Raw genomic sequence first — 144179 nt, forward strand, 5'->3', positions numbered from 1 at the left:
ATGGGTACTTAGACGCCGTTTACTTCCAGTCTTCAGTTATGGGTTCAGTATGCGTTCTTTACACAATCTCTACTTAGGGGTTTCTGTTGGATCTCACTTCCCCAGTTCTCCTCTAAGCCATATTGTGACAGGGATGTTTTTAAGTTGGCTATCCACTTTATTCTCTTGCCCTTGTCCAAGTCTGCTATTACCTTGAAAGCACTAAAATAATTCTCAAGGGTCAGGGTAGACTTCAGTCTCCGCCAACATAAGACTGGCCTTAGTTTAGCCCTACTCATAATAGATGTTATACCTTTGTCCCACAATAAAGGGAGTAATGGTTTGCTCTTGGATAGATTCAACAAGGATCTTATAAAATTTCTTCTCAGCAGTTGCCCAGGTTGTCAGCCCAGTGTGTTGCCGGAACTCATCTCCGCATAGGGCATTCCCTACTGCCTTAATCTGATACATATTAAGGGCCGGCAATACCTGCTTTGTTTTTGGCACATTGTCGTACAACGCAGCTAAAAACTTGTTATTGTCTTGTAATATCCATTTCCTGTTCAGAAGATCACATACTCTGCCTCTGAACATCAAATGGATTTGGGATTAGGATTGCCAAAACTATGTATTGTGCCTTCATCTCTGTGCAACACGGCACACTATAGGATGTCTGTAGCAAACTCGTCTCACGTTATATTAACTCCTGTTTGTCAACAACCTTTATAAACTATATTACTTTTTAGCTCCAAAACTCCGGCTAGTAGTCCACCGCCCACCGACCCCCTGGATTGAGGCCTCCTGTTGCCACGTGTCGTGCGGCTTGCCCTGCAGTCAGCTGCCCCAGCCCTGCTGCATTTGTTTGTTTTAACGTCTCGCCTCGCTGCTAAGAAGGAAGTGCCTCGCGAGGGCGGCTGCACTACACGAAAAGGCTCTTTCGTTTGTGCATGTGTGCACTATTTGAAAACTGGAATTGCCTCTGCACAAACTTAATGGGAAATCACACAACGTTTCCAGGAGTATTACTAGAAAGCTCTGCGACTGCAGCAGATTTCGAGGACTATTAAGGAAACTTTTGGAAATAAAAAAATTGAACCTTGCTCCCAAATGGCATATAATGCTGGTTTAATATAACCTCTCCCCTCGGGGGTGCTAGCATGAAGGCGATGAGAAAGATATCGAAAGACAAGCTGTGCTCTATAAACGAATCTCCTTTGGAGCTGAAATGCGGAATTAAACTTATAAACTGCTTTTAATTCTCGATAGGAAAATTAAAAAACATCTCAGGAATTTCTTTATCTTCCTCCCACGCCCTGTTCACACAACTGAGAGAGCGCAATTTGAATGTAGAGTATATCGTAGCCATATTTAGACGTGTATGTTATAAACGTAGGAATGAAACGCATATCGTAATGTGAAGCTGACGACTATAGCATAAAGGCCAACTAATGTGATAATATGGTATAGGAAATGTAAATGTATTCACATGTTAAAAATGCATTAGATTTAGAAGGTCCGTATACATGATGGGTAAATATAGGAATGTGTAGAAGTGTTTAAGAATTGTAGAACGTGCACAGTAGAATTCGTGTACGTGTGTAACTTTAAATGGAGAAGCGGCGAGAAATATAACGTGGAGAGACATAAACGTGGAGAAATATAACGTGGAGAAATATAGGGAACGTACATGACAATGTAACCAAGGAGAATGCATAAGTTATACTCTATGTAGTCGTATTCTATGTATTATATATGTGATGTAGAATGTATTTAAGTATAACTAGGGCTTTTGCTAAAATACGAATATATAAATGTATGCCAAAGGTTATACTGGGTAGAGGGTTTCTGTAGGAATGCTGGAAGAGTTTAGGTCATTTGTGTTTGTAACCTGACTGACCAAGAGTTCGAAGGAGCATAGTCAAATGTATGTAATTTAGTGGGCTTGTGAAGGTCGTAAATAGCTTGATGTGGACGTGAGAGCCAAGAAGTCTAGCACTTGTTAGATTTAAGGTGACAATGCCGGACGGAGCTTATTGCTCGAACGTGAGGAGAGACACTTTTGAGGTGGACTATGTTTTGACAAGACCATTCACAGGACCTGGAAGGTTAAAAAGTTGAAAGTATAAGCTAAAGCCTTGTCTAAGTCCATATGACATGCGATCTGAAAGAGTCAATAAAAGTCGACGATGAGATGATGAAGATGACATCTAAGGAGAAGGGTCAACTTAACGGACGACGCAAGGAATGGACCAACGGAAGAAGCAGGAAATTGACATCATCGGGGGAAGTCTGTGGTGGGCGTCAAGGGGCGTTCCACCCACACGGTGATTGTGTATTTTAGGGACAGCACCCCGGGGAGGAGGTAGCAATTGGGAGATTAGGAACAGCGAGACGAATTGCTCAGAGCGAAGACAAGGGTAGATGCCTTGAGCAGATGCGCTGAGACATCAGAGCGCAAGGGAGCAGTAGGCCGAGGACCCTTAGAGAGCGGATGGGTAGGCAGAGAGGGTACTGCTTCTGAAACTTAGGAATCCCTTTAGAGGCTAAAGAGAGTTTGAACTTCTTTGGGAGTCAAACTGCTGACACTTTTTAGGGAAGAAACTTGCGAAGTAGGGTTGTCATACAGTATAGAGTAGGGACAGTTTAACTTGATGATTTTTATCTTACTGCAGATGACGCAGAAGGAACCACTTCACACCGAAGCTTAAAGCGGCTGATATTGTAACTGATTTTGTATTTTGTGTACTTTGAGATTTTATCCTGAGTGGATTGTATCGCATTCAAATTAACTTTATATAAAACTCTTAAAACTTTATCAGTTGTAAGTGGTTCTTCAGAGTGGCGTCAGTTAATGGGGTTTGTTTAACCTATGTGGGGTTGTCTTTTACTCAATGACAGATATAAAACGGTCCAAAAGTGACGAATGAGATAGATTATTAAAATGATCATAATCATAAATTGATATCAAAATCTCATTCCCCGCACCCCCTTAGCACTGGTACCTCCTTGGACTCTTAGAACTGGCACCTCTGGGGGACACTAGGGCCCCCAGCACGTTTATTACACCAAGGAAGAGATAGTGGGGGCCACTGTATATAAAGGCCCAGACATTACTGCAGCACGTGTGCCCGGCTTCCTCTTGGATATGACGAATAAAGCAAGCAATAAACATGAGAAGTCCGGTATGTCTTCACTCTTAAACAGGATGAAGAAGGAAAGGTCCAAACACTAAAAGGTCATTTACAAGTTTGGAATCGAAGAGTTTTATATCAACGCCATTTTTATCTACGAGTAAAGCTGAATTTTACTGTCTAGAACTGATATAATAATCCATAATTTAATTAAGCGTCTTCCTCACTCCATTACTTATGACATACACAGTTGACCCCGCACCTGGCCAAGAATAAAAAGGCCCACCTCTTAGAAATTCCTGCAGTCAAAAGCATATAATTAGCTACAGCAATCTGAACATATCAAAACATATCACATTAAACTGCAGTTAACTTAGATATAAAATTAGCAAAGTAGTTATCACATGTACTTTTTGGAAAATAATTAATTGAACGCAGAATGATAAGTATTTATTAACACATATACAGTCCTGGTCATCATTGATGTATACACAGTGAGACTAAAACAATCAATCGTCCGAAGCAATGTATGTGATGTTTGGTTGTAAACTTTCTGGTTTGTCTGTCCTGAAAAAGGTCTCTGTAGGCCGAAACATCATTGTCGCCGCTATTGACATTTTAGAATTGTTTTTAATTGATTATCTAGGAGATAATTAATTTTTTTGTTCTGGCCATTCATTTTCTGATGGCCCGCTAGTGCCTCTTGGTAAGGATGTATCATATGTGATAGTTTTAATTGGCCTATTCGGCAGCATAATGATTTTGGGCTTTGTTGAGATGCGATAAAAATTAGGATCATCAATCCATCCAAATGTTTGGCTTCTGCAAGAATTCGTGTTACGACAACACTCTTTGATTTACAGGAACAGTGAATGAAATTATGCCCAAATATAGTGCTATGCTGCAAAAACGGCCCTGTGACAAAAACGGCTCCACAGGGACCCAAAATCGCCCCCTGACCGGGCAGCCCACCAGGGAAATGCCCGTTGTCCGCTACAGCCAGTCCGGCCCTGCCCCTCAACATCTTGTTTCTGGTCCAGGGGGGACCTGGCTTGTCGATTCGGCCTGGACTGTTCCCGTGGGGAGCTGGGTCGGGACTGGTTTGCGTGTTGCTGGGTCCGGGCTGGGGTGGCGTGGCGAGATGGATTTAACCCAGATCTCTTGACTGAGAGTGAATGGTTGATTTGTTCCGCATTTCATCCATCATTTGTGTGTGTTGTGTTTTGTACTGGTCGCATCCTTTTCTAATAGGCACACACATAAGTTTCTGTTACAGAAATATGTTTCTCCAGGGAGAAGTGGGAATTGGAACGTTACATCAGTTCCCCCTAATTGAAAAGAACGTAGAGCTGTGAATGTAAGCCAAAATATTTGGAAAATGATATTATAAAACCCCCACCAGAGCCCATTTCTGAGAAGGGGTGGGAATGTTGTCAGAACTGCTCACTGGTTCATGACGAGCAGGAATAAATTGACACTATTTCCAGGTTTTCTCCTGGTTGCCATTCCAGCCCTACTGATGTTTATGGACACAATTAATGAATTTACTTAAATGACAAACTGATATTAGAAGACAACTTTTTAAACAGTCCCGAAATTCTATTTGCGGATAAAATGAGAGTTCTTCCAAGACAAGAATGCAGATGTTTAAGGCAAACTTACTTAAAACTAATCACTGCCTTTAAGGGAAACATTAGTTGATTTAATGAAAATGGCAAGTTGGTATATTGAGACAAAAAGTGAACTTTTTCATAACTATTCTAGCTAGTCTTTGACTGATAATTCATGCTGATTTTGGGAAACAATTTCATTGGTTGTAGAGGGTACTCGCTTGCTGACCTAGTTTTATAACTCAAGTGGAGGCATTTCATGGTTTATATTGAGAGCTTTTCATGACCAATATATTTCTAATTGTCTTTGTCAGACAGACCAGTGCATATGAGTTTGGTGTAACCAAAGGTAAATGCCCCCCTTTCTGAAACTATAAGGTCTCTGTCCCCTGAGTGCTAGCTATGCTATGCCCAACCTGAGAGATAGATCAGCTGTTCAAGAAGCAGTCAGCTCAGATTTTTTTTATCATGCCTATTCGAAAGTACTTTCTCTTTCATACAATCAATGAGACATTGCTAAGAAGTTCAAAATTATAAGAACTCATAAAGGAGGCTTTTACTGGTCTTTATTCAGGTGTAACTAGGTCCTTCTGGCTATTCCATCTTTAATTTTTTATCTAGGATTAGATCATTCATTTTCTTTTCGTGGTCAGGCTTTTAGTATATATTTTATTTTTTTATAATGTACATGACTTGATATTTTTGATTTACACATGCAACTATTCAACTGAGGGTTTTGTTTTTTTACAGTTAGTTTTACACCATACAAAAACACTGAACAAAATGAAATAACATTTGCACCAAAAGGGTATCTGTCCTCAGAGGAGTAGTGCAACAGAAACATATTCTCTCAATGTTGCCAAAATAAAAGCTGCGCACTTTCTATTTCACACATTTGCAGAACTGGCTTTGGACTGGTTGTTTTTCCCGAAATTAATTTGCGATCAAGCGATAGCCAAGTAAAGAAAAAAAGACTTTTATTCCTGCATGTGTTGCCCGAGTGTGTTTGCTTGGGAGTCTGTTGCTTGAGTCCATATGTATGCCAGTGGTGTCTGTGTGGCAGTCTGTTGCCGTGGGTGCATCTGCTAGAAGTAAGAGCTATTGGCTTGGTCAATATTTGTTTGTAGTTCTTCTCCACCCACAATATACAACCCTTTGGATCCCCTAGGCAGGCAGTATTTGATGGTCTTTATGGCTTCATATTTGCATGCAGTAAACATTAATATGCCCCACTGGTGCCTCTAAGCGCTCTGCGGCTCCTCTGATGCTGACAGTGGGAATTCTCCAAGTAACACAGCTGCATTTCTAAAACTACTGTTGCATTTCTGCCATTCGCTGTGCTCAGGTAAACCTTTTATATTTACAAAAGTGTTAGCAGACATTTTACACTTCTGGAGTTCTGTGTGCTTCTCATCAGAGGGGGCGGGTGCCTGGGTGGAACGCACCAGCATATTCCAAACCTACAGACATGGACTGATGTGGCAAGGGGGGTTAATGGGCATAAAGGGATGGACCCTTTGCTTCAGTCTCTCCTGGATTGATTAATCGGCTGGCTCCATTCCTCCATAGCAAGACAAGTCTCTGAGGCCATGATGTATCCAGGAAGCGTTGAACCTCTGTGATCCTCTGCCACAGATTTGTACTGAGTCCTTTTAAATTAACATCCAACAGACTGCATGTGAACCGCTCAGTGGATTTACTTCCCACCTTCTGGGTTTTTGCACTCAGGGTAATTATTCCACTCGCCAAAAAAGCTCTTCGACGCCTCGTCAGGGGTAGTAAGCGCAGTATAAATGCAATTACAATACATATAATACAATACTGAATTTCTCTTATTATGCTTTGTACAAATTCCACAGGCTTAAGTTGTAGCTTACTTATTCTGCATGCTTTAGTGCCAAATATTTCATTAGAATTGTATTGCTATTTAACAGTTTGCTGCTGCACTGTTTTTTGTGACTCTGCTCCTGTTTGTGAATACAGTCAGTGATGTGAGGGGACAACACTTCCATGGTTAACTTGTGTGTGTTATGTGTGTTTCAGCATTCAGCATTTTTCCAAGTGGGATCTTCCTTTTATGCCATGGGAGCGCCCAAGTAGATCACACCCAGGTATATTTGCCAGGAGCTGAAATGCAGAGTTATTATATGGAACCAGGGGGTACAAATTAAACCTTCACCATGTTATGGAGCCTGGTCACGAGGCCTCCTTGCCATGATTGCAAGAGTGTTGCCTACTGTACTAACCTTCTACCCTGCAAATGACATCATGCTATTGCATGCTGGTAAATGGAGTCCGAATAGAGTAATAACAAAGTACGGTGCATACCCACTACCATTTCTACCATTTTTTCAAACTCTGTTTTGGGGATAAGGCTCCCAAATATCTTCTAAAATATTTTTTTTGTAATATTTGTCCCAGTGTTTTATAATGCACAATTTACCATGGTCTGCCGTAAAATGGAGACCCCAAAAGTCCTTCTGGAATAGGTCTACAGGATCAATGTGCCTTAGAATACAATATTTGTAATCCATTCTGTGAAAATGTCTTGAGCAAGAATTCTAACTCACTGTAAAAGTTGGTTTTTCTTGTAATGTTGAGACCAGTCTTACTGGCTCAGTGCACTTTAAGACTAAATGCACTATACATATTGCTTTGTTACACACCAAGAGAACAGTGAAGGGAATACCCACAAATAATTGTAACTCACCCGGAGTAATCTCCACATTGACAACATTTTTTTTATTCTGTTTTATTTCCATTGAACCTGGAGTTAGTGTTTTATCGTCCTCCCTAACCTATGAAAGTAGATGTATATACTGCATCTGCTCCGCGGTCACATATAGCATGGATCCAATTTAAAATTTCTTACTAAGATTTATCATCATATGGCTTTTAAAAATATTTTTACAAATATATGGCTTTTAGGCCAGGCACATTCTCATTTAGATTTAAATTAGAAAAGCCGCAAAGGAGCAAACTCCATTCTGTTATCGGGGTATAGCGGTCCAGGTGGAATAAGATTTTTTAATCCAGAGATGGAGAACAACCTAAACCATATCAGCCAAGCTTTCAAGGACAGGGGGGGGGGGGGGGGGGGGGGACTCTAAAAAGCTTTTCATTTTTCCTTTCATTTTAATGCAGTATGAAATGCTTTGTCACCAAGGTATTGTGGAAACTGTAACTTCCACAGAGTTGGTCAGGGTTACCCAGAGGTGGAGACTGAACTTGGTGAAATTAAGGTTGAAAAAAAACCAAAAACAGGAAGCTAATGCCTGTGTGACATCAGAGATGGTTTATTATTGCATCAGGTGCCCATGCACAAGAGGTGTATCTCCGACTATCGACAAATGGCAATGCGGCTTCTGCTGTATATGGTGGACAGGGCTCATGAGCTCCAAACAGGGATCGTGGAAACCATGGAGTGGTTACTGGAGCTTGGTGTGATTGAGAAGGATGAGGCCGAAGAATGAGGGAAAGTGCAGAGATGTGGGTGAAAGAGGGACCAATCATCTGGAAAAAAAGTAAAGATGCCGTATCGACAACATGCCATTAAGCTATTCACGTAACATTGAGAGCCATGGCGTAAACAGTCCTCATAAGGAAAATTGATATGGGATAAGAGATCTGAGAATTTACTTCTACAAGAAATGCACTGAAGTTGTTATATCAGAAGAGATTTCATCCAAGGAACTAACCCACTATGATAGGAGCCTCCACAAATCCACAAGTGGGCTCTCCTGATAACCTTTGGAAAAGGAGGTCATTTATTTCTACAGTTTTTTTTGTGACAAACGCAAATCTGAAGCACAAAAGGGGAAGATGGAGGGTAAGGACATTAAGTTGACTTCAGTCTTCCCCTCAAATGTGCAACAAGTGAAGGGTTGTAGTAGATCGGCATGATAAACTAGAGGAATTTGTGGTGGGGACAAGGATACCCGCATGGGTTTGGGAGCTCAGATTGAACAAATCATCTTTTTCAGACCATGGGGCTGCTTCATATAGCAATAGACGTGGGACAGTGGGTTACGGGAGATGAATGAAAGCAGGTCAGGTGTTTCTTCTGTAAGCTGTAGGTGCTCCAGGAAGGATAAAAGATACAATGATAGGTTTTGTTACTGCATCGGGCCATATTCCTGTTACGGCAGACCTGGATATTCAAGATTGAGCCAAATTTGAGGAACAAAGGCGGTTTCATGATACACTGATTAAGGTAGGGTTTATGCGGAGGAATTTAAGCATTTCAAAAAGGATTTTGTTGGAGTTACAGAAGTGGTTGAGGTTGGTCCAAGTATTGTATGCAATGCCTTTAAGCCAATACTTCTATATGGCATCACTGCAGTGGTGGCAGGGTACAAAGAATGATGGAAGGCCCAGGATCCAGGTATTAGGATACAGCAACGTCCTTTATGATGGCCTTTCCAACCTGCTGATGCACAGCCGATGGACAGTCACACAAAATTTCGCAGTCCGCCTTATCTTAAATCTGCCCATCTTGTCTCATGTCTCTCAGCACCTAAAGAATCAGCTCAATGACTCACGGGAGTACTATTAAACAGGAACAAGGGTGGGAGCACACTGCTTCACCTCCCAGCAAGGTTCGCCCCTGGCATTGTGGTAAATGCAGTTTCAGTTACTTGCTTGCAAAGTATGTTATGGATTGGTGTTTCCATGATTGGCTGTTTGGTTTACCCCTAGCAAAGTACAATGAGTGTGCCAGGGCCTGGGAACCAAATGCTACACATGGGCCTGCAGCACAGATTGTGCCACCCCCGTGAGTAGCCCGGAAAAGGTACCTCAGACCTGCCATTGCAGAATCTGCGTGCAGTTTGCAATTGTCATGTTGACTTGGCCCGTGCACACACTACCCAGTCCCTAACCTTGCATTTTCTTACATGTCAGGCACCCCTGAGGTAGGCCCAAAGTACCTCTGTGGGCAAGGTGCTGTGTATGTGAAAGGTAGGACATGCCCTAGTGTGTGTGGCATGTCCAGACAGTGAATTACAGCCCATTTTGTATTTCACTATTGCAAGGATACCTGTTTCCCATAGGACAGAATGGGAAGTTTGTTTATACATAACTGGCCCTGGGAACTAGGTGGGAAAATACAATTTAGTATGCCTGAACTCAGAATCTAACAATGCATCTTTTAGTAAAGGTGATTTTTACATTCTATGTTTGAAAATACCACTTTTAGGAAGTAGGTATTTCTTGCTCAGTCATCTCGTGTGCCTCTGCTGGAATGTGGATTGCCTGTCTGGGTTTTGGACGACAGATGGCTAGAGGCAAGGGTGGCTCCCGATAATCTAGGTAGGTCAGGGAAGGGCTGAATAGACCTGGGCTGCGATCTGGAAGAGGTAGGAGATTTCCTTGCACCTCAAAAGGACCTGGTCTGCCTCTGACAATGTCGCCTCCACCCCCTGCCGGGAAATCACACCTGAGAAGGCAGAACTGGTTCTGGCTGGACACAGACACCATCTGCCTAGAGGATCAAAGGATTTTGGATACAAATACTGGGGCCCAGACCCCTGACTTTTAAAACTCTTTTGTATCAAGAACACTGCTAAGAAGAAGAGCTGGAGAAGCTGTGAGGAGGAACTACCACGTTGCTGCGTGCTTTGCTGTTTTGGCCCTACAGTGGCTGCTTCGGTCTTGGGCAGTGAAAGGGCTGGACTGAACTTTCTGCAATCTACTTTTGTGAGTTTCTCCAAGGGCTTGAGGTAGAGCTTGCGCACTGTTCAAGAAGTCTCCTCTGGAACAGCAAAGATTTCAAGCTCTTCTGCCCTCAGCACTGGGGGCTGTGTGTTTTGTGCTGCAACAGAAGAAAAGCAACTATACGACGTCTACGACGCCACTGCCGACTCCGTGTCCTGAAGGCACCGCAAAGGGCACCGCAACAACATGACCCTGGCCTCACCGAGCGGCTGCCCTCACCGCGACCTGTGGGCACCGCACTCCGCACCGCCTCACTTCACGCTGAAGCCTAGGCACCGCAGAGAGCACCGCGACCCTGGTCTCACCGATGACACCTGCTGACGCTGCCACCGAGCCGTTGCTCGCACTGCGACCTGTGGGCACCGCCCTCCACAGCGCCTCGCACCACGATGACGCCTTGGCATCCCCGATGACACCGCTCCACATCGAAATAGACACGCTGCTTGCACCGTGGTTCGAGGAGACCGCTCGTAAAGTTACACGACGCACCGCCCTGATCCCACACCCTTGGCCTACCGACCCCACCAACGACACCTGCTTGTCAGCCGACAACAGCGCTTCAGCAACGACGACGCAGCTGCTTGCACCGCCTTCATCTCGCACTGCGACCCTGGTCTCAACGACGACACCATCGGACGACGCCACCGAGCCACTGCTAGCACCTCGACCTGAGGGCACTGCACGCCACACTGCTGTACTTCGCACCGCAGCACACAACGTCTGCCAACGCCAGCGCTCCTGACTACAACAGAGAGGAGATCGACCTGCAACGCGTGTGACTTCGAGGGCCCTGACGACTCCTGCATGACCTCTGGAACCAATGCCTGCAGACGCTGTGTTTTCGGAAGCTCAACAAGAGGTCGCAGACGCCCTGCATTTCTAAAAGGTACTGTTTTGCGGGTCTTCCCGACACCGTAGCTGGCCCGCCATGCCGCGGTCAGACAGAACTGTTTTGATTGGTTTGCTCACGTGCCATGATATCCCCGGACGGAAAAATCGTCATCAAGGAACTGTTTTTAAAGCGTATTTTGATAACTGTGGATTTTTAAGTACTGTATTGTGGATTTTATCGTTTTTGGTCTTGTCTGAAGTATATACAAATATTGGATATTTTTTCTAAACTGATGTGGTGTCCTTTTGTAGTGCTTACACTGTATTACTGTTGGTTATGTGCAAATGCTTTACACACTGCCTCTAAGATATGCTGACAGCTCGTGCCAAGCTACCAAGGGGGTGGGCAGGGGTTATTTTAGGAGTGCAACTCCCTTATCCTGACTAGAGTGGTGGTTTCTGCTTGGCTTTGGCACATGCCCTAGCCTGCCAAAAATCCCATTTCTAACAATTCCCAATAACATAACTCGGCATTGTGGAATGCTGGAGTGCGGGTGGCCTTAAAGGGGCTGCCCCCAGAGTACTTTTAATTAAATAAAAACCAGAAAAATATTTATTGCGTTTGTATTTTAATATACAATGTCATTTTACATATCAAGTGTCACAAGAATCTCCATGTCCATAAATAGATACCAAATACAGGTACAAACGTTTCCATAGTTCCAGTCACTACATCGTCTTTGATACAAGTGGCACTTAGAATGGCACATTCCCAAACTAGGTGAATGAAGGCGAATAGAAACTTACCAGGGCTCAGTGAATATCACCAAAATAGATCAGAAATAAATCTCCCTCGAGCGCCACAAATACATAAGACATATTTTGCTGCTTGTTGCACTGTTCAACTCATCATTTACACAGAATATATATATTTTTTTATTCTATGAAGGACATGGGGGCGAGAATTATGCATCTCTTTCTTTATTTTTTACAGTAGCCAATCAGAACTTTAAACTGAAAATACTACATTTCCCATGAACATCTATAGTCACATGTATCAACCATAGTACCCTCAGCCCTAAATAACCCCAAAACGCAAGCTTAAGTCCTGTTTCTTTTCGCAGATTTGAGAAATACCTGTCCATCACACTGGAATTCTACAACCAAGGACCCTCAAAGAATTAAAGAACACAGGACCTAACAGGAGTCTGACTTGAAGACCCTTGTTCCAGGGCATTGACGACCTTTACTGAAGACAAAAAAACATCAGTAGCGGCCAAGAACCATAGACAAAGAACCTCCACCACTGCATGACCTCAACCCAAGACGCAGTTACTTCTCATTTTTTCCCAAGAGGAAAAAGAAGAATGAAGCCGTAATCACTAGCCATCATAACGAAAAAGCCCATAACCAAACAAGAACAACATCGTAGGCATTTATAACATCAGCAATCGCCCTGTGTCCTTAAATATTTTTTTTAAAGGTTTATCATGAATGCTGGAAACATTTTTATTTCATGCTAGGTCAGAATGCTCGATTATGCTTGTTCAAAGGTGAGCCACCACAACTGAAGCAACATCCACAATAGGCTTAAAAGTGGATTGGAGGACCAGTCTGCTGCTTTCAGGATATCATCAAAGCTAGACCCTATTGAAAAGGACTTCGAGGCCATTATCCCCCAAACTGAATGTGCCCCAAAAATGAAAGTATCAATAGCAACCTCTGACAACAGATATCGCATCCACCTTGATAAGGTTGCAGCCACTACAGGCCTGAAGGGCTTCTGCAGTGCAATCAACAACTGACCTCCCATATCAGAATGAAACCCAATGGCACCGACTTCATAAGCCTTTAAACATTGTACCACACAAAGCTGACTATTACCAGGTAAAGCTGGATAAGAAACAGACCTACAACAGGTTTTCCCTCTCCTGGTGATAGCGAAGGAATCTCCTACCGGAGAGAACACTCTAACTGAGAGATCTAAGGCTCATAAATTGGACACTTTTGCAGGATATTAAATATAAAAGCATTCTCAATTTGGCTGACAGTTGTTTCTGCGATAAATACTTATCTGGTCAATCCTCCAAAAATTTAAGGACTATATTAACGCTCCACCAAACGCAATACCTCAGTTGAGGGGGTTTGGACGTTCAGATACCTCTTACTCACCACCAGATTCTCACCAATGTGTTTACCATTCAACAGAAGATAACCCTTAGAAATCGCGAATCTAAAATTGTTAACAGATCAATAGGTCATATCAGCAAATGACAACGAAGATAAAAGTTTTATGACTAAACAGCAATCTGCTCCAACAGGATCTGCAGTAGAGATTCGCAGGCCAGGAGAAAAAAAGGGGGGGGGGAGGCAATATACTGGTAGTAAGCATATGTGAATAGGGATTTACTAACTTAGGAGTTTGCTCAGAGGTTCTCAGAAGGCACTGAAGGCTGGGAATCATTCAGGGGGAGATGGAAAAACCGTGTGGTGAGCCTAAGTTGGGCGGAGCAGTGCGAAAGGGTTCAGGGCCGTAATGATTAAAGTCCAAAGTCATCTGAAGGGGTGAAACCTGCGGTTAGTGTTGGTTGGACCCCCTGAGGGGGAACACGCGTATCAAGGAGAGGAGCATGCACTTACTTGATGAAGGATGAATCGTGGCGGCAAGTCACTTAATGACGCCGCTGTTCGCATGGAATCAGGAACGCGGCAGGAAGGAGTGAAGCGTTCCTATTAATAGAAGCACAGTGAAGTACTGCGCATGTGTCTAGAAAGAGAAAAGGGGTACCTCTAGGGGCCAATGGAGTTGACGGCGGCGGCCATATTGGGTGAGGGAGATTAAAAACAAAGAGTGCAATGACCACTTGAATGTCAAGGGAAGTTCGGAACAGTAGTGGAGAGATTACTGGAGAGTTACAGAATGATTGAAATGAGGATACATTACAACCAATAAAATTGTGCATAAAAACAAAATTAAAAAAAGAAAAGCATTATCATGAGCAGATACTTTTGAGGGGCAATAGCACGGAAAGATGTGCGGGAATCACTGATCACAGAATCACGTTCCATTCATCAAGCGTATTCAGGCCATTTTCTATGAAACGACAGTTGAACATCCATTTACATTCCAGTCTGTTTAGGATGGGCAATGGGTCTCCACCTCTGTTGTTAGAATGGACCATGTTCATCACTTGCCAGCGGAGATCTTGTTCCAAGTGTCCTTTTTCCATGTAGTGTTCCACAAGAGAGGCAGCGAATTCTGCTTCTGTGCTGGCATATTCTCGCTTTCACTTTTTGCATAGTCTGGCCAATATAAGTGAGGTTACAAGGACATTGGATACAGTAAATTACATTGGTGGAATTGCAATTCGAAAAGAAATCCAAGTTTTTTGTGACATTGCCATACTGAAATATTTTGGTATTGCAAGTGAAAGAGCATGCAGCACAATTACCACATTTGAAATGGCCTGTTATAGGAGGTAGACCAAGGAAGGACTGTAGGGTGTTGTCTTTTCTGGGTGGTTCTTGAGCTCTGACTAAATGGTCTTTAATGTTGCGTCCTCTTTTGAATGAGAATAGTGGTGCCTCATTGGTAATGTCGATGGACGTTAACAAGGGCCAGTGCTTCTTTATTGCTTTGGTTATCTAATTGCTTGCAGGACAAAATGTGGTAACCCAGGCGATGCGTGATAACGTATTTTTGGGGGTAGGTTCAAGCAGTATTTCTCTGTGGGAATGCAATGCTCTTTTCATGGATCTTCTCACAAGACATCTGGGGTAGCCACTGTGAAAGAGTTTTTCACATAGTTTTTCTGCCTCTTTCAGGTAATCTTCTTTAAATGTACAGTTCCTCCGTATTCTTAAGAATTGGCCAAAAGGTAGGCCATCCCAGAGTGTTCTGGGGTGGGTGCTATAGTAGTGCAATAAAGTATTGCGTTCAGTGGGTTCTCTCTATAAGGTGGTATATAGGCCCCACTCCGTTGGTTTCACATTGATGTCCAGGGAGTTGATTTGTGTATTGCCGGAGGAGTAAGTGAATCTGAGGTCAGGTTGGCAACCATTCAGCCAGAGACAAAATACATCTAACTCTGATGTGGTGCCTTGCCAGATCATGAAGACGACATCAATGTATCAATGCCAGCTTTTGATCTTGTTACGATGTGGGTTGGATTGGTTTTAAATGAATGTTTTCTCTATTTCATTAACATAGAGAATCGCAGAGTTAGGTGCAAAAACTGCCCCCAAGGAAGTTGCTTTGTTTGAAGTATTTCCCATTAAACAAAAAATAGTTTTTGGATAGGGCAATTTCTAAAAGGGAGATGATTAACTTTGTGGTTACTTTGTGTGGTCGGGGTCTTGCGTTTAGATGGACTTCATTGCCTTATGTCCCCTTGTCTTGAGGAATGTTAGTGTACAGAGATTTTATGTCAAGTGCGACTAGCAGTTTGTTGGAAGGATTGAATCTCTCATTTTCAACTATATTAATTAAATGTTTCATGTCTTGGACACAAAGTCGCGTATGAAGAAATCAACTTATCTATAGAGGCTCAAGAATGGAGCCGCATCCTGAGAGTATGGGTCTGCCTGGAGGGTTCTCTGGATCTTTATGTACCTTAGGCAGTGTACACAGTACTGGTGTTCTGGGGTTTTGATTATTCAAAAAAAAGGAACTCATTGTGGCTAATGTAGCCTTGTTCTTCTACATTTTTTGTGATAGCTTGTATCAGATTATTTATCTCATTAAGAGGATTATGTACCAATGGTTCATTGTGGGCAACATTATTGAGCTGGCGCATGATCTCTTTGTCATATGCGGTCATGTCTTGGATGGCAATTCCACCATCCTTGTCGCAAGGCTTCATGACAATGGTGTCAGTATCTTTAAGTTTGAGAAGGCTTTCTCTTTCTTTTTGACTAATGTTGTAGGGGACTTATCTATGTTGTTTTTTTAGTAGTTTTTCCAGGTCTTTGAGTACTACATTTTCAAAACAGATCACTTCTGGGGTAGTGACCCTGTGGGGGGAAGGAAGGGGTAGACTTAGGGCGTAAGCTAGTGGTGTCATAGTTGGGAGTGGATTCTCTATTGGAAAAAAAAAAAGCTTTGTCTGATTTTTCTGAAAAATTTAAAGATTTCAATCCGTATATTAAACCAATTTTGTCTTTCAGTGGACATGTAAGACCGTCCCTTGCTTAGAAGAGAAATTTCAGTAGAGGCTAACTGATGGCTCGAGAGAATTAAGATGGGGATCTGCTCATTAGTAAGTGCAGGAATCGTGTCTCCTGTTTCAAAGGTACTTAATATTGGTTGCCCCATTGATAGAATTTCCATCGAGTTTGACGTTCTCCTGGTTGGAAATTGCATCTCGGTTTGTTCCTCCCTCTCTCTGTCTGGAAGGGTTGGCCTCTCCCTAAAAAATTTGGAGTGTTAGGAGCTGAGCTGGTCCTGCGCCTGGGTCTCAGTGTCAGAGCCTGCTGAGAAGTCAGAGAAGGTAACTGGCTGTCTTTTTTAAATCTCCCCCAAGTTCCTGCTTGTTGTCTTTGTGAGAATTGGGGGTTTGTGGGGTAATCATCTCTTCGGTATGGGAAGTTTTTCTCCTTATTGTAATTTTTCAGGTCCTTTCTAACCTTGGTTGCCTTTTATGGAGCTCAAACTTCTGAAAATCCGAGATGGTCTTTTCAAGCTTGTCAAGGACAGTTCTTGCGTCTGCCAAACTATCTAATTCCAGGATAGCCTTCTCGAATGCAAAGCCATTTTAAAATGTTGCTTCTTGCAGAAAAATGGCTGGGCTGTTACGTATTTGTAGGCTAAGGGTAAAATATCTGCTTTCAGGTATTCTGTACGCATGCAAGCATGCACTTCTGTGCGAATATGCTTTTTCGTAAGGTGTTCCAATGCTGTTATCTTATCTGTAGCAACATTGGTTGGTGCTACTGTAGATGTTGAGGTTTGGAACAAAGAAGGGCCACTTATAATTTTAGCAATGTAATCCTCTGTGTAGGTAGGGATAACTGGATTGGACATTATGCGAAAGATGTATGTATGAAGAGAGAAGCCAGATTGGATTAGTAGAAGTAAGATTTAAGGACATAGTGATTTTCAGAAAACCACCACACAAGTGGTGGTAAACCTTGCAGTGCAGCTGTTGGAGTTGTTGGTTGAGCAGGGAAGAAAATAAATCCACAGAGCATGGGTCCCACCGGCGGTGAATCATGTTGAAGATGTTTGGGTAAACCCTCCAATCGCTGAAACCCCAGAGGTGACGGGAGTTCCAAATCTGCAAACGTACTACATTGGCCCGTGAGATACTCCGCAAGCAACGAGATCTGATGCTGAAGGCAAAAGTGCCAAATGTGCTTGGCTATTTCTGCGAGGAGGTGAGATTTGGTCTCGCCCAATTTGTTTATGCACCATACTGCAGGAATGTTGTCCATCTGCAGAAGGATGCAACAGTCTGTCGTTTCCGGGGAAAAGACTCCATATTGCAGAAGAACATGCAAGGAGCTCCTGACAATTGATATGGAGGGACTGCTCCGACTTGGATTAGCAACCCCCTTGTGGGGATCGTGCCGCAACTCATCGGCTAGCGTCAAATTCGATAATCATCTCCACGGCCAAGCCAAAGATTGCTCTGCTGTTCAAGTTCTCAATGTGATCCAACCACCAAGACATTTCTGTCCTGGCCTCCTACGACAAACTGACTTGCTCCGAATAAGTGAACACCTTGCAGAGGTGCTGTATCTTGAGCCATTGAAGGGCTCTGTAGTGGAGAGGGCCCGGACAGATGGCTTGGATCGAAGAAGGTAGGAGCCCAACAAGACGTGCTACAGATCTCAATGATATAGTCTGTTTGCACAAAGCAGACCTCCACTCCCTCTTGATATTCCGAACTTTCCGAGGGAGGAGGGCTTGCTGCGCTAGGACTGAGACCACCTGAAACCCCAGGAAATTCTAGGTGCTAACCTGGGACCAGAATCCACTTCTGGACATTGATAATAAAATCTAGATTTTGAAGGAGGAGAATCGTCCATTCCAAATGAATCAAGAATGTCTGAGGACTTTTGGCCATAAGAATGTTGTTGTCTAGGAAGACGATCAAGCCCACTCCCCTTGCATGAAGGGTCTCTATGACCGGCCTCATACTCTTTGTGAAACACCACGGTGCAGAGCAAGGGCCATTGGGAAGGACTGTCGAATTGTAGCAACGCGCTAGCCAACAAAACTGCAGAAAACCACGATGAGGGGAATAAACTGGGACAGTAAAGTACGCATTCTTTAAATCCCAAAACACCATCCAATGTCCCTCTTGAATGATATCCATCAGAAGATGGATGCCCTCCATCTTGAAGTGCTGGTAAACTATCCAAGCGTTGAAGTCCCTCAGGTTAAGCACAAGAAGTGACCCGCCTCCTTTCTTCTCTACAAGAACGATAGAACTGAGAAATACGTTTGGGTGAGGAGAGATGACCCCTATGGCCACTTTCTTCAAGAAGTGAGGAAATCTTGCTCTTGTTGGGAAAAATACATCTCGTTGGGCGGGGAACCCTGAAAGGGGGTGTTGTAAAACTGCAATCTTTACTTTGTAGGGACTCAACTCATGAGTCTTGGGCTAACATTTGCCAATTATGTAGGAAAAGCCTGCTTCCGATCCCCAAAGAGACCTCGGAGAGAGGAAAAAGACTCATCAATGGCCCTGGACTTCCGGGTGGTTCCTTGAGCTCCCTTAACTGCCCTCTTCTGAAGCAGTTCCTGTAACCACAGGCGCGAGAAGGGTAGAAGGTGGGGTTATATGAAGAGTCTTGTCCCGCACCTCTACCTCGCTGGTTGTAATCACATTGCAGGCCTTGGTAGTAAGCCCAGCCAAATGCACAACCTCTGAAATGGCCAGTCCTGCCAAAATGGGATTGGCGGAATACCTTTTTGAGAGATCCTTGGGCTTTCGCAGGAGTGTTACACATTGCAACTAATTTGGATAGCTCCTTAAGTAACAGAGCCCCAAAGAGGAGACCCTGTACCACCGAATCCTCATGCAAAGATGCAAGCTCATTGAGTGTGGGGTCAATTTTCATAAGTAAGGAGCATCTAGGCTCAGTGGATATTGCACAATTTTCATTGTCAAGCTGACACATGGCTCTCTGATCCTCAATCCACTAAGTTGTCGGGGTCGATGGTGGATCGCCGAATCCTTGGTCTGGAAAGTCAACTCCAGGATCTAGGCGAGAGGACCAGTGACGTCTAATAGTTTATCCTGGCAATCGCACCAGGCACAGCCCAGTCCCTTCCTGGTGTATTTGGAGTATTTCTTGAGGAACGTGACCAAAGTGGGGTCCACTGCAGGGGTACTGGTCCCTCTGCCGATACGACTGGGACACTCAGAGCGTGGTCGGAACCTGATATCCTTATCAAAGCCATGGCAGATGTGGGACTGACAATAATAAGCTACTTCTTGTGGGGGAAGCCACTTGGTACAACGTTGGTGGATGAAGTCCCACGGTTAAGAATCAAGCACCTTGGGGTGGTTCTGAGACTTGCTTAGGCGTGTCATTTACATACATTTGCTGGAACCATGTTTGTTGTCATGATCCCAGCTATCAGAGCTACAAGAATTAGAATCCCCAAGTTTCTGCAAATGTAGCGTGGGCTTAATAGGCAGAGTAACAAGTTATTCAAAGGCCGCAGAGTGGAGTCCCTTAGCAGAGTTTCCCCTGGTCTTGCCCCGTGTGGGGGGAGGGCATCATCATAATCACCAGTTTGAGGGGGGTGCAGGGATCCACCCTTGCTGGCTTGCATAGCCACGCAGATGTCGAGTAATAGGGCCCAACGCCTTATTCACTGGCTGCTGGACCCTAGCGTCCAGCGCTTCCACCAAGTCCTGCTCCAAAGATCCCTCAGGGTTAACGTTATATTGGTCCACCTCACTTCAAATGGATCATACATAGCCAGACGGCTACCAAGTAGCTACAGTAGCACCTCCGGGGAGGCAAATCACCCTTTGGAAAAGGGGGGAGTGTAAAACACTTTACCAAGGCCCCAGGGAGGCACATAAGCAACAGTAAAGTGTGGAGGGAGCAGCCTGCAGCACTCTAGGCAAGAAAGACTCACAACTAATTTATACAACCCTGGAGGTAACTCCAACCAGGCCGTCACTGGGGAGAGCACAGGGCCAGAGCTACAGGTGAGATTTTATGCGCCACTGACGCGTTCAACAAAGCCACGCTGAATGAACTGGCAGAAGGAAAGGTGCAGATGCGTGCACTTGGCCCGTGAAGAAATTGAAAGAGGACTGCATGGCCGGCAGAACAGTGCATCCTTGCTCCCTGCTCCCATTCCAATAAAAAAGGGCTCGGTGTCAGAGCCAGGAGGACAGAGCGCTCTAATTCAGGGCAGCAAAATAGGCACAAAGCAGCCACCAATATAAAGGAAATAACGCAAAGAACAAATCAGGGCGTAGGCGCACTGGACAATCAGTGTCCTGAAATACAAACGCTAGCACAGCGATAAACAGTATAATCCCAAATACAATCACCAATACATTTTAAGCAAAACACAAAAAAGGGAAGAGAAACTTAACTGGCTGCATAGCAGCAAAGAAAGAGGACATAAGATACTGCTTTGGGATCTACGATTAGTACATGTGACTGTAGGTGTTCATGGGAAATGTAGTATTTTCAGTTTAAAGTTCTGATTGACTGCTGTAAAAAATGAAGTAAATAAAAAGAAGCATAATCAGAGCCTCCGGTCTTGACCCAGAATTACATATTCCATAACTGTGCTTTGAACAGCACCCAGTCCAGGAGACTGAGCTGAACATCCAGCCTCACATGCACATAACAGGATTCGGGTAATGAGTCCTGCCACAGCCACTGGGAGGCTTGGACACAAATAAATGCTGCCACCACCAGCAGTTGGTGCAAGAGTCTTGGCACTCCAAGGGCACAACAAAGGGTTGAGTGACATGCGGGTACATATTGCAAAACAAACTTCTTCATCTCCATTGGCAAATTAGAGAAGAAACATATAGAGCCTTTTATGATTTCATATCTTTAAATAAATACAACAAGAAAAATGCCCATCCTTCAAGCTTTAACAAAATGTTTCAACATCACCCACAGGTTGGCAGAGCTCAAATAGTATATCTCTTTTGCAGAAGAGCTGGGGCAGGAACTCTGGTGCCCTCTCAAGGCAATTAGGGCTCCACAGGCATGCCAGAAGGTAAAGGGGCAGAGAGTCCAGAGTGTTGAGTTGGAGCAGACACATTGGCACCCACTTCACAGTGGTCAATGGCACCTTCACAACAGTGGACTCTAACAAGGCACATATTTCAGTGGCTAGAACATAACCTGAAGTAATCAGTTGCTCACTTGAACGCAGTTGGGGCACTTCGGCGGGCCAGCTTCCAGTTTGACGGAATCAGAGCCCAGAGTGCTGAAGAGTTGAAGCAGGAATGTTGGCAGAGCCTCGGGGTATTCGTGGCACCATCACAATGGTGGACTCTGCATTGGCACATATTCTGGTGACTAAAAAAGCTGGAATGTGATTTCCAGGGCCTACTTCAAGGCTAGTGAAGCCACTACCAGAGTTCCAGCTCCTGACATGGTTGAGAGTCCAGAGTTCTTAAGAGTTGGAGAAGGGACTATGCCACCCTCTTCGTGGTGATCTGCGACGCCTTCACTGTGGTGGCCTCTGACATGGCACAAGTTCTAGTGTCTAGAAGAGCTGGAGTAGAAACTCTGGTGCCCACTCCATGGCAGTCTGTGCCACAGCTAGTGCTGCGGCTCCCAAAGTTGCAGATATACCCCAGACAGCCATCTTGACCAAGGAATTGTTCCCCGTGGCAGGCAGGACTGCCAGTCTGTCTTCAGGGTGCAAGGTCTGGTGGAGACGCTCTTGCCGCAGAATGGTATCTGGACGCTGGTGCAAAGTGGCTTTTTGGAGCTCCTGGAAGGAGGCAATAGCGATACTGCAGAGGAGGAAAGAAGGGGGACGGATTCAGAGAGGCGGCTGGGCTCCGATATATTCAAGTGCACCGACATATGCATGCACAAACTGTACATAGTCAGACTATGAGAATCACTATTACAAACGCACACATCAAGCACACGCATGTACAACATGTATATACAGGCTAGAGGACCAGCAGTGGAAGTGTCCCTGTGCAGCACATGCACACGTGATCATACTCCCACACATGTAGGCATAAGAAAAAGTAATTATTATACATACACACACAGGTACAAGCAGACACACAATATTGTGAACAATCAAGTGTTGAATGCCAGCAAACACGGGGAGACACCGATAACCACAAAAAAGCACAGATTAGGGAACTGTCAACGCACATGTGTACACAGACACAGATACAGATGGATATTATCATAAATGCAACTATTTCTCAAACACGTTTTTGTCTATTTTTATGCATTCTGATTTACGAGAGCGCACCTTAAGAAAGAAGGCACTTGCTAAAACACTTTTACAACTAATATAGTGAAACAATCAACATTGAGGCCTTCAGAGAACCCATGAAGCCCTGATTGAACGCGGACGTCCTCATTTCAGGCACCCATAGTCTTGTGTTTGAAAAGTCTCTGTGTGTTTGTGTTCAGACCAGTTACTGGAGGAGAATGCTGCCCCAAAACAAAGCTTTCATTTCCTAAATGCCACCTTAACAATGCTCTACCTAAGGCATGCATGTACAACTCGCGTTTAGGAATAAGTGACCCAGAGAGAGCCACGGGACCACAGGCGGAGCACACACAAAAACTAGTGTCGCGCTGAGCCTGGGCGGTCATGTAAGTATGCATAAAACAGCAGAATGTGACAAAGGAATAGCCAGGCTATCAAAGGAAGACACCAGAGAGCCACAGTTGGCTAAAGGAAGCAGATGGGGAGAAGGTACGAACTGGTCCAAAATCTCAGGATAATCCTCATCTAATCCAGTTTCCTCAGGCCCCTGGAAAGGGTGTTAACTGCATTGGAGGTTGCAGTCAGGTGCACTAGTGCAGTGTTCAGAAACACAGTGAACAGTGCATTTCCCCAGACTTCATGCAAATGAATGAGGGTATTATTATTATTATTGCATTTATTGAGCGCACAGCTACCCGGAGGTTTCCCGGCGCTTGCCTTGGGAACCCGTCCTGGCTTTTCCCTGTGAGATAGCCCCTACAGGGCATCCCCAAGGTGAAAGCCAGGCATCCCGCCGCAGGGGGGCCGTTGTGGAGATTAAGCAAGCTTAATGCCCAGAGTTGCAGAGTGAGAACCCATGATTAGAGCAGGCACCGAAGCGAGAATTATCGAATCCGTGGACATTTGAGCTCAAGACCCTGACGCGTCGGGAATTGAACCCTGGTCCCTGGTCTGACCTCAGCTTCCGGGTCTGCCTGCTCTACACCGTGAGCCACTCTACAGGGTATGTACCATTGCTCAAAAATTGAGAGGAAGAGACTGAGTTTGTATTTGAGGAAAAGTTAGCACCAGGAGAGTGCACGTCCATGTAAAAGCAGCTGAAATACTCCGCGAGGCAGAGAAACCGGATAGCCACATATAACCAAGAGGAAGCTCTGGATAAGTGGCCTTACATAGATGCGGCTGAAGGCAGACCATTTGCTGGGGTTCAGCTGCACCTCTATATCTGAATGCGCCAGATACAGGATTGAAGTGACCAGAGGTTGGCTGATAAGTCTTGGTTAGAGCCGAGTGCACTGCATTTAGTGAGTTAATGTCATTTCCCTGTATGATTACTGGAGCTTTCCATGTACTGCCATACAAGGAGGTATCATTTCCATTAAAGACTCACGGATGGGTGCATCTATGGACAGACTGAGGGATGTGTGGGGGAGCTTGGAGTTTACTACCTTGGTCCACTGCTTAAAGTAATGATTGGCTCCCATTGTTTTCCTAAGAGATTATATTTAGGGTGATCTAGTCAGCTTACACTTGGTTGATATCAGGTTTGCCTCTAGCCGCTTTTAGTACAACGTGGTCTAGCACACTTCTCTTCTGCGGGTGTTGCTTCCTTTGGTAGACCGGCAGTCTCTAGGTGTAGGTTGGATTGTTTCTCCTTTGAGAGGGTTTACCAGCTGTGTCCTCATGTGTGCTGCAGACTTCTCTTCTGCAGGTGTTGCTTGCTTTGGTAGACCAGCAGGCTCTAGGTGTAGGTTTGATTGTTTCTCGTTTGAGAGAGCGTTGAGAGGGTTTACCAGCTGTGTCCTCATGTGTGCTGCAGACTTCTCTTCTGCAGGTGTTGCTTGCTTTGGTAGACCAGCGGGCTCTAGGTGTAGGTTTGATTGTTTTACATTTGAGGTTGCTTTGAGAGGGTTTACCGGCTGGGTCAAGGGTGCTGCTAACCTTTTCAAGAAGAGAGTTACGTTAGACAAGGGAGGGACTAGGAGAGTGAGGTGGGTGGCTGGGTGAGCTATGAGAGACCATTTTGAAGGAGCTGGTGATTCTTGTTTTAGGGTTTGGTCAGCCTTTGAGGAACCAAACGTTTTGGAATGAGTGGAAGGAGGTGTCACGGTGGTCTCTTGAGGATAGGGATCTAAGCAGGTTAGGGCGGTGAGGTGTTCAGATCCTGTGTGTTATGTTAGGAGTGTGGAGGTGGTGAGATACAAGGTCTTAGCTTGGCTGATGGGCCAGAGAAAGCTTCTGCCAGGTGTTTGGTGTTATGGTTTTTCAGTAGACCAATGTCCTCAAGGAAAAGGCTGATGATTTTGATGGAGGTAATGAAAACTGAAAAGTCCCAATATAAAGGTGAAGTTGATGAAGGTGTGGGTGACTGGCAGGCACAGATAACATGGAGGAGAGATTACGTGTTCTCAAGTTGTCCTGCAAAAAATGGCAAGGATGGATACTGGTGGTGTGCGCTATGGAGAAACGCTACTGTCCTGAAGAAGTCCCTATGTTTAGGGATGAAACACATTGGTTGTGTCCTTCTCCCAGCTTTTAATGAAAAAAAAGAAATAAAATATACATTGTTTAAAAAGGCCTAACCTTTTGTGATGTCTATCTCCTTTGTTGTAACATTGATGTAACTCTGCTTCTTCACTTTTTTCAGGTACCCTTCCTGCACGAGAAAGGTTCCTTTTTTGACTACTACACATTTGTGTGCCTCTCACTTTGTCTTGCTTCTTGCAAATGTTGGGATCTTTTGGACGATTGGCCCTGGGAGTGAGCACACACATTGCTTGTGGGAACTATACAGATTGCGGTATTATTATATCACAATCGCTCTGGCAGAATTTGTCTTAAGGATGGGAAAGCCCCTACCCAATGTGTTCATTTTCTTATAATTGTTGTACAGTCTGACTTTTTCACAGTTGTTTCAGATCAGTTTTTGGGAGAGTATTGGTAAAATCGTCTAGGTAAGTGTCTTCTAAGACAGAGGAAGGGTGTGTGTGATAGCCAGGATTATGTTATGAAAAGCAAATAATTCCAGATTTTGTAGGTTATAAGGTGTGAAATTGTGACTAAGGTTCAAAAACAAAACAGTAACCAACCAGAATAAAAGACAGAAGAAGAGAGAGTGGGGGAGTGAGGAGGGGAATAGCAATGACTGAAAGAAAAGAAAATGAGAAAGACGAATGCACCACCCATTTACATCTGTGGGTTCATGGGCACATACACTTTAACGTACACAGGTCACTTGTGAATGTAACACAATCATATCACACGCTTTGCGTTCATTCCCACAGACGGCTGCACTAGACTAGGTTCAGAATGGCATCTGTGCACCATGAGAGTCACCTTTTCCGATTCTGCAAAGCCGCCTGCTTGGCCAGCAACGAAGGCGGGTGCTGTGCGAACAGATGTTCCGCCTCCGTGATGAGGGCTTCATAGGGCAGGTCTTGGGGGATCCCACAGAGCAGGTGGTGCACGCTGGGCATGTCACACTCACACTGCAGCACCTCATGCTGCCGGTGGAGCACAATCTGCAAGGAATAAAACATACAACATCATTATTGTAAGAAAAGGCACCCACTCCTCAGCAGAGCCGTCATAATTCACTTATCATCATTTACCTTTTGTCTCCTGTGGGACTAGACCTCTCAATGGAGAAGATCTGTCCTCACCAGAGTCACCACATTGTGACTGATCATCATTTAGTTCACCCCGGCTGGTGGTAGTGCACCACGAAGACCCGCGTCAGTGCCACATGATGCCCAGATACATCGAGCATCAAAGGTTTGTGCCAGGGTATCGAGTGCAAACCGTGGCAGAGGCAGGCGTTGGTGCCAAATGTTCCTGAAGGGACACCACGGTCAGTCACAGCTGTTGAACTTTTAAACACAAGAGACAACGTATAGGGCAGCTGTAGAAAGCAGCGACTGAAGCAGTCTGAACGACAAACTTTAGATCACAATGTGTATTTAAAATGAAGCCACAGGTTCAATTGAAGCCACGGAATCAATTAGACCATCATGTTTACCTAAATTGAAGCCACAGATTCATAAGATAGTCCAGAACTTACTGTGCTAAGCAAGACTGATCATCCCCGGGTGGCACTGAGTGGTGAGGGGATGGGGAGGGTGTAAGGGTTCATCTTCCACTAGACAACACTGACAAATAGTGATAAAACCGTGCATTTTCAGCGTAATATAACTAATATTAGGCTAAAATCCCAGGGACATCGGCCGCAGTCTCTGACACCTGGAATGCCAATTCACAAGGCCTATTAGTTATTAAAGTGTATTTTGGATCTTCCTTCACTTTTACATGACACTCCCTTCCATTTGTTCCATCCAGCCCTCCCAAGTAGACTGTCGGCCAGGCTTTAAACCCACTTAGAAAGGGCACAGTGGAGAAATGAAAGGTCCCTCAGGACTAACAATACAAGGCTCTGGACAGTAAAGGTAGAAAGGCCCTACATGCTAATACAGAAGAGTCATCCTTACAAGAGTAGGACTAACAGCAGCAGCCATATTGTCCTAAGAACCTGAATCTACACAGAAGAGTGAATGCCTGCAACAGCCACAAGATAATATAACAGCCATGGCAGCAGTGCCCTCTGACACCACAGAACAAACATTAGCAAATACATCTCACCAACTCAATATAAATTGCAGTTATTTTGTTATCAAACACCAAATTGATAGTTTCTGGAAAGTGTCACACTTTGATATCAACTGAAAGTTTATTGTCTTGGATAAGTAAACTCAAATTTCACAAACAAAATCATTTCTTTGAAAACAAGTCTTGACATACTAGCCTCTTCATTTATTCAATATATGCAAGTTTGATCCCCAAATATCAGTGTGCCACAGATAAATTCTGCCTCCCATGCATAGCATCACATCACCGGAAAGGAAAGGCTATAAAAACTAGTACATGCAGAGTATTTTCAAAATCTGTGTTGGGTGTGCACAATAGTTCAAAGGACACCCACTATATTGCAGTAATTTACACTAATATATTAGGGCCAGAATTATACACAGCATAGGCACCATCATACAATGCACCCCCCCCAAATAGCCAATTACCACCATTGTGCCAGCTGCAGTATTCAGGTAGGGGTTGGTACCTTCTGGTAGGTCTTGGATGCCTAGTATTTGCAGAGACTTACTTACCATGTTCAAGCCTGGCCAGCTTTATATCAGACATATCAAAGTTTTATGGGTGCCCACAATATGCCAAGAATTATCATCATTATGCCAGGGATATCACCCATCAAGGCAGAGATGGTCCCAGAATATTGGCACTTAAATGAATGTATGCACTCAACTCCCCGTCTCGGTCCACACATATACGGTGACCCTTTTGAATTGTAAACCGACCATGTGTGTGCTTTGTTTCTGCACACCTTCCACAAGTCATGGACCATTCCTCGCATGCAGGTCAATTTAGAAACCACTTTGTGCTCAAAATATTGGCACCAACACGGTCACGAAACAGAGTAGAAATGTCCTCTCAGCAAAACTTGAATTTGTGTACTATGGGCATACTTCTTTTCCTCCGATGTCCGAACCAAGTTGGGTGGTTATTGAGCACCACCATATGTGCTAAAAAAAAAAAACAGGACTATTTGACCCAACAGAGAGCTTAATTTGCCAGTTACTTGCCGACTTTTATCATATGCACCGAATGAGTGGTACCATACTTTTCCAGGAGTTTGGGTTGATATGAGACTAATACCAGGTGCCCTCTCGAATATTTTATATTTTCACTTTATTTCATTTTAGGTCTCAACTATTCCAGGCTAAACTTCCTGGTACCCTATAATCAGCGCTGGTGAGACCACAATGCCTAGCACCAGCGCTGCGGTAGTGTAAGAGTTTGGATCACCTTCTCTTCCTTCTAGATACTGGTCCTGATGAATTGCCCCTAGACCCGTTAGGGGCTGTAAGGCAAGTAACATGTCGACCATTTACACCAATCAGACCCTGTAGGACCATTGTCTCCAGGCAGGGCTCAATCATTTTAGCTAGGATAGTGCACCCTCAGAATAAAAATCTTATTTATACAGGGTAGTACTAGGGTAGTACTAGACCTATTTTAAATCACAGCCCACACTCCTCCACCTTAGGAACTGTACATTTAAATTTTTCCAGGACTTAAATTAAGATACCAGGGGTCAGATTTACATGGTTAAAAAGTGTGAATGTATAGAGAGGTCCATGGTGGAACTGTTATGGTGTCTTATCAATTGTGAAGGGTGTTCAAATATGATTTCATCAGGATTAGTGCATCCTTCAGCCGCACAACCCATCATTCAAACGGAAACGACAAGGAGGTAGCTGCTTCTCCTATCTGGCCTCAACTTTCTGGAATTCCCTTCCCCTGTCACTTAGGAGCTGTGACAATCTCCTGGTCTCACTTGGTTGTTTGAGCAAGCCTATGCCTAGGAAATTTGGGCTACTTCCCTCAGTCTCAGCGCCATGAAACCTATGGGTGTACGTGCGCTCTAAGTGGTTATTAACATAACATAACATAACACTCACCTCACTACTCTGACCACATACCCTCACACCATATGGCTTCTTCAAAAAAGATCTCTGGCAAAGAGCCCCTGCACGGGTGCCCGTCGGGCATTGCAGCGCCGGCCCGACGAGGAGCACAAGCCTTATGATGAAGCATGACATCCTTTGGGGGGTGTGAGGGCAATCCATAAGAGACCTGAACACTCCTCCACCTTACGAACTGCACATTTACATTTTTCCATTACTTAAATTAAGATACCAGGGGTCAGATTTACATGGTTAAAAAGTGTGAATGTATAGAGTGGTCCATGGTGGAACTGTTCTGGTGTCTTATCAATTGTGAAGGGTGTTCAAATCCGATTTCATCAGGATTAGTGCGTCCTTCAGCCGCACATCGTCTGTTTTTGATTGGATGTCACTGTTCAAGTGCCTCTCTGTGCTTCTAAACCACTGCGTACTACTTAAGGCTCTTACCAATACTACTCCCACACTCTTGCTTGCTCCCACTCTTTTAACTCTCATTACATATAAGTAACAACCTTTCCAGGTATGAATAAGTCTCCTCCATTCCTCTGACCCTTCTCCACCCTCTAACCCAATTCCCGAAACCTAACTACACTTCCACCCCCAAACCTGATCTCCCATACCCACCGTGTGCCACTCTCTGCCCCGCATGTATGTCACGATAGTGAGTGGCAAAGTACCACCTTGCAATCACATTGTATCCAGAATATGACTAAGGTATGTAGGTTGAAGTTATAAATCGTAAATCTATACTTACCTGTATATACTTACATTCTGGACATGGAATTGTACCAGATTGCTGCTTAAAAGACAATAATGTGGAATAACATCCTCTAAACGTCTCGTACATAGTGATGCTCTCCCACCCTCTTACGCTTCTCCCAGCTACTGATCTCACCCCACCCTATTATATTTCTCCCATATATGATCCTGGTTCTCCTTTAACACTGCTCCCATCATTCAGGGTCACTTCCATGCACCTTAATCCTATCTAGCAATATTGTTTAATAACTTAACCTGGCAACACAAGATCTTTAGGATACAAAAGCTGAAGATTGTTTAATGTCCAGTTTCTGCACTCTGTCCCCTCCCTACTTGACTTCCAAGGCAGAAGGGAATCTCCCAGATTACCATTATGATCCTCTGCCGCTGGATCTGGAGCTGGCCTCCGGAGTCATGCAAGGAGGAACCCCCATTGCGTTGTGTTTTTTTGTTTAGTGTGAGGGCCCCAGCACTTCCGGGTTATTGGTTGGAAATGTATAGTTTTATATAGTGGCCATAGACACAGAGGAGGAGGACGCTCGGTGATAAGATACCAGTGGGCATCCTTACACCACATATTTGAATCGGTAATGCAGCATGTAATGCCTGTGCACCAATGCTCAGAGTAGCAACAATGTTCTGACCAGGAGCAGGGATACTTAGTGCAGAAGCGTCTTGTCCTAATTAAGGGCCTGATTAAGAGTTTGGCGGACAGAAACGTAACCAATATCCAGTCCGCCAAATTACAATTCCATTAGAGCCTACGGAACTTGTAATATGGTGGGCAGAGTACCCGTTACGTTTCTGACGGAGTATTCCATCCATTAAGATCCAAATCGGGTTCTAAGTGTCTAGTTAAGAGCAGAAAGAAGAGCCTTCAAGTAACCACCACAATAAACAGAGTGAGTCTCTGTCCCACCTCTAACATGAACCAGATGGTATCCAGGGCAAGCTGTACCTTTCGCAAAACGGAGATGTGGCCATATGAGATCCGACAGAGTTCTAAAGAGCGGAACGTTCACAATTTACAATCCTGGTGGCCAAAGGATACCCCTGTTGGGTGCTAGAGTGCAGCTCAAACTCAGGTGGAAAAAGAGGGCACTGTCAACCCATGAGGTTTGTTTGGAAAATGTGCAAGCAACTTCCAAACAGAGTGTCTGGGTAGCTGCATGTCAAGTACAAAACCTACGCTAGTGCAAACGTGTGTGAGGTGCCAGGCAGCCTATTTGTGCATCAACGCTAGAAAACAGAACAGCAATGGCTTATCTAAATAGAAAAGGCTCTGGGATGCTCTCTCTCCCTAGCGACGAGCAGCAACTTTTGTTGCTGAGCTGCCCAATTGTTGTTCAAAAGGTGCTCCTAGCTCAAACAAGGAAAATGTGCCGTATTAGGATGAGTGCGCTGCCCCCAGGGCAGACCCCATACTTGCGTTGCCCCCAGGGAAGCACATTCAAGTGAAAAACTGAGCCGCTGCTTTGAAGCCGCTCCATTTCACACAGTGCAGGCGGCAACCCGCCTGCACTTTTATGGGGGATTAGAGATCCCCTTGCATGTGGGTGCAATGAGTGACTGCACATGCCTGCACGATGATGTCTGAGGGTTCATGGAACACCTTTTCCCCCTCCAGAGGGCTGCCACCAGGAGGCGAAGTGCCAGTGCACCTCGTAAGTGCTTCTTTGCCTCTGTGCTAGCATCTGTAATACGAAGATTTCCTTATTTCGCATGGGGCCACAACCCAATGCAAATGAGGGAACGCCCTCTGATGATATTGCTGGTGATTTATGTGCACCAGTGCTATTGGTATTACAGAAGGGGACACACAAGCATCTGCAGCCCCTTCTGTAACACCAAAGTGCCTTGGGGACCCATCATGGGGACAAACGCCTGTTGCGCCCTTGGGGACTTAAGTAATACTGCCGCTGCTTAGCACAAGGATAACCTCCCGAGTGATACCGCGCTCTACAAATCTGCATAACATGACATGACATGACAAGTTGGGAGGAGGAAGGAACACTTTGTGGATGCTCAGGGTCTTAAGTGGGGAAGCAGCACTCGTGGGAGAGAGCAAGAAATGTAATGGAATGTGGATCTCCGCGTGACACAGTCATCTGGTAACCATGCAGAAACCGATTAATTTCACAAACAATCCTTTCCTTCTCCCTTGTTGCGGTCTGTGGCAATGTCTTTGTACCATGTGCAGGCCCTCATCTACTTTAATCAGTAAATAATTCGAAAGAAAATATTTGTGCATCTTCACCACAGAGTGAAGGGTTCATTGGCATGTCCCCTCTCTCCTTCAAGTGGTGTCTAAACTATGCATGTCTATGTAGCACATCTCAGAAACGAATAGAGGCATTTAGATTTACTTTACTACCAAAACCGTGCTAAAAGTAATGATTGCAAATCACACCCAGGCCCGGAAAACATGCAGTAATTTGCTACAAAATTTCTTTCCATTTACATGCTGCGAAATTTTGTTAGCTGTGTCCATGCCACAATATCCTGAAGGGGTCTGTTGGATGGGAGACTGCGTAGGAATATCAGGTGATGTAGGCCTACAGCCATACTACCCTGAATGCCCCAATCTCAGAAGCTAAGCAGGGTTGGGCCTAGTTAGTGCTTGCATGGGAGACCCTGAGGGGGTCGGATAGCACCCACCGGCTGCCCAAGCAAAAGTGTGAGAACAGCTGGGACCTTAACCCATGAAGCAACAATGGTCTTCTAGCCAGAGCTCGTGGCACAGTGGCCAAGCTCTACTGGAGCCGGTGATAATTCAACCACACCTCACCTACGCTAGCCTCCATCCACATCACCGCCCTGCTGGATTTCCATGGAAAGTGAGAAGTTGGGGGCCAATAAAACTACAGTACACGAAGGGGGAGAGAGTACAAGGTCTTTCTACACTTACAGGATGCCTCACTCAGTTTAGAAGTGATGGGTGTCTTGTGCCTATCACAACCATCTGCCCATCCTCAACTAGATGGATTTCCTTAATTTGTTATATGATTTTTCCAGTCCACCAACCTAAGACTATTTAAAGGTACAAATGTGACATTTTCAAATCTTCTTAAAACCCTTTCAGAAATATTACTTAACCCTATATTATGTAACATGTTTCCTACTCACAAAAACACTGCTTTTTCGTTAACTTTCTTTCCACTTCTCACTCCCCTTAAACTCTGAAACTCTTACCACAGCAGCAAAGTAGACGGACATGAGTGGATGCGAGGCGAGAAAGAAGTCGTAGAGCCGGAGGATGTGGTGAAAGTTGTTCAACACGTGGCCGTACCAAGTGATGAGCCAGCTCAGGGCGAAGATGGTCCCCACTTCTGACCTGGAAGCACAAACAAGGCATCAAAACACATCTACATGTATTCTACTGTGCTGGACACATGAGCCACAGCAACAAAAACAAGCAAGAAGGCCTGATTTGAAGTTTGCCCTTTGCTAAATCCCCACTTCATCGTGCTATTCGCCATACTTGTGTCCTGATTTAGGAGGCGGCTGAGCTCTGTTGAGGTGCTGTCGAGCATCAGCACAGCACTCTTGTTATGGAACTGTTTATGTCCTATTCCCCTCTGGCGACCAGTGGTGGTGCATTAAGGACCTCTGGTTGGCATCCAGCCCAAACAATGGACAATTTTCATGTATTTCACAGACAGGGGGACAAGGGTACCTGAAGGGACTGCCATCCCTGAATGTATGCACCCTCTGCCCATTGGTAAACCCACTGATTACTCAGGTCTAACACAAGTTGAGTTGCCCCTGGCTCCTAGAGACCTTTGTCCGTCTCTGCGGACCTCAGGATTCCCTAGGATTGCTCCAACCCTACCACGCACATGCAGCACGCCGTTGGGCAAAACGGTCACGTAGCATAGGAGTCCCGAGGATGGGAGGGAAGACACAGGGGGATCGGGAGGATTCTGTGCCATGCACTTTCCATGGCTCTCTGGCTGTGGGCCTGCAGCAAGGCAGACAAATCCTTGTCCTGCAACTACAGTGGGCAGCTGGAAGGGGGTGGCAGTCATCTGCTTTAGGGCAGTATATGTCTCTTCCTGTCAAACTCAGGCCACCAATCTAGCCTGACAAACTAAAGGTCAAGATATGAAGTAGCTGCAGAATGCCACAAAAAGCAGAATCACCCAACAAGTACACACTTCACTGAACATAAGGCACTCTTTCTGAGAACTGTGGAATGAAAAAGTAACAGTGTAAACAATGATAATATCATCTTATTCCATATCCATCCACCTAAACTCTTCCACTTGGCAGCCCTTACACAAGAACAGCCTCCTTCTCTGGAATGATCCATCCCCCCACTGGATCTTCTGTAATGCCCAGAGAGAAGACCATTCCTTTTTCAGAGTCTGCCCAGAGACACCACCATCTCAGCATCTTGCTTTGCGTTCTCCACTCCAAGGTTAAAACAGTTCAACATGGTCTACCTCAGGGTTCCTCCTCGAGTACAACACTGTTTAACATATCTGTGGCACCATTGGCCCTACCTATCTGCTCCTCTGGCTACTTGATTGTCATGCAGACGGTTGATACGTAGATATCCGCTAGACGGACCACGGCACTCTAATCAAGCATCTTTCACAAACTCTCTATCATCTGTGGCCAAATGGAAAGACTGTAGGGCTCAAATATTAAACATGGACAAACCTGAAGTTTTAATATTAGGACCCTCCCACTCGATCTGATAACTGGCGGCCTTCTGACCTGGGTACTCTACTAGCTCAGTAAGAAATATCAGTTTTCATTTCAAATAGGGGCTTAAAAGTGGTTTTTAATGTTGAAGAAAGAATATCCTCTTCTGGGAGAATGCTGGACACTAATCTTTCAAGCACTGATTAATTTCTAAACTGGATTATTGTAACAGTCTTTATACTGGAACTCCACAAAATCAGACCATGGCTAGAAGCATAATCTCCGGTCTCAGCCGGCGCTCATGCCACCTCTACAGACACTAGCCACATTGGCTACCTGTAGAGAAAAGAACTAATCCTGAAATCCTGGTCAAGACAGATTGGTTACAGAACCACAAAGGCTTTATCCGGTGCAAAGTACTATTGTATCTAAGAGGATTCTGTAGTCAAATACATGTATGTCAATTAGGAACAACGGCTCTTACCTCTTGCTTTACCTTGTCAGTACTGGCCTCGGGGCTAATTGTTGTAACCTACGCATGTTTAATAAAGTGGTACGATCCATTCCCCCCTCCCTGCCCCAGCCACTTGGTATCTTCCCCCTAGTCATCCATGGAATGTGACATATTCCTGTCAGTGAGGAGAGCAGGGTGACAACAATAAAGACGAGTTAACTTACCATCGGTTCACGAGTCATCCTTACAACACTGGCGACGAAGGGAAGAACCTGGCGCAGGGGGCCCAGCTGTCACCTCCCCTTTCAGTACTCTCCAACCTGTGCTCGAGTAATGCAGTGAAGTTCGTGCCGAGTACAGATGAGGTAAAAAATTACATTGGTGATCTCTGTTCGACGGACTAGTAGCCTAAGGATTCAGGAAGGTCTGATATTTTATATTTTCTGGAGATTTATTGAAGCAGAAGCAGTGAATAAGTTTTGGCAGGCAGTGTCTCATCTCCAACTTGAAAGGTCAACTGCCCGGGCAGCCCGGTGGCTCCGCTGCTGGAGTTCACAGGAATGGACTTATTAAGGAGGAGTTTAACAGCTTCGAACAGCCACGCAGAGACTGGGTGTGGAAGCGTGCGCTGCTGACTGGAAAGCAGTTTCCTTGTCAAGGACATCGGAAAGAGCACTGCTGGAGCACTCCCCTCAGTAATGTTCCCCTCTTCTGCGCCTGGTGATTAATCCCGTACTTTGGTGAAGCATATCAACTGCTGCAAAAGGGGTAGCGTTTTTACACGACCCCATGTATTAGAAGGCTCTGAGTCTTCGCCAGTTGTCCGGTGTTAACTGTTAAGTACATTTGCCGGGGAGTTACGGGGTGACTTTTGCCCTGCTGCCAGTCAAAAGAAACAGTGAGAGTTATACCCTCAGTTCTTTGGGTGCCCTGGCCAGCGTTTCTCTGTACCGCAGTACAATTTGCCCACCGAGGAATCCCTTTTGGTTTGTGCCACCTAGGGCAGCCTGGAAGTCATTCCTGTCAACAGAAAGGCGCTCTTCATTCGCCTCAGAGGATCCTCGTCAGTTTCCTTTTCCGGGCCTGCGCAGCAGCTCTGCCTGGAGTCCTGTTAGTAGTCAGCAGAGATGCTTAAGCGGCTGATGTTCTGATGAGCCTGTGTCAGCTGTGCTTGGTGAAGGAGCACCTCTTCCTTGGTGTCGGGAGTCCGGTGGAAAATAATTAGTAAGCTGAGGTGATCGCTCCCGCGCTGCAAGTTTAGCAGTGAGTGGGAGGCGGCGTTTTTTCCCTGCCTGAAAGTGCCGTATGCCAGTTCCTCGTTCACCCTGTACTCTGCCAAGTCAGTGCCTTCACGAGCCTGCTGCCATTCCCTTCAGTGCACCGTTTCCGTATGTCAGGGATTCCTGTCAGTTTCTCCACAGAGCGCCCTAGATAGAGCTACGGAGCGCACTATACGTCAGAAGTCCAGTGACGGAGCGTTTTCAGTCATCCTTCTCAGAGCGCCCTCGTCAGTGCACCAGATCACGCGGTTGATCCTCAAGGGGGCAGTGCAGTAATCTTCAAGAGGCTGTCAGGACATCTCTACAGTGCATTCCTCTAAAAGTTCACGGCGCCCAGCCGCCTCAGCACCTGTTCTATTTCCGGGGCCCTGACTAAGGAAACTGTGCAACGCGAGTGACTCTTCCAGTTTTCGGCATTGGGGACTGTTGCTTCACTCGTGATCCATTGTGGAAGATTCATACATCCAGGCTAGACGTCGATTGAACAAAGGTACTCTATCACTGGGGGTCAAAGGATTACGGCCACCGTCAAGACTCAAAGTAACGTACTTTTGTTCAAGTAATTTCCGTCAGGTACCCAGTGAACTGTTCTGCATATGGAAATTTTATTTGAACTCCTTTCAAGCAAATAGATGTAATTGTAAAGAGTGAATTTCATTCCTTCGCATGAGTTGCTGTGTACCTTTCAGGAGAAATCCACAGCAAGAGTCAAGAGATTATCTTGTGTGACCAAACCACTAGTGTTTTCCACAATAGGTATTTTTTTTTTAAGTAGCTCTAACCTACTTAGCCCTTGGTATAGACTTGCCCTGTTTCATGTGATGAAGTGCATTTGTGACGTTAATTTTATTGTGACATTCTGGTACACTAGGTACATTTTCGCAGGCCTGTACAGTGCGGTGTTCTATCATTCTATAAGTGACAGTAATCTGTGTCCCCATTACATCCAGCTGTACACTAGTACCATTTCAGAGCTATTAGCACCTTTTGGAATTCCCTTCCTTCATATTCAGACAATTATGCACTTTGTAAGTAGTCAATGGTGATTAAGTATAATACAGTTACGGTCCAGCGGTTCCTTTTACTGAGTGATTCTGTGCTTTTAGGGGCACGGATTATGTTTTATCGTGCTTTGGGGACAGGTCCCCTTCCCCAGTAAGGTGCATTTTACCACATATCGTACAATTTGTGACAGCTAGTTCCGAAAGCTTTTGCAGTTTAACCTTTTGCATCACAAAAATAGGGTTGTTCTGTTACTACATACAGTGTACTTTATAGTGTATGCAATTGAAGTTGGCACCTCCCGCAGGAAAGGTACATATCTCAATCCATCCTTCGCCTGTAACCTGGGTTAGGCGCGTAAGGACCTTTCACCTCTGGGCGCCTCTGTACCTTGTATTCTATTTAGATAGGGAGCACTTTTATTATACCCTTGCACAATCCTTAAATTTTAGGGAGACTTCCTCCTCCTTTCTCATGGATGCTCCGTCCAATCCCCCCATAAGAGAGAAACTTAGTGAGGTGATTTTTTGGGTTAGCCTATCCATTTTTAATGTATCCAAATCCAAGGTATCTCTGACTAGCTATGCTGGCGGGCCCATACACCTTATGGGCGTAGTGAAGATGAAGGTCTAACTTGTTTAAGGGAGCTTGGTGAGTGTTCTACTCCCTTTTTCAGGGAACTCTGGTAATAGGTACTCTCTATCCCCTTTTGAGAGTAGCCATCAGTAGGGCCAGTCCATCTTGCACTGCTAGAGTTGCTGAAGATGTATCCTCCTGAAGAACCAGTCAGGAGGGTAAGCCATGCTAGAGGTACACAGAGGATAATCATAACTAGATTTTGCCTGCATAACAAGAGCTTATGAAATGTTCGTTTTTTCCAGACAGTACGTTTTTAGCAAAGTGTAATCTTGAGAGTATATTCCTGATGCATTCGTGTTCGCTATCCTGTTGCATGTTCTCTGGTAACTTTATTATGGTATTACTTTTTGGCATCTGTCCTCTATCCTGACATTGCTATCCAAACTGGCATCCAGTCCGGGATGTTTCCTCTGTTTTCTTGTTATTAAGTGCCAGCATTTCCCCTTTTTGGCTTCCCTTTCCCCTCCCTCCCTTTTCCATCCCTCTTTTCCCTTTTGGTCCTAGGGAGATGTGTTGTAACTCAAGCGGGGATGGTAAATGCTTTGTTGGTTCAAAGGGAGATGTGTTGTAACCTACGCATGTTTAATAAAGTGGTACGATCCATTCCCCCCTCCCTGCCCCAGCCACTTGGTATCTTCCCCCTAGTCATCCATGGAATGTGACATATTCCTGTCAGTGAGGAGAGCAGGGTGACAACAATAAAGACGAGTTAACTTACCATCGGTTCACGAGTCATCCTTACAACACTAATGACAGCAGCTTTTGGAGAAGAAAGTAAAGAGGGGTCTATGTTTCTGTTCATTGCCCTCCCCTACCCACAGCAGCAGCAACAAAAAGCGTGTTAACCCCTTCGCCGCAGCGCGTATTTCGCCGCAGCGCCGGGGGATGGGGGATGAGCAGGGCGCTGCTGTGCTCGTGAGGGCGTGGTTCCGTCAGGGCCCGCCCACTCATTAATTCGCCCGCACAGGCGAGGAATTATTGCCATGTGGGCGGAGCGGCAGCCGAATGACGGAACCTCACCGCCATGAGCACTTTATACCTTGGGATTGTAATTATGCAGTAACTGGTTCGGGTCCTTCCTATGCGCAGAATAAATTCCAAAGGTCCATTTAACAGGCTCCTCTGCTCAGCTTTCAATTGCAATAAGATTGTACTTTTTTTAAAAAAAAACATGTCCTCCAAGACACATTTTCTAGTTGCTAGCAGCAAAATATCGGCGCTCTCTTACTAGTTTCTTAAGGCTTATGACAATCACATTTGCCTTAAAAAAATACTAAAAACAAATGTGTAAAAACAAGACCTGTCTACGGTTCCGAATTGTTCTGGACTTCAATTTCACACTTCTCAGCGCCAAGATACCCTTCTGAGTGGCAGTGGCGCTTTACAGACCTATATCACATAACATGTGTCTGCTACAAAGGTATCCGTCCCAAAATGTGGCACCCAACACCCAGATCAAAATCTGTTCTTGGTCACTGTTCTCCAGGAACAAAAAGAATATTCTTTGCATCCACGCCTAGGTGAGAATCTGTTTCTTGTCACTGGTGTCTACAAACATTCCTTCCACAAAACTCATGTCTAGAATCTGTTAATACCACTTTCATCTACATGAGAGTCTCTTGCAAACACTTAGATGAAGGTGGAAAATTCTTGCCGCCATTTTAATAAAAGTAATAATCTCTTCTGGTCAATTGTATCTTGATTAGAATCTCGTTTTGTGTCACATATTTGGCTCAGATTCTCTACCAATAACCTAAATCAAGGTAAGGGAAGAAATCTCTTTCTGTGAATTACATACAGGTTAGGATATCGTACTGCCATTCATATCCAGATAAAATGTTGTTATTGACACTTGTACACAGAAGTGAAAAACTGAGAGAGCCAGGTGATAGGATCACATTTCACTGTTTTCTTGCAGGTTAACATATCTCCTGTCTCTTGCATTCAAGTAAGCCTCTCTTCCAGCACTTGTGTCACAGTTATAATCTCTTCCCCAGACTTCTATTCTGGTTGGAATATCTTGAAGTCCCATGTATCCAGGTCTAAGTCTTTTCAGACATTGGTTAGCGAGTAAAAGTTGACCCATTGAAGTGAACATAACCTCCTTTCGCTTGCGTTTGGACAACGATCCCTTCTCCCCATGGAAGGATGCCCTCATAGTTCTATGAAGCAACAATCCTCAATACTCTACCTGTCCATGAAGTCGTGGAGCTGCGGGTCCTCTTGCTTGATGATGGGCATCAGATAGTTCAGGATGTGCTTCGTGCTGTCGATGGTCGGATCCATGAAGTCTCTAAAATGAAGAGATGGGCGCGTGAGAGAGGAAGGAGGTTCTGGGTCTACTTGCGCCCGCTCAGACCTCAAATGCGCTTCATGGATGTATGGAGCTCTAGGCGCCTTTAGGTACCATGAATGCAGGTGTCTCGCTTCATCATCAGAGAGCGGGTGGTAAGGGCGTGCAGTACAAGAGAGCGAGGAGCTGCAGGAGCACACGTCCGCCTACCTGAGGTGGTGTGTGGAGAGCTGCTCCAGCAGGGCTATGGCCATCCGCTCCCCCACCACGAGCAGCAGGGTCACCGCGATGTCATGGAAGCCCTGGTAGTAGTGCAGCTCAGGGTGGACTTTAAGAACATAGAGCATCGTGTCGATCAGCTGCTCCTGCAGCACCTGGCGCTGGTCCGCTCGCATCCCTGGGTGGAGAGAAAAGGATGGGTGAGCAAACTAGAAGGCTGCCCCGCAACCAATGTCATGAGGATGGGGTCAGACAGCAGTAGTCCCTACACATCACATTCACTTGGCTTCTTGTGAATGAACTCAGTGATGGGCACTCACCTTTTTGCTGTGGGTGAGGGAACCTCCTGGTGGATAACATTGTAGCAATAGAATGGCAACTTAGAAGCTTTAAAGATGTGAACATTTGTGCATTTCCAGCTTAGCTTGCAGGTAAGTGATGTGAGGGCCTAGAAGGTATCGCTTCATCTTTCAAAGGTCTTCAAGGAATGGTGTCCGAGCATGGTCATGGAAGGGAAAGAGGGATGACTTCTCTCAGCTTCTCCCCTAGCAATATCCACCTGACTGAGCTCAAATGTAGGTCTGCTTTCAGAGAAAGGTGGACGAGGCCCCCTCTTCAAACATGAAGGCGGAGACACTCAGAAACAAAAAGTGAAATGACAGACTCTGGCGACAGATTTCACTCCAGGCCCTCACTGCCCAATGCTCGGTTGAAGGAGCCCACTCAGACCCTTCCACCGTTCATACAACCTCCACTCGCTGCCTGGCAAGCAACCAGTGATCTCATAGTTTGGGCTGGGAGTAGTGATCCCTGCTTCCTGCCCCTTAATGTTACTCCTACTCCTAAATATACTAGGTGGAGGACCTGAGACAGAATGAATACCTCATGAGTCTATATAGGTCAGCCTTCATGGTTGATGCCAGTCTCATCTAGACAATGGTCAGGTAGCCATGATCACATCTTCTGGTCAATCTGCTTACTAGACAGCAAGGGACAGATCATCATTACATGCAGAGCATCAACACTGAAGAGTCTGCTGTCTTAGACCTGGCAGCCGTGAATCCACTGGAAGAAGGGACAATGTCTTCCTTGGGAAATGAGAGCGTATGAACAAATGGAAATGGAATGACTGGTGGGAACCAGCAATTTTGAGCTTACCGAAAACTTGGAAAGAGTAGTGGGAACTGAAAGAGATGTGGCTAATGGCCATGAACATATTTGTTTGTTAATGTGGCAGTGGAAATGATGTGTAGTTCCTGGGAGGCGTCAATGGTGCCTGAGCATATCTATGATGAAGGAGAGCCTGGACATCTGTCCCACTCAGTCTACCAATGGCAGGAGTCCTCAGCATGCAAGGGGGTGATGTTATATGGAAGTATTCTGGCCTGCAGGTGCACATAAATAATGCCTCATTCTAATGTCCAAGTAGATAAGTCTATATGTGCACCAGCACTCAGAGTCGCTTAAAAACAACTGCAAGACTTTAGCATCAAGTAAAAAATAGATATTTTCAAACTTAGCTCAGTCTACAAGCTGCACTATTCGTGCTCTGCCATGTTGCTCAGGATGGCTGACCAGGAGTTCACCTCTACAGTGTGGGTCACTCAAAGCATTAGGAACAGCAAGGAGTCAATCAAATACCAAGATTGGGCAGGCTGACAGGTTAACCTGAATGTTGAAGCAGCACATCACATTTTTCATAGCCTCATGCCACACTAGGCCTGTACTAATACAGAGTATTTTGAGTAAAAGCACACCGCAGGAAGATCAACCACTACACATACTAAGGTGCCAGGTCAAAACCCGCCACATTCAATGCTTGGCTCTCGCTGACCTACTCATAGCCTCAACAACAAAATATACCCCGCTGAACCCACAAATGTCAGTCAAGGGATGTAGAAAGCAGAGGTCTACAGACAATACCTCACCTTCTGGGAAGCGTCGCAATGACCGGCGCACATCCATCAGCACCTGGTTGTAGTCCTTGTGCCCCTCTCGGATCGCTCTTCCTTGGAAGAGAGCAGGACATGGTTAATAATATGCATGCACAGGCCCAAAGTACCTACAACTCCAGATTCTGCAACATTTGATCAACTCATCCTTGTGTGGAGGCTGGTGCTTTCTGTCCTGGGTCTTCACTTCAGAAGTTTCTCTACAACACCGACCCACTCATAATCAGGGCTCAGTAGGAAGGTAAAATCTACAACTAGAAGGTACCTGGCCCACCCTTGACTATCATTGGCGCTTTGTGCTTTTTGGCGTTATATACACTTAAACCTTCAAAAATTCATATCTACATTTTATGCTATTACATGTTTTTCATTTTGCCATCATATTTATATTATTTTTTTAAATCCCAATTCGGTTTGGAATTTTTATTCTTAGGCATTTTGACTTTATTACTGTTTTGGTACTGCATAAATACTTAATACACTGCCTCAAATTAATCCTCCCTGTTCTGTGTCACAGCTACCAGGGGGTTGATCTCAGGGTAACAACTTTAAGAGTTCAATATGACAAGGGTTATGATTATTCCTGAAGGTGGGTGGTCCCCTACCTCAATATTCCAATTTCTTCCACTTGCGCTCCTCTGTCTGTCATTGCACTCTGTAACTTCCAGTTTCCCTTCCTCTGATTCCCGCTGCAGGCTGTGACCTACAGTGTTCCGGTCCTCTGGTTCCCATGGCAGGCTGTGACCTACAGTGTTCCTTTCCTCTGTTTCCCACTGCAGGTTCTGTTCTACAGTGTTCCCCTTCTCTCACTCTCACTGCCGATTGTCTCCTGCAGGGTTCCTACCCTCTGGTTCCCAGTGTAGACTATGGGCCAGATGCATCAAGAGAAATGTGCTCGCAAAAGGGCCAGATTCTCAGACTCTGGCCCTTTGCGAGTGCAATTTTTGCATTTGGGATGCATCATCCCAAATGCAAAAATCGCAAATAGAGAATTCGCTAAATTGCGATTGTTTGCATTTAAGGAATCTCAAATTGAGATTCCTTAAATGCAATGCATGAAAGTATCAAAAATAGCGATAGGGCACGCAAATTACCACAAAGTACAACTTCATGGTAATTTGCAAAAACTTTGAAAAATGCACTTGTGTGCATTTTTCAAAGTTTCATGTTGCGCACACACATGCCCTAAGGGCATGTGTGTGCGCAACATATGTGCACAGATCACATTCAGGGGTGTAACAGGGTGTCCTTTGGACACCCCTGCACCCTTGAACTCGCAATCTCAATTTGCGAATCGCTAATTGCGATTCGCAAATTGAGATTGTCTTCCCATTCATTCCTATGGGCCTCTAGGCCCATAGGAATTAATGGGGAGGTATTCATTAATTGCGACTCGCAATTTGCGAGTCGCAATTAAGGAATTCTAAGGAATCGCTATTTTGATAGTGATTGCTTGATGCATTCCATTTTGCTATTCCTTATTAGCGATTCCTTATTTTTCGCTAATAAGGAATCGCAAAATGGATGCTTGATGCATCTGGCCCTATGTCTTGCAGGCCAGCAGCGACCCTCTCCTCTGGCTTCTCTCACAGTCCCTGGCCCATGGACACACCTGGTTTTGGTGGGAGGTTGAACACGTTGACGCTGAGGAGCTTGGGCCACGCCTTCCTGCGGATTTCGTCAGTCAGCAGGCCGCCTTCACTCACTGCCGCCCTCCGCAGGCCATCGATGTCCACAGGGTCAGAGGTCAGGGCCTGGTGGATCTCGAGCAGTTTCTGCTTCCTGCTGATCCTGGGTGGCCCTGGAAATTGAAAGGATAGGTTCAGTTGGAGAGTGAGGACAGGTGCAACCTCTAGAATATTCTTGTAATGACAAACGTAAACATAGCAGGGGGTGTCCATCTTGGTTATAAAGTTAGAGCATGTGCTCCACGCTTAGAACCTAGTGATGGCCATCTTGGAATGGTAAAACAATGATGCATCATGGACAGCAGCATTCTTTAATGGTTTCTTGCTTTCGATAAAGAGGTTGCGTGGGATGCATCACACTGCAGATGAAATCAGCAGTAAGCAAGCAACCAATTAACACAGCCAGGAGAGGTTTGAGAAGTGATGAGTGTATGCTCCATAGAAGATCACAAAGATTCTTATCAGGAATAATATCCGTTCTTTCAAGTCGTCATACAGAGGACAGAACTATTTCTGGTTGCAGTATAACATCTTTATTATTTTTTGTGGAACATGGACAGCCGACACGTGTTTCGCCCCCTCTTGGCGAGTTGCGCCGGGGCTTTCTCAAGGCTAATTTCACATATATAGCATATATGATTATAGTTCCCAATTTTAGTAATATCCAAGGTACAGGGAGTTCAATACTCCAGGTGCAGATAGCCTGGGACTTAACCCGTAAACTAATCCGAAGATCTAGAACTGTGAGCAGGGACCGAACACGGAATAAGCTCAACAAAACTCAAAGAAGAACTTCTGCTCCTGGAGTATTGAACTCCCTGTACCTTGGATATTACTAAAATTGGGAACTATAATCATATATGCTACATATGTGAAATTAGCCTTGAGAAAGCCCCGGCGCAACTCGCCAAGAGGGGGCGAAACACGTGTCGGCTGTCCATGTTCCACAAAAAATAATAAAGATGTTATACTGCAACCAGAAATAGTTCTGTCCTCTGTATGACGACTTGAAAGAACGGATATTATTCCTGATAAGAATCTTTGTGATCTTCTATGGAGCATACACTCATCACTTCTCAAACTTGTATTTCTACATGAAGCTCAAGAGGTCCAGAGCTTCGAGTGTTCTCCATTCACCTATAAAAGCAGCTTATCAAAGCGTTGTTTAAGCCTTAGAATCCGTGGACCCTTTCTACTTTGGCTACAGCCAGGAGAGGTGTTGTACCTCTTAAGAAATGTTACTATAAAAGAGGCAAAGAAGTGAAGGGAGAACGATAAAAGGAGAAAAGTGAAAACTACAGGCCTGGCAAACCAGCCATGACACTGAACCATGCTCATTCTCATTTGGATGTATGCATGGGATTAAAAAATGGCATCATTCACAAGCAAGAGAGCCAATGACTGATGTGAACAAAACCATTAGCCCTGCAGTATGCTCTCAGATGGAAGCAGAGTGTAATTGACAATCAGACAGACCAATGGCAGAACAGAGCTGACCCAAAGCTCCTCTATGTATCTATATAGATATATGTCGATGTATGTATTATTCAAATATTTGTTTATTACAAGATCCTGGCAGACAGCTTGGATGAGATTCTACAAAGATTTATCAAGGTGTAGATTTTCTACACCCTAGGGGTTGGTCAGAGACGGTAACCAAAACTAAAATCATTCTCGGCAAAGGTAATCTGTGACGTTTCATGTTACAAAATACCTGTGGGCTCTAACACAGAGAAACAGCATTCACCCTTACAATGCCTACCGACTTTAACATATGCTTTTTGCAATAAATATGCCAAGTCTACTGCCTTTATCATAACTTGTCATAATAAACAGATCACACATAGGATCACTCAGAAAAATATTTCTGATGCCTTATCAGGTATGTAGCGGTTATCGTGGGTTCATCACCAATAAAACCAACCGAGGCCACCTGTACTGAGCAGAGCATACATTTTCCCAAATGCAGACTATCAAGCATAAAGTTGTAAAAGTACACAGTATACAATATTACAGTCTGTGGACTTTAATATATGTCAGGCCTACTGCCTTTATTGTATCTTTTCACAATAAACAGTCAGGTCTATGACCATTACCATTGGCTTATCACCGTAACCAACTCAAGCCTACTGTACTGCGTGCAAGCTTTCCACAAGGCAATCACCCAGCATTTAGTCATAAATGTACAAATTTATTAAAAAAATTACAATTGGCAAATCAAAACTGTATCTCTCCTAAGAGAGCCTAGCAAGGGTTACTGGAGTGCATTTCTTCTATCACCACGGTTTGTTCAGATGGAACACCAAAACCCTTGCCAACTATGTTAATCCGTGCTATTCCATGTAACAAAATGGCTGCCTATAGGCTTTAGCACAGTGTTATAACAATCCATCATTAAAAGCCTATTGTCTTTAACGCATGCTTTTCCTAATAAATAGGCGAGGCCTACAGGTTTGTCATAACGTTTTAGGACTTATCCCAATGAACCGATTAAGCCTTTCCACTTTACCACTGGCTTTACACTTTACCAAATCCCGCCTGTTTCAAGAACACAAACCATGCATACATTTATAAGACTACAAATATGTAGAAAAATACACTTTGCAAAACAATACACAACCCCTCTCAATTGGACTAAACATGAATCAACGTAGTGAAAATCCACAGGGCTTGTCAAAGTGGGTGACCAACATCAAAACACCTGCCTACTGCAGTCATCTGTGAGAGTATCTGTAAAAAAACATTTAAAAAATGTATTTAGACTGTAACACAATGGGATAACAACTAACTTTTAAAGGCATACTTAATAAGCAGAAAATATAATGAGATGACCCAGTATCCTTCAGAAACTGGCCATCTAACGATTATACTGCAATTGGTTCTGTTGTGTGAAATCAATTTCTTTACAGTTCCAACATTGTTTTTTGTTTTTTTATTGTTTTTATTGAAAAAGAAAACAGGGCATAGTACAAATACATGGCATCTACATTGAGCATTATGGACTGCGATCAAAGTCGTGGACATCACACCCATCGCTATTACAGGATACATCCAAGTTATCATTGTTGGCACATCGCGGGACCCCGCCACCCCAACCCTCCCCTCACCTCACTACGACACGTCATCCACGTCCTGCATGGGTGGGTCACAGAGATAGCTCCTAAATTTGTTCCATGCAGCCCACACTTTCTCCCATTTTCGGGGGCATCCACGGTGTGTGTATACCACTCTCTCTGCCATCATAGTTGCATCCACATCCTTGCACCATCCTCTAAGTGTTGGCACCTCCTCGGACCCCCAGTTTCATGCGATATTACGTTTGGCAAACATTACACCCAGCGTGACCCAGTCTTGAGCCTAGTGGGAAAGATGATTTGGTTCCCACAAATTCAGGAAACAACACTTCGGCTCCGGGACAACAGTTACCTCCACCACCTGTGATAGTGTTTGCATGATCCTGACCCAGTACTCTGCAATCCAGGGGCACTACCATATAGTATGAAAAAAGGTTCCCACCTCTTCACAGTCTCTCAAGCAAAAATGGTGTGCGGTCCTTCCTATAGTGTGAGGGTAACCCTGGTGTAGTACACACAATGAAGTATCTTAAGCTGCACTAAACGGAGTCTCGAAGGTATGGCCACCTCCCATGGGGAGGACAGCGCCATCTCCCAGTCTGCATCGTCGATATTACCCAAGTCGGTGGACCATTTGCGCCCAAGTGTCAGCATCGGGTCAGGTATATTATTGATTAGTTTACGATACGTGAATGAGGTTGCCTTTTTCGGCATGTGTTCAGTCAGAAGCCTATCCTCCAAAGGGGTGGCCTCCGGTATATCGGTGCCAGGCAGGAGAACAGAGCTAAGTGCATGTCTAATTTGCATGTATCGAAACCTCTCAGTGGGCGCCAGGTCACATTGGATCCTAAGCTGTTCAAATGACACCATTTCAACCTTCTTCCATAAATCCCCCACTGTGGAGATACCTATCAAGTCCCATGCCCCGAATCCCTTGCTGTTACGAAGTCGTCCTAGCTGTCGCGCCAACCAGAGTGGAGTCATTTGGGTGATGGTACCTTTGCATTTAAGACGTACCTGCGCTGCATACCATAAGCAAATTGTGTGTGCCGTCGGTCATATGAGGGAGGAAGATCTACCCTTATCATACTGTGCGGACAAGATTCCTGCTTCACCCAGCCCCTGTCTATCTGCCTGGAACGCTGGTTCCGTCTGAGGCGAATGTAACCATTGATTAATTATCTCTAATTGGGCTGCCCAATAATATAACTGAATGTCTGGAAGAGCTACTCTGCCGTCGTACCAGCCCCGTACTAGCTTGCCCCGTGCTATGCGTGTCGGCTTGTAACCCCATAGCAAGCCAGAGACAACAGCCTCTATCCTCTTGAAATACTTTAGTGGTACAGAAAAAGGAGTGTTCTCTAAAACATATAAAAACCAAGGGAGTGTCATCATTTTAAAAAGGGCTGCCTTGCCCAGCAAGGTCAGTGGCAGATTATGCCAATGTTCCACGTCGCGCCGAAACCGCTCGAAGGGGGGCATCAGATTTTTCTGGAGAAATTCCTCCGACCTGGGCGTCACCCAAATATTTAAAGGAGTCCCCCGTGATTTTAAATGGGCAGTCGACTGGGAGCAGTGGGGGTGGGCCTCGTAGGATAAATAATATCGATTTGGACCAGTTGATGGTGTACCATGACGCCCGGCTAAAAATTTCACATATGTTCGGAAGTTACAAAATAGAGCGTCTAGGGGAAGTCAGGTAGAGGAGCACATCATCCGCGTACAAAGAAATGCTGTCTTCCCGGGTCAATGTCCATTTAATTCCCTGAATCATAGGGTCCTAACATTGATTTTGCACAAAAACAATGGAAACACATATATGAGGTCAATCAGAGTAGATATATCATAAGCTCGATTAGTATATTTTGGTTGGATCCTTGAGGGGGGCAAAAACGAGTAAGAATCACATTGCTCCAGGCGGAATTTGAATCCGTAGATAGACACTTGAATAAGACTAGCCGCAGAGTTTTCGGTTCTTACTCGTTTTGCTCCCCACAAGGATCCAACCGGATGGTGGATCTGGCTCCCTTATAGCCCGCTCTGGACAATTGGTACTTGATATCACCTATATGGCTGTCCACTTTGTGTCCTGAAGACCTGCTGTGACTTCATCGTAATCATGAACCATCTTGGGTCAAAACGTTGATGCACCCCACAATCCAAATCCTATATTCTCAATCTCATGCCAAACCGCTAAATCTATAGGAGGCTCATTGGAGATGTATATGTTTAGGAATAGATGTGAACTGATGTCAAAATTTTATATACTGTTGTGTAAAGCACTGTATAGATTATCTTCGCTTAATACACCTTGTCACCTTTAGATTACTTACTCACCTAAAAAGTCACTCTTTTTGCTTTTATCAACTGTGATTATTGTTTGTGACAGCCTTTTAATTTTGTAATTGTAAATGAAGAATATACCAATCAAGAGCTTATAATATATCTACTTTGATTGACCTCATATAGGGGTTTTTCCTTTTTTTCTGCAAAATCAAGGTTGGAACTGTAAAAAAATTGATTTCACCCAACAGAACCAATTGTAGTATAATACTTAATAAGCAGAGCAGACTATGTATGAGTGCACGAATCAGGCCTATAGTTTTGAGCGTAAACCTTTCCACCAGGAAACAATTAAACACACAGTCATAAAATCTGAAAGGTAATCAAAATTATAGTTGGCTAAGCAAAATATCAACTCTCCTAACAAGGCCAACAAGGATTCTCACAGAGCAAGTTATCCATGGTTTGGCACAAGGGGGTAACCAACTCCAAAACCACTGACTAGTACAGTAATCGGTGTGATTCCATGTAACAAAATACCTATATGTAGCCAGAAAGTTCAGAATAAGCAGTTTTTTGTGCAATCGCAAATTACATCTCAATCAAATTATACGGTCAGGGGAGCCAACACGTGGATGGAGCTTCAGCCCATGTCTCAGTAACAATCTGAAAGCTCTTTTTGTTGGCCACAAATGGTTCGGCAGCAGTTGCACTGTCAAGCCAGACCCAAAAAGTAATGCAGATCAGTGTAAATCTATGCATCCCAGACTGCTCTCAGACACAAAACTGCCTGTTGAAGTCTAAAGTTAATGATGAATGGAGAGGGTCGTGGGATTGCAATACATTCCTCATGACTGCCCTCCTCCCATCGGTGCTGCTGCCAGAGAAAAATAAACATTGAAAACTATCTCGTTTTATGAGACACTTTCACATCATAACAGTGTCATGTGTGAGTCCCTGAAAATTCAAACTCAGACATTCATGCTGCTGCAGCTGACTCAGGCAGCTGCGGTATAAAGAAAGAAAACAATCACAGCTCTGTGGAGGCGAAGCACCTTATTCTGTGGTGGAACAACTTCCACCCCTGGCAACCAACATGTAGAAGGAGCCAAAGCCCCTCTCTGCAGTACTCCCGAAAGCTCTTTTTTAGGTTGATCACATCACATCAGGCAACGGCTGCACTACCAAGCCAGACCTACCAATGAATTTTAATAATAAAAAGTTTTCCCCCAGATTGTAAGGTGTTCACCTGGTGACAGCCTACACTACTCTATGGTCCATGTCAGGGCCACTGGAATTACGTGGCAGGGGAGGGTCAAATTATGCAGCAGGTTTGAGTAAATTACGAGGCATGAATAGGCAAATTATATGGCGTAATGCAGCACATTTTGAGATAGTATTACTTCGTTACTTTGTCGTTTTTAGGTTTCGCATCGTCGAAAGCTGCGCCGTGCAGCTTTTCGGCGCAGGCAAAATCTAATGTTTACAGTATGTGTGTGTTGTCCCGCCCTCTCTTTCCATTGGCTAGCTCCATAAATGGAGGCTAGCCATTGGAAGAGAGATCTGCTCGTCATTCTGCAAGCAGATTCGTGGGCGTTCCCGCGATTTTTACTCATCCCGCCCCTTTGCGATCGTCATGCGGCGGTGGGCAGTTGTTTATTTATTTATTTTTTCAAGCTTTGTTTTCGCCATTTTTGAAGTGTTGTTTTCAGGGGTGGGTTGCGCGATGTCCCGCTCTCCGTTCCCGCCCCCCCTCCCGCTGTCCATGTGCCCGTTCCTGCCCCCCCTCCCGCTGTTCGTGTCCCCGTTCCCGCCCCCCTCCCGCTGTCCGTTCCCGCCCCCCCTCCCGCTGTCCGTGTGCCCGTAGGTGCTTGTTTACTTCTGGCATCCTTCCAGATGCGCGGATGTGCTCGCTGCTGACAGACTCAGATGGGTGGAATCCACTACACCACTGATAGTGGTAGCTTGGGAGGATAAGTAGCTCTTAGTACTGAAGAGGTTGGAGCCCCCTGTATTGGAGGGTGCTGAAAGGACCGACCCCCTGGGTGATGGAAGTCCGAGAAGCCCAGAAGGGTGACGTGGGAGCAGCAGTCGTGTAGGGGCAGTATGTTAGGTGGTCCCAGATGGAAGGATGGGCTGCGCAGATGCCCCCGTCTGTCTGAAGGTGTCACAGCCTGGTGTTGCATGTGCGCTTCCGGTGCCCTCGGCTTGTAAACAGACTCGGTGTCACTTTCCCTGGCTCGGACATCACAGGGACTCCCCCGCTGCGGGCTCTGCTAATAGACTCCTTCCTGCTCTGTATTCACTTCTGCAAAGCCCTGGGAGGGGGGAGGAAGGGCCCTCTCTCCACTCTGGTGCAACAGGCCACCTTACCTCTTGTCTACACTGAGCCCCCATCGGCTGCTTTGTCAGCTTTGTTTGCAGTTGCTGTTTTGCGCATGTTTTTAGTACACAGCCCACGGCCTCCATTGTGCGCGGCCTGTGGCTGCGTTTTGTTTTCCTCCACGGGGGCTGAGTGGGTGTACAAAGCGGCAGCAGCACGAGGAGTTTATGGTCTAAAACGGGCCTGTTCCTAAAGTAAGGGCAGTGTTTGGAATGCGTCGAGCCCCGTGCCTCTGCTGCTCGCAGAAGCGGTACCTGCAATGTACAACGTTGAAAGGCCGCCCTGCGAAAGTATACATGTTATTTTGCCTGTAAAGAGTTAAATGACACTCTCACCACCCGTGTTTGCCAGTGCAGTTGCATAAGACCACCCGTGTTTGCCAGTGCAGTTGCATAAGACTTTGGGGAAGGGTATCTCATTCAAAAATCCCTCTGTTCCCATACACAGGGGTCTATTGGAAGTGTCAAAACAAATATAATGTTGCAAACAATCAAGGGTCTTCGGGGAGCTGACAAGTTTGGTATACATTTTAGTCATTTTCTTCCCCTCAGTGTCTTTAGTTCTAGACATATCTACTAACGAGTAATAAACGTCGCAGCCTTTTAAAGCGCTGTGTAAGGCACCCGATGGCTCCTCTTGGCCCTGAAACGGTTAACTGTGAAATGCATCACGAGTATGTGGACTGGTGAAGAAACAGGTGGGGCTCAGGGGTCTTCCGAAAGGTCAGATCTAATTCAAGAGCTTTCAGACCCGGACCTGGCGCTTAAATAGCGCCAAGAGGAGGCGTACCGCTTAAACCATGCCAGGCTGGCTTGCATTGGACTCAATCTTGCAGACTTCGCCTGCACCCGGGCCCGTGTCTAGAGATGGCCCTGAGGCCTTAGACTTGGCAGACGAGTGCAGAACCCCGCCCTGGCCCGGGGTGGCTTGTTTCACAGGGCCCAGGACACTGCACGAGCAGGAAGACCCCTCATCCGAGCTCCGCAGAGGGGGCTGCACCTGGGGCCCTAGTGCAGTCCGTGGGGTGTAGGCCTGGCCGCAGAGGACGGGAGACCACTATGTTGTCTTAGCTGAGACAGCTTGGTTCAAAGGCGGCACTGCCTGCCGCGTGCATCACTATCTCCATTCATCTGTCATCGCTGCCCCTTCTCTGCCCTCTGTCGCTACAATCGCGATCCGCCCGCTTTTCCTCTCTCACCCTCTTTGGTTATTTTACTTCGTCCTTGCCTTCTCTTTATTGCCTTTTTCTCTCCCACTCCTTCTTTTCCCTCTTTGTTTGCCTACAGTCATTCTGTTCTCTTCTCTCTCCTGCCTCCTCTCTCGCGCTTTTCTTTGCCTCCTACTTTATTCCTCTCTTTCTCCCTCTCTCACTGCCACACAGGCCTGTGCCTCCTTGAAGGGCCCTGCTTGACACATGGCTCTTCCGGTTGCAACACACAAAACCTCCCCCTTTCAGTGGAAAAGACTAAGGTTTTGTTCCTGAAGCAGAAGGGGGGTCTCAAATCTATGATTTCGCTTTTATTTTTTGCAAGCTTAAGATAGTCAGCGGGGTGGGGTGACGCCGGCCTCCTAAAAACGGGCCCTGAAATGTTAGCTCTGTTCTGTGGCAGAGGCCTCCTGATTTGCATGAAAACGCCTCGTGGGTTTTAATGAGTGTCTGGGCTCGCGTGCCTCAGCCCTGGAAACCCCACAGTGCACATACATCTTGTAAGGAGAGATTAAGCTAATGGCAATATAAATGACAATGCCATTCATTTATCTGTTTTCAAAACCAACACATAAATACACATTTTGTCATTTACAATGCCAATAGCTCTAACTTTTCCAAAGGCGAAACCATTGCATTGTAAATGCATGTTAAACTTGTTAGCAATGCCTGGGCATTATTTCAACACACAAATATAGCAATAACCAACAGGGCAAAGGGCCTTTTACTACGCAACAACATGTGTCGCTGCTTTTTTTAGTCACTTTTAAACCGATTATGCTAGAAAAAAAATGTTGGTTTAAAATCAGCAGATTTTGCGGCAGATGATGGATTATGTGGCAAATGCGGCAAATCTAGAATTATGCAAAATTCGCCATGGCCGCACAATGGCATAATTCCTGTCCCCTGCTTATACATTAATTTTCAAGACCTGCACCCCCTTGTAGTATCATTCAATTGTCAAAGGTTTATTGGAAAGATAATTCACAATTCACATAAGGTTTTCCCTATGTGGGCCCAAGTCAATATTCCATCATGTGGGCATCAAACTTCAATCCACGCCACCATAAATTGATACTAAATGTGAATTGAAACCAACATCCTTCCTGCCAAAAGGTTTGTTCCATTCCAAAAAGTCTAGTGGAACTTCTTCAGAGCTTGATAAGAAAGTCAAGACCCCCCATCAATCAAGCAAATATTTAAAACAGTAATATTAAAACACCACATGTGTAAAGCAAGGCCCTCAGGTAGCAGTACCAGTAAGCGGTATCCCTTTCTCAGGTCACCCCTTCTCTGGCCTTCCACAGAACTAATGTGGTGGAAAACTGACTCGGATCCTCAGAGAAAATCATCAACTGAACTCTGGACTATTAAATAATACTACAGTGGTGTGCGGACCTTGAAAATGAATTAATCTGGAACAGCTTTGTGTTCTCCGACTGGGTACTTCAGCAAATGAGGTTCCACAACCGCATCCGTGCACAAGTTTAACATGATATGATTATTGAACTAATCACCAAGGCATGGACTTGGGTTTCTAGGGCTTCTGATTTAAAGTGTCACTGCATGTTTTGGCTCTGTAGGTTTCCACAGAGGATGAAAGATACCAGACAGCACGCTGTGAATTGATAAAATACTCATAAGCTTTGGAGGTCTGGGCATTTGACTGCATACTAAAAAAGAGAAAATTGGATCTCAAAACTGCATTAAATTCTAGAACTCAGGCCGGATTTAGCTCTTGGTGAAACTGTTCCCGCTGTCGCTTTTCCGCCTCTGCCAGGATCTTCCCGACCTGCCTATGATGCCGGAGACACAAGCGGCTCTCAGAGGAAGTCCTACCAAGAATACCACTGATCCCGATTACAATGTACCTTTCGTCGAGGCAACTGTGGCAGGGAAACCTCCAAACTTGGGTTGGCAGAAACGAAGATAAAGGGGTGAAAACGAAACTTTTTTCAGGTTATCACCTCCGATTCCATCTTAATGCCTATTGTCTAGGTCCTTCCTGAGCTGCTGCTACTTGACAATGACGTTAAGCAACTCTTTGGTTGCCTGAATTTAAGGTTGGCATCTGTGTCACTTGTCTCACTATGAATCGTGCCTTAACATCAGCTTTCAATTCATGTATTTTTTCATTGCTCTTACATGCAATTTTTTTATGTATCATTCATAGTGTTCATCTTACGACTTATCGTGGTGATACGTACACACCTGTATTGACACGCCCCAAAATTTTTTGGGGTGGTCGTGACTGTGGGTATACATACAATAGTGAGTATATGTTGTTGGTGTGCAAAGTTAGTTGTATAAAAAATGGCATTACACATTACCTACATATACATATTGACAGCATCACAACATATATGTGTAGTGATATAATGAAAAGCAGTATTTACCAGTCTCCACACCACCATGCCTCACTCTGCCACCAGGACACCGCCAGCACAACTGCTCTTTTTTGTCTAGTTTGTGGATGGAAAATTTTGGAGCGATCAGTTAAAAGGGGACTGCGAAAAAAGGGGGGTCCCAAAATGCAAATTCCCCATGCATTTTCAACAGACTTCTTTAAGAAGTGCTACCAAAAAACTGTTGAACTAAATTACAACTCATTTGGCAGGAAACTAGATCTTGGTCCCCTGAATGTGCTTTGGTACAAGTCCATTCAGTAGTTTGAGAAATTAAGCTTTATATATATTTGTATATCTCTACGGTTGGGTTTGCTATAGGCTTGCGAGAGTCTCATGGGATCTGCAATTTAAAAACAGAGTGTTTTGATTGGCCCAGTGAGCGTTTTTTTCCCCTTTGGCCATCTTGCTCCTGCTGAAAGTCAAACTCCTGTGGGAGCGAGCGCTCTGATTGGCTGCCACTAAGCATGTTGTCCATAAGTAAAAAAATATATAATAATACAAGGTGGCAGGGTAGGGATACTCTGACCACCTATGCCCCATGGGCCAAGAAGAAAAATGGCATTAAATGCCACTATCCCACTACACTTGCGCAGGGAAAAAAGTGGCAGCCGTGCCTAATTCATTAGTTATAGGCCCCGGGGAGCCTACCCCAGGCTGTAATTTGGTAAAAGGGGAGGGGGAGCCGCGGCCTCTTCCCTCAGCCATCAATGGTCCCGGGTCCCCATTCCCCAAGGCCGGCTAAGTACCCAGGACACAGCAGCTCCCTGTCTGCACAGACAGGGAAACCTGTGCTTACTCTAGCTTGGCAGGAGCATTTGATAATGTCCCACCAAGTGGAAGGAAACATCTTATTAATACTTTTATTTTTTCAAGTCCTTCCCCTTACATTAAAAAAAAAAAAAGAAATGGCCCGAATAATAGGGTCCCCAGGGCTTAATAAGCCTCGGAGAGTTAGGCGACTTATCACTCCTCCCTTTTAAAGACACATAGGAACCTGGGGTCCCCAGGGAATAATGAGTTTAATTATGAGCAGGGGATTGTACACATGGCCCCCTCCCATTTAAAAAAACAAACCATAAGGCTCTGTGGCTAACCACCCACCGCACATGCCAGAAGGGGGTTGGCATTACGTATGGCATTAAAATATTACTTTAGGTTAAAAAACCTTAGGAAAAAACAAACGTTACGGTAAGGCTATATTTAGGTGCAATAAAAAAAATCTGGTTTAATGATCAAAAACACTTGGAAATTCACTGAAAAAATGTAAGTTAACGTAACATTATAGTTCAGTGAATTGGTCATTAAAGATTTTAAGGGGGAAAAAAAACACAAAGTCACCACAAACCTAACCATAACTTGTGCCCCCACCATGCACTGCTCATGACCTCACATATTACATCACTGATGACATGTTTAGGATAGCACTGATGACATCTCATATAACATCATTGGCTGATTTGTGGCACCTTTGCTAAAAAGCTGGTTCATTTCATGTGCCCCTCTACATTGCTGTGATTTAAACTGACAGCCTGTTCAGTGCGTCACTCTTCCGCAAGTGTACTGGCGTCCCTTGTGCGTTTACTGCTGGTCATGCTGATTTTGAGAGAACGTGCGTTTTTACTTTTCATATATCACTACAGATTTAATGTTCGCAACGAAGGGCCTTATTTGGAGGTTGGCGATCCACTGGACCGCCAAACCCATGGTGGTGGTGCGGGGTGGTCTGACCGCCCTATTACAAGTTGAGCGGTCAGACCATGGGACAGCTGCTGCCACCCGGATTCCGCGATCCCTTGCCGTCTTAGGCCTCTAATATGCAGGTGGTTCCTTTCCTGCACTGCCAAGCATATTAAGAGTTTCCTCACGGCCACAGTTTTCTTGGCAGTGAGCCCAGCATGAAAAGTGTGGCAGTGAGAAAACAACATGACGTGCTCCCCTGTATTCATGCAACCCCAGTTCCCGCAGGGCATAGACTTGCCAGTCCATGGCTTACAAGAAAGTGCAATGGCGTTCCCATTGCAGTGCCTTCCTATGGTCATGAAGGAGCCTTAGCATGGCACCACTGTGGGCCCGCCAACAAAAGATTGCAGGGCCTGAATTCCAGTCTGAATCAGGCAGGCGGTCTCATTATGGGTTTGGCAGTGTGGAAGCGGGGCGCTGGCGTGGCAGGCTACTCTCACACTACCAAACTCATAATGAGGCCCTAAGTAACTCCAAGATAGTGTACTCAGTGGGGGTTCTGTTAGACGGACCGGGAGGGTCGGCCGAGATTACGGGGAGAGGTCTCCAGGGAGAGCCGTCTCCAACGACTGTACAGACAAGTAACTTCCCCCCCACAGACGGACACCACACAAGGCTGAAGGTTAACGAGACTTTATATGCAATTCTTAGGTTACGATGGTATGATACAAGGAGGTCTGGACTCAGGGGTCCCCTCGAGTCTAGTCTTTGGTTGAGGAAAGGGGTAGCGGGACAGTCTTTAGTTACCAATGAGTACAAAATAGCTCTCAATCCTCGAGCTCGGCGTTCTAGATGATCGGGCCGTGGCGGAGCCAAGCAGGTCCCGAGATGGACGAAGGAAGGATGACGGTCCGCGGCGGAGCCTGCAGGTCCCGGTGAAAGATGACGGTTACAACGGTCCGCGGCCACGCCAGCAGATCCCGACGACGATGAAGGATGAAGGTTACGACGGCTGTGGCAGCGCCAACAGGCAGGACGATGGTGCACAGGACAGAGCTACGGCAGCGCCAGTAGTCCGTCCAGGATGAGTTCCTCTTTACGTCTCTCGACTCCAAGATACAACTGCCTTCCTGCTCTGGAGCTGCCCCAGTTATAGGGCTGGAGTGCTTTGATGTCCGGACCTTCGCACTTGGAGGTCGGGAGGTCCGGGATGAGGGGGCCCAGACACCCAGCAGGGGGGTGGAGCCAGTGCCCGGGGAGGCGATGGGCGAGCGGCACTTGGCGGGGGAGAGCCATTGACACCTCTTTCTCCTATTGACTTGCCAAGTCGCCCGCTCGCCTCCTGGGTGGATGGTGGTGCCGGGATGTCTGAGGCCTGGCCAGGCCCGTGGTTGAGTTCGGCCGGGGGCCAGGTGGCCACGTGGTGGAGTGTCCAAGATGGCGCCCCAGGATGGGCGCGTAGGCTGGCAGTGGATCGGACCCACGAGGTTGACATGCTCGAGGGCAGGGGTCCCTGAGGGGACGGAGGACGTGCAATGGTGGTGTGTGGTACTTGCGTGACCGGGCTCGGGCCTGGTTGAGCCGGGGAGAGCGGCCCTTCATGTGGCCTGTCCAACATGCGTCCCCCCCAGCTGAAGGCGGGGAGAGTTACCCATCCTCTTGGGGACTCTCCTCGTCGAGGCGGAAAAACCGGGACAGGCCATCCGCGTTGGCGTGATCTGGCCCAGGCCGGTGTTCGACTGTGAAGTCCATACCTTGCAAGGAGATGGACCAGCGTAGCAACTTTGGGTTTTCCCCCCGCATATGCATCAGCCACTGCAGGGGTCGGTGGTCGGTCTGCACCCGAAAGTGGGTGCCAAAAAGGTAGGGCCGGAGCTTCTTGAGGGCCCATACCACAGCGAAGGCTTCCCTCTCTATGGTGCTCCAGCGTTGCTCCCGTGGTAGGAGTCTCCGGCTGATGAAGGCCACCGGTTGATCAAGGCCTTCGGTGTTCACTTGAGACAGGACCGCCCCAATGCCCTGGTCGGAGGCGTCCGTCTGGACGACGAACTCCCGGCTGTAGTCTGGGGCCTGGAGCACAGGAGCGGAACACATGGCGGCCTTCAACTGTTCGAATGCCGTTTGACACTCTGGGGTCCAGTTCACTTTCTTGGGCTGATTCTTTGACGTGAGTTCTGTGAGAGGCCCCACTATGGTACCATAGTCTTTCACGAACCTTCGGTAATAGCCCGTGAGGCCCAGGAAGGCTCGTACCTCGGTTTGGGTGATAGGGGGCTGCCAGTTCTGGATGGCGGCAATTTTCAACTGTAAAGGGGCCACTAGGCCGCTTCCCACCTGGTGTCCGAGGTAGGTCACAGACCCTTGTCCAATTTGACACTTGCTGGCCTTGATCGTGAGGCCAGCTCGCTGAAGGGCTTGCAGCACTGCTCGGAGGTGGTGGAGGTGCTCGGTCCAATGGTGGCTGTACACAGCGATGTCGTCTAGGTAGGCGGCGCTGAACCCTTCGAGCCCTGCCAGGACCTGATTGACGAGCCGTTGGAAAGTCGCTGGGGCATTCTTCATGCCGAAGGGCATGACCGTAAAATGGTAGTGGCCATCGGGGGTGGAGAAGGCAGAACGTTCTTGTGCTCGGGGTGTGAGGCTGATCTGCCAATAACCTGCTGTCAGGTCGAAGATGCTGAGGTAGCGGGCAGCTCCCATTCGGTCGACCAGTTCATCTGCCCGGGGGATGGGATGTGCGTCTGTTCTGGTGACTTCATTCAGGCCCCGGTAGTCGACGCAGAACCGGAGTTCTGGTGTGGTTCCGGGGGCGGCTGCTTTGGGGACCAGTACGACCGGGCTGGCCCATGGACTGTCTGAGGGCTCGATGACCCCGAGCGTGAGCATCTTGGCCACCTCCGCCTGGATGCAGGCCCGTACCCGATCAGGTACGCGGTAGGCCCGGTGGCGGATGGGAGGGCTGTCTCCGGTGTCCACATCGTGCACACACCAGGAAGTGACACCTGGGGTGAGGGAGAACAGACTGGCGAACTGTGACAGGAGGGCTTGGCACTCTTGGCGTTGTTCTCTGGTGAGGGTCTCCGAGAGTCGGACCCCATCCACGGAGCCGTCTTGCTCCTGGGTCCGCAGGAGGTCAGGGAGAGGCTCGGAGTCGTCTTCAACCCCATTGTCTGTGGCCATCAGTAGGCTGAGCTCTGTTCGTGCAAAGTGGGGTTTCAGTCTGTTGGTGTGGAGGACTCGGAGTGGGTTCCGGGAGGACTCCATATCGATCAGATAGGTGGCAGGTCCCTTGCGCTCGATTACCTTGAAGGGCCCTGTCCATTTGTCTTGGAGAGCGCATGGCTCCGTGGGGGACATTACCCATACTTGTTGCCCTGGTTCGAATTCGATGGATGAGGCGTTCTGGTCATACCATTTTTTCATGTCCTCTTGACTGGCCTCTAGGTTGGCTTTTGCTAGGTCTCTGAACCTCCGGGACTGGTTTCGGAGGGTGAGGAGGTACCGGAAGACATCTGGAGGGTTCTTGGCCGGAGGCATCTCCCAGCCTTCTTTGATCAGGCTGAGCGGCCCCCGCACTGGGTGCCCGTATAGCAGTTCAAATGGGCTGAAGCCTAGGGATTTCTGTGGGACCTCTCGGTAAGCGAAGAGGAGGCACGGCAGCAGCACATCCCACTGGCGACGGAGGGGCTCTTCCAATCCCCCGATCATCCCTTTTAGCGTGCGGTTGAACCGCTCAACAAGTCCGTTCCCTTGGGGGTGATAGGGGGTCGTGAATCGGTAGGTGACCCCACACTGTTGCCAGAGGGATTTCATGTATTTAGAGATAAAGTTCGTGCCTCGGTCGCTGACGACCTCTCGGGGGAACCCCACACGGGAGAAGATCCCCATCAGGGCCCGGCCGACCACTGGGGCTGTCACGGTCCGGAGAGGAACAGCCTCAGGGTAGCGGGTGGCGTGGTCCACTAGCACCAGAATGAAGCGATGGCCTTGTTTTGTACGCGGGTCCAGGGGTCCCACAATGTCTATTCCGACCCTCTCAAATGGGGTCGTGACTACTGGAAAAGGTTGCAAGGGGGCCTTTAGTTTGCGGCCGCTCTTCCCACTGGCTTGGCACGTGGGGCAAGATCGGCAATGCTGGTGCACATCGTTTCTCATTTTGGGCCAGAAGAAGTGGGTCACTAGGCGACTGTAGGTTTTATCTTGTCCCAGGTGCCCTGCCAGGGGGACATCGTGGGCCAGGTTTAGCAGGAAGTCTCTAAAGCGGAGGGGCACTACTAGTACTCGGTTGGCCCCCAGCTCGGCGATTCTTTGCTCGCTGTACAACAGATCATTGTCCCAGTAGACCCAATGAGTTCCGGAGGTATCCCCTGCGCTTTGGGCGAGCGCTTGCTGGCGGAGTCCCTCGAGGGAGGGACAGGTCTTCTGTTCCTGGCGAAATTGTTCTTGTGTGGGCCCCCCCTCTTGGGCCCACTGGTCAAGGTTAGCGAGGTCGGAAGGTTGAGCAGGTTCGAGGGGGGTGTCATGGTCGGTGGTCTCGGCTGGGGCGACCGGAGGCGGTGGCGCCGGCCATTCTGGTTCTTCCGGGGGATGGTTGGCACGGGCGGCCATGGACCGGGTGGTGACGCACGCCCAGTCCGGGACGCCCAACATCCCCAAGTGTTCTTTTCGCTCCACGGCTGCCCACGGGGAGCTCTCCAGGTCATTTCCGAGGAGGCAGTCCACGGGGGCGTCGTCTCGGACCGTCACCTTCAACATGCCGGAGACCCCTCCCCACTCAAAGGGGACGCAGGCCATCCGACACAGACTTTCCGAGTTGTCGGCTGATCGCACAGGGCAGAGAATGTTCGGTAGATATTGTTCTGGGGTCACCAGGTGACAGCGGACAGCTGTCACACTGGCCCCGGTGTCCCGAAGGGCTTCGGCCCGTTGTCCATTGATGCTCACCCATTGGCTGTACTTCTGGGTGTTAGCGGGTAGGGGGACCCGCGGGACCATGTCTCTTCCCCCTAAGCACGCGAGAGTCATGGCGGCTGGCTCCCACTCTTGATACTCTTGCTCGTCTGTTTCTTGTTCCTCGGAGATCTGTTCTTCCCCTAGGGCCACGGCGGCCACTTGGCGGGGTTTTGGACTCTGATACTGCGGGCAGCTTGGGTCGTTTGCATAGTGGCCGACCCGTTGGCATCGGTGACACGTGACATTGGCTCTGTACCCTGGTCGCGCCGGGGTGCTGCCCCGGTTGGCCGGGGGGGTGGTGCTGGTAGCGGGGGCGGCCGGAGTGTTGTCTCTTCCTCGTCCTTGGCCCCCTCCTCCTCCTCTGGGTCGGTGGTGACCATTGTTGTTCCTGTTCTGCTCGTAGGACCCATTCCGGCCCACTCTGGTGATCTCCCACCGGTCAGCTTCGGATGCGAGCTGCCGGGGATCGGTTAACTTGCTGTCGAGGAGGTGTTGGCGTAGTTCAATGAAGCAATTGTTGGACAGATGCTCCCATACCATCAGATTGAACAGCTGCTCGTAGGTCGTGACGTTGTTTCCTCTGATCCAGCCTTCGAAAGCTCGGCTAAAGTACGTTACATAGTCCACCCAAGTGGTACCCGGGATGCGTGTGCAGTCTCGGAACCTCTGACGGTACATCTCGGGCGTGAGGCCATAGCGGGTGAGGAGGGCCGCTTTCATATGGTCGTAGGAGGTCATCTGGTGGTCCGGGAGCTGTAACAGGGTATCGCGGCCCTCATTGAGGAATCTGCCCCATAGGCCGGCTCCCCAATCGTTCCTATCGATCCGGTGCGCAGTCATAGCGATTTCATAGGCCTTAAACCATTGCTGGATGTCGTCCTCTCGGAAATATTCTCGGACAATATCCTTGGGGATGTGTACTTTTTTCTCCGTGGTCCCTGGGGTGTGTGGTCTCTCGGGCACCCCTAACTCTTTATTTTGCTTGCGCAGGTTGATCTCGGCTAGGTTCCGTTCGTGCTCGTACGCCAGTTTCTTTTCCTCGAGCTCCCTTTGTCTCTGTTTCTCCTCTCTCTCTTCTCGGAGACGTAGGTGCTCTAAGTTGATTTTTTGTTCGGCTAACTTGAGTTCTATGTCCATTTTGAGTCGGGCCATTTCTAGCTCGTGTAGTCGGGTTTTTTCTCTTTCTTGGATCTCGTCTTGCGAGAGACCGGTTCTTTGCTCTTCAGGGGCCGTGTTGGTTTTTTTCGCGGTGCTTTGCTCAGGGGCTTCGGCATCCCCGGTCTCTGCCCAAGATTCTAGGGCATGCTTAAAATCGTCCTTGGTGCTTAGTCCGGTGGTAGCGATACCTAGTTCGATGCAGAACTGCTTTAGTTCACGATGGCTGTACTCCTCTAGTTTTTCCATTTGGAACTTCTCAGTTGATCCGCTTTCTTTAGTTGTCATTGTGGTTCGTTGTGGGGTGAGCTACTCTCTGTACGTTATGCGGTGATTCGGATCGCGCCGCTGGCCACCAATGTTAGACGGACCGGGAGGGTCGGCCGAGATTACGGGGAGAGGTCTCCAGGGAGAGCCGTCTCCAACGACTGTACAGACAAGTAACTTCCCCCCCACAGACGGACACCACACAAGGCTGAAGGTTAACGAGACTTTATATGCAATTCTTAGGTTACGATGGTATGATACAAGGAGGTCTGGACTCAGGGGTCCCCTCGAGTCTAGTCTTTGGTTGAGGAAAGGGGTAGCGGGACAGTCTTTAGTTACCAATGAGTACAAAATAGCTCTCAATCCTCGAGCTCGGCGTTCTAGATGATCGGGCCGTGGCGGAGCCAAGCAGGTCCCGAGATGGACGAAGGAAGGATGACGGTCCGCGGCGGAGCCTGCAGGTCCCGGTGAAAGATGACGGTTACAACGGTCCGCGGCCACGCCAGCAGATCCCGACGACGATGAAGGATGAAGGTTACGACGGCTGTGGCAGCGCCAACAGGCAGGACGATGGTGCACAGGACAGAGCTACGGCAGCGCCAGTAGTCCGTCCAGGATGAGTTCCTCTTTACGTCTCTCGACTCCAAGATACAACTGCCTTCCTGCTCTGGAGCTGCCCCAGTTATAGGGCTGGAGTGCTTTGATGTCCGGACCTTCGCACTTGGAGGTCGGGAGGTCCGGGATGAGGGGGCCCAGACACCCAGCAGGGGGGTGGAGCCAGTGCCCGGGGAGGCGATGGGCGAGCGGCACTTGGCGGGGGAGAGCCATTGACACCTCTTTCTCCTATTGACTTGCCAAGTAGCCCGCTCGCCTCCTGGGTGGATGGTGGTGCCGGGATGTCTGAGGCCTGGCCAGGCCCGTGGTTGAGTTCGGCCGGGGGCCAGGTGGCCACGTGGTGGAGTGTCCAAGATGGCGCCCCAGGATGGGCGCGTAGGCTGGCAGTGGATCGGACCCACGAGGTTGACATGCTCGAGGGCAGGGGTCCCTGAGGGGACGGAGGACGTGCAATGGTGGTGTGTGGTACTTGCGTGACCGGGCTCGGGCCTGGTTGAGCCGGGGAGAGCGGCCCTTCATGTGGCCTGTCCAACAGGTTCCACCCAAGGGAGCATGGGGATAAGACATGTCCCGCAGATGATTGAAAAATATCCTGATCACCTGTACTCATTCCAGCTTACATTTTCAGTTGTTTTTGAAGAACCATTTCAGTGACTGGGGTTATGAGGTAATGCTTGGAAATACCAATTCAGCTAGAATTATATTGGTACTAAATGAAGTGCATTTAGATGGCAGGGATGATTAACCTGAAGGATGGCTCAATAAGTTAAAAAATGCAGCGATCAACAAGTGACAAACTTGACTCCTGGCAAGGCTAGCTCTGCCTTTAATCCAACCAAAGTTAGTAAACGGAGTATCATATAATTTGGGAAATTATTCCTACTAGTATTTACTTATTTACAGCTCTTAAGTGCAGTATCGAGCACTATATAAAAACAATGTATCACCTATGGGTAGTTAGTAACTTCTGCAAAACAGAAAATGGCAAATCAGTCTATTGTTCAATGCTAGCATGCCACCTACCCACTGTTACCCTGCTTCGTTCCTCCAGGACGTCAACCCCGGCCGCCGCTCACTGCTGCTGCCACACCGTACTGAAAGGACTTTCACTTTCACTTCTGCAGGTTCATTCCCCCAACACTACCCCCGCTCATAAATCAGCGACCGCCCAAACACCACTCCCCGCTCCCATGTACGCTCCTCAACACCCGCTGTTTAGTAAACACACCACAATGTTATGGGACCTTCTGCAAATTCACACACCGGGCCTTCTCTTCCTCACAGAATATTGTCTGAACCAAGCCCGAGTACTGGACATTGCCACTCCTTTAACCCCGCAGCACACCTCCCTGTCTCAGATGAAGAACGTACTCTCCTGACCATCAGCTTAGAGAAAAATGCATCTACCATGAATTCCATCCATTCTGCAACCCCCACCTTCAACAAGGGGTTCACTCACATCAGCAAAGCTCTGACTTCGATCATCCATGCCTCCATCGACTCAGCCACCTTCCTGGAAGCCTGAAAACATGCCACAGTCACAGACATGCTCAAGAATCCATTGGCAGGCCCAGCCAAGCTCACCAACTACAGACTGATCTCCTCCTTCAGACCCAATCACAGCAAGTTAACAGCACTCGTTGCCACAACAGTTGACATCTGCATAATCCTGGACAATGAAGAGACTCTGGCATGCATCCTTCTGGAGCTCTCATCGGTCTTCCACAGGGTATCACACCTCAATCTCATCAGATGCCTACACAAAGGTCAGCATTCTAGATCTGCTCTATCTTCACCTGTTTGATAGAAAGGACACAAATGCTCAGTCTAACACTGTACACCTCAAAAGCCTGTAAATTCATCTCTTGGGTGCCCCAAGATGCCTACCCACCTCAACGCGCAAAAGACTCCACTAGCCAACATCATCCATGCCCACGATGTCAACATCCTCTCATATGCCGATGATGAACAACTCATTATCCCTCTCTGACAAAACTCCCACCGTAAGGAAAAATTACACTGCCTGCAAGACCGAGGCTGCCACCTGGATGAAGTTCAACTGTCTCAAGCTCAACACCAACAAGACTAAAGTACTGAACTTCGGAAAAAGACCTTATCCAGGGGAACTCCAACTGGTGGCTGGCCTTCCACAGACCCACACCTACCCAAACTTCCTATACCAGGAACCTGGGGATCATTAGTGACAACCGGCTGGATTTTTTCACACAAGTCAACGCTGTCGCATCTTCCTGCTTCCACATACTGAGAACGCTGAGGAAGATCTTCAAATGGCTCCCGAGCAACCCAAGCAAAGCCATCACCCACGCCCTCATCACCAGCAGGCAGGACTATGAAAACACCCTCAAATCCAGAATCACCAAGCAACTTGCCAGGAGCCACATGTATGAAGCCTTTTTGAGGTTGCTAATGACCAGATTACAGGAATTGCACAGTTTGCGAAAGCAAAAAAGCATTTTGACATGTACCAAACCCAAATAGCGATTCGGTAACCGGTTACCAAATTGCAATTTGGGTTTACAATTCGGTATTAGGAATGGTCGTTTTGCACCAAATCGCAGTGGTGTATGTATGAATGATTTACGACCGAAGTGCGTTTAAAAAACATTTGAATTTTACCACCAAATTCAATTTCATGGTAAGCCATGCGCAAATGAAAAAGGGTCCCAAAGGGACACCTTCCCCTTTGTGAATGGTTGTAAAAACATTTAAGGAACAACCAGGTGCCGAGGAAGACCTTAGGAACTGTCTTGCAGCTACATTCAAGTGGATGAATAACAACCATCTAAAGTGCAACGCCGGTAAAACGGAAATTTTACCCATAGGGATCAATAATCCTTTTTCCCCTACAGTATGCTGGCCATCGGATGCAGAAGCTCCACCTAACACAATTGCATCCGCCCGTAACCTAGGCATAAAATTTGACAACTGCCTATCCTTCAAACCTTAGGCTGTAGCAGTGGCAGGTATGTGCTTCCAAATTATTAAAGCACTTAGGAAATTTTTTGACCTCCTTCCTCTTTCGGCGAGGAAAACAGTCGCAGTGGCCTTAATAAATTCTAGGCTGGATTACTGCAATGGACTTTATGCTGGAGCAAATAAAATCGTGCTCCACAAATTGCAGATGATCCAAAACGTGGCTGCCCGCCTTGTACTGCGTCTGCCCCGTAGATCATCTGCCTCTGCAGCTCTAAATATCTTACACTGGCTGCCAATAGGAAGGAGAATTCTGTTTAAACTTCTCTTGATTACTTTTAGGGCCTTCCATCAACGTGGCCCGACCTATTTACGAAGGGGGTTCAAAAGATACTACCCAGCACACTGCCTAAGATCCGCTAGTCAGAACTTACTTACTATTCCCCGCTTTAAACTGGCTACAAAGGGTGGCAAATCCATCTTTGTACTAGGAACCAAGGCCTGGAACAAACTCCCCCTTTCCTTGCGGTCTTTCTCCCAAGAAGCCCCTTTTAGGAAGGCATTGAAAACTTGGATTTTCTCCATGTCTGACTCTCTGTGTAGAACCCTAGTGTAGTGGCTGTGTTTAAGAAACTGGACTTCTTTCCCCATCCAACTCTTCCACCTGGGTTGTGTAAGCGCCAAGATACTCCTTGGAGTGGTAGCAGCGCTCTATAAATGCCCATTACATTTACATTTACATTTACAAAGCAGGCAGTGGTCCCATACACTGAACATAGAATGAAAAGAAAACTTTCATTTTGTTTTTGAAACGTATACATTTTTTTTTTAAAGATTTCTTTTAAATAAAGCAGTCACAGACACTGTGGTCTACTGATCCCAGCAGGCCAGCATCCCTGTGATTTTAGCGATTCCCAATGGGTCACAAAACCAGACCTACCTCATTAATATTCATGCGGTAGAAGGGATGTGGAATTCCTATAGCTCAACACCCAGGACATATTGTTTGGGGTCAAGGGCATCAGGTTTCCATGTGTATTTTGTCCTTAGGACAAATAGGCCCAACCCCCTACAGCACAAACCCTTTGGCTACTAGGTTGCAGTTCCACATTATGGATCAGGATAGGGCACAGTATGCAGTTAACGCAATATTTTTATCCATATGTTAATGCTATACAGACTTGTATTTATGGTTCATTAATTGAAAGCCTTTATTATTAGGGGGAGCGTTCTAAGCAAATGTAAGCTCCGGCTGCACTACTGACAGTGGTTCCAGTATAAAAATGTGTACACATATTTTCAAAGTTTAGCAATATGAGGCTATATGTAATGCTCCCAGAATGCGCTCTGATTCGATGCAAATATTTGCAGAAGCGTGAAAGCAAGACTGATGATTCTTTGCTTTCAAAATAAAATAATCTTTAAAAAAATGAAAGCCGGAAAAAAAACATTGTAAAATGTCAGGTACCATTCCTTTGCAGCATCATTTAGCAACATGTGTTGATGCATGCTAGTATTTGCCAAAATACTCAGAATGGAAAATCAGTGTAACCACTTTTAATAAGAATTTGGGAAACAAAAATAAACAAGCATTGGCAACACCAGTAGGTCAGAAATTGGTTGTCAGCTTGTTAGTTTTGTCAATGTGCGGATTGTTTTGGCATGGTTTTTAGGTCTCTGCTAGCGTAGGCTGCGCACGCGCAGTCTTGCTGGCGGGAACTTATGTAGTAAATGTAAATGTAAATGTAGTTGAGCTTATATAGCGCACAGCTACCCGCAGTGGGTGTCCCGGCGCTTGCTTAGGGAACCCGTCCTGATATTCCCCTGTGTGATAGCCCCAGCGGGTATCCACAAGGTGAAAGTCAGGCATCCCGCCGCGAGGGGCCGTTGTGGAGATTAAGCAAGCTATTGCCCAGAGTCGCAGAGTGTGAACCCGTGAGTCGAGAAGGCACCGGAGCGAGAATTATCGAGTCCGTGGCAGTGGCGGTTTCTTCCCGAGGGCGTCGGGGCTCCGCACCCGTTACTAAAAGTGGCATGCTCAGACAATTTAAAAATGCATTTTGTAAATGCTTTGACAATTTACAAATTCGCTTTGTCAGTCACAGTAGTCTCTATATTTTGGCTGCCGCCGCGCCGTGTCAATGAGTGGCTGTTCGTTGTGGCGGCTGGTTGGAGGCATGTCATTCACTGCTCACGTGACTCTGCTTGACTGCTCCCCCTTGCGGTCCCAAAGTAGCGTTTGCCGGCTGAGAACATCACAGCCCTGAAGGCTGTGATGTCATCAGCTCGGCAAAGACTGAGCTTCAAGGTCCAGTCTCCACCCCCTGATGGCGTGAAGGTAGAGTTAGCCCCGGGCGTTTTATCTCCAAGCCCGGGATCGCTAACCCTCCACGTCAATCAGAGAGTGGAGAGAGCTTTCCCAACTCATTACAGGGCGTGGTGAGACCCACCCTGTGACGAGTTGGGAAAGGGGTGTGGCAGGTGGGAAGCAGAGGATTCTCTGCGCAGGCTCGAACCTTCCTGCGCGTGTCCTGTGCTGGAACTGGAACTTTCTGGAAAGGTAGGTCACGGTCGGAGTGGACACGGACAATGCTGTTCCCCCCGATTGGTTGAGACTGTGACTCACTCGTCTCCCTGGAGTTAGTAGTCGGCTCAGCAGTTCCACAGAAGAAGCCCCTACCCAGGTAAGGCCCAGGCGGGCATTTATTGAAGTTTTTAAGAGGAACGGCTCTGCATAGGCCTGTGGGTGACGGTGGCAATGTCAAATAGTATGTTCAATGTTAAGTATTAAGTAGCCTCCCATTTTTGTACAAACCTTGTAGTCCCTAAACTGAAGTGATGTTAAGGTCCTGGCTTTAGCACTGGTGCAGATATTTCAGGGTATAGTTGCATGGCTCAAAAGCAGGAGAATAGTTAAGTTGCCGTTTTCAACAAAAGCTTTTGAAAAGTATAGTTCTGCTCTGTGTCATTCAGAATGTTCATGTCATGGTTTGGAAGCAAGTTCGAGTCTGTTAGATGCGCAACGGAATATTCACGGCACAGTATTGTATTGTAGTTGCATTTATAGTTATAGTGCACTTCAGCAGTGTGACGTAAAATGATGCCCCCGCCACCCGTGCAGCTTTGATGAGGGGGCTTGGAGTCTCTCAAATCCTACAGATATATTGGCCATGGGCGCAATGCCCCCCCATAACCCAGGTTTGGGGGCCCCCCCGCACCGGAGTGGCTGCTGGCGTCTTAGTTACACATCCCTGCCCTTTCTCATACACTCCTGCTGACCACCGAAGCGCATTATTGCACAGGTAGCATTATACCCTGGAGGCAAGCCTGGTTGGAAAGCTGTGCTTGCTCTGAATCTCTCTGGGATGTGTTTGATGCTGCGTGTTAGTGACTAGTGGGGAACCTTGTTTATTTTCACTTCTTCACCCGAGGGGCAGACTGAGGCAATATCCTTGCAAATATCTGATAAATCTCAAAAGGTAGAGCTCACTGAAACATCATAAAAGCCTCAATCGACTTGCATTGGTCGACAGTATTTTTTTCAGAAAGTGTAAACATTTATTTAGAGAAAAACGCAGGGACACCTGAAATAAATCACCCCCTAAGCACCCGGGAGAGTTCAGGAGAATGGGTAGTCTGGATGTTTGAGGAGCCTGTAGTTTTATCTTTAATTCAGCCTTGCACTGTAATGCATGGAATTGTTTTTTTAATCTGAACGCTGCCATGCCATTTTACACTTTTTGTGTAGTGCATCATTGACAAGGCCTAGGCCTCTTGGTGCTACAAACACGATTGCATCTAGGCTCCCATGAAAGCTTTCGACAAGTAAACCAAACAAATATATGATACCGAAAAGGTCTGTATTAATAATCACCACTTACCTTATTTGGGTGTTGCTATATCCTTTATTTTTCTATACTATGATATTATTGATTCTATTTGTCTCTGCTCTCCGAACAATTGTAAAGCGCTCTGATACTCGCAAAGGTCATGTTCGCGCTATATAAATCTTTTACAATAAATAGTCTAAATATTGCTAAGTCAATATGTGTTTTGTGTGCAATGTGGTTCTGATTTCGCACTTACTTAAGTCCATGTCAAATCTACAGCAGTGGGTGTCTTTCTAAGTATATTAGCAGTGATCTGAATGTGTTTCATTCAGTGCACGCTCGAAGAGTGGTTGTGTATTATATCAATGTTAAAAAGAATTGGGTTGTGTTTGGCCAGCCTAGATTGAACACAGCCATTGCAACATCAGTGTGTTTAACTCTCCATAAAGAACCGGCTCACATTTTTCAGCACTTTCATGTTACAGATCCAGGGACCAACTGATTATAAGGGGCGCTGCTTTCTTAAGCTTCCTTGTCAGAACGTTTGTAGTAAATAATGAATTGGTCCGTCTTCTCTGGGCTATGGGTTGGGTGGTAGTGTACATGAAAAGAAACGTAATACATTCATGTTGATGGTGCCATTTTGTTTTCTGGTACTCGACTTACATTGATTGGCCCAGGCAGGGAATTTGTGTTTTGCAGCTCTGACTGCTTTGGCTGTGTGACCGGGTAGAACCCTGGACCCACGTGCTCTGTGTGCCACAGGTGCAGGTCTTCATGGTGGAGGGCAATGTGTGTGGGGGTCGGGGGGAGAGGTGGCTGTACGTGATGTTTTCTTCAACAACTCCCAGACATGGTTTCTCTTACCTCCAGCCAGCCCCTTCAGGCCCCTGGAAATACTGCCTGGACTGCTGGATGCTGTTGACTTTTTTTTTGTAACAAACTTTATTGAGACCTGGATGCTGTTGACTTAATAGTCAACAAGCTGTATACCTCATCTGCCGTCCTGTCTCATGTGTGGTTTCCCTGTAGCGTGGTCCGATCTGGGCAGCCAAGTGCACAATTTAAAACAGCAAGTTAGCCTGCCTTCAGCTGTGATCTGCCCCCCCCCCCCTATCAGCACCTACAGCAGTGTGACTGTGCCAGAAGCGCTATAAAAGTCCTGCAATGCTGCACTCTGAGTCGGGATCATGATCTTCAAGGGCAGTACACAACAGTTTACATCCCGTGGACCCTCAGCATGGCCCCACTGGGAGCTGATGGGGCTCAGTCCCTGATTAGCGCCTAGAGGGATATCCGCTCTCCACCACAGATAAGGGCGCTCATTGTACCCCAGCAGTCCCCACCTTCCTCCTGAAGTGTCCACAACTGGCCCCTGCATCCAGGTCCTGTCCTTTCTCACAGCGCTCTACATGTAATACCAGAGCTCTGGAGCTCGAGGCCTCAAAAGCTGCCCCCCCACCCGGAGCTGTGGGTGGGGCTCGACAGCACCAGATTAGTCACCGGATAAGGGAGTGCACATGCACCGTATGCGCTGGTGATTTATAGCACTAGGACATCACACACTGCACTGGTTTGTGCTTTGACTTGCGAGATGCACACCAAATGAGGAAAATTGGTAACCTGCGTGGTTATGTAGAACACAGTATATTTTCCAGAGTTTCTCTGCACGTTACATAGCTTGCACTAGAAGTCCTATTTCCCACATTCCTTGCACTCATTGTATGACCCTTAGAGGCATAAAATCCTGTATTGCCCAAATCAGGGCATAATCTTTTGAGCAAGTTTAGAGGTTTGTACATCGCTCTCTACAACTGACACATTAACCCACTGACCTTTGTTACTGGGAAGGAAACCTGAGATCTGCAAATAATAAACTCATCTTTGCAGCAGGTGCCTTAGTCTGGTGAACTATCTGGAAAGAGTTTGAATGAACGGCATGCAGCTCATACACAGATCTGAGCAGCAGGAGCATTAATCCACTCATCTTTTCAGCACGTACTTTAACCCATTGAACTACCTCAAACGAGGAGACAGATAACTGGCAGTGGAGGTTATTCCCCAAGGGCGTCTTCTAATTTCCCTCTAAATAAATAATAATAGTAAGAATAGTCTCTTGAGGCAGTCCAGTCTTCTACTGCGCAGTGAGATAGGTAACCAGGGGAGCCTGAATACCCTTTGTTATGGATCAATAAGGCATCAGCTCCTAAAAGTTGCTCCTGGCTGGCAGAATGCTTCATCTCAGTCAGTGTTTAAATAGTGGGGCATGGCTCTTGCCATAGTGAATGGCGACCCTGCACTTGGCAAATAAGAGCAAGATGGTGGTCAGCCTTCAGGCCTTTGAGGGTGCATCCTTCACATCACTAACTGATATGATATTCAATTCTATGTGGAAAAAGTAGGCATTTTACTCTGCTGGGCCATCTTGAATGCCACTTTATCTCACGCACGATTCAGAAAAGGGGGTGGTGATGAACAGAGTGTCTGAATTAAGCAGACCACTCCTACCCAGTCCAAAGATCAGGGCTTGATCCATCACCATTATTTATCTCACTGCACCATCCCAGCTCAGAACCTGGCTATATGCAAATCAGTCTGTCCCTGGCCCAGTGCATCATGGGAACAGGGCAGACTAAACTACCAAGCCAATTCTTCACCAGAAAGGAGACAAGCTACCGGGGACCGGTTTCTGGCATTTCAGCCGTCTTCGGCCCGGCTTGCTTGAATCCTGATGGTACAGTGAGAAAGGGACTCATGTCTGAGTATACCCTGCCACACCTATAGTGGCCAAAAACGATTCAGAAAAGGGGGTGGTGATGAACAGAGTGTCTGAAATAAGCAGACCACTCTTACCCAGTCCAAAGATCAGGGCTTGATCCATCACCATTATTTATCTCACTGCACCATCCCAGCTCAGAACCTGGCTATATGCAAATCAGTCTGTCCCTGGCCCAGTGCATCATGGGAACAGGGCAGACTAAACTACCAAGCCAATTCTTCACTAGAAAGGAGACAAGCTACCGGGGACCGGTTTCTGGCATTTCAGCCGTCTTCGGCCCGGCTTGCTTGAATCCTGATGGTACAGTGAGAAAGGGACTCATGTCTGAGTATACCCTGCCACACCTATAGTGGCCAAAAACGATTCAGAAAAGGGGGTGGTGATGAACAGAGTGTCTGAATTAAGCAGACCACTCTTACCCAGTCCAAAGATCAGGGCTTGATCCATCACCATTATTTATCTCACTGCACCATCCCAGCTCAGAACCTGGCTATATGCAAATCAGTCTGTCCCTGGCCCAGTGCATCATGGGAACAGGGCAGACTAAACTACCAAGCCAATTCTTCACCAGAAAGGAGACAAGCTACCGGGGACCGGTTTCTGGCATTTCAGCCGTCTTCGGCCCGGCTTGCTTGAATCCTGATGGTACAGTGGGAAAGGGACTCATGTCTGAGTATACCCTGCCACACCTATAGTGGCCAAAAACGATTCAGAAAAGGGGGTGGTGATGGAAGCGTGGAAGGGTATTCTCAGATGTGAGACCCTTGCTCATTGCACCATCAGGATTCAAGCAAACCGGGCCGAAGACGGCTGTAATGCCAGAAACCGGTCCCCGGGAGCTTGTTTCCTTCCCAGTGTAAGAATTGGCTTTTGTAGTTTGGTTTGCCCTGTTCCCATCATGCACTGGGACAGGAACAGACTAATTTGCATACAGCCAGGTTCTGAAACTGGGATGGTGCAGTGAGCTAAAAAACGGTGTTGGATCTAGCCCTGATCTCTTGACTGGGTGAGAGCTTTCTGCTTAATTCAGAGACTCTGTCCCTCACCACCCCTTGTTGTAAATATTTTTGTCCACCCTTAGCGTGGAAGGGTATTCTCAGATGTGAGACCCTTGCTCATTGCACCATCAGGATTCAAGCAAACCGGGCCGAAGACGGCTGTAATGCCAGAAACCGGTCCCCGGGAGCTTGTTTCCTTCCCAGTGTAAGAATTGGCTTTTGTAGTTTGGTTTGCCCTGTTCCCATCATGCACTGGGACAGGAACAGACTAATTTGCATACAGCCAGGTTCTGAAACTGGGATGGTGCAGTGAGCTAAAAAACGGTGTTGGATCTAGCCCTGATCTCTTGACTGGGTGAGAGCTTTCTGCTTAATTCAGAGACTCTGTCCCTCACCACCCCTTGTTGTAAATGCTTTATCTCACGCAGGCACTGGCTCAGTGGACAGATCCAACCAATTTATGCAACATTATTAAAATTAATTGTGGTTTATTGCAATTTAGAATGGTTTATTCATGAGACCTTGGAACTGATAGTTTGAGGGGAGGCAGTGGCCTGTTTCTGTTTAGCCCAGTGGCTTCCGAAAGTCTTGAAAATGCACCATTTGCCAACTCATTTTTCAAAATTTTCTCGGGGGGGGAACCCCCGAACCCTCCGTAGATGGTTCACGCTCGCTCGCTGCGGTGTGCTCCACCAATTACTTTACGCCCCTCCACTTTCAAATTTCACCAGCCGCCACTGGTCCGTGGAATTTTTAGCCCAAGACCCGCCGAGGCGGGGAATAGAACCCTGGTCCAGGACCGATCTCAGCTTCCGGGTCTGCCGCCTCTAACCCCTGAGCCACACTTCTCCACTTATGTCTCAGAGTAGCGAGGTTTAAACCCGCCCCTCTTCTCCATTGGCTGGCCTCCTAAACGGCAGCCAGCCATTGGAGAAGAGGTCTCTGTGACATCATTATCTCGCTGTAAGCCCAGTCCTTTTCGGATTGAGGGGCGTGTTTTTTTCGTTTCTTTCTCTCCTCGAAAAACACGCCCCTCAATCCGAAAAGGACAGGGCTTACAGAGCACGATGAGCGCTTGTTTCCCTTTCGCTACTGGCAATCCCACTTAATTTTAAGCAAATCATCGCTCTGCCACCCTTTTCAATGCCGTCTTGGTTTAGCTGTGTTTTCTTTCCTCAAGTACGTACATTGCTTGTCGGTCATGGGCACGTAGAAACCTCTCCCGGGGCCCAGTGGAGTATGCATCGCCAGGACAATAATCCCTTCATTTGGCGGCACGCTTTCCTTCCTCCCAGAATTAGCTCGTCAGCAGTCACTGGGACAGACGGCACCGGTGGGGTGCTCCTGTTGCTTGGCAGTCCGGCTTTCCCGTCACATCTGCACAAAACCTTTCAGTCAAAAAAAGAATAGGGTTCATGCTCGGCACCAGCAGGCTTTGCCCAGCGTCACCAATGACTGGGCAGTACTTGCAATGCATGCTTTAAGTCAGGAATATGCAAAGATTACTTCCAGTGCGTGCCTTTTAACTGTTTACTTCTACAATACCACCCGCCCCGTACCTCGGGACCAAGCGCGACCCTTCTTGGCGAGGTAGCATGGCCACGCGCCTGTTCACACAGAAACAAGGCCCTGTACTCCCACGCCCTGGCTGACACGGAGGCGCGTAACCCTGGCGTTTGGACTCTGAACGTGTCGCCGAGCCTTGGGTATCCTCGCACCTTCCCACCTCCGCAGCAGATGTAGGCATTTGCCACAACTGTTTGTTTTGGGGATTTAGTTTCGTCGCATCACCTTCTTCTACTTGGTCGTAGCCCCTTTAAGACTTCTTGCGGCTGTGCCAATCCCCCGGGTCCCCTCACCTGATTCGGATTAAAGTTTTTGAGCCCTTTCCGCTCTACATTTTTTATTTCCCCTCTTGCTGTTTCGGCAGTTCTAATCGGGTTTATCCAATGCCAATTTCCTGCCTGGACTATGCCATCGGGTACTGCAGGCTGCCAGCTCATCTTGGGTCGTAAACAATTAGGAAACCAGAAACTGATGATATTATTTTTCATTTTTGATTTTTTAGGAAATCTGGGTTTTATCCTCCCACAGCCGTGCTAAGGGGCGAGTCGTGCACTTGGCAGAGGCAGCCCTGAAATTGGTGTAATGGGGCCAGCTCTGCGGGCTCGCGCTGCGCAACCATGGAGATGTTGACCGCGGCAGAGCTGGAGGGCACGGGCACAGGCCCAGTCCAGCACAGGGCTTCTCCATAAGCAGGAGAGATTTATTTACAGGTGATCTTTCTGACCCCAAGCCTTATCCTGCCACCTCACGTGCCGCCCTCCCTGTGGTGCTGCATGTGAGCTAACAGAGATTCCCGATAAGTAAAACGGGATATTTATAGTGGGCTGTTACACGGGTTCCTTGAGAACAAAGCGTCAAATTACTGCCCCCCCTCCTCCGGAGATGAGACATTGCTCTTTAATAACAAACTGTTAATAGTCCCAGAGAGTCCCTGGACGACTCCCGCGACTGCTGTTGGTACCGTGGAACAGCGGGTTAAATAAGAAAAGAAGAGCTTTGTGCGAGAGAGAAAACAGCATAATTAACAGCTGCTTGCACAGGATCATTCTATTTTCGTACTTATTGGCATAGAATATCTCCTTGCACGTATCTGCAGTTGAAGTGTGGTCAAGCTCCCTGCTTTGGATTTTCACTTGATATATTCATTATAATGAGCTGGAGGATGTAATTTTTTTTGACAATTCTCTTTAAGTCCAAGTGGTAGGATGCGACCTGTCACCTTAATGTCACTGATCCATTTTCAAGTAAACCAAAGTTGTTTGGGTAGGCATTAAAGAGTGCTGGTGAAAGTGTCATTCTTGCCAAATAAAATGCACGCTTGCCTGCCTGGGTGTGGCTCTGTATGTGTGTGTGTGTGGTTCTGTGTGTGGTTCTGTGTGTGTGTGTGGTTCTGTGTGTGTGGCTGTGTGTGTGGCTGTGTGAAGTCGAGCCAGTTCCAATTCGTGGAGCCGGCTCTTCTCCCGTTCTCGGGCCTCCTCGGACGAGAGGCCCGGTCTTCTTTCCTCTGTAGAAGCGGTGCTTGTTTCGGTGGTCTCGAGGCTTTGGTTTTGGGGTAAGGGCGTTTCCGTCTCTACCCAAGACTCCAAGGCGTGTTTGAGGTCATCTTTCGTGCTCAGTCCTGTGGTAGCAATGCCCAGTTCTATACAGAATTGTTTTAGTTCCTTGTGGCTATATTCTTCTAGTTTCTCCATCAGGAATTTTTCCGTTGTTCCACTCTCCTTTGTCTTCATGGTGGCTGTGTGTCGTGGGGTGAGTTACTCTCTGTACGATTATGCGTCGGCTCGGATCGCGCCGCTGGCCACCAATGTTAGACGGAGACCCGGAGGGTCGGCCGAGTACAAGGGGAGAGGCCTCCGGTGAGGGCCTTCTCCGGTGATCGTACAGACAAGTAACTTCCCCCCCACAGATGGACACCACACAAAGATGAGTTCTGCACACTTTATATAGAAATCTTGAGGCAAGGTGATAAACGATACAGCGGGACTAGGATATGAGGATCCTGCCAATTCTAGTCTCTTTGGGGAGAAGGGGTAGCGGGACAGTCTTAGTACCGGTCCGGTACGGGAGCAACAGGAGATGGAGCTCACAATCCTCGAGCTTGAGGGTTCGCAAGGATGGGCCGCGGCAGCGCCAGCAGGCTTCGAAGATGGTTCACGATGATGAGGGCCGCGGCCGCGCCAGCAGGCTTCGAAGATGGTTTCACGATGAGGAGGGCCGCGGCAGCGCCAGCAGGCTTCGAAGATGGGTTCACGATGAGGAGGGCCGCGGCAGCGCCAGCAGGCTTTGAAGATGGTTTCCGAGAAGGAGCCGCGGCAGCGCCAGCAGGCCTCCAAGGATGAGTTCGTCTCGGTGTCTCTCGACTCCAGGATACAACTGCCTTCCTGCTCTGGAGCTGCCCCAGTTATAGGTCTGGCGCCCTTTGATTTCCGGACCCTCTCACTTGGAGGTCGGGAGGTCCGGGATGAGGGAGTCCAGACACCCAGCAGGGGGGTGGAGCCAGCGCCCGGGGAGGCTGGGGGCGATCGACACCTGGCGGAGCGGAGCCATCGACACTCCTTCTCCCATTGACCTGCCAAGTGGTCTCTTCACCCCCTGGGTGGATGGTGGTGCCTCGATGTCGGGGCCTGGCCAGGCCCGGGGTTGGGGTCGATCCGAGGCCACGTGGCCTTGTCGTGTAGTGTCCAAAATGGCAGCTGGGCCGGGGGCAGTGGTTCTGGAAGGGGCCCGGGCCGGCCGATACCGGGGTGTTCAGGAGCTGGAGTTCCGTCGGGGACGGGCCGTGGGTTGTTCCGGTGGGTTGCCGGGATAGTTCTTGTCTAGGGCACAGGAGGAGCAGGGGTCCGGGCCCCGTCATGCGGGGAGGGACGGGGCCTTCCGCGAGGCCTGCCCAACATGCTCTCTGTGTGTGGGGGGCTGCTCTCTGTGTGTGGGGGGGCGCTCTCTGTGTGTGGGGGGCGCTCTCTGTGTGTAGGGGGGGCGCTCTGTGTGTGGGGGGGGCTCTATGTGTGTGGGGGGGGCGCTCTGTGTGTGGGGGGGGGCTCTATGTGTGTGGGGGGGGCTCTATGTGTGTGGGGGGGGCTCTATGTGTGTGGGGGGGCTCTCTGTGTGTGCGGGGGGGGGGCTCTCTGTGTGTGGGGGGGGCTCTCTGTGTGTGGGGGGGCTCTCTGTGTGTGGGGGGCTCTCTGTGTGTGGGGGGCTCTCTGTGTGTGGGGGGGCTCTCTCTGTGTGGGGGGCGCTCTGTGTGGGGGGGCGCTCTCTGTGGGGGGGCGCTCTCTGTGTGGGGGGGGCGCTCTCTGTGTGGGGGGGGCGCTCTCTGTGTGGGGGGGCGCTCTCTGTGTGGGGGGGCGGGCTCTGTGTGTGTGGGGGGCGGGCTCTGTGTGTGTGGGGGGCTCTGTGTGTGTGGGGGGCTCTGTGTGTGTGGGGGGCTCTGTGTGTGTGTGGGGGGCTCTCTGTGTGTGGGGGGCTCTCTGTGTGTGGGGGGCTCTGTGTGTGGGGGGCACTCTGTGTGTGGGGGGGCTCTCTGTGTGTGGGGGGCCTCTCCGTGTGTGGGGGGCCTCTCCGTGTGTGGGGGGATCTGTGTGTGTGGGGGGCTCTGTGTGTGTGTGGGGGGGGGCTCTCTGTGTGTGGGGGGGGGGCTCTCTGTGTGTGGGGTGGCTCTCTGTGTGTGGGGTGGCTCTCTGTGTGTGGGGTGGCTCTCTGTGTGTGGGGTGGCTCTCTGTGTGTGGGGGGGCTCTCTGTGTGTGGGGGGGCTCTCTGTGTGTGGGGGGCTCTCTGTGTGTGGGGGGGCTCTGTGTGTGGGGGGGCTCTGTGTGTGGGGGGGCTCTCTGTGTGTGTGTGTGGCCCTCTCTGTGTATGTGTGTGGCCCTCTCTGTGTGTGGGGGGGCGCTCTCTATGTGTGGGGGGCGCTCTCTGTGTGTGGGGGCGCTCTCTGTGTGTGGGGGCGCTCTCTGTGTGTGGGGGGCTCTCTGTGTGTGGGGGGCTCTCTGTGTGTGTGGGGGGGCTCTCTGTGTGTGTGGGGGGGCTCTCTGTGTGTGGGGGGCTCTCTGTGTGTGGGGGGCCTCTCTGTGTGTGGGGGGCCTCTCCGTGTGTGGGGGGGGCTCTGTGTGTGTGGGGGGGCTCTGTGTGTGTGGGGGGGCTCTGTGTGTGTGTGGGGGGCTCTGTGTGTGTGGGGGGCTCTGTGTGTGTGTGGGGGGGCTCTGTGTGTGTGTGGGGGGCTCTGTGTGTGTGGGGGGCTCTGTGTGTGGGGGGGCTCTGTGTGTGGGGGGGGCTCTGTGTGTGTGGGGGGGCTCTGTGTGTGTGTGTGTGGGGGGAGCTCTGTGTGTGTGTGGGGGGATGTGTGTGGGGGGGCTCTGTGTTGGGGGGCTCTGTGTGTGTGGGGGGGCTCTGTGTGTGGGGGGGCTCTCCGTGTGTGGGGGGAGCTCTCCGTGTGTGGGGGGGGCTCTCCGTGTGTGGGGGGGGCTCTCCGTGTGTGGGGGGGGCTCTCCGTGTGGGGGGGGGGCTCTGCGTGTGTGGGGGGAGCTCTCCGTGTGTGTGGGGGGGGCTCTCCGTGTGTGTGGGGGGGCTCTGTGTGTGTGTGTGGGGGGGCTCTCTGTGTGTGTGGGGGGGGCTCTGTGTGTCGGGGGCTCTGTGTGTGGGGGCGCTCTGCGTGTGGGGGGGCGCTCTCTGCGTGTGGGGGGGCTCTCTGCGTGTGGGGGGCTCTCTGCGTGTGGGGGGCTCTCTGCGTGTGGGGGGCTCTCTGCGTGTGGGGGGCTCTCTGCGTGTGGGGGGGCTCTCTGCGTGTGGGGGGGCTCTCTGCGTGTGGGGGGCTCTCTGTGTGTGGGGGGGCTCTGTGTGTGTGGGGGGGAGCTCTGTGTGTGTGGGGGGGCTCTGTGTGTGTGGGGGGGCTCTGTGTGTGGGGGGGGCTCTGTGTGTGGGGGGGGCTCTGTGTGTGGGGGGGGGCTCTGTGTGTGTGTGGGGGGGGCTCTGTGTGTGGGGGGGGCTCTGTGTGTGGGGGGGGCTCTGTGTGTGTGTGGGGGGGCTCTGTGTGTGTGGGGCGGGCTCTGTGTGTGTGGGGGGCTCTGTGTGTGTGGGGGGGCTCTGTGTGTGGGGGGGCTCTGTGTGTGTGGGGGGCTCTGTGTGTGTGTGTGTGGGGGGAGCTCTGTGTGTGTGTGGGGGGATGTGTGTGGGGGGGCTCTGTGTTGGGGGGCTCTGTGTGTGTGGGGGGGCTCTGTGTGTGGGGGGGGCTCTCCGTGTGTGGGGGGAGCTCTCCGTGTGTGGGGGGAGCTCTCCGTGTGTGGGGGGGGCTCTCCGTGTGTGGGGGGGGCTCTTCGTGTGTGGGGGGGCTCTCCGTGTGTGGGGGGGGCTCTCCGTGTGTGGGGGGGCTCTCTGTGTGTGGGGGGGGCTCTGTGTGTGTGGGGGGGGGCTCTCTGTGTGTGGGGGGGCTCTGTGTGTGGGGGGCGCTCTGCGTGTGGGGGCGCTCTGCGTGTGGGGGGGCGCGCTCTGCGTGTGGGGGGGCGCTCTCTGCGTGGGGGGGGCGCTCTCTGCGTGTGGGGGGGCTCTCTGCGTGTGGGGGGCTCTCTGCGTGTGGGGGGCTCTCTGCGTGTGGGGGGCTCTCTGCGTGTGGGGGAGCTCTGTGTGTGGGGGGGCTCTGTGTGTGTGGGGGGAGCTCTGTGTGTGTGGGGGGGCTGTGTGTGTGGGGGGGCTCTGTGTGTGTGGGGGGGCTCTGTGTGTGTGTGGGGGGGGCTCTGTGTGTGTGTGGGGGGGGGCTCTGTGTGTGTGTGGGGGGGCTCTGTGTGTGTGGGGGGGGCTCTGTGTGTGTGTGGGGGGCTCTGTGTGTGTGGGGGTGGGGCTCTGTGTGTGTGTGGGGCTCTGTGTGTGTGGGGGGGCTCTGTGTGTGTGGGGGGCTCTGTGTGTGTGGGGGGGGATATGTGTGTGGGGGGGATATGTGTGTGGGGGGGGCTCTGTGTTGGGGGGCTCTGTGTGTGTGGGGGGGCTCTGTGTGTGTGTGTGGGACCAAATGCAATAGGTCTCGCATTTGCGAGATATTAAGCTATTGGCATTGTAAATGACAATGAAATTTATTTATATGTTTTAAAAACAAAAACATTTAAAAAAAATAATGTCATGAGCAATGCCAATAGGTCTAACTTTAACAATGCCGAGATCAATGCTTTTTATAAAACCTTATTGGTGAGGGAGCTGCCGGGCCCTCACTATTATAACAAACATTAGCAAAAGCAAAAATTGTTTCTGGTCTCAAAAAGTACACACTGCCACAGTAGTTACTGGTACTGAACAAAACTACTTTCTGTGCCGATATGCTTCTTGAGAAAGAGCAGAATGCGGTCACTCAGAGTGAATCCAGCTGATACAGAGAGAGAGAGGGAGAGAGATACAGAATTTTAATAAAAACAAAAGGTCATGGTCAAAGCCAGACCAAAATAGGGGCTCAATTATTAAAGAAAGTCTAAAAAGTGCACCTATGGTATGTGTCCTTGCATTAAGTGCAGCTATATGGCTTTCGTAAATTCCCAAGAATTTACAGAAGTAGGACATGAACAAGTACTCCTAGAAAATATTTGTGAACTGCATTTTAGCATGAGCAAATATGCATGTGTGGATTTGCTAATGCGAAAATCTGAGTGTTTGCAAGTTCACTTTACTTCTAACCACTTTTTTCCCAACTCTGGAAGAAGGCTTACGTCTGCCATTGTCATCAGTAAATTTCCAACATTTCTCAGTTTGGAAAAAGATAAGAGAAGAGCTGTTAAAAACCCTTAAAACCTGCAAGTTAGTAGGTTTGCACAGACTTAAAGGGGCATTCTAACCGTGGAACTATTGCTTACCACTACCTTCAGCCCCAGTATGTAGCTCTGCGGAAACGTGGCAACATAAGGGGATTGCAAGTATTCAAAACCTACTATGGTATGAACCCTGGCATAATCAGAGAGGCTATATCAGAGCTCTTATGCAACGAGACTGCTGCCATAATTTGACACCGTACTACATGGCACCAAAGGGACAAGTGGATTTTGTACAGGATAAGTAGATTTATGAAGGAACCTGCACCATGGACAAGTAAATACTTTATTAAATTCCACACCCCTGAGGTAGGTCTATTATCGACACACTGGGAATCGTAAATGAAACTCAAAAGAGTTTCATACATTCCAAATAGCACCCTCCTAATTGCGATTTGCAGGAAATCGCAATTAGGAACTCGCTATTTCAAACTTTTGTACATGTGACCCCAGAAGACTACAAACCATCCAGAACGGGCAGCCAGACTCCACTTGCTCCAAATACACAAGCGCACTGAGTTCAAACTCGTCACCCACACATTCAAAGCACTACACAACACAGGCATGGACTACCTGAACAATCACATTTCCTTCCATCAACCAGCCAGACACCTTCACTCAGCCACACTAGCACACATCCCATGCATACACAGAAATGGAGCTGAAGGTCAAGCCTTTCTCATCCGCTACTCATAAAGCGTGGAACAACCTCTCACTAAAAATCAGCGCCTCGTCCTCTCTACTTGAGTTCTGCAGGAAGCTGAAGACTTGGGTCTTTGAGCGAACCTACTCCACTGCCCTGGAGGCGGGGTCCGTACACCTGAGCAACACCAGGATACCGTTGCGGGTGATAGCGCACTGTACAAATACACAAAACATGTCAATGTTACAAGCGATGTATGTTCCACCCATTGAGATGAATGCAAGGGGTATCTATTTAATATAGTTTTAAAATATACATATTTCATTTAATTATGAGTTTTATTTATGTTTCGCCCATCTTACTGATGGCCTGACTAAGGAAGTTACTTTTTGCGTAGTTGCTTCAATTATACCACAGAAGATTAATAGTCAACTGATATCACTTTCTAAGTCGGGTCTTCTGCAAATTAAAAGAACCCAAAAGACCTCGGGTCTACATGGCCAACCACATTAGCCACTAGAGCATACAATTACCCCCGACATCCTTCATACTCCTCCCTGTCCAAGATCGACTAAGGGTAATGAAGATTACTGGTAAGGAACTGGGGCATCACTCTGCATTACATATGCCCATCAACCATAATTCGTCAGGAATTGCCACAAATTTCTATAATGAAGGTATATTGGTATCCAGATACTGAAGGATTCAGTCGTATATTTTACTTATTATTAAGGTGTATTAGTCCGATTTCCTGTTGCCTCACGGTATGTTAAAATCTGATATGCTTGCCAGTTCTTTTCTCCTTTAATTAATTAATCCCAAATGTGAACATGGCAAATATATTCTGATAAGAACTGCAGGCAGAAGTAGTGTTCAGATAAAACCACACTCCTGAGACAAAAAAGTGCCGTAATTGCCGATTCTGGTCAATTGCTTGAAGATGTACTGATTTTAAGATGGATGCACAGGAAAGAGTTTTTTTGAGTTTGTTCGTATTGACGGCGAACTTTTGTGATTAAAAAAGCAGCTTCTGTGTGAGAATACTTGTTTGCTGCGAGCTGCCGTGCTAATACGTCTCCGGCGTCTTTTTAATGTCAGCCCCAGTAACCTGTGATGGGGTGAATGTTTGACATTGTTCTGCGCTCGGTCCATCAATTGTTCTGTTTGCACTTCACGTGAACCTTGACACTTTTTCAGATACACCTGGAAACTGCAAAAGAGCGGCAGTGGGCACCCTGCTCAGCAAAGTGGCCATTCCCACGTCTGCAACAACCACCCTATGTTATTTAAATTCACTGCATATAAATCATTGCCCTCTTAAAAGTCAAAACACCCCCTTCAAACTGGGCACTTCTATGACAGACTTATCACTATTCTTGTCTCACTTAAACGCCCAGCTCCCACCGTTTCCGGCTGAATTTAACTTGACGCTTAATGATCAACTGTAACACACACTAATTTCACAACCTCTCTTTAAGCAGTTATTTATCAATACACCCCTCACACCAACACATTTTCAAAGTTAACCCTAAACTTTACCCTTGCATAAAATATAATACCCATCTCTAATCTCCCATTAACCAATATGCACTTTCCCCCATAACAACCTTGAATATCATCAAGCATTTTAACCACATACATGTTGCAGCTCATCCAAACTTTGAGGAAAACAAATCAGACTTGTGCACACTGTCTGACCCTGTTGACAACCATAACACCTCAATACCTTGCATGCACTAGTCATAATCTGCTCTCTCCTCGATACTTACCAATGACCCATCTTTACCACCCAATTATTTTGTCACATTCTTCTGTGCCTTTAAAGTTCACATTTTGGGCGATCAAAATTCCACATTCCGGACATCCTGGTGTTTGGATCTGCTGCCTCGGATTGACGAGATAGTTATAACATTTGCAGGAGCACGAACATTTAGTATAATCGATCTTGCATCTATTTATCAAGTGGAATTAGATGCATTGTGTTGACATCTCTCTGCTTTTGTGTCTCCTCTGAGAACTTTTCAATTCAAAAGGATGCCTTTCGGGTTGGCCCCAGCTGCATCTGTGTTTTCACAGATAATGGAGTACATTCTACAGGGCATCAAGGGAGTGGTCACATTTCAAGATGACATTCTTATTGCTGGGAGGGACGGCCAAGAACATAACAAAATTATGCAAGCTGTGTTGGACATAGTGGAAAAAGCAGGTATAGTGGCCAATGTAAAAAAAATAGTTTGCTAAACTGAGCATTGAATATTTGTGTTATGTAATTTCCGAGCAAGGTACAGAACAACGACCTGGATTAGTTGACATGATAACAAAAGCTTCTAATCCACAAAACAAAGAGCAGGTTGCTACAGTTCGAAGAGTTTGCGAGTTCTATGCCAAATTTATCAAGGGTTTTTCCACCAAAATTGAAAATTTGAGAAGTTTGTTAAAATAACAAAAAATAAACATGCATAGGCATAGCCAATAGGTCTCGCTTTTGGGACCTTCTAAGTATTTAGTTATGCAGCACAATATCCTTGGTGCAACGTCAACCGTTGCTTGGCTAAACACTTATAAGGTCCCAAAGGCGAGACGTATTGGCTATGCCAATGCTTGTTGTGGCTTGGCCTAGCTTGGATCCAGTGTGCCCTGCTGCACCCAGAGAGCTGGGCAGGGATACAAACTGCACCGGCTTGGGTGCTGTGCGTACTGGAGCTAAAGAGAAATGCGGGGAATATTTATATGCCCATACTGTAAATGTGGTAGCATGTGTGTGTGCTGACCTGCATTTTGGTGCCGTTCTGTGTGTGTTTGTGTGTGCCTGAGTCGCGACAGTGCGTCCCTCGTCACACTACATACCATACTTTGTGGCCCCTGGGCAAATGTTTACAAGTACCCATAGTCTAGAAGGACCTGAAGCTGCCCTTAAGACTCACCAAGGCCCTTGTTCTGACAATGGTAATCTGCCCCAGGGACATTCCTAGTGTTTAATTTGTAAAAGAATTAGTACCAGGGCCCAAAGTTATGCTCCGTATCCCACAGTCCGCGCCATCATACTTTGGTGATGAATCCCAAGGCTGCGTATGGTTAGCGCCCTACACCAGGGTGCTAACCATTAATATTCTTTCCTGCTAAACACGCCTACTTTTGGATGGCTGTCACACGTTTCCCTTATGAAACTCAGGGACAGCACTCTTCATGTACCAAGCAATCCCGAACATTCTGTGCCAGGTTTTACTCCAATCAAGGAAATTAGTTTAATCTGTCCTGGTGCTGCACATCGGTGAAGAGTTAACAGTGGGGTGCCTCGTCACAGCTGCAAAATGAATCCTCCTACCCCTTTTTAGGTCGAGCAGACCTTACTCTCAATGCGTGAGCATTGAGAGTGTCTTTAGGTCGAGCAGACCTTACTCTCAATGCGTGAGCATTGAGAGTGTCTGCTCAGACCCTTTTGTCGCCCGTTATTGGGAATGAGGACACCAATCTGTTACGAGCTTTTTTCCTCGCAGTTTTCACCGCGGGAGCGCGCGTCTGACCCGCGCATGCGCAGAGTAACTCACAGCCCTTGCTCACACAGACGCAGGCAGGCAGCCCCCACCCCTCTGCATGCACGCACGCACGCACGCACGCACACACAGGCGAGCGCATGCACACACAGGCACACACATACAGGCACACAGACACTCGCTCACACACACACACCCCCCTCCCCCACAGTCACACACACGCACGCACACATACAAAGCCCGCCCGCCCGCACTCGCGCGCGCACATGCTCCCCCCCCCCCCCCCCCCCGCCCCGCTCAGCAACCCACTCACCGGCTTCCTTCGTGCGGCGGCTCTCCTCAGCTGCAGGGCCCGGCAGCAGGACTCTTCTTCCCTCCTTCGGCACCGGGGCGCAGGGTAGGCTCCTGCCTGCTCCGGTGCTCCAAACACGGCGGCTCCGTCCAATCGCGGCTCTTCCGTGGGAGGCGGGGTAGGCTCCCGCCCTCCTACTTCCTGTTTCCTGTTGTCGCGCCGGCCTGCCTGACTTCCTGGTCGCAGGCCGGCAGTGATTTGCGGTATTTATTTTTTAAGCACGAAATCAACACAAAGGTATTGGAGCGTTTTACACTAGCACCAGCTAAATTACCCTCGCCGCAGCTGCTCCGTCGTCATTATTTACACGAGCACTACTTACATTCCCAACCCCTCGCCAAAACTGCTCTTTTTGACCTGCCCTGAACTCCACGCAAAGAGGCTGTACATATCAGAGACTAACTGCCACCTCACTCGGTTCTTGTCCACAACACCTCAGGTTGGGGCACTTTTCGCTGCTCTGGGGCTATCCCAGTAATTTAGTTTCCTTCTGTTTTTACGTCCGGTTTCATGTGTTATTGTAGCCTTGGCTCACTTTCTACGTCTTCATGGACTTGCACCATGAGCACACAGTGTGCGCCACAGGTCCTCGTGTATACATGCACTATTGTGACTCTCAGAGCTGCACTCCCATCACATCGTGGCGCATGCTCCACTTTTTTTTTTTTATGACTTCCCCTCAGCTCCAAAGTCGGCAGTCTGGCTGTGAGACTACATCCTCTCCCCAAGGCATGGTTCTAATGTGAGCATGGAGCCCGTGTGGCTTTCATTTTAACACAACATCCCTGTAGCTTAGATTTCATAAGCACGGTGCCCGCTTCATGGATGCCGCGCATTATCTTTCGGCTTTTTTCTAATCAAGAAGGTAGCATGTGTGATTTGGCCGGTTGCACAGTATTTATTTTAGCAAAACTGCATCTGTGTAACTTTTATTAGCATAGCGCTGCGCCTTGTGTTAGGTTTCTGTTAATTTTTTTTAATAAATCAAAAAGGTATACATACGGATCCAATCGTGCTAAGGTTTTCTTTGAAGCAAAACACCCCCTTCGCCTCCCCCCTTTCTGATTATACCCATAGGTTTTTGTGGTGCCAGTCAGCCTGCCATTGAGATCGTGATCCCTACCTGTTTACAGTGGAAAAGAGTGGCCCCTGCACTGTGGTCTTATGTAGCGAACTAGGTGCCGTCCAGTGAACAGTTTCTCCCCTGCATGCAGCCCTTAGCGACTTGTTTTTATTTTTTATTTACATCTTAAATAATGGCAGTCAAGCATCTAGTCCTGTGCGGCTTGTTTTAAATTTCTCACACTCTGTTTGTGATCTCCCTCCTCCCTCTCTCCCCCCCTGCTCTGCCCTCCTAGTATTAACCCCCCAGGACGAATGTTATCTCCATCTCTGATGGTGCCAGAGACTCTCGAGCAGACTGTAACATCTGGGCCGAGCATGCAGTAGCCCTCCCTCGGGAAACTGTGCCCCTTCTCCGAGCCACAGGCCCGACCCTTCACACCCCCCCCACACACACACAACCCCCCCCCACACACAACTAACCACACACACACACAAGTCCTCAGCAGATACACGCAACCCCCAACACACACAACCTCCCACACACACACAACCCCACACATACGCACACAGACAACACCCCCACACACAACCCCACACAGACAACCCCCCCACACACAACCCCACAAACCCGCTACAGCAATGCCGAGAGCTTGTGCTATGTGCGGGGTCATGACATTCCCTTTAAAGTTCCAGTTTCACGAGTCACTAGAAGGCTTTAGTTTTCCATGTGACCTATGAGCTGGCTGTGACTTCTCAGAATTTCTTGCATGAGTGCCACCACATGAGTATTTGGCGGCTTTCAGCTGCTCATGTAATTCTCAGAGTAGACATGCACTCTTACGCAGCGACCCTCATGCTCTCTCCTTTTAAAATGAAGCAATCTTCCCCTGCTGCATTTGGCTTCTACAGGACATGGGAGTACTTCATTTGGAAAGAAAGCTGTCTTTAGCGAGTCGATGTGCGCCATGTCTCACCTGTTTTACACATTTTTTAGGTTAATACACATTCATTTTTTATTTCAAACATTTTTTCTAACACGGAGCGTAGACACTGCTGACTTCGACTTCCAGAAAGTAATGGGTGATTTTTAAACAAGTGGATAAGATAAGAGGTTCTTGGCAGATCAATGCGATTTTTTTCCTGCAGCCTTCCTTTTGCTATGTGCGGGGTCATGACATTCCCACACACACAACCCCCCACACACACAAACACACAACCACACACTCACAACCCAACACACACAGCCACACACACACACAACCACACACATACCCACACACACCACACACAACCCCACACACACACACAACCCCACAACCACACAGCCCCACACACACACAACCCCACACACAACCGCACACACACACAACCACACACACATACCCACACCCACACAAACACAACCCCCACCCACAACCCCACTCACACACACACAACCCCACACACACACACAACCGCACACAACCCCACACACACACAACCCCACACACAAACACAACCCCACACACAAACACAACACCACAGACACATAACCCCCCCCACACACACAACCACACCCCAGAATAGCAAAACATAGCACAGCAACACAAAACATAGCATAACAAAACAAAGCATAGCATGGCATATCATAACAAAACACAACACAGGATAGTATAACAAAACATAGCATAACAAAATAAAGCATAGCATAACGCAACAAAACATAGCATAGCATAACAAAACATAACATAACAAAACACAACGAAACATACCATAATAAAGCACAGCATAACAAAAACAAAACATAGAATAACATAAAACATGGCATAACAAAACATAGCATAACAAAACATAGCATAACAAAACATAGCATAACAAAACATAGCATAACAAAGCATAGCATAACAAAATAAAGCAAAGCATAGCATAATACAACAAAGCATAGCATAACAAATCATAGCACAGCATAACAAAACAGCATAGCATAACAAAACACAACAAAACCTAGTATAACAAAACATAGATTAGCAAAACAAAACATAGCGTAGCATAACAAAGCACAGCATAACAAAACAAAACAGCATAGCATAACAAAACACAACAAAACCTAGCATAACAAAACATAGCATGGCATAACAAAACAAAGCATGGCATATCATAACAAAACACAACAAAGCATAGCATAACAACTTTTGCACTCACTCTATCTATCGCCATCACTCTATCTATCTATCTATCTATCTATCGCCCTCACTATATCTATCTGTCTGTCTATCTAACGCCATCACTCTATCTATCGCCCTCCCTCACTCTATCTATCGCCCTCACTCTATCTATCGCCCTCACTCTATCTATCGCATCACCACAGCATCACTCAGGGGCACCACAACATCACTATGCGCTACCACCGCATCAGTCTGTGCAACCATTCAACAACAACTGGTTCAAATATGTTCTCTCAATCTTTCAAGCTTTATTACAAATGTCACAAAAATAAGTTAATATTTCACTTCTGTTGTTGGAATTTCATCACAATAAAATACACTGAACATAATCTTCACAAAAGTTATTTACAAAAGTTTAAGCTATTGCCATTATAAATTACAAGAACTTTTATTTAAGTATTCATTCTTAAAAAAAATTTTAAAGCCATTGTTATTTGTCATATCAATACATCTAAGTCACGTAATTACAACACATATTGCATTACAAATGCTATAGGTGTCACATTTGCGAAAGTTATAACTATTGGCATTGTAAATGACAAAGCTATTAATTTCGCAATTTTCAAAACCAACACATAAATAAAAAAATTTTCATTTACAATACCAATAGCTCAAACTTTCCTAATGCGAGACCTATTGCATTGCAAATGCTTGTTAGCCAGTTACTGGTTTTTAGCCATCGTTGATCAGCAAAGTAATGCTAATTGGACTTCTGACACTACAAGTCCCAGAACGCAACATGCTGTTGGCTAAAACACCAGGCATCGACGTAGCCCTTGCTACCACAGATGTAGTCGTGGGCGAGGCATCGCCTGGAGTATTGTGTCCAGCAGGCGGGCAACTAGAGCCAAATTTGGGTGGGGGGCAGAAAAATATTTCGGGGGGTTAATTCCTCCAACCATAGACAGAGTGACTGAAAGAAGGGGTGAAAACACAACAAAAGCCTAATTTACAAGTAAATGGTCTTTTAAAGACCCGTTAAGTACTCGGATGCGGCTGCAATTAGATGGTCGCCAGCCCGCGAAGCTGTGTCAGCACGGGCTGACACACACGACAGGGGGGGGGGGGCTGAAGCCCCGTGAGCCCAATGAGTGTTGCGCTCCTGGGGTCCAGGTCTCTAGAGCGTCAGAATTGAACCTCTCCAGAGGTTGAAATGGACAGCCTGCAAGGGGACCGCCAGGATTCTCCTGAAGAAATTATGTACAGGAAGAGAGGGGTGCGAGAAGAGATGGAAGTTCGGAAGAGGGGGTGAGCATATTCCTAGCGCGGTGGGAAAGAGACTTGTTAGAGACACTGGGAAAAGCAGTAAAGTGATGCCAGGTGTGGAAAGGGCAACAATAGGAACAGAATCAAACGCGATTTATGGTAGCGAATGATCAAAACCTGTGCTGGTGAACAATGACAGTTTATATCATTAATTCAGGCTGTTTATTGCAGATTACAAACAGACCTCAGAAGGGGGACGAGGGTGTTTGTTTTATTTGTAAGGCGCCAGTTCACCTCCCAGGTGGCAGCGAGGCTGTTCCCATAAACTCCAGTTTGCTGACTTTTTGTGCAGAAACTCACATGCTCTTTGAGGGCGCGCCATGCAATCTCAAGGAGAGCATGCTCGTCCAACTGTGGGCACGCCAGCATGAGGAAGCAAGACGTCTCCTCTTACGTATATGAAATTTGGGTGTTTGTCTATCAGTAGTGCAGTAGCACCGGGCCTAGAAGTGTGAGCACCACCGCACAGCACTTACAGCTGTTTCTACTATCAAAACCTTGTGGTTTTTGACCTTTTTTTGCGGGGGGTTCTCATGAGTCTTTATTGCTGCATTAGGGCCCTGACACACCTTTGCTGCGGCAATGATTAGATTGTAGTAAATTATGTGTTCTCATTGATTCACTTCCAAAACCGAAGCGACTCGAACCAATTCGCCCTCTTTCAGATACGGACTAGCCAGCAAAGAGGTTTATTTCCAGACACTGTGGGGATCCTGGTAGGCCTGGGCTCCAGCCTCCCCGGACATGCAATTGACCACTCCCTACCCACCTTTCAGAGGCACCGTGCAGTCTAGTCATCGAACTATCTCTAAAGGCCAGTCTGCAGCTGTTGGCCAGTGGAGTTCCTGGCAGTGTAAATGCGATTACTTTTCTCAGTAACGCCATTTTTAGGTCGAGGGACCGTTAAGCTGCGAAGCAGCTTCCCGTCCGGAGAATTAATGTCTCTCAGTAGCTCAGTAGATCCCGCCTCCTTGCCCCTTCTCTTCTCCATTGGCTGGCTTCCTAAACGGAGGCCAGCCATTGGAGGAGAGATCCCTCACTCCGATGTAGCCTCACCCTTTTCGGATTTGGGGGCGTAATTTTTGCTGTTCTTTAGACAGTGACGTCGTCCGTCACTCAGCACAGCAAAACACGCCCCCAAATCCGAAAATGTCCTAAGCTTTGTTGCCGCCATTGTTGCCCAGCCGGCGCCGAGTACGGTGATGCAGCGCACATGCTCCGGTGCGGATGGGGCTTCCGCCCAGCGACTCGGAGCCCAGATGCAGTCTTTTCCGCCCTTCATTCTGGCGGCAGCAGCAGCAGCGGGCATTGTGCTGGAGCACCGCAACAGCTGCCACCGCCATGGACTTCACCCCGAGCCCCCCGGAGAGAGGTGAGATGAGCGAAGCTACGGGGAGAGGGGCCTCCACACTGGCCTCGCCGCCCCTCCTCCCCCCCCGCCGGCCTCTCCCTGCCACGGCACCGCCAGTAGCAGCACCTCACACCCGCAGTGCCAGTGCCCCGCCGCCCGACCCCAGGGCCTCAGCCAGCCGCCCCGGGACCAGCACAGCAGGTCTGAGGAGAAGTGCTCCACCGGTCTTAACGCCGGCACCGCCGCCAGTTAGAGCGGGCAGTAAGGGATCAGTGAGAGGCAGTGCCCCCCCCTGTCCGTGTCTCCTTTCCCTCCCCCCCGCCCGCTATCCGTGTCTCCTTTCCCGCACCCCCCCCCGTTGTCCGTGTCTCCTTTCCCGCCCCCCCCCCCTGCTGTCCGTGTTTCCTTTCTGGCCACCCCCCCGCTGTCCGTGTCTCCTTTCCCGCTCCCCCCCCGCTGTCCGTGTCTCCTTTCCCTCCCCCGCTGTCCGTGTCTGATGCTTCAGGGAGATGCTGTTTTTTTTACCCCCAATTTACTTTGTGTAGTATATTTCCCAGGTGCCCATGATTTTTCCCATGTGTGTATGTTGCTTTCGGAATAGAGATGATGTAACTAAATGGATTGACCGTATGTATGTATAGCAATATGTACAGCTGGAAAACTGCTTCATAAATTGAAATCTCAATTACAGAGTACTAATGGGACATCGTAAAGCCTCACTGGTTGGAATCCTTCAGCACCGCCGCCAGTTAGAGCGGGCAGAGTGAGGGATCAGTGAGAGGCAGTGTACCCCCCCGCACGCAAAGCCCGCCCAGACCCCCAGACAAATTACCTGCTGATGCGGCCGACAGTGGCGTTGCTCGGGGTCCCCCGTGTCTCCTTTCCCACCCCTCCCGCTAGCCGTGTCTCCTTTCCCGCCCCCCGCTGTCCGTGTCTCCTTTCCGCCCCCCCTCGCTGTCCGTGTCTCTTTTCCCGCCCCCCCCCGCTGTCCGTGTCTCCTTTCCCGCCCCCCCGCTGTCCGTGTCTCCTTTCCGCCCCCCCTGTCCGTGTCTCCTTTCCCGCTCCCCCCCGCTGCCCGTGTCTCCTTTCCCGCCCCCGCTGTCCGTGTCTCCTTTCCCCCTCCCCTCCCGCTGTCCGTGTCTCCTTTCCCGCCCCCCCCTCCCGCTAACCGTGTCAGAGAAGTTTGCGCAGGCTGTCTGCTTCCTCTTGGTGGACCTGTAAAGCCTTGCATCTTCTCGTGGTCCGGGAGAAGATGATTTTGCAGGGAAGCAGTATTACTAAAAATGGGAAACATAACGAGGTGAGTCAGTTATTGTAGATCTGCACTAAATAGTGCATTGGGTCTGATGCTTCAGGGAGATGCTGTTTTTTCAACCCTAATTTACTTTGTGTAGTATGTTTCCCAGGTGCCCATGCTTTTTTCCCATGTGTGTATGTTGCCTTCGGAATAGAGATGATGTAACTAAATGGATTGACCGTATGTATGTATAGCAATATGTACAGCTGCCTTCTCTAGAGAGCCCAGGGTTCCCTTATTTGTTTCACTTAAAAATGTGCTGCTACAAGCTTTTTCCTTGATTCTGCAGAGGGTGGTAATGCCGAGGAGTGTGATATGCCTGTGATTCTCAGAAAAGGACAGGACTGGTTTTGCTGTGATGCATCAAAGGGAGTCGTCATTCTGATTCAGGGTGGGCGCTTTCTTTGCCACAGACCTTTTATTCAAAAGTAGAAAGCTGTACCTTTTTGAAAATTGAGAGGAGTTGTAAATTGTTGTGAGCATTCCTGTGATACAAATGATAGGTAAAGGCAGGGTATGTTGGACGATATTGCTGAAAAGTGAGCAGCACTGCGAGTGGCTATGTCTGTGTGTGTGAGTGGCTCTGTCTGTGTGTGCGAGTGGCTCTGTCTGTGTGTGCGAGTGGCTCTGTCTGTGTGTGCGAGTGGCTCTGTCTGTGTGTGCGAGTGGCTCTGTCTGTGTGTGCGAGTGGCTCTGTCTGTGTGTGCGAGTGGCTCTGTCTGTGTGTGCGCGAGTGGCTCTGTCTGTGTGTGCGCGAGTGGCTCTGTCTGTGTGTGCGAGTGGCTCTGTCTGTGTGTGCGAGTGGCTCTGTCTGTGTGTGAGTGGCTCGGTGTGTGTGAGTGGCTCGGTGTGTGTGAGTGGCTCGGTGTGTGTGAGTGGCTCGGTGTGTGTGAGAGGCTCTGTGTGTGTGTGTGTGGCTGTGTGTGGGTGAGTGGCTCTGTGTGTGTGTGTGTGTGAGTGGCTCTGTGTGTGTGTGTGTGTGAGTGGCTCTGTGTGTGTGTGTGAGTGGCTCTGTGTGTGTGTGAGTGGCTCTGTGTGTGTGAGTGGCTCTGTGTGTGTGTGTGAGTGGATCTGTGTGTGTGTGAGTGGCTCTGTGTGTGTGTGTGAGTGGCTCTGTGTGTGTGTGTGAGTGGCTCTGTGTGTGTGTGTGAGTGGCTCTGTGTGTGTGTGTGAGTGGCTCTGTGTGTGTGTGTGAGTGGCTCTGTGTGTGTGTGCGAGTGGCTCTGTGTGTGTGCGAGTGGCTCTGTGTGTGTGTGCGCGAGTGGCTCTGTGTGTGTGCGAGTGGCTCTGTGTGTGTGTGTGAGTGGCTCTGTGTGTGTGTGTGAGTGGCTCTGTGTGTGTGTGTGAGTGGCTCTGTGTGTGTGTGAGTGGCTCTGTGTGTGTGTGTGAGTGGCTCTGTGTGTGTGTGTGAGTGGCTCTGTGTGTGTGAGTGGCTCTGTGTGTGTGTGGCTGTGTGTGTGTGTGGCTCTGTGTGTGTGTGTGAGTGTCTGTGTGTGTGTGTGTGTGTGTGTGTGTGTGTGTGTGTGTGTGTGTGTGTGTGTGTGTGTGTGAGAGTGGCTCTGTGTGTGTGTGTGTGTGTGTGTGAGTGGCTGTGTGTGTGTGTGTGTGTGTGTGTGGCTGTGTGTGTGTGTGTGTGTGTGTGTGTGTGTGTGGCTGTCTGTGTGCGCGGCTCTGTGTCCGCGAATACTCTCTAGTACTCTCTAATGCTCACCTATTGCCATTGTAAATGACAATACCATTTATTTATGTTTAAAAAAAAATGAAAAAAAATGTCATGAGCAATGCCAATAGCTCTACCTTTCATAATGCCGAGACCATTGCATTGTAAATGCTTGTTCAAACAAGGATTGGCAAAATCAACGGATCTGACCTTTGAAAGTCTGCATTGGTTTAAAAAAAATGTTTCCAAACAACCAATAGCTATTAAAACTGTAAGCTTAATAAAAAGTAACAAGCTCTAATATAGCTTAAATAAACAAAGCGCAGCTATATAGATGAATGTAGATCATAGTGAGAGCCAAACGCAGGATACCAATAAACACACTGCCCAAAAGCCACACAGCAGTAAAACAAAAAAAAACTCCAGGCGTTTGTAAAGATAAACGTTAATGGCAGCTGGTGTATAATAAAACATTGCCGATAAAACGCCACAGTGAAGCAGTGGGCCGGGCACCAGATTCTGGCATTTTAGAACACAAACACATGCTCCAATGTTACTAGAAACTAATTGGGGGGGCATTCGAGCCCACGAGTTGTGCTTTCATTTTACTATATAGGGTTATATATAGCGAGGGACGCAGCGAAATGTTGTGTATTTTCGCAAGAAGCATAACTGAAAGAGGGCAGCCAGGAAAGGATAGGAAATGAAAGGAAGATGGGGCAATGGAAACAACAGAAAGAAACAAAAGGGGGCAAAAAATAGCGAGCAACGAAAAAAGCTAAAAGAAGAGAACAGAAACAAGCTCTCGGCATTGCTGTGGCGGGGCGGGGGAGCGCATTCCTTTGAAGTGGAGCTGCTTCCTTTGAAGTCTGATGGGGGGGCGGGGAGCGGCTTGCTTTGAAGTCTGATGCCTAGGCTCAGACAAATGGTGTGGGATGTGGCTGGCAATAGTGTGGGTGTGCGATGTGAGATGTGCAATGTGCACACGCCTGCCTCACATGAACTGTACGCGATCCGCAGCTAGGTAGACTTTTCGGACAGCTTACTATAATCTCGCCTATTTATCCCTGCGGGATAGAATAGGCGAGACCTAAAAAGGTGTTCAATTGGAATGATAAATGTCAGGAGGAACTGGTGCCTTTCAATGAAGAAATTGCATCTGCTAAGCTTTTATCACCATTTGATCCTAGAAACGAATGTGTGATTACGGTGGATGCCAGCAACAGTGGACTTAGTACCACTTTAGCTCAAATGTCTGGGGACAGTGAAAGAACAGTCAGTTTTGCGTCATGAGCTTTGCGTGAAAAATGTAATTTGTTTTCAGTCTCAGAAAAAGAGCTTTTAGCTTGTTGTTGGACGGTTGAACTTTTCAATTGTTGTGTGGGGAAGGCAGTTCATGATAATGACTGATCATAAACCATTGCTGAACATAGTTGGGGGAATGGTTGTTAAAGGTTATACTCCAAGAATTGCCAGACTGAGTTCAAAGTCACTGCAGTACAAATTTGAAATATGTCGTATTCCAGGAGGGAAGAACGTACGAGTCGATTTTTTGTAGAGGTCGCCTTTTGGCTACAAATGCTGATGTGCATCAATATGAAGAGGATGATGAAGAATGGTTGATTGCTGCAGTTTATGTTTGTTGTTTATTTATTTATAAAGTTTTATATTGCGTGAACATGATCCTGAAGGATATCAGAACGCTTTACAATAGGAGGGAAGGAAGGTAATAACTTACAGTACCGCATCAATAAGAATAACCAACATAACAGTTACAAAATAAAAGGGGTCAATAGAAAGTTATACAATAACTAGTACATAGCGAACAAGAGGAGAACAAATGATAGGTTAAAGAAGAGTAGCACCCAGTGCAGGTCGTAAGGTTGTAAGTACACTGACTTAGAGCAGATGATCCAAAGCCATTTAAGGTAAGAACTTGTTCATAAGGAGTCTTTTAGCTTCCAGTTTGAAAGCAACCGTGACTAAGATTCTGTGTACTTCTGGTGGAAGAGAGTTCCAGATCTTCAGGGCAGAGCCAGAGAATGCACGGTAACGCGTTCGCTTTTTGTGAAAGATCTGTGGTTTCAGGAGGAACAAGTTAGCACTTTATGAGGGTCTACCACCTCCTGATAGTTCTAGCTTTTGCGCTAGATAACTTGGGGTTTTGAAATGGAGGGCTCTGTGAGACAGGCAGGCAATCTTAGCTGAATTCGTGCTTCGTAGGGCAACCACTTAAGGGATTTTAGGACTGCGGATATGTGCGCATTTCTTTTGGTCCCTGCAACCATAACCAATCTAGCAGTAGCGTTCAAGGATGCCCTTAGTGGGGCCAAGATATATTTGGGGAGGCCACAAAGTGTAGCACAGCCATAATCCAGTCTCAGCAAAGCAAGCGCTTGTACTACCTGCTTGAAATCAGCTTGAGGAAGGAATAGTTTTATATTCCTGAGTATCATCATCAGGTGATAACCCCCCTTGCACACATTGCTGATCTGATTCTTCATGTTCAGATGCTTGTCCAGGGTGATTCTGAGAGATTTGGCTGAGTCAATAATGGGGGCGAGGGGGGCAGTGGAAGGCAGTGAGGTGGTTCATCCAGTGAGGTGGTCCATTGATAAAACGCGGCGATCTAGGCTGCGCATGCAGGCTTTGCTGTGTCCTGTGCTGAATTTCGTCATTATTTTAAAAACGCTGCTGATTGACCAGCACGCTGGTCTTATTACTTTTTAAAACGTAATTGTGAATTTCTTCTTGTTACTCCATGCTGATTTTAATAGCACGGTAATTACAATTGTTTTCGCTCACATTGCACTTTGTTTATTGTGAAATTTAAGGGCACTCTCACCTGCCTGTTTACTCCTCGTGGCCCCGTTCCGCCCCGGCTTGTGCCGTTTGCGCGGAGGGTCAGTTCGAGGCACCACACTTCCTGGCAGGGTCAGCACTTCCGCCCTGCACTGAACCTTGCAGGTTAGCGGTCCAGTGCTGCCGAGCCTTCCGCCTACTTAAAAACCTCTTTTACAGCTTCGCCTCATTGATAAAACGCGGCGATCTAGGCTGCGCATGCAGGCTTTGCTGTGTCCTGTGCTGAATTTCGTCATTATTTTAAAAACGCTGCTGATTGACCAGCACGCTGGTCTTATTACTTTTTAAAACGTAATTGTGAATTTCTTCTTGTTACTCCATGCTGATTTTAATAGCACGGTAATTACAATTGTTTTCGCTCACATTGCACTTTGTTTATTGTGAAATTTAAGGGCACTCTCACCTGCCTGTTTACTCCTCGTGGCCCCGTTCCGCCCCGGCTTGTGCCGTTTGCGCGGAGGGTCAGTTCGAGGCACCACACTTCCTGGCAGGGTCAGCACTTCCGCCCTGCACTGAACCTTGCAGGTTAGCGGTCCAGTGCTGCCGAGCCTTCCGCCTACTTAAAAACCTCTTTTACAGCTTCGCCTCGTTGATAAAACGCGGCGATCTAGGCTGCGCATGCAGGCTTTGCTGTGTCCTGTGCTGAATTTCGTCATTATTTTAAAAACGCTGCTGATTGACCAGCACGCTGGTCTTATTACTTTTTAAAACGTAATTGTGAATTTCTTCTTGTTACTCCATGCTGATTTTAATAGCACGGTAATTACAATTGTTTTCGCTCACATTGCACTTTGTTTATTGTGAAATTTAAGGGCACTCTCACCTGCCCGTTTACTCCTCGTGGCCCCGTTCTGCCCCGGCTTGTGCCGTTTGCGCGGAGGGTCAGTTCGAGGCACCACACTTCCTGGCAGGGTCAGCACTTCCGCCCTGCACTGAACCTTGCAGGTTAGCGGTCCAGTGTTCCCTCCCCTTCAGTATTTATGGCGGCATGGAGGACGCGCAGCGGACGAGCGCAGCGGGAGCGCCGACTTCGCGCCGAAGTCGCGCATAAGTCAAGCCCGTCTGCGCCCGTCCGCGGCCGACCAGGCCCAGGGCCCCGTCGTAATGCAGAGTTTATTTCTTATACCCCTGCTGTCCTAAGGAGCTTCAATCACGATGGCCCCATTCCCGCCCGAGCCGCCAAGGCGGCCCTGACATGCGGTATCCTCGTTCCCACCGACCTCTCACTAACGGTTGGTTCGCACAACCCCACCCCCCATGCCCCTCAGCCCACCACCTCTCTATCGATCTTTTACCTCAACACCCGCTCCCTTATTCGACACCAGCTTGAAATATTTCAATTACTGCACCAAAGTTCTATCGATATCCTCCTTTTAGCAGAGACATGGCTCACCGAAGATTCTGCCCCCGATATTCTAGCTGCTATCCCTACGGGATATTATATCATGCACGCCAATCGACCTGCTGGAAAGACCGGTGGCGGAGTGGCAGCTATCATTCGCTCTATCCACACCTTCTCGGAGATCACGATGGTTCCCATCCCTAAAACAGAACATCTGGCCCTACAATTCACCTCCCCTAAATCATCTTTTGTTTGTGTCATTGTCTATAGACCCCCTGATCCGATGCCTCTTTTCCCCAAACTTTTCAGTGACGCCATCGCTCAACTGACTATCAACCATGCCAATATTATCGTAATCGGTGATTTCAACTATTGGCCTGCGGACGTCCATGAAAGCCACTTATCAGTGGAATTCACTGAACTTCTTGAAAGCTTGAACCTTTCACAACATATTCACTCCCCCACCCATCTGAAAGGTCACACGCTAGACCAAGTCTGGACATCCAATCTCGACATCTCACCCCCCTCAGTTTTCCCATGCTCTTGGTCAGACCATCATTTCATCTCCTTTCACCTTCACCTCCATACATCGTGTCCTCTCACCCACACTAAGAACAAGATGGCTCGCAACTGGAAAAGGGCTAATCTTCTTGACTTTCACACCTCACTGGCATCCTCGGCACCATTGCCGCTATCCTCAGTAGAGAATCAGGCTGAGAAACTTAATGAATGGCTGCGCCTGGCCAGCGATATAGCTGCCCCCCTGAAAACAATCAAAACAATGCGCCCCCACGATGCTCAACGCTGGTATACTGACCAACTTAAAGCAGACAAACTCGCCCTGCGGCAAACTGAGCGCCGCTGGCGTCGCCACTACGATCCTCAACTCAAACTCATATATACTGAGTCCTTAAAAACTTACAAAAAATCTATTTTGGAAGCCAAGACAGCTTACTTTTCACAAAAAATTCTAAACTCAAATAATAAAACAAAAGACATTTTCTCAATTGTAAACGAGCTCTCCCTCCCAGATCGAGTCACTCCCCAACCTTTGCCATCACAAGCATTATGCGACTCACTCAATTCCTATTTTACAGAAAAAATAATTACCATCAAACAGAACATCCCTACCCCTGCATCTCCGACGCCTCCCCCTCTGCCTCCCCCCAACACCAGTACACTGACTACATTCCCACCGATCTCTCTACAAGAATTCTCATCACTCCTTCACAAAGTAAGTTCGGGATCCCCTAATGACTGCTGCCCCCCGCAGGTCCTCAAAGGAGCCTTTCTTGCTTGCCCAGGTCCCCCGCTAGCACTACTTAACAACTCTCTTGCTACCGGAGTGGTCCCATCTTCTTTCAAGCAAGCGGCCGTTCTACCTATTTTGAAGAAACCTAATGCAGACCCTACCATACTCAGCAATTATAGACCCATTTCCCTCCTCCCCTACCTAGGCAAGATTCTGGAAACTTATGTGACCCGCTGTTTGAGCTCCTTCATAGAACAATCACTGTTTCTAGACCCTCAACAAGCTGGATTTAGACCCCTCCATTCCACCGAGGCGGTCATAGTGGCAGTCATGGACACCCTCAGGAAAGGTGCTGACAAGAACATCGCCCAAGCCCTTGTCCTATTGGATCTCTCTGCGGCATTCGACACGGTCGATCACACCATCTTGATCGACCGTGTCGCAAACGCCGGTATCCAAGGAGTGGCCCTTGACTGGCTTAAATCCTTCTTACACCAGCGCTCACAGTCCGTCCACCTTTCCACCTTCTCTGCGTCCTATTCTCCCCTTCACTGTGGTGTCCCACAAGGCTCGGCACTATCCCCTCTTCTTTTTAATTTATATCTCCAACCACTGCTTGTCACTCTCCGCAATTTCCCGGTCACAATTTACAATTATGCTGATGATCTGCAGTTAATTTTCCCTGTTGACTCCCTCCCCTCCTCTTGCACCAACTTTCAGTCCACTATGCTAACCATAGCTGAGTGGATGTACCATAGTCACTTAAAACTAAACCCCACCAAAACATGAGCTCGTCTTGGGTGGGTGGCCCCAATCATCCATGGAACGCTTCCTTTTGGCCAACATCTCTGGGGACGGCACCAACTCCTGTGAGCTCTGTCAAAAGCCTGGGGGTGACCATCTCCCAAGATCTCTCTATGAGACCCCACATCAATGCGGTAACTTCTGCCTGTTTCTTCCATCTCAGGCGTATTCGCAAGATTAATAGGTTCCTGAACAAAGAAGCCCTAACTCAAGTAGTCATTGCCCTCATCACCTCCAGGCTCGACTACGCCAATATCTTGTACGCAGGAATTCCCGCATGTCACCTTCATCGTCTTCAGTTGGTGCAGAACCAAGCTGCCCGCTTGATCTTCTGCCAGCCCAGATACCAACACGTTACCCCCCTACTCCGCAGTTTACATTGGCTCCCTGTCTCAAAACGGTGTATTTTTAAACTGGCATGCACCACCTTTAAGGCCCTAGATGACGCAGCCCCTAAGTTCATTTCATCTGCCCTGTCCCGTCATATTCCTGCCAGAGCTCTGCGCTCTGCTTCTCTGAACCTCCTCGAGGTCCCCAGATTTAAAAGAAAAAGGCACGGAGGCCTGAGCTTCTCTGTATTGGCTCCCTCTACTTGGAACGCCTTACCCCTAACTCTCCGTCTTTGTACTAAGTACGATAGCTTCCGTACTCTTCTAAAAACTCTGCTCTTTCAAGCTGCATACGATTAATCCCCCCCCCTGGATCTCCGCTATCTTTATCAAGAGCGCCAAGAAACCGACGGTGATAGTGCGCTGTATAAATATTTTTAATAGATAGAATAGAATAGAATAGTCTAGCTTGGGGATGTGATTCAGAGAAGAAATTAGAAGGAATTCTGCTTTGGAGGTGTTGAGCAGGAGGTGGTTCTCAGTTAACCTATATAAATGCAAACTATTTACCCTCTTCTATCCCTCCACTATACTTCTCAATCCATTAACAGACTTACACTGCTTAACTCAATTTCAGATTTCACTATACTAATTCACCACTAATCCTTTATCGGTTCCGGAGTAGCATGCTACTTGCCCAAAAAGCACTTAGACACCTCATCAGAGGTCGTGGCGCTATGTAAATGCAATTATAATACAATAAATTTGACACTTTACACCTAGGGTGACCAACCGTCCGTAAATTTCACGGACAGTCCGTAATTTCGGCCGTCTGTCCGTTGTCCGTGAAGGAATCTTTAACGAACGCCATTTGTCCGTCATTTTAACAGGACACCGGTTGCACCACCCTAAAGCCGGCACAGCTTGCACCCACCTCTTTTCTTCAGTCCGATGCTGCACCAAAGCTCCTCAGATGCCCCGCAGCATTGGAGAGGCACAGCGGGATGGCTACCCTCACACCTCCAGCCCTTGATGACCTGTTAAGAGGTGCTTCGAAGGTGACTGAGAGGGAGGGGCTGCCGGTTCAGGAGCAGCGACATCTATTCACATGCAAACAGCCCTGAATGTGTCATGTCTCTGCTATTTAGAGGGGGGCTCACACATTCCATTTCTACCCAGGGCCCCAAACATCCGAGACTCGGCCAGATTACACCCCTGATTACACCGAGGCAGCACGTGGTTCTCTTCACAGAGCTTAATTACTGTCACTAAATTGTAAGCAAACCTCCGTTCTTCAAACATGGAATCTATAATGTAAGAAAATAAAGAAATGGCACAATCGCACCCACACTGATTAACAAAGTATGGAGGACAATCAGTTCAATCAGTTTTCTTAGAGTACCTCCTGTAAGTACTGTACATCACAGTGGGGGATGGCATTTTGGACAGAGAGCCTGTCTTCTCGTTGTCTTGTGCAGGAGAGGAGCCCAAGATGATACTAGAATACTGCATGCCCACCCCTGTGTTCCCTCTCCTGTGATGGCTCCTGCCCTCCCCATGTGGTGGCTCCGGTCCACCCCACGCCTGGGATGGCTCCTGTTCCTCCATGTTGTGGCTCCAGTCCACCCCCACCTGTGGTGGCTCTTGTCCCCCCCCTGTGGTGGATCCTGTCTCCTCCCTGGGTGGCTTCTGTCCCAGTCCTGGAACGGCCCCTGCAGCGAGGGTGACGTTCTTGATGGGCCTCTTCTCAAAAGGGCTCAGCTCAAAATTAATATGGAAAGGTCGGCGAGTAAGTAAGTGAAGGGATGGGTGAATGGCTGGATGAATTAGTGAAAGGGTAAATGGATGAATGAAAGATTGAATAAATGGCTAATGAGAGAGGATGGATGGATTGATGAGTGAGGGGAAGGATGGAGAGAAAATGTAAATAGCTGGATGTATGGGTGGAAGGCTAGCTGAATGATGGATGAGGGGAAAGATGGATGAGGGGAAGGATGATGGATGAGGAGATGGATGGATGGAGGGGAAGGATGGATGGATGGAGGGGAAGGATGGATGAATGAGGGGAAGGATGGATGGAGTGGGTGGATGGAGGGGAAGGATGGATGGATCAGGAGATGGATGGATGGATGAGGGGAAGGATAAATGGATGGGATGGATGGATGGGTGAGGGGAAGGATGGATGATGGATGAAAGGAAGGATGGATGAGGGGAAGGATGGGTGGATGAGGGGAAGGATGGATGATGGGATGGATGGATGAGGGGAAGGATGGATGGGTGAGGGGATGGATGAAGGGATGGATGAAGGGATGGATGAGGGGATGGATGGATGGATGGATGGATGAGGGGATGGATAGAGGGGAAGGATGGATGGATGATGAGGGGAAGGATGGATGATGAGGGGAAGGATGGATGATGAGGGGATGGATGGATGGATGATGAGGGGGTGGGTGAAAGGATGGAAGTATGAGGGGAAGGGTGGATGGATGGATGATGAGGGGAAGGGTGGATGGATGGATGATGAGGGGAAGGGTGGATGGATGGATGATGAGGGGGTGCGTGAAAGGATGGATGGATGGATGATTAGGGAATGGATGGATGATGAGGGGGTGGGTAAAAGGATGGATGGATGATGAGGGGAAGGATGGATGGATGATGAGGGGAAGGATGGATGGAGGACGAGTGGGTGGGTAGAAGGATGAATGGATGGATGATGAGGGGAAGGATGGATGGAGGATGAGTGGGTGGGTAGAAGGATGAATGGATGGATGATGAGGGAGAAGGATGGATGGATGATGAGGGAAAAGGATGGATGATGAGGGGAAGGATGGATGATGAGGGGAAGGATGGATGATGAGGGGAAGGACGGATGGATGGATGGATGGATGATAGGTGGGTGAAAGGATGGATGGAGAGTCGGTGGGTGAAAGGATGGATGGATGATGACTGAGTGGGTGAAAGGATGGATGGATGATGAGTGGGTGGGTGAAAGGATGGATGGATGGATGAGTGGGTGGGTGGATGGATAGTGGGTGGGTGAAAGGATGAATCAGTGGATTGGATGGTGGGTGGGTGAAAGGATGGATGAGTGGGTGGATGGTTGGGTGGATGGATGATGGGTGGGTAGGTGGATGAGTGAAATGATGGATGGATTGATAAGTGCAAGGGTGAATGAATGGACGTATGAGTGAAAGGGTGGATGTAAGGATGGATGAGTGAGTGAAAGGGAGGGTAGATGGACAAAAGGATGAATAGATGTGTGAATGAGTGAAATGATAGATGGATGAGTGATAGGATCAATGGATGGATTCATGAGTGGATGAGTAGATGGATGGATGGATGGATGGATGGGTGGATGGGTGGATGGATGAAGGAAGGATGGCTAAGTGAAAGGGTCGATGGAGAGAGAAAGGGAGGATGGATGGATGACTAAAATAGTGGATGGGTGGAAGGATTAGTAAGTGAAAGGATGGCTGGATTGGTGAAAGGGTAAATGGCTGAATGGATGGATGGGATAAAGAGTGGATGGATAAGTGTACAGATGGATAGGGTGAAATGGTGGATGGATGGATGGATGGATGAGGGGATGGATGAAGGGATGGATGAGTGAAATGATAGATGGAAGGATACATGATGGATAGGTTTGCAAACGGTTGAATATGTTTGGAAATGGCTGGGCTTACTTATATACTATTGCGCGACCTCTGATGTGTCTGTAAAACGTATCTATTGTCCTGAAGTTTTGTCCTGAATTTTGACCTCCTGTCCTGAATTTGTGTCGTGAATTTTGACCCTTTGTCCTGAATTTTTACACTCACCGTCCTGCATTTGCACCAATGCCAGTTGGTCACCCTTTTTACACCTCCTCGGCCACTCATTCTCAGTCACCTTGAAATTAAAGACATCTTAGCAAACGCAACCAAACTTCCCACATCTTTCTCACTCTATACCGGCTCCCTTTGTTATATTACATGCTCCTTTGCTTTTTCATATCACATTTGTGCAGACGATACAGCCATATTTTATTCCTTACCCGCTCCTAGACATCACCTTCAGTAATGCAGCTCAGTGTTCTCTCAGACTGTCATGCACACTCACCAACAGTTGAAAATAACTTATGCAATGTGGAGCAGTGGTTAAAAGTGTTGAATGTGATCAAAGTTCTGCCTGAGCAAATGACATACTCTCTCCCCAGCCTAAAATTGAAAGTGTGTATGTGTGTGGAGTGTAATGCAAGAAGTGCGATTTAAAACCACCTAATCGACGTACACAAATTCGTGTCGCCCTGTCTTGATCTGTGCTAGATGCAGCTATCGAAAGCACATCTGTTGCACCCTAAAGACGCGAGTGCCTCCTGCTCCAGTCTGCTGCAAGAAGAACGTATTCAAGCCAGACATGCATTACCTCACATATGGTTAAAAACTGATGCAAGAATTCCATCTCTTATCTGCCACGTCTCTGAACCATGTTAGCACACACCCATTTTTCTGTGTCGACGTTGCTGCAATGTACCATATATTAGAATAATCATGTTGCTCAGTAAAAATATAAAAAATCCTTTACTGTCCGGCGTCTCCAAATAGTGGGGTTAAGGCTGCCACTTTACTTAAATGTCACTCGTCTTGTGATTCCCTCTGGCTGAAAAGCCAGACAGCCCTTTAATGTGCAGTCATCATTGGGCCTGAGATGCCATTTCCGGTTCCGTAGTAGCCTCAAAATTGGGTAGTAGAGAATACTCCTACATCTTGGTGGACACATACTGATGCCAGACTGGGGTCGGCCGCCTGTAGTGCGAATGAGGGGGGCTGGTAACCCCACACACAGTGCACAGGGGGTACAGATGATGCTGACACCCAGCCCTCTAAGGCAACTCTGAGGAAGCCAGTCACGTGACGATGTCCGGGTCAAACTCAGGTAAGTGACGCGCATGCGCAGAGCCCTTTAGTGGACTTCTCTCTGCCGGTGTTCTGTCGACGCATGCGCAGACTCGCAGCTAGTGCCAGCACGATCTGAGAGGATGTGGTGCAGCTGCGCATGTGTATTTATATCCACCACACCTCGGAGTTTTTTTAAATATTACAGTGTTCTTGTCCACCTACCTGCCTGCCGCACCCCATGTCTCCCTGAGGGACCAGTCATGTTGCTAGCCCGCCGGCCTCCACTGCCACCTTCTTTCTTACCAACAACACCTGTACAAACACAGGAGCCCCATCTATGGAAGCAGTTACCCAATTGCTGCACAGCTTCTCGACGGAAGTTCCACCCTACTCCACAATAATTGGCCTATTCCCTACAGAGGCGGCTCTTGATTGTGGGACAGTGCTGTCACTCGGCTAATCACCCAGCCCACTATGCACGCTTTCAGAAGGGGCAGCTGGGAAATGTAGTTATACAGGAACAGTAACTACATAGTTGCCAAGGTTTCAGATTGCTATGTGTGTCATTTTCATAATTTCACTGTAATTATCGATGGTTTCTGATTGGGTGTGAAACATGGGGCACAAAGGTGTTACAGTTGCAATCCCCCCACGCGCTTCTTCTAGAATTTAAAGGTATGGTCCCATGTAACACATGTAATCCTTAGTCCTTATGTTTTGCAACTGGTTCTTATGTAAAGCGTTCTGACACCTTCAGGTAAAGTTCGCGCTATATAAAATCGCATTAAATAAAATAAATAAATAAAATAAGTCTAAATTGAATATACAAAGCTTTTGCCTGTGGGGGTTCGATGTTGTCCATAAATTTTTCAAAACCTAACACTCATTTAAAATGTAAAAAACTATTAGTTAAAGTGCCAAGTGCAATACCTTCTACATTTTGTTGATCCATATAGTCCCAGAACCTTTTTTAAGGAGAGGAGCCATCGATTCTCAACTTCCACCTGGAGAACAACAACGACCGCAACACCACCACCCTACTGGACAACCTCGCCAACCTCAGTCTCAAGCAGCTGGTGACCACCACTACGCCGGACACACACTCAACCCCGTCTTCTCATCCAGCAAGGACATCGTCTTCAGCCACGCCACCGGACTCCACTGGACGGACCACAGCTGCGTCCACTTCAGCTTCAGAAGAACCACGATCCACCACCACCAGCAACAGGTTGCACAAAGAAGCTGGAACAAGATCACAGCCGAACAGCTCGCCGCATCCCTGAGCCAGCACCCTCCCGCCAGCTCAGCGAACCCCAGCCAGGCCGCCGACAACCTCACGAAGTGGATCAGCAACTGCGCAGACGACCTCGCCCCACTGAGGACCCCGCCCAGCAGACCCGGCAGCAAGAAGGCCCCATGGTTCACCGACGAACTCAAGAGCTCCAAGAAGAACTGCCGAGCCCTCGAGAGAGCCTGGCGAAGAGACCCAACACCAGACAACATGACCACCCTCAAGCTCGCCACCCGAAAGCAACATCAACTGAACCACGCCACCAAGAAAACAGCATTCAAGGAACGGCTGGACAACAACGCACACAACAGCAAGGAACTCTTCAACATCGTGAAAGAGCTCTCCAACCCCAACGCCGGAAACAACGACATCACCCCATCGCAAGACCTCTGCAACTCCCTCACCTCCTACTTCCACAACAAGATCGCTGACATACACAACAGCTTCAGCACACAACCAACGCTCCCCATGCCCGCACCAACGCCCCCCACCACCACCCTCAGCGCCTGGACCCCGATCAGCACCGAAGACACCATCCGCACGATGAACTCCATCCACTCCGGATCTCCCACCGACCCCTGCCCTCACCACGTCTTCAACAAGGCCGACGCTGTCATCGCACCCCACTTGCGGGACATCATCAACACCTCCTTCGACACCGCCACCCTCCCGGAGAGCTGGAAGCACGCCGAACTCAGCGCTCTATTGAAGAAACCAACAGCAGACCCCACCGAACTCAAAAACTACCGCCCAATCTCGCTCCTCCCGTTTCCAGCCAAAGTCATTGAGAAGACCGTCAGCAAGCAACTGGCCACCTTCCTCGAGACGAATGGATCCCTCGACCCCTCACAGTCGGGCTTCCGGGCCAACCACAGCACAGAGACCGCCCTCATCGCAGCCACCGATGACATCCGAGCCCTGCTTGACAACTGAGAAACAGCGGCCCTCATCCTCCTGGACCTCTCCGCGGCATTCGACACTGTCTGCCACCGCACCCTAGTACAGCGCCTCAGCAACGTCGGAATCCAGGAGAAGGCACTGGAGTGGATCATCTCCTTCCTCGCTGGAAGGACACAGAGAGTCCGCCTACCGCCGTTCAGATCAGAAGCCACCGAAGTCATCTGCGGCGTTCCTCAAGGCTCCTCGCTCAGTCCCACCCTCTTCAATGTCTACATGAGCCCTCTCGCAACCATCGCACGCCAACACAACCTCAACATCATCTCCTACGCCGACGACACCCAGCTGATCCTCTCCCTTACCAACGACCCCACCACCGCCAGAGCCAACCTACACGAAGGGATGAAAGACGTAGCCGAGTGGATGATGACCTGGTGCCTGAAACTGAACTCAGACAAGACGGAGGTCCTCATCCTGGGCTCCTCGCCCTCCGCCTGGGATGACTCCTGGTGGCCCGCCGCCCTGGGCACCGCACCCAAACCAACAGACCACGCACGCAACCTGGGCTTCATCCTGGACTCCTCCCTCTGCATGACCAGACAAGTCAACGCCGTCTCCTCGTCTTGTTTCAACATCCTGCGCATGCTATGTAAGATTTTCCGGTGGATCCCCACCGAGACCAGGAAGACGGTCACCCAGGCCCTTGTCAACAGCCGTCTGGACTACGGCAACGCCCTCTATGCCGGAACAACCGCCAAGCTCCAGAAGAGACTCCAGCGAATCCAGAACGCCTCAGCGAGACTCACCCTCGACATCCCCCGACACAGCCACATCTCCGGACACCTGAGAGACCTGTACTGGCTCCCGGTCAACAAGAGAATCACCTTCCGGCTCCTCACCCACGCACACAAAGCCCTACACAACCAAGGCCCGAGCTACCTCAAGAGCCGCCTCAACTTCCACGCTCCCACACGCCAGCTCCGTTCGACCAGCCACACCCTCGCCGCCGTCCCCCGCATCCGAAGAGCCACAACAGGAGGAAGGTCCTTCTCCTACCTGGCCGCCAAGACCTGGAACTCCCTCCCGACCCGCCTCCGCCTGACCCAGGACCACTTCGCCTTCAGGAAGCAGCTCAAGACCTGGCTATTCGAGCAGTACCGGACCCCCTCTCCCAAAGCGCCTTGAGACCCTCCGGGTATAAATGCGATGATTGATTGATTGATTGATTGATTTTGATATGAACCCCGGGTCCTCCCAAACACACTCCAACCCTAGTTCCAAGGGCCAGTTCTTGATTTTATTGAACCATTTAATGCGGCCTGATTGTTTGTGCAAAGCAATCAGTTCTTTCAGGGCCTCCTTCAGCGGGACCTGTGTGTTACTGGCACAGATTTTAATCCAAAACAGAGGTGCCCTGAGGATAGCAAAATGGTCTATGGGTTTTAGGCCAAGATCAAGTCTTAGTGGCAATAGGGGTGTGCTCGCAGGTAGGTTCAGGATTGCCCTGATGAATTTGTTTTCAGCTAGGGTTAATTCTTTTAGATTTTCCAACCCCCATAGCTCAGCACCATAGAGGGCTTCTCCTAGGCCTTTAGCCCTGTGAAGTTTCAAGTTGGGCGACGCCCTGGACCTCCGGACTATAGCACAATCAGCATGTTGAAGGGTCAGAGTGCTCTTCTCAATTTGGGGTGTCCAAGCCAACCTGTCACAAATACGTACACACAGATAGTCGAAATACTTGACCTGCTCCAGTGCGTGCGCGCCAAGCATGAGTTTGCCCTTATTTGATTTGTAGGGATTGAAGGTCATATATTTTGTTTTGGAGTAGTTTATTTCTAACCCCTTCTTCCTGCACACTTTATCAAATTTATTTTAAAGATTCTGGATCCCTTTGGGTGTTCTAGAGATTAGCAAGGTGTCATCAGCGAAGAGCAAACTAGGCACTGAACTGCCTGCTAGTCTAGGGGGATCACTACCCCAATTGTACTGTTCATCTATTAGTCCATTAAAGTAGAGGGTGAATGGAGTTGGGGCGAGGACACATCCTTGGCGTACACCTTTCTGTACTAATACGTCTTTTGTCAGACTACCTTCAATACTACACCTGACCTTTGCATATGTGTCGTGGTCTAAGCGGATCAGGATATTAAGTATATAAGCTGGGAGACACCGTTCGCTCAGAGCAAGCCAGAGTTGGTTGTGATCTATCGAGTCAAAGGCAGTTTTTAAATCCACAAATACAACATACAAGTGGCCACCTCTGATGAATTGGAATGTAAAATCGAAAGCCTTGTAGTTCATAGCTATGGGTTTTTGTATGTTCAAGAATACTATGACTTGCATGCCAAGGTGAACTGTTTATGTATTCCACATCAAAACTGTTGGGCTTCAGCCTGCCACAGCAACTTTAAAAATGCCTTTGGTGCACAAAGCACGCTAGCGCTTCTTAACTATTGTTTACACTTGTAACGTGGGAATGGATCGGCCAACCAATTCCTGCTGTTAACAAACATCTATTTTATTTATTGCTTTGCTGTTTTATGTAGGGCTTTATTTATTGTTTTGCACTTTTATGTAGCACTTTGAAATCTGCAGGTATAGAGTGTTTTACAGAGATCGGTTTCCAGCTACATGCAGGAAGTTTACACACGATCACGGACACTGACGTTTGGCAGCAGCTGCTACTGGTATCTCGCACAAAGTCCTATATTGTAAAGGGGCTTTTCCAGGCGTTCGCCGCATGATCACCAGACCCACCTCTGATCCTGGCGAGAGTATACCTCAATGCTGTTCTACCAAAGCGCTCTACTACCAACACACGCTACAGTGGGCTGGAACCTACAGATTGTTATTGTGTGCCATATCGTAATAGTTGTCACTCGAACGACACTGTCTTTCTAATAGGTTGTGCAAAATCTAAAAAACTTTAATAAAAAGAGAAGAGTTTAATAAATAAAAAAAGAACGAACAACACCACACCACCAGGCTCCAGTATCCAAAAAGTGCACAATCTCTAAACAACGTGTGGCTGAAAAGATAAGGTTGAGACAGAGGCAGAGTGAAGTGAAGTGAAGTGGAAAGAGATACAAACAGAGAGGTGGGCTAAAGAGAGATGCGTTTGAGAGTGAGGTGAGGCAGATGGGGCGAGATACGGCGAGCTGTAATGGAAACTGCAGATGTTGAATTAAAGAGAACTGTTACAGGGGTAGAGAGAAGCCTAGAAAGTGGTAAAGAGACAGGTGGAAGACTGATAAAGATTCAAAAGGCAAGTAGACAGAAGTGGCACTGATCAGTGTATTATGAGTGATGAGGTAGACAGAGGTGAGTGAAAGTAGGGCTGGTTTTGTAGTTGAGGTGCATAGAGATGTAGAAAGAGGGTAAACGAGAGGTAAAAAGGAGTGAGGTAGAAGAGATGAGATGAAATAAGGAGAGATGGGATAGAAAGATATGTGAGTGAGACCGAGAGAGACAGGCAGGATGTAGTAGAGAGGTGAGACAGAGATAGAGAGAAAGGGAAACAGAGAAGCGAGGTAAAGAGATGAGCATGAATGTTGTGATTGGTGAGGTAGAGAGAAAAGATACATGAAGACAGATTGGGAGGTACGGGCGTGAATAACGATTGTGGAAATGACTGCAGGGGGTGCACTAATGGGGCGTTAGGGATGGGAGAGGAAAATCCTAGGACCAGAGGAGTTAGTGAGAGAGGGAAGGCATGAAAGATTAGGAATTGTTAAAGAAAAAGAGAAGGAAACAGAACATGGATAAAAATGATGAGCGGATTCCTTTGAAGTCTGATGGGGGGGGGGGCGGGGGAGCGGATTCCTTTGATGTCTGATGCCGAGGCTATGTGATGTGATGTGCACGCGCCTGGCTCACATGAACTGTACCCGATCCGCAGTTTTGGGTAGACTTTTGAAAGCATTACTATAAATCTCGACAAACAAGCATTGCTAAAGCTATACTCTAGTCTAAACCTAAAAAGTCTCTAAGCGAAAGCAGACAAGTGCTATGGCTGATGTCCAGAGCCCTCAATGTACATACACATATAAATATAAACTAAAGTATATACAAGAGGTCTTGAATGCTTGACCTAAAAGTAAAATGATAATAGCAGCATTATTATCATTTTGTTTTTCTTAGTTATGGGGCTAAGTTAGGGGGGGCGGGGATGGGGGTCACAGGGGGAGGAGTGGTGGGCACACTCTAAGTGCACATGACGATGTAGCCGACCGTCTTGAGCCGGCCCTTTATGCGGACTTTGCTTGCTCCCCACCAGGCTGCAATGCACAGCCTGGTTTGGAACATGCACAGGCTCATAGTCCCTGTTGAATCGCCGAACCACGGTGTCAGACCAATCACAACTCTGCATTGGCTATGGGGAGCCTGTGTGCCAGCGGCTTCTGTTCCAGGACTCGTCAGAAAGGAGAGACGCGGCTGGCCCAAGAGGTAAGTGTTTTTTTTTATAGTTTGTTTTTTCAGCCCCCCTAACCCCTCTCCGCACCACCCCTGTTCCCTGCCAGCCGTCACTGGTTCTAACCAAAACTTATGACATTCAGAGGGTTTCAGTTTTAATGAGTTTAAATCTATCTCAATCTTTCTCTCGCTATATAACTGTTGTTTTATGTACTTTAAATATATCACCATGAAACAAACCTAAAAAAAGAGTGGGAGATTTAAACTCTGTTGAGAATTATTCTGGCGACAATTACAGCATCCGGTAATCACTGCTACCCTGGTGTAGCTTATTTACTGGGTGATGTTATTACCTTCTTTTCTGAGTTTCCCACTTCAGAATGAGTATTAACATGTGGAATCCACATTTACTGCACCGAGTACTAAATGTTTAGCATTTATTTATGAGCATTTTTTCCCTGATACATGTCACCAGGTTTTTACAGCAAAATCTGTCAACTGAAAATTGTGTGGTATAGTTATAGATACACAATTCAGAATCCGATTGGTGCACAAACATCTAGTTGCACTCTAATGGAAATTAAAAATACAGCTTTCTATCAGGGCCTGAGTAAAGTCTGTAAAGTTATATAAGGTAGGGATAGGCAATGTTACCAGAGAATTGAGATGTTTTTTTTCTTTTCTATGAAAAATAAGCTCTCCACTCTGAGTGTTGGTCTGCACCAGGGTGCGTTAGCGGCCCTATGATGAAGCATGTGTCTATATAGTGGGTGAGGGAAGTCTTAAAAATCCTTTGGAATTTCCCAGTGAGTTTCTTTCTTTTCTTTTCTCTTCTTTGTTCCCCTCCTTCAATTATTATTATTAATATTCCCAGCTCCCTATTTTACTAGCTGGCATTTGTCCTTCAAGTTAATTGTACTGCATTTTAGTTGTATTTCTATAAGTCTTAATACTCCTTACGAGACACTAAAGCTCGCTGCTCTGTGAGAGTGCTATGGGTGGAGTATGTTTGTCATGGATGTATGTCGTTACAATGCATACTTTTACAACGCATACCTTTACAACACATTTTTTACAGCGCAACATCCATTACAACGCATTCCATTACAACGCATACCATTACAACGAATTCTTTGAAACTACCTTTACAACGCATTCCACTACAACGCATATTACATTTTCAACGCATACCATTACATTGCATGTATGGTAAGTATTGGATAGAGTAGGGGTAAAAATTACTATTCTAACTCCAGGGGGTGCAACAGTAGGGTAAGTGTTGGATAGAGTAGGGGTAAAAATTACTATTCTAACTCCAGGGGGTGCAACAGTAGGGTTAGTGTTGGATAGTGTAGGGGTAAAAATTACTATTCTAACTCCAGGGGGTGCAACAGTAGGGTACGTATTGGATAGTGTAGGGGTAAAAATTACTATTCTAACTCCAGGGGGTGCAACAGTAGGGTAAGTGTTGGATAGTGTAGGTATGCATTGTAATGGTATGTGTTGTAATGACTGCGTTGTAATGACATGCGTTGTAGTGGTATGCGTTGTAGTGACATTCATTATAATGGTTGCGTTGTAATGGCATGCGTTGTAATGGATGTTGCGTTGTAAAACTTTTGTTGTAACGGTAGCGCGTTGTAAAAGTTGCGTTGTAAGTGTTGTTTCCCGTTTGTCATGCAATCTGTAAAGGTTTTGTACATTTTGTTCATGATGTCCAGAGATGTGCACTTGCAATGTGTTCTCACTAAAGTTGGCCAATAATTTTAGAGAGCTGAGCTGAGCCAAGAGCCTGGCTTGAATCTTAAAGCCCGTGCACGAGCCAAGCCCTGAAAATGTTTGCTATGCAAATCACAAATATCACCTTAAATATGATAGTTGTTCAAAAAGTTTTTTCTTTAACACATGCAGCTTTGACATTAATATGTCACATTATAGGACTGCACTGAAAAGTATTGATTATAAGATATGAAAAAAGAGTTTTGATTAAATAAATTATTTGCTTAAGATCACACAATTTAACCAGTGAAACAGTGATTTATCCCAGTTTTCTAGTTTTACACTGTATAAATCAGCCAGGAAATAGGTATCTTCATTGTCTTTCCTTTTGTTAAGGCTTTGTTTTTACCTCTTCGTGACCTCCACCCAAAAACCAAATTGGAGCGCTTTAGATGACCACAGGTTACATTACACAAGATCGGATCTATGTTGATACAACGCATGTTTTTACAACGCATGCTTTTACATCGCATTTTTTACAACGCAAAAACTTTTACAACGCATGTATTTACAACGCATGTTTTTACAACGCAGGTACCTTTACAACGCATACCATTACAACGTAAGTATTGGTAAGTATATATTAATTTTATAATCGTAAATTAATTGTTAAAAATATAATTTAATGTAATTTAATTTAATTTAATTTAATTTAATTAATTTAATTTACATTTAATTTTAATTTATTTTTACCCTGTACCCCTGTACCCCAAAAACCCAAAACTGACCCTCAACCCCAAAAATACCCCTTTACCCAAAAACCCAAAACTGACCCTGAACCCCAAAAATACCCTTTACCCAAAAACTAAAAACTGACCCTGAACCCCAAAAATACCCCTTTACCCAAAAACCCAAAACTGACCCTCAACCCCAAAAATACCCCTTTACCCAAAAACTAAAAACTGACCCTGAACCCTAAAAATACCCCTTTACCCAAAAACTAAAAACTGACCCTGAACCCCAAAAATACCCCTTTACCCAAAAACTAAAAACTGACCCTGAACCCTAAAAATACCCCTTTACCCAAAAACTAAAAACTGACCCTGAACCCCAAAAATACCCCTTTACCCAAAAACTAAAAACTGTCCCTGAACTCCAAAAATACCCCTTTACCCAAAAACTAAAAACTGACCATGAACCCCAAAAATACCCCTTTACCCAAAAACTAAAAACTGACCCTGAACCCCAAAAATACCCCTTTACACAAAAACTAAAAACTGACCCTGAACCCCAAAAATACCCCTTTACCCAAAAACTAAAAACTGACCCTGAACCCCAAAAATACCCCTTTACCAAAAACTAAAAACTGACCCTGAACCCCAAAAATACCCCCTTACCCAAAAACCCAAAACTGACCCTGAACCCTAAAAATACCCCTTTACCCCAAACATATAACATTTAAAATATAATTATATACTTACCAATACTTACGTTGTAATGGTATGCGTTGTAAAGGTACCTGCGTTGTAAAAACATGCGTTGTAAATACATGCGTTGTAAAAGTTTTTGCGTGGTAAAAGTTTTTGCGTTGTAAAAGTTCTGTTGTAATGGTATGTCGTTGTAAAAGTTGCGTTGTAAGTGATGTTTCCCCACAAGATCACATTCATTGCTTATAGGCATACGAGAATACGTGATTTTCCCAGAATCACAGGATTTTGAGCTAACGCCAAAACTCAAACCTAGTTTCCCAGTTCCAAAATCAGCTGTATTAGCCGTAACAGCACATCCTGGCTAGCAGGGGGATTGTGAGGAGGGCAGAGAGGCAGTCAGAAGGGGGAACAGCGTTTACAACACAACTTTTACCACGCAGTACCTTTACCACGCAACTTTTACAACGCAAGTCGTTACAACGACTTGCGCTGGGGGGCGCTGTAGGATAGGGAATAGTTTAATTTACTATCCAAAACCTTCCCTACTATCCACGGGGACTGGAGTTGGAATAGTAAATTAAACTATTCACTATCCAGCGCCCCCAACGCAAGTCGTTGTAACGACTTGCGCTGTAAAACCTGCGTGGTAAAGGCATGCGTTGTAAAAGCATGCCTAGTAACAACATACATCCGTCAGAAGCCACATGAAAGCTCGGGTCATCATGGGCTCGAGCTTCCAACAGGACTTCGAGCTGAGCCAGAGACAGGCTTCAGACTCGATCCTGGCTCGAGCTTTCAGTGGCTGGCCCACTTCAGTTGTCGCTGCTGTTATACATGAATTTGAAGTCAAAAGGATTGAGACCGATTCTTCTGTGTGGGTGGATAGAAGTGTGTGATTGCATTGTAGCCTCTGTTCGGAATGTTTTGGTATAAGATGAAGAGTTCTGTTCTCCAAAAGTGCAAAGGCAGTGACTCAAGCTGTTAAAGGGCACCAGGGTTTACCCAATTACCTCCAAATCAGGCTCTGTGGAAGGAAAACGCCAGGAGCACTTCGCTGTACAACCAAACCTACTGCGCCCACAACGAACTGTGTTAAAAGCAACAATTACCTGGAAGGCGCAGAGCTGATAAACGTGGCGGCTGGACCATCAATTAAAATCATTGATAGCACCTCATGACAAAATGCAATATCTTCATGCCTTGAGACCCTCACGGGTGAGTTGCGCGCTTTATAAACCCCTGATTGATTGATTGATTGATGTAAGATTCTGTTTAAATAGTTTCTTATGTTAGAAATGGTTTCAAGGCACTAAGAAAAAACATTTTTGACATTTATATTCTAATGTCATACATATTTTACTTTTAATTTGAATGTAAATGTAAATGTATAGGCATTTATATAGCGCACTACTTACCCGTAGGGTCCCAAGGCGCTTCGACCGCTGCGAAACCCTTCCTGGCTTCCCTGAGAGATGGTCCCTTAATGGGTATCTCCAGGGTGAGACCAGGCATCCCCGGCGGTCTGGTGGGGCCGTTAGTGAAGATGAGGCAAGCTAATGCCCAGAGTTGCCGAGTGTGATCGCTGATCAGAGTGGGCACCGAGGCGAGAGAATTATCGATTCCGCTGACCCTGGTCCAGAAACCTTCCGCGCCAGGAATCGAACCCTGGTCCCGGGCCGTCCTCTGCTCTCGGGTCTGCCGCCTCTAACCAGTGAGCCACACTACTTCACCGAATGTAAAATCCCCCACCGAACCCCCCCCACCGAATCCCCTTCACCGAATGTAAAATCCCCCGTCAATTGTCTTTGATGAAATAGCTCCTTGGGTCTCACAAGCATTGGGAAAGCGTGATAGAAATGACAATATAACACAATATGACCTTCTTGCTCAATTGCATTTGAAAGCAAAGGTATGTATGTTATTTCCCCTTCTGAGAAGTTAAGCTATGACAAGGTACCACTGCAGGTATTTGTTAATGCAGAAAGGGGAGAAATATGCTAACAGGGCCTTTCATCTGTCCTCACCAAGTCTTGGACGACTTGCAAATGGGCGAAGTGAGGCAGCCACAGGGAGCACAGGAAGAAATTTAAAAAAAACAAAGCCTCCTCCACTTTTCAAAGGTGTTTGAATAGCCTACGAGTACAATAGAACAGCGTACATGTCTGCTGAAAGAGTCTGGTGTGTCCTGGAGGCTGCGGCAGCCCAGGCTACAGAGCAGGATAGCCGGGCTAAAGCAGCCCGGGCTACAGAGCACGACATCGGGGCTAAAGCAGCCCGGGCTACAGAGGAAGACAGCGGGGCTAAAGCAGCCCAGGCTACAGAGCAGGACAGCGGTGCTGAAGCAGCCCGGGCTACAGAGCACGACATCGGGGCTAAAGCAGCCCAGGCTACAGAGCACGACATCGGGGCTAAAGCAGTCTGGGCTACAGAGCACGACATCGGGGCTAAAGCAGCCCGGGCTACAGAGGAAGACAGCGGGGCTAAAGCAGTCCAGGCTACAGAGCAGGACAGCGGGGCTAAAGCAGCCCGGGCTACAGAGCACGACATCGGGGCTAAAGCAGCCTGCGCTACAGAGCAATTTAGCAGGGCTAAAGCAGCCCGGGCTACAGAGCACGACATCGGGGCTAAAGCAGCCCGGGCTACAGAGGAAGACAGCGGGGCTAAAGCAGCCCAGGCTACAGAGCATGACAGCGGGGCTAAAGCAACCCGGGCTACAGAGCAAGACAGCGGCGCTAAAGCAGCCCAGGCTACAGAGCATGACAGCGGGTCTAAAGCAGCCCGGGCTACAGAGCAAGACAGCGGCGCTAAAGCAGCCCGGGCTACAGAGCAAGACAGCGGGGCAAAAGCAGCCCAGGCTACAGAGCAGGACAGCGGGGCTAAAGCAGCCCGGGCTACAGAGCACGACATCGGGGCTAAAGCAGCCTGGGCTACAGAGCAAGACAGCGGGGCAAAAGCAGCCCAGGCTACAGAGCATGACAGCGGGTCTAAAGCAGCCCGGGCTACAGAGCAAGACAGCGGGGCTAAAGTAGCCCAGGCTACAGAGCAGGACAGCCGGGCTAAAGCAGCCCGGGCTACAGAGCAAGACTGCGGGGCTAAAGCAGCCCTGGTTACAGAGCATGACAGCGGGGCTAAAGCAACCCGTCCTACAGAGCAAGACAGGGGGGATAAAGCAGCCCAGGCTACAGAGCACGACAGTGGGGCTAAAGCAGTCTGGGCTACAGAGCACAACAGCGGGGCTAAAGGAGCCCGGGCTACAGAGCAAGACAGCAGGGCTAAAGGAGCCCGGGCTACTGAGCAAGACAGCGGGGCTAAAGCAGCCCAGGCTACAGAGCATGACAGCGGGTCTAAAGTAGCCCAGGCTACAGAGCAAGACAGCGGGGCAAAAGCAGCCCAGGCTACAGAGCAAGACAGCGGGGCTAAAGCAGCCCAGGCTACAGAGCACGACAGTGGGGCTAAAGCAGCCCGGGCTACAGAGCACAACAGCGGGGCTAAAGCATCCCGGGCTACAGAGCAAGACAGCGGGGCTAAAGCAGCCCAGGCTACAGAGCATGACAGCGGGTCTAAAGCAGCCCGGGCTACAGAGCAAGACAGCGGGGCAAAAGCAGCCCAGGCTACAGAGCAGGACAGCCGGGCTAAATCAGCCCGGGCTACAGAGCAAGACAGCGGGGCAAAAGCAGCCCAGGCTACAGAGCAGGACAGCGGGGCTAAAGCAGCCCAGGCTACAGAGCAGGACAGCGGGGCTAAAGCTGCCCGGGCTACAGAGCACGACATCGGGGCTAAAGCAGCCTGGGCTACAGAGCACCACAGCGGGGCTAAAGCAGCCCGGGCTACAGAGCAAGACTGCGGGGCTAAAGCAGCCCGGGCTACAGAGCACGACAACGGGGCTAAAGCAGCCTGGGCTACAGAGCAAGACAGCGGGGCTAAAGCAGCCCAGGCTACAGAGCATGACAACGGGGCTAAAGCAGCCCGGGCTTCAGAGCAAGACAGCGGGACTAAAGCAGCCGGGGCTACAGAGCACAACAGGGGGCTAAAGCAGCCCGGGCTACAGAGCACGACAGCGGGGCTAAAGCAGCCCAGGCTACAGAGCATGACAGCGGGTCTAAAGCACCTCGGGCTACGGAGCAAGACAGCAGGGCTAAAGTAGCCCGGGCTACAGAGCAAGACATCGGGGCTAAAGCAGCCCTGGTTACAGAGCATGACAGCGGGGCTAAAGCAACCCGGGCTACAGAGCAAGACAGGGGGGATAAAGCAGCCCCGGCTACAGAGCACGACGGCGGGGCTAAAGCAGCCCAGGCTACAGAGCAAGACAGCCGGGCTAAAGCAGCCCGGGCTACAGAGCAAGACTGCGGGGCTAAAGCAGCCCAGGCTACAGAGCACGACAGTGGGCTAAAGCAACCCGGGCTACAGAGCAAGACAGGGGGGATAAAGCAGCCCAGGCTACAGAGCACGACAGTGGGGCTAAAGCAGACCGGGCTACAGAGCATGACAGCGGGGCTAAAGCAGCCCAGGCTACAGAGGAAGACAGCGGGGGTAAAGCAGCCCGGGCTACAGAGGAAGACAGCGGGGCTGAAGCAGCCCGGGCTACAGAGGAAGACAGCGGGACTAAAGCAGCCCAGGCTACAGAGCAGGACAGCCGGGCTAAAGCAGCCCGGGCTACAGAGCAAGACAGCGGGGCTAAAGCAGCCCGGGCTACAGAGCAAGACAGCGGGGCTAAAGCAGCCCGGGCTACAGAGCACAACAGCGGGGCTAAAGCATCCCGGGCTACAGAGCAAGACAGCGGGGCTAAAGCAGCCCAGGCTACAGAGCAGGACAGCCGGGCTAAAGCAGCCCAGGCTACGGAGCAAGACATCAACATCCCACAGGATTGAATATCTAGGCTTGGGAGTATGCAGCATAACAGGTGTTTCCCTACCTGTTTCCTACCTAAGTGAGGGTGACCAGCCGCTAGATGGCTTCACGGAAGTTGCTGACCGTTCTGTAGGCCCTGCCCTGAGCAGCGAGCGGGGATAAGAAATGAACACTCAATTGCACATCTGCCCCAATGGGATCCACACTCATTGCACCAATTAACCTATTGTCGCCATGCTGCAGCATATCTCTTATGTGTGGTGTTTGTGGGGGCAGATTGAGAGAGGCAGAAAGCAGTCTGTTCTGAAATGCCTGGCATTTGCCATCGTTTCTAGAAACTCTCCGAGCCAAGCTTTCATCTGGCTTCTGCCTGCCCCTCACTGGAATAAGCTCTGCCGTTTGACATCTCACCTGAACGAGAACCCTCTGAATCACCGGGTACGGGGAAAGGCATATTGCAAATTCGCAATCCATGACTGAAGAAATGCATCCAAACTCACCACTAGGGGTCCAGTGTCCAGCTAAAGAATATCCAGAGTTGCATGCTCAGACGTGGAGCAAACAGATCTGTCCCACAACTGATTCAAAACACTGAAGGTTCACAATGCAAACTTCAGTCGCTGGAGTGTTGAAGGAACTATTTTTATCTGACCCAGGATATACTCTCATATCCCAGCTATCTGATGGTCCAGGCAATAATGCCGGAAGTCCTTGTCAATCTCCACCAGGAGTCCCGAGTGCGTACCTACCAGCTTGTTTATGTACCTCACAGCAGAGATATTGTCCATCCGCAGGAGGATGCAACATTTCATCTTGCGAGAGAATAGTGTCTTGATTGCAAGGGATCCCTCCAGAAGTTCGAGGTAATTGATGTGGAGAGAAAGTTCTTTCAGAGACTATCGGCCCTAGTGGCAATCTGGCCACATTTTGCTCTCCAGCCCCACCTGCTGGCTTCAGACTTTATGATCAGCTCCAGAACACTGGAGAAACTGGCCTTGCCCTTCCAGGCATCCATATGATCGATCCCCCAGGCTATCTCCATTCTCGCCTCTTCCGAGACCTTTATCTATTCTAAATAGGACAACCCCTTCCAGAGGTGGAGGGTTTTGAGCTGTTGCAGAGCCCAATAATGGAGGGGTCCCGAGACTATAGCCTGGATGGATGATGCCAGAAGACCTACTAGCCTGGCTAAGATCCACAACGTGATTGTTTGAGAGGACAATGCTTGTCTCAACTCTTTCTTGTTGGACACTATCTTTGAGGTAGGGAGCTTGAGTAGGGCCAGGACGGAATCCACCATAAACCCCAGGAATTCCAAACTCTGAGATGGAACTAATAGAGGCTTCAAGACATTGGTGACGTGCCCCGATTCCTGGAGTAGCTTAATCATTCATGAGAGATGGGGGAGGACTCTCACTGTCTATCTTAAGCCATGATAATAGTATTGAACAGGTGTATGATCAATCGCACGTCTTTCTCTCTGAGAGTCTCTGTCACTGGGCGATCAGTTTAGTAAAACACCAAGGGGCAGACGGTAGGCCAAAGGGCAGAGCTGCAACTTTGAACCAAATCTGTCACCACCAAAACTATAGAAATATCCTGTGTGCAGGAAACATCGTAATAGTCAAATTGATGTCCTTAGGGTCAAGCCTAACCATCTAGTCTCCTTCTTGCAAAAGGTCTCTGAGAAGGTGAATGCCCTCCATTTTGAAGTATCGATAGGCCACCTAGGCATTTGATTGTTTGGGGTTGAGAATTCGGTGGAGCCTCCGCCCTTCTGCATGAAAACAATGGCACTGACAAAGCCCCTGGGGTGCGGAAGAGTAGGGACCACCACTTCCTTTCGGACTAGTTCTTGGATTTTGGAGCCTATGAAAAGACTTTCTGTCTGAGAAAAAAACTAGAGGGAAGAGGAGACAGCCTTGTTTGGGAGTCCCATAGAATTCCTGTTTATAGCCCTGCACCGTCTGCAAAATGCATGCATTGTGTGTAATATTTTCCCAATTGTGGAGAAAATGCCTGATCCTGCCCCTTAAATGACTTCAGAAGATGGTATGATTGTTACCTGTATAGGACGAGTCTGGGGCCGTTTTTGTCTCCGGTGTCTATGCCAGAACTGGCGTTAGAGGAACTGACAATTGTACATCCGGGATACCGTTATAATGGTTACAGGTATTTGATGGTATAGCTCACTGTGGCAAGAAAATGAGCACATGGGGTCGGCGGTGTCTAACAGGGACTGCCTTTTCCATGGTCGGTGTGTCCAGTGATCTGTCCTGTGTGGAGTCCCCCAGTAACAGCTATTGAAGCGCTCCGCTATGCAAAGATATGTCAAGTCTCAAAACAGGGGAATTCTACTTTCAGCAACAAATCCCAGAGTCTGGGTACTGTCAATACAGTTGGGAATCTCTCAGAGTCATATGGAAGTACTGGTGATGAATCTGACTCTATGAACACCATCCAAGACGACCTTAGGGACATGGTTGTGGTGGTACGGGATGATGGTGTCATTGTTGGGGATCCTTCTGATTGTGTTGATCCTTATGAAGATTTTGGTGTGGGTGACAAGTTGATCACTTTGTTAGTAGATTCAGGCGTAGAGTAACTATGATCACACAAGAACTGTTTGATGTGACTTGGCCTGAAAGGAACCTCCTACCACCCGACAGAACCCCTGTTTCTTATGAAGGGCGTAGGATAGCTCTTCTTGGTTTTTTTGAAGACATCATTCAGTTCAGGGGAAGGAGGATTTTGGGTAAAGTTTATGTCTCTTTAAAAGGCCTAAACATTTTGGGGTGGTTCCACCAGGGATTGTTTAAGATGATCCTTAGACCTGGTTCTATAGAACAGATTAGTATCGAGGAATCTTGTGACAACGTTGAGAGTTTGGCAGTCATTGTCTCAAATGACTATGTCGAGAAATTGATTTCTAAATTCCCCACTGTATTCGGGAATAGCCTTGGCATCATTAAAGGTTTCAACCATGAGATTAGAGTTAAAGATGGTGCTATCCCTATAAAACACAAGGTCAGGAGTGTTCCTTTCAGCGTGAGAGATGATTTGGAAAAGGAGTTGATGGGGTTATGCAAGAAAGGAGTCATAGAACCTATTGAGTCGTCCTTGTGGTTGTCTCCTCTTGTTGTCGCCAGAAAAAGGAATGGGGATTTGCGCGTCTGTGTGGATTTGCGCAGTCTCAACAAAAACATCTGGATTGATTCACACCCCTTACCAAAGAGTCAATCTTCTAGACATCTGACTGCGTTTGTCTCACCTTTTGGCAGCTTCCAATACTGCAGGATGCCATTTGGTCTTGCGTCGGCGGCTGCAGTTTTCCAAAGGTTGATGAGTCAGATGTTTAGAGACACTCCTGGAGTAATTGTTTTCCAGGATGATGTTTTGATTTTTGGCGAAAACAAGGTGGATCATGACTTTTCTTTGAATCAGGTTCTGGAAATCATGCAAGAAAAAGGGATTGTATTAAAGAGAGAGAAATGTGTTTTCTTAAAAGAAAAAATGGAATTCCTGGGTCATGTTGTTTCATATGAAGGTGTGGAACCACGTCCTGGTCTGGTGAAAGCCATTGTTGATGCTTCGCCTCCTGTTGATAAATCTGGCTTAAAGTCTTTCATTGGACTCAGTGAATTTTACTCAAGATTTATCAAAGACTATGCGTCAAAAGTTCAACCTTTGACTAACATGTTGAAAAAGAATGTGCCTTTCGTCTGGGATAAAAACTGCCAAGAAATTTTCAAGTGGATTAAGTTACAGTTAGTTGGGGACAGCATCCTCAAACCTTTTGATCCCAACAAAGAATGTGTTGTGACTGTGGATGCGAGTGGGTTTGGACTTGGGGCTGTTCTCACTCAGAGGAATGGGCAAATCGATAACACCATCGCATATGCTTCAAGGGTTTTGCGTGGGGCTGAGGTGAACTTCTCCGTCATTGAGAAGGAGCTTTTAGCTTGCTGGTGGGCGGTCAGGAAGTTTCATCCCTATCTCTGGGGTAGTCATTTCACGATTCGTACGGATCATAATCCTCTAGTCTCTATCTTGTCTGGAGAAAAGATTAAAGAGCATACCCCTAGGATTGCTAGGCTGTCCACAAAGCTTCTTCAGTATGACTTTGAGGTTGTTTATCTGCCTGGTTCGAAGAATGTCAGAGCCGACTATTTTTCTCGGTTCCCATTAGCTGATAATGATTCTGAGGCTGAAAAGGAAGATGATCTTGAGGATTGTTTTGTTGCGGCTTCGGATCTTGAAGGTATGTGTGCTATCAGTGAAGTTGAGTGGAAGAGGGAGTTATTGAAGGATGTGGTACTCCTTCAGGTTGTGAATTATCTGAAGTCTGGGTGGCCTAAGGAAAAGAATGTTTCTGGTCTTTTCCAAACCTTTGTCAAAGTTGCTGATGAACTCACTGTTGAAGATGGCATTCTCATGCGGTGTGGTAGGCTTATTCCCCCTGAGAGTTTGCGGAAGCGTCTGGTGGATGGTGCACATGAAGGACATTTAGGGAAAACTTTCACCAAACGTAGGTTGAGAGATGTGTTTTGGTGGCCACAGATGGACGTTTGTGTTGATACTTTAGTTGACAATTGTGTCATTTGCAAGTCCTCAGACAAAAGTCACAAGGTCAGGTCTCCCCCTTTGGAACCCGTTCAATTTCCTGAAAGGGCGTGGGAAAAGATTGGAGTTGATCTAGTTGGTCCTTTTTATCTTTTACCTCCTTGTTCCCGTTTTGCCATTGTTGCCATTGATTATTACTCCAAATGGCCGGAAATTCATTTTTATCAGTGAACCCTCCTCTGCTAGTGTTATTTCTTTTTTGAAAGACATCTTCTTGAGAGAAGGCTTTCCTTCAGTTGTCATGACTGATAATGGTGTCCAATTTGTCAGTTGTGAATTTGAATCTTTCCTTAAACAGGGTGGTGTGACTCATAAAAAAAGTTCTCTTTACCATCCCCAGGCCAATGGCCTTGTTGAGAGGATGAACCGTGTTCTCAACAACTGTGTCCAGTGGGCCATTGCCAGTAAGTGTGTGGTTGAGAATGCTGTGCGTTCCATGTTATGGTTTTACCGTACAACAGCCCATTCTTCTACCGGGGTTTCTCCCTTTGAACTCCTGAGGGGTAGGAAACCTTCTACTAAAATTTGTCCGGGCTGGATGTCAAAATGGGTGGAGATGGATGTTATGGATGGTGTTGATGATTTTGTCAGAGACAATGTCTCTGAAGCTCAAAAGAAGCAAAAAACCTATTTTGATGAACGGAAGAGATCTGCTCCCCATGATATTTGTGCAGGTGATATCGTTCGAATTAAAAATCCTGTTCATGTCACCAAGGGTAGAAGCAAATTCTCTCAGCCACTTGTGGTTGATAAGGTCTGCGGGAATGCTGTACGTGTGAATAATAAGGATTGGTGGAACATCTGTAAAATTGTGAAGGTTAGTAGTAATGATGCCTTCCCTTGTGTCCCTCAGTCCAATCCTAGCTCTGTTTTAAACGACAAACGTTTAAGTACTGCTGAAAATAACGGAAATGGCAGTAGTGTTGATGTTGCCTTTGTACCTGGGCCTCGCAGGAGTCATAGAGTGTGTAAGATTCCTGCCAGGTTCAGATAACCTTTTGCTTCTGTTTTTTCCTCTTCACATCCAGTGGTGTTTTCTCTTTCCTTTTCCTACCTGTCCCATTTTCTGGTCTTTCTTTCTTCCCTTCTTTTCTTTTCCTTTCTTTTCCTTTTCTCTCTCCATTTTCACCTACGAATGTTTCTTCTTTTGTTTTACAGGAAAGAGGATAATGTAGTATTCACTGTGTTGTGCCTCCCAGGCACCTGTAGTTAGAACCTTTGTTCTTGTATGTTCTATGCTTTGTGTTAGAATGTGGCCTTCTGGCAGTTGATAGCTGTTCCTGCCCCTCTGTCGCTGTGCTTCTCCTAAGCTGAATAAGCCAAGACTACAAGCTATCTTATTGTGCTGTCTCCATGATTACTACAGACGTATACCAATGTCTGACATGTGGTGGGGCGCTGGCTTTCCAGTGTTTGGTAAGCAAGCGCTTAGCTGTGATCAGGCCCATGTCCCAGAACCGTGTATTTACTTTATTCAGCTTCGTGCGTTTGTAGAGTCCCAGAATGCAGGCCTCCCATGTGCGCGGTACATGTTCGTCAGTGCTTTGTGTGAGTAGTGATGTGACCTCATCCCACTATGATTGAATACTAGGGCATTGCCAAAGCATATGTAGGATATCTCTCCTATCAGGAAGCACCGTTGACCGGCAGTATCGATGATGGCGAAATATCTGTTTATCTTGTCGGGTGTGAGGTAGGCCCGGTGCAAGATGTAAAATTGGATGATTTTAAAACGGGGGTTCCGTGGGATATTAGTTGGTCCAGCCAACACCATCGCCCACTCCTTGTCGGTCCAGTTCCGTTCCCTGTCAGCAGCACACTTCTCTCTTAGTTGCGTGGTGAAGGGTTGTGTATGGGTCAGCAGGGCCTGTGCCAGCCAATGCACTATGTGGGAGCCGTTGCCCATGGCGTGCAGATACTGCATGAAGTGGTGCATTGGCAACTCTTCAGCTATATCGCCCCACTTGGTAGACAATGTGTGTATGAGGGATGCATGTAATAAGAATTGCCCGGCCGGTAAATTGGTGCCTACGGTGAGATCTACAAAGGAAAGCAGAGCCCTGTCTTCGTAGAGGTCTCCCAGCGTTTCCACTCCCGCTTGTGGCCAGCTAGCTAGTGGGGCCTCTGTCAGCGCTCCTGTTATTCTGGGTGTGCCCAGTAGTGGGATTATCGGAGCATATGGTTTCGTTGCTCGAGTGAGTCGCAAACATCGTAGAAAGCATTTGCGCGCCACTGCTAGGTGCAGTTGAGAAGGACTGGCGGAGTGGGTCAGAGGATGGAACAATGTGCAGACCTGTGTTTGTGTCCAGATGGCGGTGTCCGTGGCCGTGTCGTTTAGGTTCTTGCCGCACAGCCATCCCGATACCCATTGCATCTGCGCCGCTAAGTAATACAATTCCATGTTAGGGACTGCTAGGCCGCCCGATTCGGTGGTCATGTATAGTTTCATTAGCGCCACGCGAGGCCGGCCCGTGTTCCAGACTAGACCACGAAGTAGAGTCTCCAGGTCCCGAAATATCCTATTGGGGGCATACACCGGAATGTTAGCGAAGTAGTACAATAGCCTTGGCAAGACTATCATCTTGGCTAGTGCCACTCGACTAGGGACATTCAGAGGTAGGGTCTTCCAGAAGCCGATCTGGGCACGGATAGAGGCTATCGCCATTATCAGATTCGCCTCAAGGACATCTGTTGGGTTCCGGTAGATATGGATTCCCAAATAGCGGAATGTGGTGGAGTACCACTGCAGCCTCTCACCTCCAAGACATATATCGCTTTCAGGTGTGTCCGGGTGGAAGGAATAGGCTCCTGACTTGGACCAGTTGACTCGCAGCCCTGACATGCTCTCGAAGGTTCGGAAGATGTCTGCTATAGATCCAGGGATGTTGGTTAAATCCTTGACATACAGTAGCAGGCCATCTGCACACAGTGAGATCGTATGGATGCCATCGGCCATTGGGATTCCCCACTTATCTCCTCGTGTCCGAAAAATTGTGGCCAGGGGCTCCATGGCCAAAGAAAACAGCAGGGGGGATAAGGGGCAGCCTTGTCTGGTGCCTCTCCGTACACGGATAACGTCAGAGAGTAGGTTTCCGGTGCGGACACGTACCGTAGGTCTTTGGTAGAGTAGGTCCACCATGCTCTCATAGTCGCCTCCCAGCTCGAATTTTTCCATCACCGCCCTCAGGTACGGCCACTCCATGGAATCAAATGCTTTCTCGAGGTCCAACACTAAACACCCTGCGCATGGCCAGCGTTGTACAGCAGATTCCTGCAAACGGAACAGGCGACGGATGTTATAAGAGGTGTGCCGTGCTGGGACAAAGCCGTTCTGATCGTGATGTACTAGATGTGGGACCATAGGAGCCAGTCGCCGGCCCACCGTGGAGGCAAGTATTTTGTAGTCCGTATTCAGGAGGGCCAGGGGGGCGATAAGAGCCCACTCGCGTGCCATCCCTGCCAGGTTTAGGTATAGATATTAAGTTGGCTTCATTGAGCGTGGGAGGGAGGAGTCTTCCGTGGCCGCAGTGTACATTTTCAGGAGCTCTGGAATAAGAATGTCCGAGCCGGCCGTATAAAATTCAGCCGGCAGCCCGTCAGGGCCAGGGGCCTTGCCGTTGGACAGCTGGAAGATGGCTTCGCGGAGCTCTTCCGGTAGAAGCGGGGCTCCCAGCTCATCCTGTTGTGCAGTGGTCAGTTGTGGCATCGGAAGGTGGGAAAGATACCCCGCTATGTCAGGGAGTGGGTCGCGGAGTCGAGAGCGATACAGAGCATCGTAGTGGGCCGCAAACGCTTCATGGATGTGGCGTTCTGAGCACAGCAGTCCCCTCTCGTCTACCTGTATCGCTGCCACTGGGGCTGCGCGATCTTCTCGCGAAATCAGCCAAGCCAATAATCTGCTGGGTCTATCGCTTTGGTGGTGTGTTCGTGCTGAGTGGGTGGCGTAGTTGATACTGTGCAACCTTTCTAGGAGGCGCGTGTGTTCCGCCTGAGCCTCCGCCAACGGGCTTTCAGCGCCATTGATCGCGTCCTGTTCCCGTCTAAGTAGATCGGTCTCTAGCCGTGTCAGGTCGCATTCTATTTGTTTCCGCATGTGCCCCTGTGTGCCCAGGCAATGTCCGCAAATCACGGCCTTGAAGGCGTCCCATTCTATCTGGGGGGAGGATGCTGTGTCAGAATTTTCCTCAAAGTAATGGGCTGTCTGTCCGAGAAGTGAGTCTCGAAAGGCCGCATCCAACAACAGCGCTGGTTGGAGCCGCCAGGTGGGGATGGGGGGGTGTGGCCGCTCCCAAACAATGGTCAGGAAATGTGGGCTATGGTCTGAGTGTGTGCGGCCCATGTATCGTGTGTCCGTGACTAGCGGGAGAAGTTCAGTGTTCACCATGAATCTGTCCAGTCGCACATGCAAGTCATGCACGCCTGAATAGTAGGACTATTCCTTTGTCGTGGGGTTGTGAGTCCGCCAAGCATCATGTAGATGCCACTGCGCAGCCCAGCTGAGTAACGCCTTCATGGCACTGTGTGTCGACGCGCCATCCTGGGGTGGGGAGGAGCGGTCCAATGTCGCATCAAGTATGCAATTATAGTCACCCCCCAATATCCACGGGGCCACATGCCAAGTCGCCATTGTCGTGGAGAGGTGCGTGAGGAAACCACCCTGGTCAGTGTTTGGGGAGTATATGGAAGCCAGTACCACTTGTTGTCCATCTAGTCTGCCCTGAGCCCCCACATACCTGCCTTCAGGGTCTATATGTGTGTCCGTGACCGCCCAGGGGGTCCCAGGGCGGACCCATAGGAGAGCTCTGCGTGCAAAGGAAGAGTATGCTGTGGCGTACAGCTGCCCATGCCATTTGCAGTGCAACGCGCGTACCTCTGCTGTGTTCAGGTGTGTTTCCTGTAGTAGTGCTATGTGTATCTTGTGACGTTTTAGGTAGGAGTAAATCTGATATCGTCTTGCCGGTGTGTGCATGCCCCTGACATTCCAGGTACAGATCTGGATTTCAGCCATGATCATTGTTTATATACAACCCACTCCCGCCAGCCGTGTCCAATTCAGCAGGTGGAGTTTTCTCCTGGCATCTCGATCCCAATCCCACGTCCCGACCCTTCTCCAACCGCCAACACAATATACATTGCTCTCTCTGCGTGTACATGGGTAAGGAAGAAGGGGGGTACATAAAGCCAAGAAAAGGCAACATAACAGTAAATACCAAAAGGTCGGTGGCGCAACATGCCTCCGTCCAAACACTCAAGTGAGCGAAAGTGAACTACACAGTTCTAGGGGGTGTCAATTGGTTGGTGTTGCTAATTTCAGGTTGACAATATTGTCCATGAAGTGAGTTTCTCCTCACCCGGGCCAGGCGGAGAAGCTGTGGTTGGTAGGCGGAGTCAGGCGGCCGGCCGCCCGCCCAAAACAGCGGTAAAAGATCTGTCCAAAGTCAAATGGCGGGGATATAATTCGCAAGGGGGCCCGCTTGTAGCGCTAACGCCAGCATTCTGTTATGGGATACAGAAGGAATCTCAATTACATTACAGCACTTTCTTTTACTTTTGGAAGTCTGTGGCTGTGCAGCAGCATAGAAAGAGGACAGAATACATGCTCGTCAGGTCTTATAGGGGCTAGTTGGTCCTGGTTGGTTTGGCAGTACTGATGCTAAAGCAATGACTCATGGGATGTGTAGCTGATATGTTTATTATTTTTGTTTAACCCCTTCTATGCTGATGACGGCCCCCAGCCGTCATGCATCACGGTGCTCGTGTGCTGATGACGGCTGGGGGCCGTCATGAACCCGCCCACTTATTAAAAGTGCCGCACAGGCGCAGAATAGCGGCTGCGCCCAAGGGGTTAATAATGTGGTTGGTTGCTATGTTTTCAGTAGTAAAGAAAGAGAAGCATAATCCGAAGCCTCCGAACCTTCCTGACAGAGTCACAGACGTTTAAAGCCTTCAGGCACTCCCTATTTAATAAGGAGGTCATCCGGTTTTCTATTACAATTGTGTGACAGGACTATGGGCCTTATTTATACATTAACAGTATTAGTAAAACTATCTACTCTGCATCTGTTGCTTCTAAGCGCTTGAAGTAAATGATGCTACAGCCCTCACAACGGGCCTTAGAGTGCTCTATAAAGGACAAAGCATGAAGCACAGAAAGAATAAGGGGCCAGATGTAGGTAATCCCCGATTACCGATTCGTAAATACCGAATCATACCGATTTGGTATTTAAGAACTGGCAATCGAGATGTAGGTATATTTACCGAATCGGTAAGATTCGATAATTAACGAATCAGTATTTACCGATTCAGTAATTGCCATTGATTCCTATGGGCCGTGAGGCCCATAGGAATCAATGTCAATTACAGAATTGGTAAATACCGATTCGGTAAAATTACCGAATTGACAAGGGGGACAGGGTGTCACTTTGACACCCAGTTGCACCCCTGTTTCAGGCTTGTGTGCCATGTGGCACACATACATGCCCTAAGGGCATGTATGTGTCACATGGCACAGGTGTACATGCACAGATGTGCATGTACACAGGAATTCCTTATTTACCATGAGATAGTATTTCATGGTAAATAACGAATTCTAAAGGGCCTGTGGCACTATTTTAAGTGCCACCTACATCTGGAATTACCGATTCGGTAAATATACCGAGTCGGTATTTTACCGAATCGGTAAATTTACAGATTCTGTAAAATTCGGGCCCCCTACATCTCAAAAACCAATTACCGGTCGGTAACAGCCGAAATCAGCCGTTACCGACCGGTAATTGGCGACCTACATCTGGCCCAAGGTAAATTAGCAGATGGAACTGTGCAAAAATAAGCTGTGATGAAACTCAGTAGAAGGGTCAACATTACAAAGTGAGAGAAGAGTAACAAAAAGCACAACAAACTGTATATCCTGATGTTGAGCCCTGCAGGACCATACATAATGCAGCACTAGAAACACCAGGGAATGTGGTAGAGATGCAAAGAAGACAATTAAAAGAGTGTGCATCAGTAAGAAATAAGGGCAGTAGTAAGAGTGTGCAAATGGGAGCCTAGGTGTTGACAACAGAAGTCTAAAGAGGGGCTGAAGTGGAGCGAGTTACTGGATAGATTATTGTCAGGACGGGAATGTACTGTGCATGCTAACCAGACATGTACCCCTGCACTGAGTGCCCAACTGTGTGTGAAACTGGAATCCGAACTTTTATTTTGATCGAGGAAAAAGCACCAAAGAACACTCTCCCTCGTTCCGAAAGATCCCTGATAAGTAAATATAAATAGTCAGTGTGAAAATGAGTAAAAAAAAAAATCTCAGTTTATTTGTTACAATCGTCCCTGCATGGCATGAATAATTTTTCCATAAAAGCAGATGGCACGTGTTTCGTCTGCTGGACTTTTTCAGGGCTAAAGAAATGTCCAAATACTACAAGTTGTAGACCAACAACTCCAAAGGTATAACTGCCACACACCGTATGTCTTTTATCACAGCATGGCAGAGTATATTGTGGCAAACAATCGCAGCACCAACAAAATTGTAACTATGGCCAACCCGGACTGTGTAGGTATGTAATAAAAGGGGTTGCCACAAAAGTGAGCCAGCTTGTAAAAAGTAATATACGCCAGGACCGTTATGAGCCTGCCGCAGGGGCGTAACACAGGCCCCCGCATCCCCCGCAGTGTGGGGGGGGGGCCATCAAACTCAAGGGGGCCCCCTCAGCACTGCACTTCGACCTGAGAGCTCCTAATAGAGTCCGGAGCCCCCTCAATTATCGTTACGCCACTGGCCTGCCGACAACCATACCAATCCGGAAATGCCAATCGCAAGCTTGTAGCATAGCTGCCTTTTGTTTTGATATTTAGCATCCCAGTGCATGTGTGCTTGCGGGGAAACATCCTTTACGACGCAACTTTTACCACGCAGTGCCTTTACAACGCAGGTTTTTCAACGCAAGTCATTACAACAAATTGCGCTGGGGGGCGCTGTAGGATAGGTAATAGTTTAATTTACTATGCAACACCTTCCCTACTATCCACGGGGACTGGAGTTGTATGTATGTATGTATTGCGATTTATATAGCGCACGTATCACCCGAAGGCATCAAGGCGCTTGCCTTGGGAACCCGTCCTGGTATTCCCGTGTGAGATAACCCCAGCAGGGTATCCACAAGGTGAAAGCCAGGCATCCCGCCGCGAGGGGCCGTAGTGGAGATTAAGCAAGCTATTGCCCAGAGTCACAGAGTGTGAACCCATGAGTCGAGTAGGCACCGGAACGAGAATTATCGAGTCCGTGGAATTTTTGAGCCCAAGACCCGCCGAGGCGGGGAATTGTACCCTGGTCCAGGACCGATCTCAGCTTCCGGGTCTGCCGCCTCTAACCCCTGAGCCACACTTCTCCACAGGGAATAGAGTTGGAATAGAATATCAACTATTCGCTATCCAACACCCCCCAACGCAAGTCGTTGTAACAACTTGCGTTGAAAAACCTGCGTTGTAAGGGCATGCGTGGTAAAAGAATGCGTTGTAACAACGTACATCCGTGCCTGCGAGTATGTTTGTAGTTCAGGTGATACAAGCATTGTGTGTGTCTGAGCGAAACGGAGTGAAAAAGGCCTGTGGGTTCCATTTGGGAAGTTCCAGATCTGTGCACAAGATGGAGCTGAGATTATATTCCCAGGCAGTGAAAATGTGTTGCTGACCTTCCTGACACTAGAAGGAGGGGACCAAGCACTGAAGTAGAGAGGAGGAGACAGCCTTACCTTTAGTGATGCAATAAGGTCCTTTTGCAGCAATGAGTTGCTGATAAGTCCTCCTGAAGCACAGCCCTTTGGTGGAGGGTGAGCTGCGGTGCCTGTTGTTCACAGTGGGAAGAGCCCTGTGGAAGGGATCAGCCTTTCGTCTCTTTTCCTGATCCCTGTCAGTGTGGCTGTTGATTGACAGCTGCAAAATTATCACACCTCTGTAGAGGATGCTCCAGTCTACGGACAGCCCTGTGAGGAGAAGCCTCGCTCTAGAAGATGACACAGTCTGGAAGTCAGCCTGAGAAGGACACATGAAAAGAGAACCTACCCAAATCCATTCTGAGCTCCAGAGCGAGAATGCACATCTCCTGCTCAGGGCGGCTCTAGGCTCATGGGGACCCTGGGCAGGGAGCGTAGGTAGGGGGACCGGGAAGAGGGGGTCCGAGCGGGACGGAGCCCCCCCCCAGTTCAGGAACCAGGAGGAACGCAGGCGCGGAGGCCAGTGAAGAGGGGGGGGTCAGGGTGTTTGGAAGTGGAATAGAGCCGGAGGCCACCAAATCCCTGCCAGGGTCTCCCACACAAATATGTATCCATCCTCAGAGGATTATTATATTAAGGATATATATTGGCGTGGGGGCCCCTGGGGTTTGGTGGCCCTGTGCAGGTGCACAGCTTGCACATGCCTAATTGGCCGCCCCTGTCCTGCCTTTGATACCTGTGTAAAAGCGTGAGGCTGGTGTTACACTTGTTATTATCTCTGAGTTTTCTCTGATCAACTAGGGGGTGCGGTGAGACAACTTCAGTAACACAAATAGCGTTGCTTGAGCCAAATGTAGTTTCAGTGATAATGCAGAGAACAAAGCAGAAGCTGCTACAAAGGCCCAAGAGCAAGCCAACAGACCCCAGCAAATTCAAGTCTAAGAAAAGACATTCTAATAAGGAAACTGTTAGCGCAAAAGTACTGATCTTTCTGCTTGAGACCAAATCACCAAAAACGACAACAGAAGTTAAATGTGCACCTTGCACATGTGTAGAAGAACAATACCAATGACGGGTGAAGTTGAACCATTCAGCACCATAAAAGTGTTCTTGGTTAGTTAGGGAACAGTAGAGTCAATAAACATTGTAATGTTGAGATTAATTTTATAACTAATTACTTAAATTTCTAACAAAGATGTCATGGAAATGAAACATGAAAATTTAGCATTTCTGGCCAAATGTATGATGCAAACTCTTACTAAACTGTGGAAAGGACTTAGCCAGCCACTCCCCCACCTCGCCCAGTCCCTGCTACTGATCCCAGACAGGTTAAGGGAGCCTCCCTTGGACCGATGGACCCCGTCACCGGCACCCGGACCCTCGCCAGGCTGCAGGACGGGGGCTCCTGTACCACAGGGTCGTTTAGGGGTGGACAGAAAACTACGCTCTGCCAGGGTAGTGGATAAAGCCAGCCACCCCTGCTCCCCAGTCCAGTCCCTGCTTCCGAAAGCAGCCAGGCCGGGGAGAGCCTCCCCAAGCCCCAGTGGACCCCCGTCCCCGGCGCCTGGACCCTCGGCTGGCTTGCAGGACGGGGGGCTACCACACCCCGGGGTCCCCCGGATGCAGCACGAGCCCCTGGCCGGGTCCCAGCTTCAGAATCCTAGCCTGGCTGGGGAGAGACTCCCCGGGCCCCAGTGGACCCCTGTCCCCAGCACCCGGACCCTCGGTTGGCTTGCAGGGCAGGGGGCTCCCGCACCCTGGGGTCCTTCAGACGCAGCACGACCCCTGGGACCAGTCCCAGTTTCTGAAGACTAGCCAGGCTGGGGAGAGCCTCCCCGGTGGACCCCCGTCCCCAGCGCCCAGACCCTCGGCTGGCTTCCAGGACGGGGGGCTCCTGCAACCTGGGACCCTGGGACGCAGCACAAGCCCCGGGCCTGGTCCCAGCTTCCGAACCCTAGCCAGTCCGGGGAGAGCCTCCCCGGGCTCCAGCGGACCCCTGTCACCAGCGCCTGGACCCTCGGCTGGCTACCGGACGCAGCACGAGCCCCGGGCCCAATCCCTGCTTCCGAACCCTAGCCATGGCTCTGGAGAGCCTCTTCCAGCACTGGCAGACCCACCCCCGGTCCCCAGCAACCGGACCCTCTACTGGAACCGAGGAGGGTTAAGCCCAGGCCAGTCCTCGCCCCGACGGCCTGCCCGGGGAGCCCATTTTCCTCGACTATTAAGACCCCACGTAGTGGGGGCTTATAGAACTTTGGGGAAGGACAAAAGTTGGAGTTAGCCCGGCTGCCAGCCCGCAGGGCCATCTGGTCACACAGCCCACAGTGCCACCTGGTCACCCTGCTCGCAGGGCCATCTGTCACCCTGTCCGCAGGGCCATCTGGTCACGCAGCCAGGTGACCAGATGGCCCGGGACGACCCAGCGCCCAGATGGCCGGGGAGGGTGCCGTACCCAGTCGCCCGTGCAGTCCGGCGAGGGTGGCCAGGCGCACCGAGGCAGCCGCTCTGGAGGCTCCTTCCCCCAGGTGGCTTCTGCTCACCTCCCTGCCCGACTTGCCAAGGAGCAGCGGGAAGGGGAGGCCCAGCCGGTGGCCCAGGCCATCTGGTCACCCTGCTGAGCCATGAGGGATGGCCCTGTGACCAGATGGCCCTGCAGGCAGGGTGACCAGATGGCCATGCGGGCTGGGTGACCAGATGGCCCTGCGGGCTGGTGGCCGGGCTAACTCCAACTTTTGTCCTTCCCCAAAGTGGCCTGGGCTTAATCCTCCTCAGTTCCAGTCGAGGGTCCGGGTGCTGGGGACCGGGGGTGGGTCTGCCAGTGCCGGGGGAGGCTCTCCCCGGCCATGGCTAGGGTTCGGAAGCTGGGACTGGGCCCTGGGCTCGTGCTGCGTCTGGTGGGCCCCAGGGTGCGGGAGCCCCCTGTCCTGGAAGCCAGCCGAGGGTCTGGGCGCTGGGGACGGGGGTCCACTTGGGCCCAGGGAGGCTCTCCCCAGCCTGGCAGCTTTCGGAAGCAGGGACTGGGCCGGAAAGTTGGGGTGGCTGGCTTTATCCACTACGCTGGCAGAGCTTAGTTTTCTGCCCACCCCTAGTTACAACACATACATTTACAACGCAGTCCTTTACAAAGCAGTTTTTACACTGCAACATTCCTTACAACGCATACATTTACATCGCCTGCCATTACAACAAATTTTTTAAAACTACATTTACAATGCATCAATTCCATCGCATAATACCTTTACGACGCATACAATTACATTGCATTTAAGGTAAGTGTTGGATAGTGTGGGGGTAAAAATGACTACTCTAACTCCAGTGGGTGCAACAGTAGGGTAATTGTTGGATAGTGTAGGGGTAAAATTACTAATCTCCCTCCAGTGGGTTCAACAGTAGAGTAAGTGTTGGATAGCGGAGGGGTAAAAATGACTACTCTAACTCCAGTGGGTGCAACAGTAGGGTAAGTGTTAGATAGTGTAGGGGTAAAATTACGAATTTAACTCCAGTGGGTGCAACAGTAGGGTAATTGTTGGATAGCGGAGGGGTAAAAATTACTACACTAACTCCAGTGGGAGCAACAGTAGGGTAAGTGTTAGATAGTGTAGGGGTAAAATTACTAATTTAACTCCAGTGGGTGCAAGAGTGGGATAAGTGTTGGATAGTGTAGGGGTAAAAATTACTATTATAACTCCAGGGGGTGCAACAGTAGGGTAAATGTTGGATAGTGTATGGGTACTATGCGTTGTAATGGTATGCGTTGTAATGACAAGCGATACATTGCCTGCGTGGTAGTGACATGCGTTGTAGGGTCATGCGTTGTAGTTACATGCAATGTAAAGGCTGCGTTGTAGTGACATGCGTTGTAAAGGATGTTGCAATGTAATGACAGCGTTGTAAATGTAGTGGGATGTGATGACTGCGTTGTAAAGGTTGTTTCCCTTTCTTGCAGAGTACCTGGCTAACATACATTGGTTCAAAACTCTTACCTTACATGTAAGAGCTGTGAAATATATAATTTAAATGCCTAATGTTATGTAGACTCTAGATTAATGAAAATGATTGTGTTCAAACGATTTAAAACATATTTTACGTGTTACTATTTGAGAATGCGTTGTAGGCCATAATCAGAGTTGCATATTTATGTGTATTGGCCATTGACAAACATTACAGATTGCTTGTATATGATTAGGTCTCCCGGTTTTAAGGTATTTATATTTTTGTCATTTCCGTCTGTATTTATCCATATTTATTCATTCGTTGCTAATTTTACCAGTATTTATTCATATTTATTTTAGGTTTTGTGAACAAATGAAGCTAAAATGGGTATATCGCTGCATTTATTTAACCGTTTAATGTACACTTGTGCCTGAACACCTGACAAGTTTCAATTATACACACACACTCAGATGATAAAATATGCACTTATAAGAAATCATGCAAATTTTAGTATCAAGGTTGTGCAAATCTACTGCTGTTTAAGGCTCTTTCATAAATTTCCTTTATTTTTTTAATCCCCTTGCATTTCAATCCTTACAATATTGGCCTGGCAGTCATGACTGATATTATTTAGAATCACTCAAAAACAACCCAATTTCCGTTTTTATACACATTTAAAAATAAATACAGACAGGAAAATAAATGGTTTTCTGTCTGTATTTATCAGTAAAGATCAGTAAAAACGGAAAACAGGGAGCCTTGTATATGATATATTTGAGTAATTTTATAAAGCTTTTTACCATAAACTAGTGGTTTTATACTAAATGAAGTATGAGTTTAAAATATGTTTGGATTTGCTTTCTCTTTAGGCTGTGTTTTTTCCATGGCCTGATGCAATCAACTTTGACACGTTTTCAAATATTGACTATTTGTTCTGATCATGCCACATTCCTTAAAAGACAAACCGGACACCTTTCCTTGATTTTCTTTTGTGTGAATTTCATGAGAACCTAACCTTTTGACCATATCCATGGACAACGATTCAGAAAAGGGGGTGGTGATGAACAGAGTGTCTGAATTGAGCAGACCACTCTTACCCAGTCCAAAGATCAGGGCTTGATCCATCACCGTTATTTATCTCACTGCACCATCCCAGCTCAGAACCTGGCTATATGCAAATCAGTCTGTCCCTGGCCCAGTGCATCATGGGAACAGGGCAGACTAAACTATCAAGCTAATTCTTCACCAGAAAGGAGACAAGCTACCGGGGACCGGTTTCTGGCATTTCAGCCGTCTTCGGCCCGGCTTGCTTGAATCCTGATGGTGCAGTGAGAAAGGGACTCATGTCTGAGTATACCCTGCCACACCTATAGTGGCCAAAAACGATTCAGAAAAGGGGGTGGTGATGAACAGAGTGTCTGAATTAAGCAGACCACTCTTACCCAGTCCAAAGATCAGGGCTTGATCCATCACCGTTATTTATCTCACTGCACCATCCCAGCTCAGAACCTGGCTATATGCAAATCAGTCTGTCCCTGGCCCAGTGCATCATGGGAACAGGGCAGACTAAACTACCAAGCCAATTCTTCACCAGAAAGGAGACAAGCTACCGGGGTCCGGTTTCTGGCATTTCAGCCGTCTTCGGCCCGGCTTGCTTGAATCCTGATGGTGCAGTGAGAAAGGGACTCATGTCTGAGTATACCCTGCCACACCTATAGTGGCCAAAAACGATTCAGAAAAGGGGGTGGTGATGAACAGAGTGTCTGAATTAAGCAGACCACTCTTACCCAGTCCAAAGATCAGGGCTTGATCCATCACCGTTATTTATCTCACTGCACCATCCCAGCTCAGAACCTGGCTATATGCAAATCAGTCTGTCCCTGAATCATATCCATGGACAAGCAACAATGTTAAAGCTTTTTGTCGACAAACCTGTGAGGATGTAATGTACTGTTCTTCTCTTGGTTCATATAGGAAAATATCCCAGAGTATCAATTTGTACCGGAAGAGTGGTCACATGGGATCACTCCAAAGTGGACTGACAACAATGTCATGATAACCAAATGTACTATAAAGACATGGGCTGGCTCTAGGGTGGTGAGACCTGTGCCACAGCACTGGGTGATGGCATGGGGGTACTTGTTTGCTAGTTTATTACGTGCTTAAAAGCCCCTGCTGCTGCCTTCCCTGCCTTCAGTAATTTCCAGGCACCAATTTAAATGTCAAAAAACTCTGGTGATTTATGTTCTTCCTGGCAAGATTGGAGTTTTGTGTAGTGGAGGTTTTGACTCATGGAAGTTTTGATTCATGGTAAGGTAGCACTGAGGGTTCATATGCCTGCTGCAGAGAACATGTACCATGCAGATCACAAAATGAATATAATGTAAATAGGTTAGTGGGTTACTGCTTTTGTCAGAGACTTCCTTTTGTTAGTTGCAGTTTACAGTGAGCTACTAACTGTCATCAAAGAACTGTGTGCAGACTTCAAGGTATAGTGTAAAGCATATGGATTTTTTCCCCAGACTTTCATTATTCTAATGTTGCATAAATGGTTCATTTGGGTACAAATCAGTTCTTGTTATTAAAGAGAGCCCCGATCCATTGTGTTACATTTTAGGTTTAACTTTGTTTTATCGGCATTCAGCAATAATATAACATGCATTTCCAGAATTCTGCGCTATGTTTCCGCAGTATGGAACCCTTTATGATACATATGCTTTCTTGACGGGCAGTAGTTGGGCGCCTCCCAGTATGGCCCAGAGGGGACCTACTATAATGTCCGTAATGTCTCTATGCATTCTGTGTTGCGTATTTGGAGAACTGGTTCAAAACGGTTGTTGCCCCGGAGGGCCTCTCCTCCTTCTTCACCCTTGAGAGGGCGCATAGAGTGCCGGCCAAGCCGCCGTTGCCAGGTGGCCCTCCTCGGCAGGTGGTGGCCAGGGTTCTACACTTTAAAGATAGAGATCTGCTGATTCAGAGAGCTCGTTCAGCGGGGCCTTTACAAGGGAGAACGGTACGGTCACGATCTTTCCGGATTACGCTCAGGACGTTCAAAGGCGCAGGGCCTCGTATTTATCGGTGAAGAAGGAACTCAGAGATGAAGGGATTCAATATTCTCTGCTCTTCCCAGCCAAATTGAGAGTCATCATGGATGGGTCAACACACTTTTTTCTGATGCCTGAGGCAGCCTGGACGTGGCTTGAATCATATAGAGCTGGTACGGACCGCAGAGGTAGAGGAGAACGGGGTAAACCGAAACCGATGCAGGTGCGCAAATCACAACGCCTCCGCAAACGGAACAAAACTCAGGTGAAGAAACAGACCGACCAAATGGCCGCCGACAAACGGGGAGCCCTGGCGGCGACGGCGGTGATCACATGATCGCAGAAAGGTGGATCGGTGGTGGGGTCGGAATCCGAGTAAGAAGAAGGAAAGTCGGGCGCGGAGCTCTCCGATGCCGACAGTGCCAGAGGCCCGGTGGTCACACCCCAAATGGCAGACGAAATCGTGGGTGACTAACCCCTTCAGGATCATGCCTCCTGTGAACTGGTCCTAGCAGAACGGATGTCCGTGGTATACTATGGAACAGAACTTGTGGTGACGCACTATCGCATGAGATCAAGGGCTAGGGGTGGTGGCGAAGCATGCCGCCCGTTGGCCCAGACCCACCCTCCTATCGCTCTTAAGGCTCACTGTGGTGGCTACCACAGACTATAATTGTATGTATTGTTATGGGCGTTTGGATGGGGTCTAATAAGTTGTTATTGGGTCCTGTTCTGGGGGGGTGGGCTAGGGGAGTTGTGCGGGGTGTTGTGCTTGGGGGTCAGAGCTGTTTTGGTGTGGGCGGACGGGATGGGAAGAAGGAGAAGCTGAGGGGCAGTTGCAATGAAGACGTTACCTGATTTGAAGTGTCTCACATTGAACGTGCGTGGTTTGCAATCTATGTCAAGACGCCATAAGGTGTATGCGTACTTGGTGAGACGTGGGATCTAGATAGCGCTGCTTCAGGAGACCCATCCTACCAAACAGGAATGTACGGCCTTGCAGAAGAGATGGCGTGGCCAGGTGTTTGGCACGAAATACTCTGCGTTTGCCAGAGGGGTCTTGTTGTGGGTGCGGGCAGGGGTCCCTTTCCAGGCCACGAACCAGGTTGCAAATCCGGAGGGTAGATATGTGGCGGTGGAGGGGAGGTTGTATGGCCGTGATGTGGTACTTTGCAGTATTTATGCCCCAAATACGGATCAGGCCCGCTTTTTTGAAAGACTGTCAGGGTCCCTGGCACATTTTCTGGCAGGACAGGTCTTGCTGGGGGGGGACTTTAACTCGATCACAGACACATTGCTAGATAGGTCGCATCCACCATTGAATGATTCCCCGGTTCGCAGGCTAGCTATGCAGAGGACAGCATGGCAGGACAGATGGGGCCTCATAGATGTATGGCAGGAGCAGCACCCCACTGATAGGGA

General features: G+C 48.0%; 1 protein-coding gene across 1 annotated transcript; it reads right to left on the bottom strand.

Moving 5' to 3' along the window:
- Nucleotides 1-20878: 20878 nt before the first annotated feature.
- On the bottom strand, nt 20879-108186 carry LOC147725042 (TBC1 domain family member 20-like). Its single transcript, XM_086966507.1, has 8 exons — nt 108071-108186; nt 44064-44252; nt 42428-42508; nt 40491-40677; nt 40179-40280; nt 33155-33296; nt 26007-26191; nt 20879-22224 (listed from the first exon to the last, which is right to left on the bottom strand). The coding sequence occupies exons 1-8, from the start codon at nt 108108-108110 to the stop codon at nt 21972-21974; spliced, it is 1179 nt and encodes a 392-aa protein (XP_086822633.1). The 5' UTR covers nt 108111-108186; the 3' UTR covers nt 20879-21971.
- Nucleotides 108187-144179: the final 35993 nt, after the last annotated feature.

This window comes from Lissotriton vulgaris, chromosome 4_1, assembly GCF_964263255.1.
Source record: "Lissotriton vulgaris chromosome 4_1, aLisVul1.2, whole genome shotgun sequence".
NCBI lineage: Eukaryota > Metazoa > Chordata > Amphibia > Caudata > Salamandridae > Lissotriton > Lissotriton vulgaris.

Bases quoted from the DNA above. Each gene is read 5' to 3' on its own strand.
- LOC147725042 (XM_086966507.1), bottom strand. From the start codon at position 108,110: ATGACTGGTCCCTCAGGGAGACATGGGGTGCGGCAGGCAG. The intron at 33,297-40,178 runs GTAGAGTATTGA...TTGTGCTTCCAG, and splicing joins CTCCACGACTTCATGGACAG to GTCAGAAGTGGGGACCATCT. The intron at 26,192-33,154 runs GTAAGAGTTTCA...TATTCCTTGCAG, and splicing joins CCGTCTACTTTGCTGCTGTG to ATTGTGCTCCACCGGCAGCA.